Consider the following 144,179-nt stretch of genomic DNA (forward strand, 5'->3'; position numbering starts at 1 on the left):
TGTAATTTTTTGTGTAATTAGAGGAATAAAAAGGAAGGGGTGTAAGGAAATTAAGAATTTAAATTTGGAGTAGGTTATGTAATAGTCGGAGAATAAAAAATCAGTAATTAGTAGTCGCAGCATTTTACTTGGGTATGGGGTGCGAACGAGGGTAAACATAATACTAAGCATAGGGTGAAAACATTACAATACACTGTAACCGCGATGACACGATGAGGAAACAAAGGTGGCATGTACGGTTCGCACTAAGACCTACTTATTAGTGCGCCGATCCTAATCATAACATGCCTTAGGGAGGGAAAGTATGTCGGGTTAAATTAGGTAGTCTCTACTGCGTGCATCTAGGATACTTTCCCTTTCGGAGGGCATCGGGACCTGCCGCCTTAGCACTGCGGGCTCTCTCCCGCTTCCTTTCCCTCTCAGCCTCCCGAGCCTGAGCCACGGTATGGTCGTGCGCCGCCTTCCTCATGCGCTCTTCTTCCTCCCGCTTGAGGCGAAGTTCCTCTTGCTGTTGCTCGTACTCCCGACATGCGTACGCTTCCCTTCTCCACCTCATGTTCATGTCGACCCACTGCTTCTGTGAGTCATTTTGCTCATTGTCGAGCCACTAAATAAAATCACAGAGCGGTAGAGGGGACTGAACAAATGGAACAAGATGAGCGGTTAGTAAAAGAGGGTGCGAAATTGGAAGAGATGAGGCGGATATCTGTTACCGTACCGGTCGATAACCAGTTGTTGCATGGCGAGGCTTGTCATACTCGTAGTTGGCACACATGAAGAAGCGCAGCCCATAGATGTATGAGATGTCCTGCGACTCGCGGAGCTTACAAAGGTCACCACAGAAGCACATTGGTGGTTCGCGACCTTCAGGTATGGTAGTCCCCCAATGTTTCTTTGGTGGGCTTAATGGAGCTGAGGAAGACATTGCACTTGAGAGATATGAGAAATGAGTGATGCTTCAATGTAAGGAGGTTCAGCTATTTATAGTTGGGGGAGGCAGGAGCATTGGATTCGCTCGTGAAGAAAGGAGTGAGGGCAGGGGCGTAGCTGGTGGCAGGAGCATCGGATTCCATCTTGAAGAATGGGAAAGTTGTGTCATTGCTCATGGTCAAAGATTCCACATTTATTGGTACCCGTGTTGTCATTTATTGATTGGAAAAAGCTGGGTAGTGTTGTCACATCTTGTTTAAAGCCTGCGGCAGGAGGCATGTGTTATCAAGTCATGGTTAAAGTTTAGTGGTGTGATCACTTCTTCATTGAACGTGTCTGAATATGAAATGCATTTACGAAATGCTAAGTCGACCATACAAAGTAAACGTGTCTTAATACATAGGAGTACATTACGAAGCGAATATGCATATGTTAGTTACATAAAATGTAAAATGCTACTCATGCCTCCCTCATTGCCGTCGCCCGTGCACCTCATCGTGGTCCCGATGCCGCTGGTTAACCCTCACGTGACCCCTGGAGTAGGTGAGGGGGTCGGGTGGACCGACGTGTCTGGTAGGCCTAGTAGGGACCACCGGTGTCGAGGGCTCGTCCTGCGTGGGCTGTGTCCGAAGGGGAGCACTGGAAACCGAGGACCGCTGGAGGACGTCGTAGTCAGGTGTGCCCTCGAAGAAGTCACGGACGATGTCGTATGCGGCGTCGGGGCCAGCCCCATCCTCCTGACTAGGGTAGGAGGACTGTGAAGGCTCCGCAGGCGTCCATGTGTACTGGCTGGAGGGGCCTATGAACAAATAATCACGTTAGATACGAACAATATGGTATTGAAAGTAGTAGTAAAAAATGTATAATTGTACCTGCGTAGTACGACGGTGCAGCAGAAGAAGGCCACGCTGACGTGCCGTAGTATGGCTCGTACGTTGCGGGCGGGGTCGGGCGTGGGGCCACCGAAGACAGACCGGCCTCGTCACCGAAGTAATCTGAGCACACTATTAACTTATTTTGTTAAAAGTATTAGAAACTAGGATGAAGGGTGCCCGAAGTACCTGAGGGTGGATGCACAGGGCTCGATCTACGAGGCTGCGTCGAGACTTGTGCAGGCGGACCTAATGAATGTTTAATAATAATAAGTAAATGATATTGTTCAATATTATTCAAAAGTATAATTCGCACCATGTTGCTCCGAGCCTCCATGACGTGGTAGAAGGGGTCGTGTGGGTGCCGACACGGAAGAACGTCGATGCACGTCTGACGGCCGAGATGACTCGACGTGTACACCACTCGACCTGGGAGGCGGCCCTGCTACATCTGTGGTAGATCGGCAGGAGGTGAGCTTCAAGGCGCGCGTCGTCTTGTCGAAAACCCGTTTAATGAAGCTTGCAACAACCGACACACTTAGGTGGTGCCCTTACCGGACGCGGTCCATGGCAGCAGCTGCATCCCTATTTACATCATAAAGGATATCTGTCTACGAATACGAACAGAAGTGAACAATTACAGTATACGGTTATGTTCGTTCAATATGGACTACGAACTTCAAAAAGTTACTTACTGCTAATGCGGCGTCCTTGTCCCAATGCACCGGGTATGCCTCCGTTGTCAACGCGATGTGGGGCCGAACATCCTCAGGGGTGTAGGTGACACGGGTCCGCGTACGTGGTACATACCACCGTAGGTACTCCCTGAAGTTCAGCTCACTGTGGGGACGAGCCTCCTCCACGATGTCCTGTAGCGCTTGGGCCCATTTTGCCATGTAAGGGGCCAAGCGCTCTGCCCAGAGGTTGCCAGCTGGCTGGTCTTTCCGTGTGTACCTGCATTGAAACCACGGTAAATGTAAGTCATAGTGAAACGAAGGTTGCTAAAACTATAATTTTGCAAATGTACCTGTGGACTTGCACGGGGACGCTACGAATGTGGACGAGCGGGAATGCCTGGTGACGGCCAAACTATTGCATGACGCGATGCGGTGAGTACTCTTCGACGTAGATGTCGAAGACACAAGGGGCGCCTTCGTGAGCCAGTACTCCTCGTCGCGGGTGCACAAGGGTGACAAACCCAACCCTGCACGTGCCTGCACGGACGGAATACTGTATGGTTCCCATACCACATCGTCAGGACGTAGCCTGTCAAACTGGGTACGAAAATGCTCGTACGCGCTGCGAGGCTGCTCGTGCGCCCAGTGTGGCTGAGTGACAAACATCAATACAAATATTTAGAGACAAACAGAATACGAAGGAAACTGTTAATGTAAAATACGTACCCGACGACGACACCACATCGAGGCCATAGTAGGCGCGTCCTCGTCCGGCTCGCCGTACCATTCCTCTGGGTACGGGGAGCGGTCCACCACAGGCCTGTCTATGGCGAAATGCTCGTACGACCACAGCTGAAGAAGGAGTGGACACCCGGCGAAAATGGCTAGTGCCTCCTTCTTCGTGCATGTGTCGCAGAGCGCCCGATACGTCGCAGCAAGAACAGCGGATGCCCAGCTGAACTGCGGTACGTCCTCCGCATCAGCGTCCGCTATCGACCGGGCGTACGGCACAAGCGTCCTGGTAACCAGGTGGCCTTGGCCACTAGTGAACATTACCCACCCAAACAACCAAAGCAGGAAGGCCTCTAAATGTCTCGAGACCGCGTATGCGTTGGCGTGTGGGTGTATGTACGCCGGCTGCACATATGACTGGTGTCAGAAAGGATCATTACGACATACTATATTAGTATTCGATAGGTTGTATGTTACCATACCTGGAACTGTAGGATCCACTTCTTCGTTGGCCCTCGTACATCGGATAAGAAATCAGGCATGTAGGGGGGTGCGTCCGCCTTTCGCTCCACCGGGCCAAAGTGCTGATGCATGTCGTTCATCCAGTTAGCCTGCATATCGATGACCCCAACCGCAGCTCCCGCGCAAGGAAGGCCTAAGAGGTAGGAGACGTCCTGCAGGGTCGGGGTCATCTCGCCGCACGGGAGGTGGAACGTATGTGTCTCCAGCCTCCAACGGTCGACCAGTGCTGCTATCAGCGACCGATCAAAGTAGAAACGACAGGCCGCAACCTCGGGGTTCTCCGTCGATCGGGCCTCGACCAACCGGCAAAGCGGTAGGAGTCCGGCCGCTGCCAACCTATAAGTGTTGCAGTATATCAATAATATGGAACAACATCAGTGATATGGCAATTTTGTATTAAATTTTCGAAGTATCTGTGCTTCCATCGCTCATCTATCGTCAGCAGCTCTCCAGGGCCTCGTGGTCGAAACACTCCTAGCTCCGTCTGGTGCTCGACGGATAAGAAGCTGCGATGCTTCTTGTCCACGGCAGGGTCTAAAAGCTCGGGGGTCGCAAGGTGAGCCATATCTGCATTTGAAAGACATGCACATTAATACATTGTTAAATAAATACAGTAACAATATACTTTGAATGCAAATTAACTATATGCGAAATTAACGAATATTAAAATGGTACAAAACAAGCACAACGCACATAAAACTCACCTAGACAACAGGTGCATCACCGCATGCATTTTTGGGACAATATTTATAAGTGTGGCCTACTTCATTGCACTGACTGCATCGCTTAATCCTAGGGCCAGCCTCGGATTCATCCATATCGTTGCGAATCCGACGAGTTTGTCTTCGGCCCGGTGTGTTCTTCATCTTTCCCAAATTAGGCACATATATTCTTGCAGGACCTGGGTTACTTGTAAAAGTGTCAACAATGCCGTAACCATACAGCTCCTGGTTCCAGGTGTTGAGTATTTGATCTTTCATAAAATACTGTGACACATATTGCCTGGGAAGCATATGGTGCTCCGCGCACGTAGCTATGGCGTGTGTACAAGGTTTGTGGAGTAATTATGGCTTCTGACAACTACATATGTATGTCCCACTCCTTAGCACACACTCTTGAACATGCCGCTCACGTCTACCCCCCTCCGACCCTTGTCCCGACACAGGACACTGAACCTGTGCTCTGCAGTGTCCTCTTGATTTGCGCGATGCATGTGGACCTTCTTATTAGCCTTCTCCATATACTCACATAGCATCCGTCCGTAAAGCATACGATTATCCTCCATTACAAGCTTAGCAGCTGCATACCGATCAATAAAGTACTTACAGGTCCCATGCAAAATGTCTTCTACAATTCCAACTAGTGGTAGGGACCTCATTCCTCGCATGACCCAGTTATAAACCTCTGCAAGGTTTGTAGTCATTACTCCATACCTTGCACCACCACTGTCGTACAACAGAGCCCATTTTTCATTCGGCTCATTGCGTATCCACTGTGAGAAGCTCTTAATAGATGAGCCTGATCTCCTTACAATCTGCGGAGTATCGGTTGGGAGAGGACCGAGAGCTATTGGTTCATCACCGTTAGGTGCAGCCTCCGCAGTTTGTTTTAGAGTCAGTTCATCAAGTCTTGCCCATAATGCATTGAACTTACGTTGCTGGTTCTGACTGCATAACTTCTTGAAGAGCTTCATTAACTCTTTGTTTTTAAACTGTCTGTAGAAGTTCGCACCCATATGGCACATGCACCACCTGCTTTTGAGATCGGGCCACTGTGCTGCCACACCCCGTCGCACGCTACCATGTTGCATATCCAGCAAAGCCTGCAATAATCCTGCATGTCTATCATGAATGAGACACACATCTGGTCGGTCAAGAACAATTGCATGTTTAACCCGCTCTAGGAACCAATACCAGCTGTCCCCGTTCTCACTCTCCACGAAAGCAAACCCTACTGGCAGGACTTGGTTGTTACTGTCGACCCCTATTGCAGACAAAATCTGCTATTTGTACTTCCCAGTCAGGAATGTTCCATCTAGGCATATGATGGGTCGGCAATATCTAAATGCTTTGATGGTTGCAGCGAATGCAAAGAAAGCACGCTGCAACACTCTTTTTCCGCTGTACTCCACATCAGTAGAGGGGTAATGCTTGATATCATAGTAGCTGCCTGGATTTCTTGCACAAATTATAGCTAATTGACGAGGTAGATTGTGATATGAATCTTCATATGTACCGAACCTCATCTCAATAGCCTTTTGTTTCACCCTTCATGCATTCGCATAGTTTATTGTGTACTGGAACCTTTGCTCAATAGCACGGATTATTGATCGTGGCTCATACCTTAGGTTGTCCACAATCTCTCCGTACATAACATTTGCAATGAAAGCAGAAGATAGGTTCCGGTGGGCGAACTCTATTTCCTCATTGTGACAATTATGTTCCTTAACTATTGAGCATTGCCAGTAGTCTACCCATTTTTCTCTGAATACGTGCACCCGCCAAGGGCACTGAGGCACTAAGCATTTCACATCGTACTCTCTTTTACTTGATTTAACAGCCTTGAATTGCCTATGAAGAGACAACGACCAGAATTTCACTGCATCAATAACTGCCTCTTTTGTAGGGTACATAGCACCCTGTGACACCTCATTCTCATGGTACTGCCACGATGTCCGGTCAGCCTCGCTAACCACCAACTTCGAAAATTCATGATCCCGCCACTCTGCAGGAACTGGAGCATTACCCTCCTCATCAGCCGAATCCCCATTGGCAAGGGCTTCCTCCAACTCTTCATCCTCCAAATCCATATCTTCACTGATGCTAGGGATGTGCTCCCCTTCATCAGCTACACCCATCGGTTGCAGCTCTAGAACATCACCAACTTCCTCCCTGGACCCTACATTAGCTGCCTCTGACTCATCTTCCACTGCCTCACTTGGTCCTGCTACTACTTCTGCAGAGTTCACCTCATTTTGATCTTTCAGGTACGCCTCAGCTAACAAAACAAGCGGCAGGTCACGTTCACAGCATATATCTACATACTGCCTCCAAGTTGATGTGGCTTCGATGGGAACAAGCTCACCAAAGTATCCATGACTAGCACGGCTCAAGACAGCTTTTAACTTCAGCTCATATTGCTGCGGATCAAGTTGGAAAAACCGCATGAGCCATTTGCACACACCCACAATAGTCCTCTCATTAGCTTTACTAAGCCCCTTCATGATATGACGAAATCCAGACAGATCTACACTGTTAGGACTGTACCTAATTTCACCCTCACCATAATATATCTGAAAAATTAATTTATCTGCCATCCTTGAAAACACTCGCAAACATAACCCATGTTAAAACAACAAACTATATTTCTGATTATCGGATAAAATAATTTCTAAATGCTACCCTAGGTTCGCAAATTATCATCTACTGTTGCCTCCTACGTCCACAGGTACAAATAATATACTAAAAATAATATACTACAAATAATATACTAAAAAATAATATACTAAAAATAATATTCTATATTGAACTACTATCGTACCATTTTCTAAATAAATTTGACAATTTTCTAAACCCTAGGTCATAAATGTCTAAAATCTATGTCATATACTACTGCTGCACTAATTAACAACAATAAAAAGGAAAAAAAGACTTACCCAAAATTTTCCTTCAAATCCGCGGCCCAAATGCAGCAGGACTTCGCCGACCTCTCTTCCTCTCCTCTCCTCTCCTCTCCTCTCCTCTCTTCTCAACTTTTCCTTTTTTCTGGATTTTTATGAATTTTTGACCATTTTTCGGCCTTTTTATAGCAGAGGGCGGCCGGGCGGGCACTGCGGCGCGGTAGGCGGGGAGGACCTCTTACCGCCCCCTCAAGGGGCGGTAAGGCGTCTGACCGGGCGGGCAGGCCGTACCCGCCCTCTGAGGGGACGGTTAGGCCTACCGCCCTCTCAGGGAGCGGTTAGGACCCCTAACCGCCCTATTAGAGGGCTGCAGGCGTCTAATTTTACAAATACATCCGCTGGGAATCTATTTATTTAAATTTTTATAAAAAAATATAAAAATAAAAAAACTCCCGCAACCACCATGCTTTTACACACGCGCTTTGGGCCATACCCATGCATCTGCAAGTGGCGTGCACGCCGGCCTGCTTTATTGCGGCAGGCCGGCATGCATGCGCCGCTTGGGTCGGGCCACAACCGTCGTTCAGAGAGAAATTCTTGGCTAGTGTTGTCACTATCCTGATAAACATAAGCTCTCCTTTTCCTTCATAGAAAAACTTTCTGTTGGTTGGTACGCATTTAGAAGTACAGTAACAAATAAGGGGTTTAACCTACCTTTCTTAAAGGATGAACAAACAATACTCCACTTGAGAAGGATGAGACCTTTCTCTTCTCTGAGCTGCTCTTTGGGCCCTCGAGATGATCTTTCTATCTATCTTGTTGCGTTCCTAATTGTTTGGACTTTGGACAAAGTCAGAAAGGCCCAGATAAACTCGGCCTGGCGAGTGGCAACCCGTTCTCCAAACGGTGGTCCGTCCGTGATGGGCTATGCTTGTCGTGGAAGACGATGCATTTGCATGTCAACTTTGGACGAACAAGCCACCATTTTCACAGAGAAACAACCTGATAATCTTTTGCGTTCAACGGATCATTGGTCTTCGCGGTTAGAAGCTGCGGAAGGAGCAGGATGATCCAGCGTTGGAATCCCATCGGTTCGACCAGTTGGCACTTGGTCTCAGTGCATCCCCTGCATTGATACAGAGCTCCACCGGGGAAAGATGACGATCTCAACGATATCCTAATCCAATCTGAATTGTTGCCAAAGTGTAGCTCCTGGATGCAGCCAACTCGACAGTAACTGGGAGAAGCGAGCGCGAAAATTATGGACAGGAACAGAAGCAAAATCAGCACTGATCAGGGCAAAACAAGATCATCTTGGTTAATTAATCTCTGATGAACAAGAACAACAACAAGAAGAAGAGCACATCGCATCCGCGTTAATTACATTTACATGGCAACGATAAGGGCGCCTAGTGTAATTAAGCATCACGCTACAGCTACAAGTAGTAGGAGGAGGAGGACGAGGAGGGCCCGACGCCAAGGCCGACGGCGGCGACGCCCCGCGCATCGGACGGCAGGAGAACGAGCATGAGCAGGACGGCGAAGATGGCGACGGGCACGAGGAGGAAGAGCAGCGGCGGCGGGGGAAGCGGGGGCAGGAGCAGCGGCAGCACCAGCATCGTCGCCGTCACGCACGCCAGCAGCGCCGCCGCCTCCGCACCCAGGTAGCTCCCGCCGCCGCCGTCTCCCCCACCGTCGCTCCTCACGCTCCCTCTCCTCGACAGCGCCCGCGCCGGCCGCTTCGCCGTGGCCGCCGGAGGCGGGAACCCCGCGTGTCCCCTCGCGGGGGCGAAGGCGCCGGCGGCCATGATGTCGTGGTGCAGCCGAAGCCCGTCTGCTCGCATCTAAGTCGGAGCAATGGCGCGGAGATTCCACTGGACGCGCCTCCTCCGCCGATGGCTCGATCTCCTCGGTTCTTGGTTGGGAGCGGAAGCGAAGCAAGAAGGGTAAGAGAGATGCGGCGGCCGGCGGGTGGGCTGGCTCCTGTTGTGCTGGGGAATGGACGGAGTCACTGGTGTGCTGCTTGGCTTCGAGCTCTTCACTTCATTTTTATAGGAGTGGAGCAGTAAACCATGGACGATTGATTTCACTCGGAATCGAAAAATATTATATAACTAATCAAATTATAGTTTACTAATCAGAAAACATTAAATTAGTTATAAAACTAAAAATATTATATAACTAACCGAAAAACATTAAACTTGATAAAATTAAGATTTAATCTTAGATTGGACTACTATTAGAGTGAAATCACATTACAGGATCCTGATCCTATGATGTGGTTTTCCACTTGGGTTGCACACGTGGACCGTGTCTTTTGAGCATATTGATGGACAGTTGGAGAGTGATGTGGATAAAGGAGGATCCACGGCAGCAGTGCCCCGTTCCTTTCGTAGGATTTTGTTTAGAAAAAAACTCATAAAATTTTATCTATGTTATTTATTCTGTGAATAAAAAGGAAAAAGAGATAGTTAACGTGTATCGTTACGGGAGAAAAGATTTTGGTAAAATCGGATCTATAAATTTTGCTTCTCCCCTCCCATACCATGGGCGCAGCCACGGTTATCCATCCATCCATCGATGTCGCCCGGTTTGCGAGGTGCATGCACCTTCGCCTTCACTCTGAAGCTGTCATCGGCCCAGTTCCCTGTACCGTCGTTCTCACGACGAAAGCATCCTTGTCACTCACTCAGCCACTGACTTGAGCTGAGCAGAGCATCGACCAAAAGCATGGTATCGCACAGGCCATTTCCGTTGCCATCGCAGACGGCCGCTGATGAGCGATGGGCGGAGGATAGGATGGAGATGAACCTCGTCGTGCCTGATTCAGAGGGTCTGACCCCGTACGTGCTTCGTCATCTCCTGATGCGGAATCCAGTGAGAGCGATCGAGCTACCTGCCAGCAGATTTCTTCGTTGCGTTAATGGCAAGTGGCGTCCTGGCTGCAGCCTGAAAAGCATCAGCGGGCATCGAGTAATTGGCAGCAGATCAGACTCCAGATCGAGTCTGCATATCTTCATGTACTGGAGTGGTACTGTTCACTATCAACTTGCCATAAAATGGGATCAGCGATGCTTCGTGTACTCTTCACCGTGAACCGATGCAAATGCAACGACTTCGTCTCCTATCGTCACGTCAAATTTTATGCCCACAGCCCAACCATGCATGTGTGCTTCGTCAAATTTTGCCGGCGAATGTGCAAATTTAAGTGTTGTTTAACTGATGTATATAGAGAGAGAGGGAGAGAAAAAATAGTCTGTAATCTCAGGATTACATACCCTGGCTTGATCCATGATTAATCATGTTATAACTAAAATATATATTATTTTCTAATATATATATATATATATATATATATATATATCTCTTTAGAAGTGAAATATATATTTTTCTGAAATGTGTATACTATTTTTTAAAATATATATTACTTCTTAAACACTATTAGATGGGAATATGTACGACAGGGAGTATAGAAAAAACTTACTATATATATACATCTTTTGTCGTCTCCCAGTAATTAGGAGAGCAACAATGGCCGATTAATTAGTTGACAAGAGGATACGGAGAATCTCGGTACCTGGCGTTTTGGAAAGCGCCACCGGTACTTGTTAATAATACATGAGATGCAGCGAAGCAAATCGTGATCGCATTCGATCTCCAACCCATAAAGAAACGCACGCAAGTAGGCAACTGCCTCCTGTTCTGCCATTCTCTAAACACAAGTGGGCAGGGTTGATATTACCGATAGCCCAATGGTTACTGAGCTTCACCGGCTACCGAAAATTCACGATAACTGTGATAATCGTTTGAAATTTGAATAAAATTTGGATAAAATTTGTTTGATAAAATTTAAAATTTAAAAAAAAATCGTGAAATTGAGCTCACCGAGCGATTTTCTCGAATTTTTCGTATTATCGGTAACCGCTTTGGTTTTCTCGATTTTCAATGAAGTTCAAAAAAAACCTAAAAAATAGAGAAATTAATAAAACTCTAAATAAAGTGAAATCAATTTTAAAGATCCTCTTAAGATACGTTCTACACCAGAAAAATATGTGTTTACATGTTAAGCTTTTTCGTAACATGAGTTAATAACTAAGCCGCACGGTTCAACTTTTTTTCATTTTTTTCAAACTTCCTCCTTATAGAATATGATGCAAACGACATTATTTTTGAATTTTATTTTCACAGAAGGTTTTAGAATTGTGTCTAGTTTTTTTTATAATTTTTTTTATTTTTTAAATTTTTTAATTTAAATTTGATTACCATTCGGTTTCTGAAATCGAGCTGGACGGAGACGTCCGGTTATCACGCGTTGACGAATTTTCGAACCCTGCAAGTGGGTTGGGTTGGATTGGACGTCAGGCACCGGCTATGGCCGATCAGTCAGTGACTTCCCAGGTCGGCGCAGCTCCATCATCTGCTTCCTGCTGCAACAATGGCCGGGGTCCTGCTGCTCCGAGGCATAGAACCAGCGAGAGCATATGTCTCGGCTCAAATTTTTATTTTTAGTGAATTTAATAAAAAAATTGAAGTTACAAAGACTCAATAATTATTACAAAGACTCCAATTTATTTTTTTAGGCTAGGTCCGTCCTGGTCAGGTGGCCAGCATGCATGCACGATGCATCGAGCCATTGGCTGGTCAGCGAACCCGTTCTGTGCAACGAGAGATTTTCTGGCCATGGCCAGGGCATAAAAAATTGGTCATCAAGTGCACCACGCGCTAGCACGTAGGCCGTCCCCATGCCACACGCTGCAAAGCTAAGTGGCTGCTAATTGCCAATTAGCGCACAGTGGTGTGGTTAGATGTTCGTATCGATGCAGAACAAATTCATTTAACATGATGCATCGCTGTCTTGGGATGCTCTGCTGAGCAGGAAGTTTCTTGGTGATGCAAATCCCTAAAAAGTCAGCTCAGATCTCTCTCTCAAATTTATCTGTTCAAGATGTACTTACTCCTTGGGTTGAGTCTCTAGAAGTGGATAGATTGTCGATACCGGTAGCAAGTTAGCTACTCTGTTCTAATCATGGAGGTTCTTCTCTGATCTCTGTACTATGTGGTTAATGAATTAATATATATGAGTTATCAAAAAAAGAAAGGTAGTGACATTACCAGAAATAAATGGGCAACAAATGATGGACCCAATTCGGCATTCACAAGGCACAAAAGAATACCGAAGAACTAAGACGTTATACCATCACTCAGTTTATCTCTTGGGAAAAGGAATTGTAGCTTCCTTACATGTCTACAGAATGTCAGCGATCAACTGAATTTTTCCTTTGAATACGAAACCTTCTCCTGCACCAATATATTTATTTATCCTCTAGGAATCCATATCCTCTAATATGCACACAAGTGATGAATACTGTTGTCATGTTTCTAGAAGAAGAAAAAATTGAATTTCCAGAAGAGGGACAAATCAGGGGAAATGTGATTTTTTTAGGGAATGGCGAAAATGTGAAATAGTAGCACACTACGAAAGCACCATGATGGCCTTGTTCAGATGGGCCAAATCCCTGGTCCATTTACGAGGATCGGCCCAATATTTGGGCCAGTGAAACAATTTGCATTGTTTCTACTTTCAATGGTAGCTAGGCTATAATTTTTTTATTTTTTATTTTCAAATTTTAAATTTAGCAAAATTAGATGCCTATTTAAAAAAATTGCACTAATACCCTTTTATCGTCTGTTAGAAGGGCGACAAAAGGTGTCGCACATTCAACAGACGATATGTGGTGGGGCCCACGGATCAACAAGCAAATAATTAAATGATATGGCTGCCACGCGACTTGTCGCCCGTTGACAGTTCAACAACTCACGTGACATACGTAGTAGGAAGATCATGTACAAATCCATACAATTTGACGATCCTACCTACAATTTAGGGATTCTTAGCAATTTGATGGGTTATAATGGACTCTGTCTCTAACTACAATGGACAAGAAATGAATCTATGTCAATCAGTTACTCCACTTCGGGTCGAAGTACTTGGCGTTGCGCCTCCTCGACCTCGCGGCAGTGGGTCATCCTGCTTCCTCTGTGCTTGCCATTGATCCCACACGGCGCATGAAGGCAACAAACTCCTTGGCGTGGCTCCTCAGCGCCACAGTGGTGTCTGCCTACCTTCGCAGCGCCTCCGCCATCGACTCCCAGTCGTACTCCGTGGCCTTCTGCGTGAACTCCACTGACACGGCCATCCTGCCAAGCAGCTGGAGCCTCATCATCTCGCCACACACTACCACGACCTTGAACTCCAGGTACGTGGTCACCATCTCCCCTGACACAAGGCCCTGGGTCGTGGCTAACATGATGAGGTGCAGGACCTCAACCTCCTTGGCATTGATCGCCTTCCACCTCACCACCAGTTGCACCACCTCCTCAAACGCTATCGATAGATCAATCGATGTGGTTACTGGAACACATGGAACACCATTGATAGATCGATGTGGCTAACATGATGTAGTATCATATGATATCTGCTCAGCTCATGCCTCCTCTCCATCATGATTTCTCTACGCCTTTCCTTCTCCCTCCATGCCCTAGTGAATCAGCCTCCTCTGGTTTGAAGCTGCCTCTGCGCACGCACTCTTCTTTTCTCGTGAATCAGCTTCGCACAAAGAACAACCTACTGGAAGTATTTTTCTTTTCTCCACCATGATGTTTCTTTTACATCATCGACTCGGCCCTGTCTTCTCTTCTAAAGGAAGACAATGCTTCATCAATGTGTATACATGCTAAAGGCTAAAGCTACATGCCCTTGATTGATTGATGAACTGTTGATATGATTTAGCACCTAGTAATCATTTAGCCTATAATTTTTAGAAGTCAAATCAATCCACATTTCCAGGGACAAATATGCAAAAGCAATGTGAGAATCGGTTGCTCACCCTTCGTTGCACATGTAAGGAAACAAAATCGATGCACCATGTCAAGGAAAACTCTGAAGAACAATATGAAGCTACACTGCTCACCGCATGGGAGTTGCAGACCTGCATTGCTGCAGAGCTAGCTAAGCCCCTGATGGTGCGTGGCATAGCTGTCAGATGATACAGGAAGAGTCGATTGCCAAGTATCCTGGATGAATGGGTTGGAAGAGAGTAATTGCTAGAGTGCGGTGGCGCTCCAGCGAGCCAGGACGTGAAGCGGAGGCCACATTTGTTGCAACCTCAAGAGTGGTCATTGTTTCAAACACTGACCACCCCTTAGGCTCTGACCAACCTTTGGTCAATGCAAGTTGGGGCCGTTGTGAGGCTGCAAAGAGTAAGAAGAGGGAAAGCAGGGACGTCCTGGGTGCGGTTGTGCTCCGGCGAGCAATGACATGAAGCGGTGGAGGCGTTCTTGTCACGGACTGGGCTATGGGCCTAACTGTGGGCTAGACTACATGGGCCAACTCGCTTGGGAGATGTGAGCGCATAAGAGACTTCCTCGAGCAGAATTGGAAGGCAATGAAGAACAGAAGAACAGTCATCATCTTCCTCAAGTCTCCCTTTCCCTCCTAGGTGTCGAATCTTCCAGTGCTCCCTTCCCCATTCCAATTCCCTTCATTCTACTAGGCTAGAATTGTTATCCCCCACCTGAGTTCCCTTCTTCTCCCAACGTGTATCCCCGTGTTGTGATTGACTCGGCTAGCAAACACAGTTTTGGAGGTGATTTGGTGTGTTGTCTGTTGATTTGAGTGATTGATCTAGTTGGGTACGTGAACAATTGGTATCAAAGCCATTCGATCTGTTGAATCGACGATATAGAGAAGGTGCTTGAATATCCATGTGCTACATTTTTGGAGCAGCTTGCGGAGTGAGGTCGTATTCTGGATCGGTTGAGTGAGGTCGTGGCTAGGCTAATGATGGCGTTGCGAGCTACCGAGTCCATGAAGCTGGAGGTGGAGAAGAGGGGGACCGAGCCGTAGATTGAAGCCGCTAGTGAGGTTGCCACGTCTGCATCCAATGTCACACGCTCTTGCTCCATCTCCTCTATGCTGTCGGTGCCATCGACGCTCGTGGTGGGTCTCGCGGCCACCAGCCTCGTTGTCAGCTCCTCCGGCCTCGTTCTCATGCATGATGTTGCGGACATCAATGCCGATGGTGTGGTCAGATCCACCATCAACACCGACGCCCCACCCTATGACGTGATGGTCTTTAAGGTCTTCAAGGACTTCATGTCGAACGGCGGCCTAGTCCTTGTCTTGTTCGTGGCATCCTCGAAGCTCGACACCGACAGCAGCCGTGGCACCGCCAGCTACTACCTCCTCGACAACATTGCCATCACCACCACCGAGCTCCACCTGCAGATGCATGCCACGTGTTCGACGTCGGGTCGCAGCCGCTCCGTAGCTCCTCATAACATTGTGTCGATAGCGCCTCGCCATCACCACCGTATGCATGCACGGCCGATTAGGTTCCCTCCCCCCTCCCCACGATGGCTCTATTGGTCTGTGTTGGCATGACAGACGCTCATCGACGACGAGGTGAAGCGGGATCTAGTGAAGGAGATCATGAGGACCCTCGCCGCGACGATGTGCAACACCAACCGCCAAGTGGGGCCACAAGCGGGGCCACGCCCACACCGATCGAGGAGAAGGACTGTGATGCATAAGATGAAGGAGGTGGTGCCGACCCCAATGACCCTACGGAGGAGTCAGAGGACAGCGGCTCGAAAGGTCACAGAGCCGGTGGAGGCGGAGCGACGCTCCAAAGATGTGCCGCGGCAAGGAGAACGGTGAGGAGGTCCACGACATCGAAGGTGATGATGACTTTGGACCAGGAAGTGGAGGTGGCGGTGGTCGCACCAAAGGAGGAAGTTACTAAGCTTCTAGACGAAGACAAAAAAGAGAGGAGGAACTATAGGAGGGTGAAGTAGCTAATTCTTCTGATGTGCTCATTGAGTATGCAATGGTTTCTGATAAGAGCTGTGATGATCCTAAGGTGGAGGAAGTGATGGTTATGGTGGAGGAAGAGGCCACAAAGCCCCATGAAGGAATTGTGAATGCGTAGGAGTTTGCAGTTGAAGGGCTCGCAGTAGAGATAGCTAAAGGGCGTGTGGATATTGGTTCATGCATGCTGGGGGCGGCTGTGAGGGCTATAGGAGGAAGGGGAGGGACGGAGGAAATGAACTGAATGTGGCGGCGCTCCGGTGTGCAGTAGAGCGGTGTTCCTTACGACCCCAGGGATGGACGGTATCTGAAATACTGACCACCCCTTGGGTTTCCAAGATTCGTCCGATCGGGTTTGTACGGTACAGATTAGGCGAATCGCATGAGTTATCTTCCTCCACAGGCTTGGGGGCCGGAGGCAGTGTTGGACTTCTGGTCCGCCGGCTCAGGGGAAGCAGTGACTTGCTCACTCCGCTGGCAACCCGAGACACGTTTATTGAGTGTCTTGCCGCTGCTCAACCACCGCCGAGGCTGGTCTTTGATGTCGCGCGCAGCAGGACGAACCTCTGGCTTCAACCTGTGTTGTGGGAGGTTGGTTGAGCATATCCCAACTCTCAAGTGTTCTTCATGGCTTCTGTTTCCAGCATCTGCTCATCTTGTATGCAATCCGTGACCGGACCCGTATCTGCTCATTTCTTGAGCTTACAAGGTCATGTAGAAATCCATCTCCTTTTGGTTAATTTAGTTTAGTTCGAGACAAATTCAGTCATGCACAATTTAGTGCGTCAGTCGTGCATAATTTAGTCTAGCTCCAAGACCTATAGGTTCCCCTTGTAATTTTGCTTTCACAGTTCATCCTTTCCCTTCCCCTTCTTTGTAATTTGCCGTTTTTTACCCTTCAGTTTTAATAAAGTAACAGTACGGGCCTCTCCTTCTGTACTTCCCTAAAAACAAGATAGATTCAGTAAAAGCTTGAAAGTTTTGTTCTGTCTCACACTATGCTATGGACAAAGCAGGACATTCTGATTTCTTAAAGAGATAAATAAAAAGTTTGGACAGGTCAGGTTGTCTACAGCGACGGCAAAACGATCTGAAGCTGTGTCGCCCATTGTTGCAAATAAATGCATTGCAGTTGCGTCCGGCCATTGGCTGATGCATGCCGAGGCAGCTACGAGGGCTCCGGTAGGAACGAAACGGGGCGGAACTGCGATGCTCCGGCGAGACATGGCATGAAGCTCACGATGCGTTTCTTTGTCACCCCAGGGGTGGTCGTTGTTTCACACACCGATCACCCCTTGGTGCCATGCGATGTATTACTTGAACTATACAGCTCACAAGAAACCAAGGGATGCGAGAAAACAAGGTATTCACTTTACTAGAAGCCTCTCCAAGCATCGTGTTACTTATGGGCAAAAAATGATGAACAATTTTGTATTTACAAGGCATAAAAATATATTGTCGAACAAAAAAAATTACATCATCAGGCACGGTATATTGATTTTTTTTTTTTTTTTTTTTTGCCCTCCTTACATGTCTACAGAATGTGTCAGCCCTCAGCTGAACAATTTCTTTGAACACAGAACCTTGTTCTGCACCTATCTTCTGATACGCTGCACAAGTGATCGCTGTCAATGGTGTAACATGAGTTTCCAGATGAGGGGAGTCGACCAAAATGTGTAATACTAGCATGCTACAAAAGTACACTGAAGTTGGATGTGCTGTGTAGTCCTAGATGCCTCAAACTCCTACAAACTACGCGCATTCTGGCGAGTGTGCTTTCTCCACCGCCTTAACATATGAATGCAACCCCCAGCTCCTAACAAACCACAGGATGCAAGACCCAGAATAGTTGAATTTGCAATGTTTCGATGGTAGGCACCCTGCAGGGGAAACAAATGTTCTCAGCATTGTGTAAAAATATGGACACAACAAGTTCACAGACAAGGGAACTTCAGATGGCTACCTGCAATACAATAACGAAGATAACAGCATTTGCCAGTGACAGCGAAAAGCTCATCATGCCCCCACGCAGTTCATTTGGCAGGTACCTACAGCAGTGTCAGCTATGTAAACAGAAAACACTAAACAGTAACTTAAACATGATTTTATTTGCAACACTAACTTACATTGCTCTCAATCTGGCTAGTGAAGGTAAAATAAAGCCTACACATGCATGGAAGATGCAGAACAAAATCACCAATGTTCTAATCTCCTGTGGAAACAACAGCACCTCTTAATAGACTTGGACACCAATTTTCAACTGCATGTTGCGTTAGAGATATGTGTGACATACCTGGTAATCATAAGCCACAATAGACAAAGCGAGCCCAGCAGTAACGTAAGCTATTGTCAGGCTGTCCTCATTCAAGAAAGGAGCTGTGGCTCCATAAAACCACGGAAAACCAGCGCTTCCAAGCATTCTTGAGGCCAGAAAAGAGGGGTAAATTAGTGATAGTTGAGCATCCCTTCCGTCAGCCTGTGACAATCAACAAATCTATGAGCACAATAGCATGACTCCAGTCTTCAGTTTCTGAAAACCTAATCATACAGAAATCAGACAGAAAACTAGCAGGAAAAAAATTCAGTACAGACTAATACCACTATGATTGGTGCCCAGACAAACCAAAATGCTGAGACAGCAAAATGGATACTTGCTTGAGCTAAGACCAGGATCAGTACTCTTTTGTCTGAAACACACAGTTATTCCGGTCAGAAATTAAAATGAAACATGTAAGCACTAAAAAGCTTGACTAGATGAATGAGAGCCTGCAACAGAAGTAACAATGGCGATTCACTAGTTCATATTTGTGAGAAACACATCCGTTTATGCAATTTTTTCACATTAGAAACAGCTTTTTATGTTTAACTATCACAGCTACTAATACTATAAATTTAGTTTTAGAAATCCACAAATACGTATTAGACTATTAGCATGCTAACGCAGCCATGGATATTTATTTATTATTTACAAATATATTTTCTCATGGCTCAAATATCCGTAGTCAATATTCACAAAAATAATGTCATTCTTTTCAGAAGGCTACAGAACTGCACATACTAAGACCCCATTTGGCACAACTCCAGATCCAATATTTCTTGGAGCTGATCAAACCTAGCTCCAAGAAATCCTGGATCTGGAGCTATGAGTGGATTGAGGATATTTAATTGAGACATCTGGTATTTATTTTGGACTAAAATAAAAGTTTAAACAACTTTATTTTATCATACAAACTCTAGATCCAGCATGGATCTCGGAGCTGAAACTGTGCCAAACATGCCCTAAAGGTTGAAAACGTTAAGGCTACAACAGTCTACAGAAGGTCAAACAGTTTCAAACACGATGCTATCAAATATTGACCATTTTATATTTCTCAGTCTCATCATCTAGATATTCATGGCATTATTTACTGCATGTATATAGAGCTTCGTTAACAGAAATAGGAAACAAAGCAGTGCGGAGCAAGCAAGATGACTCACCACTCACCTCTGATCGCATGAGCAAAAAATGATTTTTGGTAGCTCCCAATGGCAGATGCATGCTGAGTGGTTCTTGATGCATTTCTGATGTACAGAATCCCTACTATTGATAGTGAGGCTGCAAATGCATAGGGAAGCAAGAATCCGCTGTCGTTATCATTAACCAGTAAGTTTGTGATTCCTTGACTTCCAACAAGGGACACTGATTCGAAGAATGTCATCAGCCAGAAGGTATCAAACAGTAAATCTTGCTTCTGGTCTTGCTGAAAAGTCAGGATAAAGCAGTTAACAATTCAGGCAACGTAAAAGAACACAGTAATAGCACCTAAAGTATTTCAAAAACACAAACCTTCTCATGCTCTACCACAATCCACGTCTCAAAACAGAAGGAGAACATTGAAGAGGCAAGAGCCAGAACGAAATTGTTGATCCATGCACAACGAAGCGCACTGAAACTCTTCATGGCACCCACTACAAGCTGAAGTACCCAGTAACATATGCAAGCCCTTCGTGGTCCTCTATGAACATTAGTGCATAAATTGTTATAGCTACTATAGGAAGGATAAAAACATATACAATTGTATCACATAATAGTAACTGCTGCAAAGAAGGATTAAGTGCAGCTGACGGAACAAAAATCTACACAGTACACACACAAACAGCATGAAAAAAACTCAAACTATTACCAAGGTGTAGATTATCATCTGCAATTCCTACTTGCCTTCTGTCATCCAAACTTCATCATAAAACCAGTCTTCAGATTTTTATGGTGTACAATTAGATAAACAGTATCAGATCACCATAGTTGTCAGAGAGACTCGAAGGCCATATGTTAATTAGAATCGATGTGGAGCAAAGTAGGTGATGAAAGGTTGTGTAAAGGTTTAAGAATAGGAAATTTACGCCAGTGCTGGATTCAAAAGAAGAAGGTGCAGGTATTGGTTATCAATAACTCTCCATCACAAAATGACGTTGCTAAGCCTAGTACAATAAAGGACCATGAACCTATCTCCAGACACAACTGCACAGAAGCATTCTTCTACAAAAAACTCACATTTTGTCGGAGATGACGCCAGAGATGCCACCGAGGAAAAGCGCAGCCGCTGCCGCCGCGGCAAGGCGCGCGGCCATCTGCTCCCTGCCGAGCCCACACCGCGCGAACTCATCCTCCCCGAACACGGCCAGGATCCCCTCCACCACTACACAATAGCAACCAGCACCACCATTAGGCCCCGCACGCTGGCTCAACAAAGTCTGGAGATCGAAGGGCGCTACTCACCGGACGCGAGGGAGAAGAGAACGAGGAAGGCGCGTCGGAAGCGGAGGAAGGGCGCGGTGCCCACGTCGAACGGGGAAGAGGACCCCACGGTGGCGTGCGTCGCGTTCCTCGCGGAGAAGTAGGGGAGGAGGAGGACCGCGGCGAGGGATGCTGCGGAGAGGAGCGGGTACGCGAGGGGGGTGAGCGCCCACTCATCCCGCTCAATCACCACCCCCATCGGCGGGCTCGGCCTCCGCGGGATCCGTGGCTGGGTCGGTGGAGACGGAGGTGTCGCCGGCGAGATCGACGGGGACGGGGAGAGGAAATCGGTTTGGGCCGAGACCGACGAGAAATCGAGACATTTGGGCCAAGATAGCTGATGGAGTAGATGGGCTGAAATTTAAACCAGAAAAATGGGCTAAGCGCCTCTTTGGATACAGCGGATTACGATCCATAGAATTTAAATTTGAATAATTTTGTCACGGTTTTGGATACGACAGTGAGTCTGGGGTCAGCAGGAATCAAGAGGCAGAGAGATTTGGGGAACAACACAGGAGAATTAAGATGGGAGCTTTAGAGTTCTGTTCGTCCTCCCTCGTTCAGGTTACATCGTCCTTGATTAGATACCGAATCGACGAATAGACCATCCAGATACCCGACCGTGACTCACTCGAAGTACATGGTCTGGGCCAACTCAACACCTTAGATTATCCCAAGGAAGTCCCTTCGCAGATGAGTCATTCCTTTTAATAGTTTCTCTTTACGGTTTCCGTCACGAAAAGATTCTCAAGACTATTTCCACAGAATTCTCTCCTATTTCTCTTCACGAATCCCTTTGAAAAGAAGCTACTGAAGATTAGAGAAAATAAAGAGAATGAGAACGAGAAAGAAATCAGAAAGAAAATAAAATAAAGAGAATATAGTTAAGGATGGTCTTACAATCCAGGCTTGCTTTCATTCCCGCGCTAATGCACCTTCACTCTTCTGTTCCCGCGCTAGCGCTTATCGCCTTTGACACCAGACGCCGACGCAATCGCTTCTGTTGCTAACACCCAAGCGACTGAATTAAGGGATATGCTAACACCCAGGCCACTAAATTTAGCCTTTGTTTGGGTCGACAAACCATAGCCTTCCGATGTCCATCGAACCGTCTATAACGTACCTGCTACTTCTTATCGTTTTCCACCCGACACCGCATCGCTTCTTCTTTCGCCCACTTCCTATCGTCTCCGGCAATGTCCCCACCATAGCAGCATGTGGACGAAGCGAACGAAGGAGGGGAGCATCGAGTGCAATTAAGAGAGATCAGGCGATTGCAGCATAGGAAATGTGATAAATTAATGACAACTAGCAAGGTGGCTTACACATTTGCACGGCTAGCAAGGAAGAGATTGGGGGTGACGGGGCCAGCGGTTGGGAAGGGTAAGGAGCGGTTATTGTACCTAGGTTTTCTCGATTCGAGTGATTCTGATAGTTTTTTTTGTTTTTTATTTTTATTAGGTGGGAGTGGGGGAAATATGGGAAAGAGTAGGATGTTAAGGATAAGACACAGGAGGGTGCGGGAACTACTGTGTATTTTTTAAGTAGTTGAGATAGAAAAGAGATATAACAGAGATATTAGAATCAGGCTCAAGTAAACTTGGCAGATCGCAATATACCAACTGCAACTTAACAAATTTAGCCACAATCAGAGCGAAAACTCCTTCCTGTAGCACAACTAACCATCACAATAACAAAAAAGAGTAAATATTTCGTAACATCGATCATAAAAAGGAACATTACTGGCCTCATCTGCTAACATCTGATTTCTGAAGGTTCCTTAAAAACTTAGCCATATGCACCTGCGTTGCTGGTAGCTCCCCTCTATTTGAGAAATCCATTCTGTATAGGGCTATGGCACTGCCTACAATCATCAGAGCGAACATCCATACGTAGAAAGCCTCAAACAGGCCTCCTGATGAACAGCTAGTCAAGATTACATGTGAGGTACTGAGAAATTATGTACTCATAGACTCATAGTTGAGACTCGTGATAATAAATTCAAGCATGATAGCAGAGCTATGTTATGCATTAGGCAATCATGAATTATTGGGATAGTCCCATATTGTCATCAACAGGCTAGGAGGAATCTGCCACGAGAATTTCCTAACCCTGTTTGATATCTACTCAGTCAAATTCTGCATGCAACATGATTGTAAGGCTAAGTGATGTTCATCTTAGCAGCGCTTCATTTGGAAAACTTTTGCAAGCTTCCATAATGTCATGCTTTCTTCAAACTTGCAAGCAGCGATGAATACATAGGGCTGAAAGCAACTGATTAGAACACCCAGTTTATTCACTGCAAAGTTATGTTGCAGCTAAAACAGGTCGCTAAGGGCATTAACATGCCATCATGAACTCCAGTAAATCTGAGTTAGTTACGACCAAATTTTTTGTACTTGGTAAAGCGTTACAGACCAGTTTAAATATCGGGGTCAGAAAAAGGGTGGTCATTTACTACCATTAGAACTGAGGATACATTTGTGTGCTCTCGTGGAGATAACAACTTGTGCACTTGACCATCTTGAATGGCCTGACCATATAGAGATTACATATATATGCCAAGTCATGAGCATGATGCATATTAAATTAATTCTTTGGATAGTCTAGATTACAAAGATGGGGAATAATCTATACATGCACGTAATATCCATGATTAGAGAGTGTCATAGGCTTATTGCAGCTGTATTGAGCAAGTTTCCTTAGGAACATCCCCCCCCCCCCCCCCCAATGCTTATAGGTATTCTAGGCTTGTTGCAACTGTCAAAAGGGAACTTCCGGTAAGAACGCTCACCTAAAGTTCCAAGATGGAATTATAATCTCATTTTTGGGTACAAATGAATTTGCTTCTGCATGTAAATGATTGTTGCTCAGCCATTGATGTACTAAACTGACTGTTGCTAAAAAAAACTGAATTTAACAGTATCAGTGTCAATTTTCCTTTTCAATGAAGCATGAGGAGTAAAGTTGCATCTATGAATTCTTTTAAAAGACTCATATTTGAATCGTAAACTAACCCAATTCTAGTTTGAGTAGAACTAAATGGATGACACATATTTATCCTTTCTATAAGCATAACATAAATCTGTTAGCAACATATATTCCTAAATTTTGAAACTGATACTGGATGACCACACAATAGCAAATTTACCATCCACGACAACAAATCGATTACCTATGGACTTGTTAACGCTAGACGACCAGTACCTAATCAATATTAGTATCAAGGGCTAGCCATAACATCATGCCTACAGACTGAAATTGCAATTCGGTGGCATGGTATTGGTACTGGCCATGGTAGAGGTAACATGTCGAATACCTGATGGGCATCTCCATCCTTCAGCACTTGCGTGGCCACGAGGAGACAGACACCATGAAGAGGTTTAGGAAGTGGAAGGTGCCACGCGGAGAAGACGACGCCAGAGAGAGGGGGGAGCCAGCGTTCAAGCTGTCCGTACGCTGACTCCGCGCGCGGTCGGGCTCGCCCAGGCGCCGGCATGAGTATCTGCGCCGTGCAGCCCCTCGCACGCTCCGGATCGCCGTGGCTCCGTGCCACCAAGCGCGACAGTTGCTGCGCCTGACGACAAACCAAGCGCTTGGTCCGGTTCGCCGACGTGTCGTTCCGCCACGCTCGCGAGCTGTTGCACCCGGCGGTCCCTCACGCAACTGTTCTCGTGGAGCACGCGCCTCATCCGGCCGACCGATCCGTCGTCGCAAGGAGCGGCGATGGCTTGTACCCACAAGGCGACGGGGGGCTTCCCTGCTTCACGCCGCTCACCCCGGCGCAAATCTAGCCTCCGCATCGCCGCCGAATCCCGCCTCGCGCCCAACACCAGGCGTTGGGGTGTGGAGAGGTTCGCGGTGGGGGCGGCGCTGTGAGAGACGATGCGCCGTGAGGAACGATCGGAGGGCGGCTCGAGAGGGGGACGGAGGAGTAAGTCAGTGGTATTTGTGTAATTAAATAATATTTAATTACAGGGGTTAGACGTGAGGAGGGTATGATATATGAGGGTGCAACAACTACTATATTATTTTTAAGTCTTAGAGATTAACTATAGTTTTAAAAATATTTTATTTGAAAATATTAAAATCATATGAATAGATTTGTCAAGAAAAAAATATTTCATAATATAAAAAATTCAATGGATTTTATAAACATATTTAGTGATTAAAGTTATGTATTAGAGTCCGTAACTTATTAAAATCATATGTATTTATAACCGAAAGGAGTATATTGTAAATATACATTGCTAGCTAGTGTATCAAACATAATCACCTTTGCTTGCCACTGGTACCGCACAGAACAAAAGCGAAAAAAGCAAACTTGACCATCAGGAAGAAACGCGACGGCATGACCATCAAGATTTAGTATACAAGTTCAAAACGTGACAAACCATCTCAACGCATGCAGGGACCGATCGATATATGTCATATATTTCTCCTAGTTTTTGTAGTGCTTTAATAAATTCCATGTTGATATACACAGAGACGTGCGTAGTAGAATAAAATGGTGAACACCTACACTGAGTACTGCAAGCCCCAGGTGATTAATCGGCTGCTTAATTTCAATTATTCCATCTGATCAACGGAACGTTTAGCATACGAAGACGTGGACGTGTCCGACGGCTTACCACCATTGACCACCTTTCCTCAGTTCTCCCGCGCACCTTCGCGGATCCATCGTCATCTCTCTCTCAATATTAGTAAGAGTTGGAGGGACCATGTGGTGACATCCTTCCGATGCAGATGCACCCAGCCAGCTGCAACTCCAAGGCGCCGGCGCCGGCGCCACAGCCGGTCAAGGATGGCGCATCGTCGTCGGCGCTGGACCTCCAAAAAGGAAACCCGGCCGGCCGCGAGGTGGTCCTCGCCGCAGCCGTCGTCGACGTGTGCCTTTTCGGGGCCGCCATGGCCGGCGCGGCGTTGCTGACGTGGTGGGCGCTGGCGTTCCACCCCTCCTACTCCCAGCTGTGGATGGTGCCTGTCGGCCTCGTGCTCGCCTGCACCCCGCCCGTCGTCTGCCTCGCGCTCCACTTCTCCGACTCGCGTGTGCCGGGTAAAGGCGGTGCTGGTGCGCCGCCGCCGCCGCTGTTGTCCGCCGTGGTCGTCGAAAAGTAGTGCGTCGTACGTGTTCATCGATCATGCATGCATGTGTAATATATTTATATTCGTTAGTTTTTTTGGGGGGAGGGGGGGCTCACTTCATCATACTGCATCTCGATCTATCGAATTTTTGACAATAAACATGTACGGATGATGGAAATCCAGCTGGTGTACGTGTACGGACGTAGGGAGAAAATGCAAGTGAGAATGTATGTAACTAAGAAAAGTACTGCTGTTTTTCAGGCGCTTGTAATTTCCCTTATGTTTCAATCAAATAATTATTGTTGGTTGGTAGATGTTTTGTTAAGATGCGTGCTTGAGCCTTATCATATGTAGCTAATGGGCCGCTAGGAGTGTTGAGATGTCTGCAAGCTTTTTAACATGAAAGTGGGTGAAATCAACAGAGATTTAGCAGCTGGCCGATATATAGTAGATGCTTAAGAAAATGAAGGAGACGTTGGTGAATACTCGTGGATTTATCGCTTTCTATAAAAGCAGACGAAAACTTTTGTTTTAAAAAAACATGCATGGATTTAGCTAGCTAGCTAGCATTGTGCGCATTTCCCTCGCCGTTAGCTAGCCAGCTTAATTTGGAAGAATCGCTCAGAAATTAGCTAGGTATTTGATTTTTAGCTGATGGAAAAAATAATGTCCCAGCCTCGACATGATCATTATATATATCGACGCACACAGCTAGCCTTGAGAACTTTATCTAAAAAAAGCTAGCCTTGAGAAAGAATTTGATACTGCTCTACATCCAGTTGGTGAAGATGATGTTATATTCCGTGACGCAGCGCAATACCTTCAATTCACCGTGGAATATATGTTGAAGAAGTGATCGTTGAAGCTTCCAAATTAAAGTTGGTTCTTTCCTGCCAGACCTTTGGACTGCATGTTCAGAAATTGAAAAGGAGGCGAGCAGAGGTCGACGCACCGTGCGATGGAGTCGCTCGTGAGAAATTAACGTTGACACCTGGGAAAGAGCTGAGATTGGCAGCTACTACTATAGCTAGCTAATGGCCCAGTTGCAACTTGCAGTACGTGAGACCGACCTGTTAACTTGCACTGTCCATATCGAGCGTTACTAGCTAGGACCGGCTCAGGCAAAAACAAAGCAGATATACGTGTCTGTATACATGTATACTCCAGCTGAACTGCGAGCATAGCTTGTGCACGTAGTTGCATTTGCGTTTGCGTTTAGTTAATATCCTGCTGGCAGGTCACATTATTCACTCTCACAGCTGCTTCACATGACATGATCACATCACATACATGCGTCTGCTCCCGGAACTGGGAGGAGAGGACCTTGTGAGACCATCTCTAATCATAATATCTTCATTTCGTTTCCTTTTCGATTTTTTTTCTCGTTCTTATTTTCTTAATTTTTTCTCGTCTTCAACAATTTATCTCTGAGTAATCGTGAAAGAAAAAGAAAGAGAATCTCGTTCTGAAGAGAATAACTTTAAAAAAATTTTCGTGATAAAAATTGTAAAAAAAAATCGTTAAAACGCTGAAAGAAAAAAAATTCCTTCATAACGAGATTTTTGTTTTCAAAAGAAAATCATTGGGAGTAGTCTGACGTGCTGGGAGATGAACACGGAGAAGAGGGAGGCTCATGTGGGCATGGAATCCCCCGTGCCGGTCTCATCTGGACCAGAACAAACTAGTCTTAGCAGACCGCCGCCACAGCTGCGTGTTGTGTTCCGATCCAGCCGGGAACTATATGTCTAATCTCTGTGTTGTGGTTGACTGAATTGATTTGAATTGAGTTATTATGTCACGATATGGATTATTATTATTGGCTCTGAAAAGGACCGGTCCGATCACTGACAATATAATTAATAACGAAAATGCTATATATACGATCCGGCCGTCCGACCACATTTCGACTCCGTGTTACTACAGTATTTCGTGCTACAGTACACAATCGAAACGATCGTCCCACAGCCGGGTGTACTTATAGCAGTTCTCAATTAATAATGGCCGGGTAAGTACGTATACTAGACAGATCTAGAATTGAGAGAGAATTCAGCAAAACAAACTCAAACTCAAAGAAAATATATATATACGGTAAATCTATGCTATGTCTAGTCACTGACAATATAATTAATATAAATAATAACGAAAACGCTATACATACATCCGACCATCTGACCACATTCCGATTCCGTGTTGCTACAATGTTCCGGTCGCACAGCCGGATCGTACTTATAGCAGTTCTCAATTAATAATGGCCGGATCTAGAATCGATAGAGAATTCAGCAAGACAAACTCGAACTCAAACAAAGTGCATATTTGGTACTTTCAAAGTATATGCTATTATATACGTATCTCATAACATAGAAAGTATCTTATGTAATAATAATATGTATTTAGAGTATGTGAGTATATAAGATCATTTAAGTGGTATGTATATTATTTTAGTAGTTTGTATATAATTTTTTGAGTATATTACATTTTATGTACAAATATGAATGTATTATCAAAATTTATTAAAATTGATGAACTTCTTTTTAATTTTTTTATGTAGTTCACATTGGAGTATCTTAGAATGAGTATATAAGTATACTCAAAGTGAAAAATGAGTATATCTAATTTATTTATGTGGTATATCATAGTAGCGAGTATGTACTCTCGGGAGTACAGACTAGTTTTCCTATAGGAATTGGATATACTCCTTACTATAATATACCTCCATAAATGACTTAGATATACTTCTTTATCACTATAAACATACTTATATACTCATTCTAAGATACTCCAATGTGAACTATATAAAAAAATTAAAAAGAAGTCTATCAATTTTAATAGATTTAATAATACATTTATATTTGTACATAAAATGTAATATACTAAAAAATATGTACAAACCACTAAAAGAGTATACACACCACTTGGATGATCTTATATACTCATATACTCCATGTTCATACCATTTATCATATGAGATACTCCATATATTATAAGATACGTAAGTGGGAGTACATACTCTCGGAAATACCAAATATACTTCATATATATATATATGTCGTGAATCAGGAACCGGGGGTCCCCGAATCCAAAGGCCAGGCCAGCAATCCACCACGTGACACCATTCCGCGGGGTCTCCTCCGCAAGGTAAAAAAGATTTAAGTCCCAGGAGAGGGCGCTCGGGGCCACAGTCAGTGGTCCCCGAGTACCCAAGTTCCCCGATGATCTGCGAAGTCTAAGTGCCGGGAAGAAAGTGCTCGGGAAGGTGTACGGTGACCCCCGAGCACCCGAGTCCCTCGACGACCAGGAAAGCTAAGTACCGGGAGAAGTGTGCCCGGGGTCGCGAGCGGTGGCCCCCTGGGCACCCAAGTACCTTGAGGACCCAGTGAAGGAAGTTCCGGGAGAGAGTGCTCGGGGTTGCGTGCAGCGGCCCCCAAGCACTCGGTCCCCCGAAGGTCCGTGCAAGTGTGACCGGGAGAGAGTGCTCGGGGAGGTGAACAGTGATCCCCGAGCACTCGGTTCCCCGACGACTCAGAACGCCCCCTGACAGTGGCCCCCCGCAGGGGCCCACTGATGAGGTGTCAGCCAGTCAAAGGCCCGAAGCGGCATTTAAGAGCGCGCGTGGCCTGTCACCTCCAACTGCTCCCGCCACGCTCGGTGTCAGTTTCTGCCACATTCTGGCAGAAGGGCGTGGGGTCATTAAATGCACGGGTCCCATCCCGTGCCATCCGGCCCGTCTCGGGATAACGTCGTGAGAGCCGAGGCATTCCGTCTGTCGCACTGCTGTGGCAGGAGAACAAGACAGGACAGGCACGCCGGGCCGCTCTGCAGCTGCCCGGTGGGCCCTCTCCACGGCGCCCGTTGTCAGTGCATTTATGGTGATGGACGACCGGGTGGGGGGCGCCTTTTCCACCCCCGGTCACTTCGCACAGAGGCCATAATGATGCCCTTTACATTTATGGTGCCTTGAGACTCGTACCCTCCCGTTCGGGGCATGCTACTACCGGCGGGTATTTAAAGCAGCCGGCAGCACGGACAAAGACAAGCTCTCAGGCTAAGAATATCAGAACAATCTTAGAAAGGTTGGAAGATCCCAGAGGAAGCAAGTAGAGAAGGGAAAAGAAGATCGAGAGTACCAAGAGCCAACTGATACACACAGACCGAAGAACAAGGCGCCCCTGGCTCTAGGGTAGACAAACGTTCTTGTAACTAGCAACATCCTTAAGAGATATTCTCAGAGCATTTATAGTATCCATACAGGAGTAGGGTGTTACGCCTCCGTGCGGCCCGAACCTGTCTAAACGCCAGTGCATTTACTTCGTTCCGCACTAGATCATTCCACCCCCGCCGGCCATTGCATTTATACCCATTTATTTCTCCGGCGAACATATTCAGGATCATCCCCCCGACCGAATCTCTAAAAAGGGGTCCCTCAAGATTCCTGCGACAGGAGTTAACCATCCGACAATATATATATATATATATATATATATATATATATATATATATATATATATTGTAAATCTATTCTACGTCTAGTCATACTATAGTTTATTATTGTGCATATACTTTGTTACAACTAAAAAAACTATCAGTTACAATCTATTAGGTAGAATAGTTATAACCGCGCGTCTACAAGTACGTAATTATAATATGAGAAGTTAACGAGTTACAATTAATATATATATATATAAAAGGACTAGAGTTACGTTTTAGATTGTACTACGATTACAATCGTGTTTCTTAAGTTGTGTTATACATCATTAGACAAGGAATTCGTTAGAAGTTACATTCATCCATAACGCAATTACAACTCAATTTTTTTATTTACGTCTAGTTGTAACTCCATATCTTGTGAATTGTAACTCTACTATTTTTTGAATTGTAGCTAGGAGTGGTACAACAGTAATTAGAGTTAAGCCTATCCATATAATATATATACAATATATATACATATATAAAAAAATCTATATAACCCTTAAATTATTAACTAGTGTATACTTAAAACGCTAAATAAAATCAGGTATTATGGATCCTAAATTTTGTAACCAAAAACGAATCTATCGCACAAGAGCTCTTCTTAAGTCCATTCATCCCAGTTGGCCCCACATGAGCCCAACAGATAATATAATAGCCTACGGAAACTTTTCAGTTGGGCCCTGGTCAGCCCACGGGCCTGGCGTTACTGCACACGCACAGACACCAACGCCAGTCCGTTCATCTCTGGTCTGTTGTGGCCGTCGCGCGCTGATTTGTTGTGGCCGTCGTGCCGCCTGGAGAGTCTCTCGTCGGGGCCACATCCGAAACACACCAGACACCACCGGCCAGCGCCGCCACCGTGTCGCCCTCGCAGCCTCACAACGCGCGCACCAGAGCCAACAATGCAATGCAGGAACCACGCGATCGATGCAGCCCAGCCAGTACACCACGTCGAACCGCCAGCAGGATACGCTCGATCGACCGCATCGTCACTGCCCATGGAGCTCTGCTTCGCCGCACGTTCCGCGACGCCGGCGGTGGCGGCCGGTAGGGCGCCAAGGCCGAGGCGCCGTAGTATCGGCGTCGTGCGGTGCGCGGCGACGGCGCCCGCGCCGATGGGGGAGAAGACGGAGTACCGCGACGGGCCGCTGGAGCGGGCGTTCATGGGTCTGTTCGCGCGCAAGATGGACAAGTTCACCAGCGGCGGCAAGAAGAAGCAAGAGAAGAAGACGGTGTGGGATTGGGACTACGAGAGCTTCGCGCGTGATGGTGGGCCGGACGCGCGAGCAGCAGCAGGAGGCCGTGCGCGAGGTGCTGCTCTCCATGCTGCCCCCCGGCGCGCCCGAGCAGTTCCGGAAGCTCTTCCCGCCCACGCGCTGGGCGTGCGAGTTCAACGCCGCGCTCACCGTCCCCTTCTTCCACTGGCTCGTCGGCCCGTCAGAGGTGATCGAGGTGGAGGTCAATGGCGTGAAGCAGAAGAGCGGGGTGCTCATCAAGAAATGCAGGTGTCCATGTCTTACTGCTAGCTGCTACTGCTACTACATTTTCTATCCCATTTAGATGTCAGCCAGCCTAAGATGGAATGCACAAATGAAACGAGCAGGTACTTGGAGAACAGCGGGTGCGTCGGCATGTGCGTGAACATGTGTAAGATTCCGACGCAGGACTTCTTCACCAATGAGTTTGGGCTTCCCCTCACCATGAATCCGAGTAAGCTCCCTTGGGCTTTGATGCTCCTCGTTCAGTTTCACAGAAAAAAGGGTTCTCTGCTAGTTTTGTAACCAGAGCAGTTGCAGTTTAGCAGTTACCAGTAACTTGAAAGGTACCTAAAATAGCTTAGCTTCTTGTGAATCTCGCCAGTTCTTCCCCCCTGGAAAACGTTAATTTTAGCAGTCTTCACTACCTGAAAATGCGGAAAACTTGTGTAACTGAAGTTGCACTACAATAGCTCAACCTCAATATCAGTTCCTGTTATTCAGGCGAATCATTTGGTCTTTATCCTTCTGAAATTATAGCTGATCATGTATCATGCACACTGACCTACCATAGCTCTGCAGATTTTGAAGACATGAGCTGCGAAATGATATATGGTCAGGTACCACCTCCCTTGGAAGACGATCCAGTGTCAAAGCAGCCCTGCTATCCCAACCTCTGTGAGTGTGCCATCATCTCGGCTAAAATGAAGCACTGCACTTGCAGCAGCCACGTTTGCGGCTAACTGGTTTCTATGTCGTTTGCTTTTTTGCAGGCTCCATGTCGACGCCCTCTGCCCCAGTCTGTCCCAAACTTCAAGCATAGACGAGGAGCTCTTTGCCTTGTTGAGTTCACGTCTATCACGCATTCAGTTTCGTCTCTGAACTTCGATCAAACGACAGTTGCAGCTTCATAGTACATAGTAGGTAAGAATCGGCGGCTCTATTGCGCCTTGTTCTTGCTGCGCTTGACTCTAACTCTCTCTGTTACGTTTACTTGCAGAAAGTTGAACCAATTGGTGTATGGAAACGGATGCATCAAATAGTGAAGAGTAATCTTTCTAGGAAACGTCCTGGTTGCCTTGAGAGAATTTGCAAACGAACAATGGATTGTTGCAGCAGTAACATTTCTATACAGAATGTACATAATGTAGCATGTATTCACAGAAGTTGTTTCTGAACCAATACAGGGTACCACTTTATATATGTAAAGATCCACGGTCTCAGCAGTTACCTGCTCAGCACCGGCTCGCCAGCATCGCTCGTCGAGCAGCCTACTCAAAATGAGATGCCGAATCGACGGACTAAACTAAAGCACTGGAGCTTGTTTACGATGTCTAAGCTAAAACAGAAACTAGCATCGACGATTTTTTGATGAAACTGGAGGGGATTATCCCCTACAGGTTCATTGCGAATTCATGCTTGAATTTGACATTGCAGCCGTGAACTGTTGGTGTAATATTTTTGAAGATCTAGTCATTTCTTACTGTCCAAATGATCCAAGATAGTAATATTATGATTTCCATGAAAAAAGGGACAGCTAATGCATCCTTGAAAGATGATAGGATCTCCAATGGCCTCAAATGAGGAACTTGCAATCCGACAATAGCCCAGCACCGTCTTGCAAAGTTGCAGAAGAGGAACAGATGCTCTAAGGTTTCTTCCTCTTGCCAGATGCATAAATCACAAGTGTAGGATTCCAAGTACATATTCTTCCTGCGTAGTAGCCCTCTTGTGTTAACCCTATTCTTGAGCACTAACCAGAAAAACACTTTGTGTTTCAATTTGCATGACGATTTCCACATGCATCTATAGCATGGGTGTACTGGTGTATGTCCTATGATATATTTATATGCTTTGGCAGAAGAGAAAGAGTGATTACCTCAAATATACCCCCATATGTCATGATTGTCACTGAAGTTGATATGCTGAAGGTCATTGTTAGAGTACACGAAAGTATCACTAAGATCGTAAAGCCAAATATAAAATCAACGACATTAAAACATGGTGTTTTGTAATGAGGTTCGACCATCTTACCTATATACTTAGAGTATGACTACAGATGTTTCTCTCCATATTCATCTATTTGTCGTGTCACAGTTATATAGGTGATGCCTAATATTTATAGATCTAGGAATACAAGTCCGACTATAATTCTATCTCTAACCACATAGTTTAAACTCAAATTTATCTCTAACTAATGATGTACATATATTTGACACATATACCAACAGTCATCATACAGCGTTTGTAGCTGTAGGAATGCTTGCTCAGACAATGGTAATTGAAACAGTTGTTGAGGGTGATTGACATTGACAACCTGCTGCAGTGTATCAATTTCTTGGTTGTGTACGGGTATAATTCTGGATATTTTGACCCAGGTATCATGCCTTTCAAGAGATCTTGGCCAATCTTGGCCATTGACAATCCCTTGTATGTATCAATAATCTTCACTATATCCCTTCCACCAAAAGCAGCCCTTCTTCCTTGTCCCTGGCAGTTGACAATTAGCATAGTGATTTTGCCACACCAAATGTACCCATGGTAATCTTCTTTGTTGAATAATTTATGCAGATTCTTGAGGAGTAAGCACACATTTTGCACTCTTAGCTTCAACACACCTAGTCCTCCTTACTTTTTTGGCCTACAAAATCATCTTTCAGCAGCTAAAAAGGGTTTCTTGGTATTGATATCTGATCTCCGTCGCCAGCCAGAGATAGTGTTTTCTATATTTATCTATTTGTTTAATGATTGTTTGTGGCAGTTTGGGCGTGCACATGTAGTAAGGTCATGTTTGTTTGGATTTTTGTTGGCTTCTGTTTCTCATAAACAGGTTGCTTTTGCTGGCTTCTGGTTGTAGTTTCTGAGAAGCAAAAATAGTTTTCACTACTATAGAAGCTACAGAAGGCAGAAACATTTTTTACTAGCTTCTACCAGCAGCAACCTTCTGAAGAAGCAACAGCTTGTAGAAACCTAAATAAACAGAACCTAAATTGGCAAGTAAGAGATGATTGACTTTACCATTTGCAATTTTCCTGCCTGAGTAAGGAACATAGATGATGCCACCAGTCTTCTCTCACACCTCGGCACTAGAGGCAGGAAGTCAATCACTTTCGGCTTGGTAAGACCCTGCTGTGGGAGCCCCAAATAAGCACTGGCAACTTGCAAATTTGAGAGTTAAATGTTCTTGCTAGTAACTCTCTTTTCTTTTATCACTGACGTTAATTGGCACCCTACTTGACTTGCTATTATTAGCCTTGAGCCCAATCGAGTCTGCAAATGTGTTAACTGTTGAGCAGAGTTTTTAGAAAAAAAAGTTGTTTGGAACAGGCTTCCATGATCACAAGTGTATCTTCTGCATGTTGCACTACAGGGAAGTCAAATCCTGCACCCATAGGTATTGGCAAATTGAGGAGGCCTTGATCTTTTGCTTTGTTGATCACCGATCGTAGAAGGTCTGCTGTTAGGACAAATAAAAGAGATGAAAGGGGATCACCTTGCCATATCCCTCTCCTACAATCGAAAACCTTTCCAGGTACTCTATTGAGTAATGCAGATGAGGTTCCTGAGCCTAAGATGCTTGCTATTCAACCACTCGTCAGTTGTCATCAAATCCTCACTAGAGTCAGTCGAACTAGATGATTTCTCAAACCATGGTATGTATGGCGGTTTGCCTTTTCTATCTGATGACTCCGAAGAGACTGCATGGTGGTTTGCCTGACGACGTGACAGATACTGATCCTCTAGTTAGGGATGAAAACTGAACGGGAAAATCCCGTTCCGTTTCGGTGTCGTATCCTTTTTTTCACTCCGTTTTCGTTTTTTCCCGTTCCTGTCTATCCTGTTTTCGTTTTTGTCCGGCTGAAAAAATATGAAAGTGAAAATGGTAGGGGGTTTTTTCGATCGTTTCCGTCCGTTTTCACCCCTACGCTCACTTATGTCTTTAGTTGAGACTTATCACTTATGTTTATTATATGCTCGAGTATCGAGTTAAGGTTTATATGGTTCTTTTTTAGAGAGGTACAAAACATGACGTACATAACCCACTTATATCACACTCACACCTAACGCACGCACACACGTGCATGTCCTAAGCATACACGTTACAGATATATTCTTGCTAAACGGGCACGTGTGTGCATACCCCTAACTACTAAGAAAAAACCCCCGATTAGACTCGTGGGTCGATCCTAGGGATCGAACCCACGACTGACCGTCCCTGTCAGTCTGCCACTGGGAGCGAACCAACCGAGCTACTGCTCGGTCCTAAGACATATATTGTTGTATCTTCGTATCTTGTATTGTTTGAGTTAAATATTGATAAAAAATGATATGTCATGTGAATCGAAAAATCATATGACATTTTTTTTACTTTAATGCGACTTGTTGATTGGATTGGTTTATTAAACTTATTAATTCAGTGTTATCTGAAGATAATATTAAACTTATACATATTGACATGTCTGGATGGTTCTGTAGGTCGATGTTTCCATTTTGTGTTTTCGAATCCCGACCGATACCGGCATTTTTCCGATCGGATTGGTTCGTTTTCGACCCTCCGATTATGTCCGATTGTTTTTGTTTTTTTTTCGTTCCCACCTATCCTGTTTTCTTTTCCGTCTGGCAGAGAATATATGAAAGTGAAAACGGTTAGAGAGTTTTCCCAACCGTTCCCGTCCGTTTTCATCTCTACCTCTAGTAGTGACTAGTGAGGAAGTGAAAAAGTGGCAAGAAGCTTTCAGCACTTGGCTGCCCAGCAATTGCATTTTGTGGTGCGCCTTCACAGGAAGAAAGAAAAACAGCTTAGATAAATAATAGATAGTTTTCATATCCGTATACTTCATAGTTTTTTATAATTCTTGAGATATATCTTTATCTTTGAGAAAAAAATTCTGAAAGAAAGAAAATCACTACCAAAACGTCCCATAACCAGGAAGATTCATTTCCAAAATTAGAAAAAAGTTCAGAAGATGCACGACACCCTATATATATACGGAGCCAAGAGACCTTACGAAAGAGGTGCCAAAAACAAATCATCATAGAGCATTACGAGCAACATAAGCCAATGGAAGCCAATAAGGAAGTAACCGACTAAATTTAGATATAGGCTAGCCACACCCATTTGTAACAAACTCAGATTAATATAAGATAAATATGACGTAGAGTTATTATCATCAGAGAGGTCCAAATCTATATAAAAACTCATATGTGTTTTTCTTGTGATACGTCTACTAAAAGCATCTTCTAATTCTTCAACAAATTCCGATAAGCTCCCTAACCTACTGGAAAGAAACCAAGACCGAAAACTCGTTTAAAAGTTTCCTTGTATTCTCGAAAAGGTTCACAATCATACACAAGACATTGCAGTAGAAATATGAACATTTCATTTAACAAAAATTTTAAATCTTTTACAGATAAGCTAAGGAAAAGATGATTACACGTCCTAAAAAAATCTACTCGACGAAGAGAAAGGAGAGTCTTCGACCAACAAAGCTTCACCGACTCAGCAAAAGAAAGGAGTGACTCCCTTGTCTCTCTCCAAACACTGGTGCCAACGGAGGAAATCAAGTCGTCGATGTTTCGGCCCCATGCCGACTCGCCGGTGTCGTCGCTCGATCATTGACATCTTCGAGGACAGGACATAGGGTTTGGAAGAAGCATTGGCTCTCCACCCTCATTATCGGTGTCGCTGCTCTGGCTACTCCCTCCAGCTATCCTCGCCGGAAAAACATGAGGACGGAGAGGATGAAGGGGCGGGCATCTTGCCATCTTTATTGGAGACGCTGCTAGACGCCACTCTCTTCTCCGTCTCACCCGTCGCTTCTTCCTCCTCTATTTTTGCCTCCAAAAAGTCTTAGTTCATCTCATCTTGAACCTGAGGTGCTAATGGCTTATCGTCTTTAACAGGGACACGTGAGGCGCCACCCTCTCTTCAGCCTCCTTATTGGAGGAGACGATGATGAAGTAAGGGGTGTGTACTCAAGGGAGGATAGGGAATAATCATGAGATGAAGGAGTATATTAAGGCGAAGGAGGATGTTTCATGATCAAATTTGATGCAGCTAAGCTCTAGCACCCAGGGGTTTATATAGGCCAACGAGTTGTGAAACACAATGCTTAATCTCCAAAACATTAATTCTAGACGTAGCTACATTATGAGTCACGGGTGTCCAAGCGATGCTCGGTTATCAAGGCTACGCCTTTTTAGCTGATTGACGTGGATAAATAGATGGACTTTAGTGCAGTTGTTTACCCGCTGGGGTTTCCAATGCGTTGAAGCAGTCGAAAGGATGGAGCAACAATCTCTTCACATTCATGACAAAGAATCCTTTTCGTCACCACGTAAACTTTCTGCTGCCACAGTTCAACTTCCGAGCCTAACCAGCGACAACTCTTATCCCCCCTATACTTGGCAAGGATGGGATGACTTTTTTTGGGGCAATTAGAAAACCTGCCCAGATGGGACAAAGAATCCAGTACTTTTTTAGAACTCGGAGGCGTTCGGAATCCCAAGTAGGTGATCATAGAACCTAGGAAATTCGGTTAGATGTTTCATCCTACTTGAAAAATTCGAGTCTACTCGATAACAAGATCGGATAAAAAGCTTATCTTTACTGGTTATATACTTGAGCTGTCAAAGTTTTATTTCACGTACTAACGGGGGCTTGGCGATAAATAATATATAGTTACCACATCCGGATACCCTAAGGTTTCTTATAATTCTCAGGGTATATCTTTATTTCTAGAAAGGAGATCTCTGAAAGAAAGGAAATCACCCGTAGAGTATTTATCTCCAAAAATAAGAAAGTGAAGTCTATATGACGCACGACACTCCATATGTATATACAGAGCCAAGGGGCCTATGAAGGGGAGCCAAAAAACCAAGTCATCATAGAGCATTATGAGCGAGACAGGCCAACCGAAGTTAAGAAGAAATCGTTGATTATGCTTAGATCCATATAAACTAGCTATACTCGCTTGTAACAGATTCATATTAATACAAGATAAATAGAGCGTAAAGTTATTATCTTTATAGAAAGTCAAACCCATCTTTAAAAACATATGTATTACCTTATAATTCATATACTCAAAATAACCTCTAATTCTTTTACAATTCGTTAGATATACGATTTACCGATCGTCGACGCTGCTAAAGTGCTGATATACTGCCAGTGCGGCCACATAAGCTTAGGCCATCTCTAACAGTGCCGGAAAAAGCAAGCCGTAATACTGTGCTGACACTTTGCCGCCTCCTCCCGTCCGCTATAAAGCTCCAGCGGGATCGGTTTCGACCTCCATAGTGATGCGGATGGGAGCTGGATCGGAGTGAGAGGCGGCATTTTTGGCAAAAAAAAAGAATCTATATTATTATTCATAGAGTATGTACGTAGATTCGAGAGAGGAAGTAGAGTAATTGAAGGTAGAAAAAAATAGTTATAAAAAATAAAAAAGTAAAAAATATTATAATAATATTAATAAATATTATAGAAGATAAAATTTTAAAATATCTACTAAAGACTAACTTAGACGTGCGGCCATGCAAGCTTACAATTTCTCCCCGCAACGAGTAGACTAGTACAGTACGGTTCTAGGATTCTCTGCTTTGTATGGTCAAGGCCTGTGTGTGCTGTGGAGGCTTTTAAGGCTTCGCTGCTGGCACTTTTCGCCGCATGCATTTGAATATACTGTACATGGTTTCAGTTCGTCAGTCAGTTTTGACCGCTTGACCGGTCTTGTCTTGTTTCCTCACATCACCTGTCATGTTACAGTAAGTATGACATAGAGGACCTGCATCATACAGTATCATATGTGGTGCTTTTGCATGTAAACATGGTGACCGAGGTCTTAAGAGACTAATGATACAAGTAAGCCTCTTGTCTTGAGCCGTAATAAGTATGCCGTACGTCCAGCCACATTACCTGATTAACAGCAGCATCATTTTTAACTGTGTGTTCAGCTCTTGGTTTCTTCTCTCGCATGCATCGCGAGGGAAGAGCGTCAGAGCGTGCATGCATCGCGGTCGCGCCCCGTGATTTGCTTGGACCCAATGCCAATGGCGCCGGTCGTGTCGGACAGGAGGAAAGCGGCGTCCTCGCAAGGTGACAAGCACGGGTCTCATGCCTAGACAGATTGTTTTTCTCTTTCTGATTGAAGGGAACAAAATTTTCATATGTATTTCTGCCCGTGCCTGCCTCGAGCTCTGTTTTTTCATTTGACGAGGCAGCTACGAATATATAGACAGGATGCTCCAGAGAGCGCCCGCTTCTGCTTGCCGGGTATGCTAGTACGCATTGTGATTTTACAATGCACTTGATGAAGCAATGCTGGAGACATGCACGCAAGCTGGGGGCATCATTAGTCGTAGGCAGGCCCAAGGTGCCTGAACGGCGCGTGAGAGCACAAGAAAAAGGCAGCATCCATCCATCACTCCGAGAGAGAGAGAGGGCAGAGGCATGGCTTCACGCCTTCACTGCCTCCGCCTTGAACGAAGAGAGAGAGAGAGAGAGAGAGAGAGAGAGAGAGAGAGAGAGAGAGAGAGAAGCATGCATGATGCATGTGCCTGCTTTTGCTTTGAAAAAGCCGACCGGTCGCCGAGAGCCTAGTACCCATGTCCGCAGCCGCATCCTACGCTCTCCACTGCTTTTGCTCTTCCTTTTGCTTTGCGCCGCACCGGCCAATTCCTATGCCTCCGCCTTTGGCTCTCCGGAGGTTCAGGCCGGCCAGAATTGGGGGCCGTTTGGATCCGTTGCCCACTCGCCTCATCACTCGGCAAGGCGAGCCTTGCCAGCGTCCTAGAGCGATTTTTGCTGTCCAAGGCGAGCCTTACCAGCGTCGGAGAGCGATTTTTGCTCTCTCACGTTGGCACGGCGAACACATACAACGAGGCGTCGGCAAGATGATCCAAACACGCCAAAACTTGCCCAGACAAAGTAAGCTGCAGCAAAGGTTTAAACACACCCTTGGTTACCTGTTGGTTACTGCTACACTACAACCATTTTCTTACAACTTAGGACGTTGAAATCAGTTGGATGGAAGCTCATGGATGTATCAGATTGTTTAAATGCACGTTTGTACCTCAGTTATACTCAGATGGTTGTACGCGAAGCATTTCACTTAGTGGTATTGGAAGGTTTAAACCGGTCTTAGATAAGAAAAAATAAAAAATAAGAACAGAAAAGAGAATCAGAAAGAAAACGAAATAAAGCAAAAATATTTAGAAATGGCTTTATAATGGTCTGTTTGTTGCACATAAAGACAAGGGGAAACATTCCATGCCATTTTAAGTTGACTCTCAAAGTGTGAACCTCGATATTCAGGGAAACATTTGCTCAAATAATGCAATCACGAGGCCTATTTTCAGGGTGAAAAAAATATTGATGCTCGAACAATCCCAAAGCCAAAAGCCACTCTGGTCAAAATTTGGACACTTGGATCTCTTTTGCACCTTTTCCACTGAACTCCTGTGAATCGTGTCCCCCAGCTTCCCCGTTTCTCGCAGCTGATACCGGTACGCGCAGACACAAAATCTGGATTCCAACCAACTTAACCGTCTCTCTCGCCTCGTCTGCAAATAGCCAACTGTGTCTCACTCTCACAGTCTCACACTCTCCTCTGCTCTGCTCCGCTCCGCTCACGAGACACACTAACCAACTGTCACTTGGCCGAGCAATGGAGCCAAAGAGCAGCAGCAGACACAGCTTGTGCGTGCTTGCAGCCATGCTTCAGCTGCTGCTCTTCGCTCCGAGCTTGGCCGCGGCGTTCAACTACGCCGACGCGCTCGCCAAGTCCATCATCTTCTTCGAGGGTCAGCGCTCCGGCAAGCTGCCGCCCGGCAACCGCATGCCCTGGCGCGGCGACTCCGGCCTCAGGGACGGCGCCCAGTACAATGTGCGTTGCGTACGCTCCTCTGTGTGTTTTTTTAACGTTGTCACGCGCGCGTTCGTGTCGTCTCTGTGAGTGACACGAAGAGATTTCTTGCTTCCAGGTGGATCTGGTCGGCGGGTACTACGACGCCGGCGACAACGTCAAGTTCGGCCTGCCGATGGCGTTCACCACCACGATGCTGGCGTGGAGCGTCGTCGACTTCGGCAAGTTCATGGGCGCCGAGCTGCCACACGCCAGGGCCGCCGTGCGCTGGGGTGCCGACTACCTCCTCAAGGCCGCCACGTCCACGCCGGACACGCTCTACGTCCAGGTCGCGGACCCGAACCAGGACCACCGGTGCTGGGAGCGCCCCGAGGACATGGACACGCCGCGCAGCGTCTACGCCGTCACCAAGGACAAGCCCGGTTCCGACGTCGCCGCCGAGACGGCCGCCGCGCTCGCCGCGTCCGCCATCGTCTTCCGCCGCGCCGACCCGGCCTACTCGTCCAGGCTGCTCCACGCCGCCATGAAGGTGTTCAACTTCGCGGACCGGCACCGCGGGTCGTACAGCGATTCGCTGAGCGCGTTCGTGTGCCCTTTCTACTGCTCCTACTCCGGCTACCACGTACGTGCTCTGCTCACCTCTGTTTCTTACAGTTAAACTTGGCTTGACATTGCTCACCATGGCAAATTGTCAATGCATATCTATGATGCAGGACGAGCTTCTGTGGGCCGCGTCGTGGCTGCACCGCGCGTCGAACAACGTATCGTTCATGTCGTACGTGCAGGTGAACGGCATGCAGCTGGGCGCCGGCGACGACGACTACTCCTTCAGCTGGGACGACAAGCGGGTGGGCACCAAGGTCCTCCTCTCCAAGGTACACGCACTCCTCTTTTCTCCACCTCCACAGCTCCCCGCCGGCGACCAATGCACTTCCGAAATCCGAGGCAAACTCAGGCGAATGGAATGAATGTCTTTCAGGGGTTCCTGAGGAAGAAGCTGCAGGGGCTGCAGCTGTACAAGGCTCACTCAGACAACTACATCTGCTCGCTGGTGCCTGGCACGAGCAGCTTCCAGTCGGGCCAGTACACGCCGGGCGGGCTCGTCTACAAGGAAGGCGCGAGCAACATGCAGTACGTGACGACGGCGACGTTCCTGCTGCTGGCCTACGCCAAGTACCTCCGGTCCAGCGGCTCGTCGGTGGTCTGCGGCGCCAAGGACGTCTCCCCGGGCGAGCTCATCGCGCTGGCGAAGCGGCAGGTGGATTACATCCTGGGGAAGAACCCGGCGGGGATGTCGTACATGGTGGGGTTCGGCGCGCGGTACCCGCGGCGCGTGCACCACCGCGGCGCGTCCATGCCGTCGGTGCGCGCGCACCCGGGGCGCATCGGGTGCGAGGAGGGGTTCAGGTACCTGCACTCGGGCGCGCCCGACGCCAACGTGCTGGTGGGCGCCGTGGTGGGAGGGCCCGACGCGCGCGACGCCTTCGCCGACGACCGCGACAGCTACGGGCAGTCGGAGCCCGCCACGTACATCAACGCGCCGCTCGTCGGCGCGCTCGCATTCTTCGCCGGCACGGCCAAGTACTGAAGCGTGCCAGATCGGTCGGGCCAGTAGCGTTGCTGCTTTAGCTAGGCGTCGCGTCGTGTCGTGTCGGTTGGAGTGTGACTCGAGTGGAAACCTGAGAGTTGGTACGAGTTGGATGGGTACGTGACATGACAGTGTGGGAGCGCCAAGGCAAGAGATTTTGGTCGAGCTCCCCCGTCAGCTGTATTTCGCCACTTCTGTGAGCAAAAAAACTGCAGAACTTGGCCACCAACGAGTTTGGAGTTTGGACTTCTCCTCAGTCCTCACCATGAAACCGAGCAAGCTCCATTCATTCTAGTTCATTTTCGCGAAGGAAAAAAGTTTTCCTTCTTTTGAAAATGTTACAAGCGCCGCCTCCCTCCGAACGGAAGACGGTCCCGTGTCAAAGAAAGAGAGCCCGAATTCGCCAACATCTCAGCCTAATCTGCACTTGGACTAGTTTCTTAATTGCTGCAAACTGTCTGTCTTGTTCTTGTTCCATGTCGGCTCCCAGTCTGTCTCAAACTTCAGCACTAGACAAGGATACCTTTTCTTTTATTAAAGATTTAATTATTTATCACTGGTCCGGTCGCATGCGAGAGCTAAGACTTGAACCCCCGACCATGCGCAAACACCTTGCCGGAGCATGAGCTCCTTCGCACAAGGATACCATTTCATCGATGAGTTGCGCTGAGAACTTTGTACTTTCGTCTCTGTCGTCCCTCAGCAATGGCATGCCAACAAGAAGATATTGCTAGCGTAGAGCCAGATACTATCTGCAACTGCAGATTACCCAATGTTCATGACCTTAGTTTACGCAGTCATATCATACAGCTCGCCAAAAGATTGGGCACCGTTTAGTTTTGCTGCCAGTAACATATGTTGAGAAACAAACTGCAACCTATCTTACAATTGGACATTTCAATATCGGACCAAATGCTTAGAAAAATGTTATAGGCATCACATGCTTATGAGATTGATGTCGAATTTGTCGAGGCGGAACAAAACATGTATGTCCTTAAAATCCACCATAATATATGAGTCTCCGCTTAGAAAAACGTTAGCGGGGATAGTAGCAGTGATTATGGAGAACCCCACACGACATGCCCTCATATATCACTCGTGGAATCTTCTCATCTCCTATAGACCTTTTTTGAGTTGAAACAATGATAAAAATAGCTTGCTATTTTCATATTTCTTAGGAACATCTAGTATAGGCAAGAAAACCAATTGAGAAGTACTTAATGTTTTGTCGTCCTGTTTCGCTAGATCACCCTTCGCTGGAGATTCCAGAGCGGATGATGCCTTTGCTTTGGAGGACAGAAGCCACCTCTTCACCGGAGATGTTAGAGTCTTTTTGTATGGGATAACTATGATAGGGACTCTCCGATTCTCAGGTGAAGGTGCCAGAGTCGCAAACGCTGAAGCACGATGCGAAGATGCCTGGGGCATTGGGACTGGGCGCGGGGGCAAAGGTGTCTAAGACGGAGAGGTTTGGCGCTGGGACAAAGGTGCCTGAGGCAGAGATGCTGGGCGCGGGGACGGCCGTAATAATGACGATTGTGACTGCTGATGTCTGAATATAATATCTCATCTGGGCCACAAAATGAAGTTGCCAACAGCCTTATCGAGAATCTTGATACTCTCAGGTGTGCTGATGTCTAGCTTGTACTTCATGAAAAGTGGTCGTACTGAGTCCACTTGTATACTTACGTAACCGGCCGGAATGTCTTGATTGTGAAACACACGACCTGGAATGGCCTGCGCTGTGGCTGCCTCGATAGTGAAGTCTCCCTTGCTGACCGAAACATGTAGCATGCAAGGGGTAGCCTTTATGATATCATCCACATGATATCTCTGGTTATTAGCTTGAGTGGATTCAACGCTGCTCTGAAAGCCTAGACTGATTGGTTGCTCTATCATCATTAATGTCGCACTTTCTTTCTCCTTTTCCTTCTATATATTTATGAATTGGACCTTAATCTATTTCTGTATCTCTTCCGCTAGGGTCTTCTTATGTCTATTATAGGTCTTGTATTGGCCCACAGCGTCTGAGAACCAATGCTTCCAGCCCACTTTTGATACGATGCCTCGAATGTAACACAAGTGTTCCTTGCTCCCCAAGACCTTGGTAAGTAGGTCATTCTCTCTATCAGGCTCTAAAGACCCTTCGTTAGAAATCTCTTGGATGGTCTAGGTCACTTCCATGATCTCAGGGCTTTTAAAGCCTAAGTCCCCAGACTTGGTTCATTCTAACCGAGTGTAGATCGAGTTCCAGCTTTGCTCATCACAATTTCCAATGGGTTAGGTTTCCTAGCACACGAAGCCTCTTCTTCTTACCTCTCCATTCAGAAATTTTGGAGGCGTACCCAGACGAGTCCGGGTGATGGTGGTATTTGTTCTTCTTCACAAGGTGCTTGACTTTAGCTGTGGTCTTCTGCCTAACAAACTTCGTCCATTGGTCTGGCATAATATTTTCGCATTTATTAAAGGGTAACAAGTTCTTCTTCAGAAGTCCTTATTTAGCTCACTCTTCCCGCCCCGGAATCTCTTTCCTATAGTCTTCCAGCCCATGGGTAAGAGGGTGGTAGTTAAGATGCTGCATGACTAAAGCAAAAAACGCTAAGGATGCGGCTGCGGTATTACCTACGGAGATCTCCCGGGTGACGTCATCGCTCCCGATGTACTTGTATGCCAGATGTGCTCTCCTCTGCAAAGGGCACAACATGCGTTTGATGTAGTTGCAAACAACATCTGACCTCGACTGCTCGGCATCCGCAAGCCGCTTAACCCATGCCGCGAGAACCAGCAGCTCTGAAGTTGCCGGAGGAGCACTCCCCAATGCTTGGTGGTCTGCGTTGGTTGGCTCGGAATGCGAATGTTGTCCAAAGAATCTTCTATCGCAAGATAGAACCATTCTTCTTTCTAGCCCGACCACGATGACTTAAGGCCCATCTCGAGGTAGGAGCCTATGACGCTGTCGCGGAGGTGAAATCCGTAGCTCCCGGTGGCTGGTCCGGTCTATTACCTGGCCATATAGAAAAACCTAAAGAGGTCGAGGCACGGCTTGACCCCAATAAAATTCTCGCACATATGAGCAAAGATGCTTAACATGATGGAATAGAGGTTGAGATTTAGGTGGCATATATAGTAGAAGGAAATGACGGTGGTGAAGAACTCAAAAAAGGAAGGAATGAGGCTAGCCAAGAAGAAGGAAACAAACATCAAGATTTCCCCCTCACAGGGAGCATGGACGTACTCCCCAAGACGGTACCCCAAAGACAGGTGACGAGGGAGCTGATGGTTGTCACACTTTTTCTTCATCGTCCCCGTGTTACACTTGGACTTTGGAAAGTCTGCTTTTTGCCCGTGCGCGACGCCATTAGAATACGGCAGAGGGGGCAGCAGAAGCACGAACGACGATAGAAACAGGAGCTCTGGGTGCGAAGGCGTGAAGGCTAGGAGAGATTGGAGAAAGGTCATGGGAAATCTTTGGCTTTCCAATTTGTAGGGATGGCGCAATATCCCAACTGTCGCGAAGTTCACCCGTTTTGAAATTTGAAGGGTCACGCATGGGGAACCAAAATTCTCTCGGGTCAAGTGGCAGTTAATATTTCTCTCTCCCACGATTCTCTCTCACTTGCATATTTTTTCTCTTTCTATGTGGATGTTTAATCTCCCCTCAGGAAGCGGTTTCTTGAGCCAACCATGTGAGGGGGCCGGCGTCGATGACCACCCCTTGGGCTGAAACTTATGTTCACCTGGAACCCAAGTGGTATGAATAGACTAGACCAAGATCATGTGACAAAACCACTTAGTCTCTCACATCCCGAGGGGAGCATGGGGGCTACTGTTGATATAAAAAATAGAGGGTTCCCTGTTCTATTGGCCATCACCAGCAAATGCATGCTTTGATAAATACGAATATGAATACTAAATTTGTAAATACACGATATATTATCTATTTTGATAAATACGATATCATATATTATCTATTTTTAGATTTTTGACAAGAAGTTAGAAACTCCTAAGTTGCCCCACTCCCACGTCCTGTAAAAGTAAATAATAATAATAATTCTAAAGGATGAACATCGAGCACGTACTCAACCACCACATGGAAATGTGACCCATGGACAGAAACTCTTGTGCCCTAAAAGTCTATCTTTGACAAACCACCACCTGGAAATGTGACCCAAGAATCTTCATTGAGAGTAACAACGAAAATCAGCCAAAAACTCAATCTTTGACAAACCAATGCCGTTCAATTGCTTTCAAACCAACGATCGATATATCAACCAAACACAATACAATACACACATATCGTATCCGAGTCTGCATCGCTATCAGTTCACATCAAACCAACACGCCACCAACGTTCAACATTCATGGCGCTATTCCAAACAGGGCCAAAGTGCAGAGATCAATTTCTACAGTGCACCCAACTTGGATTGGTTTCACATTTCGTCGGCGAGGCGGGAGCCGTCGAACGCACAGACCCTGGCCTCCGTGTACACCTTCCCCGGCTGGCAGAAGTAGCCCTGCTCCGGCGCGCAGTGCGAGTCGTCGGAGCAGACGCAGAGCCCTTCGATGGCGCAGCCCTTCTCCACGATGTTGGGGCTGCCCCTGATGCCGAGCACTTGGTCGCTCCACTCGCTGGAGAAGATCCCATCCGGGTCGTACCTGTCCTTCACCTTGAGGAACTCGCCGGCCTTGGGGTACTTGGCGATGGCGCCGTCGAAGGCGAAGTTGCGGTTCTTGCCCCAGTGCGGGACGGCGCCGTACTTGCGCAACGCCATCTGCTCGAGCTCGTCGAACACGTCGGCGTGCGCGCGCGGCGCGCCCTCGGTGTAACTCCGGTAGTAGGTGACGTCGAAGTCGAGTGAGTCCTCCGCCTTGCCGAGATACGCGGAGGAGGCCTTGACGTAACGCATGAGCACGCCCATCTTGGCGTCCATCGCGCAGAACGCGCGCGGCTTGAGGTCGCGCAGCCTCTGCATGTCGGCGACGAACGCCGGCACCTTGGAGAGCGCGATGCTGAAGCCGGAGTTGTAGAAGAAAGGGCCCCGGATGCGCGGGTCCCATGTGCAGGAGGAGAGCAGCCCGTCTTCCGGGCTGTTGATGCACGAGCCGGACGCCTGGATGCGGTGCTGGAACCCCACCACCGGGTACCCCGTGAAGAAGACGCCGTCGTTGGTGAAGCCGTACGCCTGCAGCTCGAACGTCGCCGCCGGCAGCCGCGCTGCCAGGCACCGCGCGATGTCGGTGCCGTTCTCCTCTAGCCGCTCCTCTGCATCCATCCATATATATGCGTGCACACAGTTAACATACAGTGGATATGCATCTAGCACGTCGACATGCATGCATGCATGCATCACCTGCGATTCTGGCGGTGATGAGCCCCAGCGTCGGCTGCGACCGGAAGCCGATGTAGTTGTTGAGGCCGTTGCCCGGCGACGAGACGTCCACGCGGTCGTCCTCGCGGTAGATGGCCTTGCCCTGCCGCGGCAGCCACGCCACGTCGCCGAACTCGTGGAGGCCGCCCCACACGGCCAGCTTCTCCGCCATGTCCGAGTCGTCGCGCGTCACGAACTTCACCGACCGCTTGAACAGCGGCTGCAACGCCAGAGTGACCTGCATGCACATGAACCCATTTGTGATCTCCAATGATCTTCTTGGTGTGTACATCTCGCAAAAACATTTTTGATGTCAACGCATTAGGTTCTATACTCCATAAATAAGCATGGTAATTGTCAATCAAACTTATCTTTTACTTCAAGGCAGGGAGCGGTTAGCTAATCAAGCTTCATGGATGCATGCATGGTACGACATGCGTATATGCGGCAGTTAACATTCACAGTACACATTTGTGCATGCAGGGATCAATCTCGACCGACCAAAGCTACTGCTAGTACGTACGGAGTACTACCTGAGAGATGACGCCGAGGACGCCGAGGGAGACCTTGGCCGCGTCAAGGTCCGGGTGGTCGGCGCCGAGCTCCCTGACCACGGCGAACCCCTGGCTGGCCGGCGCCGGTGTCACGATCCTCAGCCCGACGACGTACTCGTGCACGGCGCTGCCCTTGCCCCACAGCGAGCTCCCGTGCGCGCCGGTCGCCAAGAGGCCGCCGATGGTGATGCCGTACCAGTACGGCGAGTGCGGCAGCGACAGCCCCGCGTCGCCGGCGACCCGGATCAGGTCCCTGAGCAACATGCCGCTCTCCACCGTCAGGAGCCTCCTCTGGGTGTCGATGCTCACGGCCCGGTTCAGCTTTTCGGTGCTGATGATCGTGCCGTCGCGGCCGCCGGGGCAGGCCAGCTTGGGGAAGCTGTGGGAGTGGCGGGTGGCGACCTTGACCTTGCGCTTGGCCGCGGCCGCCGCCGCCACGGCCGCGACGAGCTCCTGCTCTGTGCGCGGGAACGTGACGTTGGCCGCGCGGCAGATGGTGCGGTCCGGGAAGGAGCCGTACACGTTGGTGACCGTGCAGTCGGACGTGCCGCGCGTGCAGGCCACCGGCTCCGGCGGAGGGCTGGCGCAAGCGAGGCGGAGGAGCGGTGAGAGGAGGAGGAGGAGAAGGATCCGCATTGATCGTGGTACTTGCATGGCTGCCATGAGCTTGTGCTGGGGGATCAATGTCTCGAAGCGTTGCTAGCTAACTGATGGCCGTGGCGCTACTTGTAGTGTTGCAGACGCGACCTATAGGTAAGAACTCTCTGTCACGGCTGTCCACCATTATCATCATCTGATGATTTTCTTATATTTTTTTACCTAATTTTTTAGTACGAATCACACTATAAATGAATAAAATGAAGATAGACGATAGGTACACACCAGATCGTAGAATTTTCCCTTCACAAGGCTAAAGGCAAGCCTTGAATGGCTAAAGGTGTGCACGAGGATCACGCCTCATTTTGTTTTAAGAAGAAAAACAGGACTACTTGGGCCCTGCATTGCATCATTGCTAACGATGGCCACCTTCTTTGTTTTAAGAAATAAAACAGGATCAGTACCTCCCACTAGTTCACGCCTCATTTTGTTTTAAGAAGAAAAACAGGACTACTTGGGCCCTGCATTGCATCATTGCTAACGATGGCCACCTTCTTTGTTTTAAGAAATAAAACAGGATCAGTACCTCCCACTAGTTCACGTACGCCCGGGTATCCTTCTCCTCCTCCTCCTCCACGAGTACGTGAACTAGTGGGAGGTACTGATCCTGTTTTATTTCTTAAAACAAAGAAGGTGGCCATCGTTAGCAATGATGCAATGCAGGGCCCAAGTAGTCCTGTTTTTCTTCTTAAAACAAAATGAGGCGTGATCCTCGTGCGCACCTTTAGCCATTCAAGGCTTGCCTTTAGCCTTGTGAAGGGAAAATTCTACGATCTGGTGTGTACATATATATATATATATATGAAGCAATATAGATGGGAAGAGAGAACGTGACTACATGAGCTATGCAAAAGACGAAAGATAATGTAAATTGTGTTTGATGGATTGGTTGATGTCCTCAATCGGCCATGACCCTCTCATACTTAAAGGGCAGCATGTCTTAGCCGTAAGAGATCATGACTCCTAATTCAAACCGAACAAGACTTACATATATGATTCAGCTACGCCTACCTGATCTCTAAACTTTCTATAACAAACATATATTTCCTATTTGAACATGTAAAACTCTCATATATCTACCGAATACGTTTTAATGTAGTTCGGCCTTCTTAGATTCAACCAACTCTTTCATCTGTCCAGAGACCAACTGCAAGAAAAAAACCATAATCACTGGTTGCCTCGTCATTGATCATGACCACTGATCGTGTTCACTGGTCTAAAATCACTATTCACTGGTCGGAAACTACTGTTCACTGGTCAAAAGTTATTGTTTGTTGGTCGGAAGTTACTATTTATTGGTCGAAAATAACTGTTCACCTGGTCAAGCACTATTTGCCTGGTTGGCACTGTTCATCCGGTCGTGTTATTATTCATCGGGTCGTGGTACTGTTTATTTGGTCGTGGTATTGTTCATCTGGTCATGATACTATTCATCTGGTTACCCATTAAATCAGTTGTCGCTGCAATGGCCACTATAAATATCAAAAATCTTATCATCAACATATGCCTCCTGTTTTTTGGTGAAGCTTGCTCACCGAAAAACATATCATCTCCCTTCTACCTTTTTTAGTATGATGATCAAGACATCGACTATGAATACCCCTTAGGACGATGGTAACCAATACATCAGCCATATTTCTCCTAAGCATCTTGCCATACACTAGGATAAAATTTCTTCAAGTATCATCCATTAATAGCTTTAGACAGTTTCTCTTCTTACAAACTTTCTAGTACATAAGAATTTTTAGAGACAATACTTACAATTATGTATGGGCCTTCCCAACTCAGAAAACATTTGCCAAATTTGTTAACCTTTCCTATAGGCAAAATATTCTTTCACACAAGATCACTAATCTGAAATGACTTTGATTTACCTTCCTGTTGTAGGCTTTGGTTACTCTCAACTTGTCTTTCTTGATCTCTCTCAAAGCCTTCAACCTTTCATCCATCACTTCATCAATCCTGTCCATCATTAGATCATAATAATCTACAGCCCACAGGTTATTCTGCTCGGCCAATCTCAAAGCATTAAGATTCACTTCAACAGGTAAAACAATTTCTTGTCCATAAACAAGTTCATACAACGTTAATTTATTGGGATCATGTTTAGATATACGATGTGCCCACAAAGCCTCCGATAGAACTTCATGCGATCTCCTGGGATATTCCTCAATTTTTTTTCAATAATTTTTGTGCAAGTATAATATAGCGATAAGCATAATTTTTCAATAAAGACATACCTTATCTCCGCTTCTAAAAGACGTCGGTTCAAATAAGCAATTGCATGTTCTTTACCATCAACTTCTTATACCAAAACAACACCAATCACATTATCTCCCGCAACATTATATAGCCGAAAAGGCAATCCGGCTTTAGGCACCGAAGCACCGGAGGAGTAGACAAATATTTCTTAATATCATCAAATGCACGCTGCTACTCTACCCCTAAGTAAATTCGCTCTCATTTTTCAACTGAAATATAGTTGAAAAAACACTGATTTTCCCGGACAAGTTTGATATAAATCTTCTCAGGTAATTCACCTTACCAAGAAATTTTTGCATATCCCTTTTATAAGTAGGCATCTGAACCTTTTGAATAGCTTTTATTTTATTACAATCTATCTCTATACCTTTCTCATGTATAATAAAATCTAAAAATTTCACAGCAGACACACCAAAAACACATTTGAGTGGATTCATTTTCAGACCATACCGACACATCCTTTCAAATGCTAAATGTAAATTGGCTAAATGAGAATTATTACCATCCGATTTAACAACTATGTCATCAATACATACTTCTAATATGACACCAAGCAAATCATGAAAAATTAAATTCATAGCCCTTTGATAAGTAGCACCGGTATTTTTCAACCCAAATGTCATAACCATCCACTCAAATAAACCAACAAAACCAGAACAACGAAAAACTGTTTTAGACATATCTTCCTCGACCATAAAAATTTGATTATAATCAACATTACCATCAAGAAAACTAATTATTCTATGTACTGAAGCATCGTTGATTAACATATCGGCTATAGGCATAGGATATTCATCTTTAGGAGTAGCTTTATTCAAATATCTAAAAATCAATGCAAACTCGTAACTTACCGCTACTCTTCTTCTCCACCGGGACGATGTTTGAAATCCAATCAACGTATCTGCATGGTCTAATAAATCTCGCTTTCAACAACCGGTCTATTTCTTCCTTGATCCGATCATACATATTAGGATTAAACCTTCTAAGGGGTTGTTTATAAGGCCTAAATCCTGTTTTGATAGGCAACCGATGTTCTACTAACCTTCGGTCAAGTCCCAACATCTCGTGATATTTCTAAGCAAAACAATCAATGTACTCTTTAAGCAACTCGATTATTTTAGCCTTAGAATCGGCTTCCGTATTCTTATTTACAAACGTCGGCCTTGAAATACTAACACCACCTATATCAACTTCTTCTAATAGATCGGCCGATGAAAAACCTTGACCTAACTTATCTAACTCATCTAAATCTTCAATAGCCTCACAAATATCGTTCTTATCTGACCGATATTGCTCCATACGCTTGTGCAACCATTCTAAATTTCTATCTCTAATCAATGATACATCATGCCATCGAGCCGATTATCACAAGTCGGCTTTACAACCACGGCTACAAATCCATCATTGGAGACACTAAGAAAATCATAATATGAAAAATCATGACCCAGCAAGCACTCAGAATTGCCCTATCTCCAATCGACTAAAGCATCAGCCAAAGCAACATAGGCCGAAGTATCCGTATGAATTATCTCTACCTCATTATCCACCCATTGAATTATTGATGCAAGGTGGAAGGCACAAAACCATTTGTCTGGTCGGAAATCACTATTCATCTGGTCGAGCACTATTTATTTGGTCGGTGGTACTGTTCATCTGGTCGCAGTACTATTTATCTAATCGCCTATTAAACCAGTCATCTCTGCAATAACTAATATAAATAACAAATCTTATCATCAACACGCTATTTTATGAATCATGCGGTAGGAATTGTTAAGTTAAGTAGACGATTTCCCAACTCTTGATCTTTGTTTGAGACGGCGATTTGCACTATTGAATCCTCGTCATCGATCTGATCTGATGTAGAACGAATCAAAGTCGGCTTAATTGGGAGGCTCGTCGCCAGTGTACGCAAGTACACGATTTTCTACGGATGCATGCACGCGTCATTGACTCATTGTTAAGGTAAAACGCATGTGGAAGGGGGAAAACGCATGTCGAATGGATCAGCTGACTGGTCAAAATGCAAGTGCTATACACTTCTTAATTGTTAGATCTAGACAACTATGTGCGTACGCAAACACAAGAATATCCAGGGACAGAAACATCAAACATGAATATCGATCGTTGTTAAGCTATATGGAGTGTCAATGAAACATTTGCATCGGACTTGTTTTTCTAGAGAGGATTTAAAAACATTTGCACTATTGGACTTTACCTCGTTTGCGATTGTCAAATTGGGATGGTGCTACACGCCACATGCAGTCAGACTAGATCACAGTGGGTCATGGAAAAAAGGGTTCTACACCTTGAAGCGTAACCTAGCGCTTACGTGCTGTCGAGAGAGTAGCCAGCAAGCTACTTGTTAGATCGATCAGCAGCCTGGTCAAAGAATGCATGCAGTACAGTGCAGTACAGTGCAGTGCTATCCAATGTTTATCCAGGCTCCACACGACACATGCAGTCAGCCTGTAAACGAGACGAGCTGGAGCGACGTAGGAGGAGGCAGAGGACGCAGAGCTCGGTGTCTGCAGCACACACACAGATCTAGGATCCTGCTAGCGTGCAGTTGCTTCATGGAGCACGACGGCAGCGCGATTGTGCCGTGCGCACTGCGAAGGAAGGAACCGTGAAGATGGAGCCATTTGTCTTTGTCTTTGTTTCTTTAGATGGCTGGAGGGAGTATAGTCCACTATTTTTAGTCCTCTATCACTCTCACATGCCACACGGACTTTGGAGCATGTATTGCACTAGTGGCGCTGCTGTGGACTCTCTTTCATACGTTGGATGGCACAGTAGGTGAGGTAGGTGGATCGGGTGTACACAGTCAGGTATAGGCTAACAAGATACAAATGTGTCGAAATGCTACATGCTACGTCTCACGTTGTTTACGTGCTAGGCCGGGTTAGGCACGGCTCATTTTTTATATTGTATCGGACCGTTTAGTCTGCCTCACATACAAGCCTAGCACGGTCCAGTGCTCATGCTAGGTCTGCCGGTCCTTTTTGATTCTATGTTGTGTCGTGCTTGAACTGTACCGTGCCAATCTAGCCATAGGTTAGTAAAAAAAAGCATGGTCTAAGTCCCACCTCTACTCATGAGCATAGAGTCAAGCTCAAGCTTGGTTCATAAATCCAGTGAGCTGAACTTGAATCGAGCTCTCATAAGCTGAGTTCTAGTAGTTCGTTCAACCCGAGTTTTTTTCCAGCCCTATAGACTATGCATCAAGCTCATCAAAAGGACTAGCAACTGCACGCGTATTTCATACACGTAAAATCAATTTAAGAAATAGCAATTTGAAAAATGTAAAAGAAAATAGCATAGAAAAAAAAGATTTGCATACACGTTGATTGAATTTAGATGGTCATGTGACACGGAGATAGATAGTGTTTAAGAGATGGTCACCATTGATCAACAGAGATAGAGCGAATCTAGCGGGGCTAGGGACTCCAGCCCCTCCTACTGCTAGTGGAAGTGGAACCCCTTGAGCTCACCCCACCCCTCCCAACTCACTTTTGCTATGGATGAGAGAGAGGAAGAATAAAAGAGAAAGATTTAGACGAGGATGAGGAGGAAAAAGAAGAGGAGGGGGAGAGAGGTGTATGAGTTCCCCCTACCTAGCTCCTTTGCATCTGTCACTGAATGGAGGTGACCGATGTTAATAAGGTGAGTGCAAGCTGATGAGCGGAGTTAGCTGACGTCCATCCGCAGAGGTGATCGGCGTGTTAGTGGAGTTGAGATTGTTGCTTGTCAATCGGTGTAGAGTAGGGACCGAAGACTGTGGCCAAATGTTGAAAATAGACTAAGAGAAGGAAAGTGAGTATAATCGTTGGAGATCTTGTCGTAGTTTTGAAAGAGAAAAAAAAGGACACACCTTTGACTGGATTTGGCCTTTCATTATACTATGATCATTTATTTTGATTTAAGTTTTGAAATAGAGTGATAGAAGGAAAGGGAGCATCTTGCAATCAAGGAATGCGATCAAGGACAACATGTGGGGGTATAGGTTGATCATTAATTGGCTAATTGATTGTGACTTTTCATATTATAGGAGAGAGGAGGAGTCGGGGGACTAATTTTTATTGTGGACCGTTTGATCGTGTAAGATATACGATGATGATCGTACGGATCTACCGTAACTCATCTATTTTATAGGAGTATATATATGACGACCGAGACCAATATTAACCATGCTTTCTTTTCTGTGTCGGCAAATGTTTTCTAGCAACACGATAAAATTTATCCGGTCTTTTTCTTAACACAGTAGAAGCTACATATCGACGGTAGTTTCTTTATTTCTTCAAACCTGCAAACTGTAGAGCAGTTGGCATTTTCAACTCACAAAATAACAAAGTGACGCGAATGAGCAAAAATCCAATTAAGCAAACATCGATTATCGTCCAAATTTTCGGCTCCCATTGCCGTATTCGTGCGTGCTCAGATGGGGCGAGCGGGTTGGAGGTGGAGCCGTTGGTCGCGTTGTGTCGGTGCCACTTCTTCGATGTGTTAGGGGACCGTCTAGTCACCGTCAAGAGCTCCAACGACCAGCCATTGTCTCAGAGCGCCACCCATTCATCGGCGTCGAGCTTTTCTTTGGCGCGGCTGCCGTCGCCATGCGCTACCCGCACACTAGGATCTAATTTGGAGAAGATTAGTGGCGTGGATAATAATCTCCATTCCAGTTAGGTTTTTTTTTTGTTTGGAAAAGATCGATATGATTTAGGGGGGTTTGTGAAAATATTTAGATTGTGATTAATAACCGTGATCCATTTTAGGGATTTTTAAAATATTTGAACCATGATGCGGGGTTTTGTGAAAATACTTGGCGCGATCCAAATTAGAAGGCCATGCATAAAGTTTGTTGACCATAGTCGCTCCTCGTGCAGGGCAATCTTCTGTCGTTGGATCAACAGTGTGCAGCCCAAATTGACCTTGCATCGGCTCTCCTCTTTTGGGCCCCGCAACAGTGTGGAGGTTCCTCAGGTTGGGTGCTTTTTTGCTTTTAAATGGATTGAGTTTGATGCTCCGGTATTTTCAATTTTGTGGCTGTTTATAGTAGAATCTTACATTTTTTGCTATTCTGTCATGTTTCAACAGTGCGAAGGAAGGCGAAGCGACGACGAGTGGATCGATCTCTTCCGAGGAGTAGCCTGCTTGGTTGGTATATCTGAGATTTTACTGAAATCTGAACAATAGAAAAATTGAGAGCTCTCTAGACTACAATCTAGCTTTCGACTGCAGTTCTTCTGCAGCTGCGTCAAAATACCGTAGAAAAATTTGGCCCGCGACACTCTTACCGCTGCCGGTTTTAGGTTACTACAGGAGCAGGACATTGTTCTTAAGGTGTCACCTGGATGACAATGCGCTCCAAGGGTCCTGAGCGGCCCCAACGCTTTGCCATTTGGCTATGTCTCGCTCAGGGATTCCGAACATCTCCTAGTTGACGTTTCAATTACTTGAAGTGTAGTTTCAACGGTTTAATTGTGCAGATTTCGACAGCGAGGATGAGATGCAGTAGTTTCGACTGTTCTTTGTGCAGATTTCAACAGTGAGGATGAGATGCAGCAGCTTAGTTTGTTGACTGATTTCCTGGTGGAGCTGTCAGACGGTATTTTTGCCAAAGTAAAATTCCATCATTTGCAGGTAGCTAGTATCACCTATTTCATGTTTCAGAAGTTGGATTTGCTTGTACATAGGGAAGCTGGCTCCTCATTTTTAACATTTTCTCACCAAGCAATAGACTTTATTTTTTTAGGTTACAATTATGTTATTTACGCGGTTAATGAATCTGACCAATAATCTAAGTTGTGCGTTATGTTTTGTGCATCCGCTTCTGAATAAAGTGTGTCTACTAAATGTCTAAATTTATCACCGAAGTGCGTAGTGCTCTGTCTCTGAGGTTGCGGAAGCATATTAGTACTCAATTGTGATCGACACTGACATGCCTGCACTTGTGATACTGATGTAAAAGAAATTACTGCTGTAAATATTTCTTTTTTCAACACTGTTGCTTTCATCTATTATATCAGTAATTGTCTCACAAAAGAAGTCTTCTCTTTCGCTCTCAAAGATCTAAAAATTATCACATTAATCAGAGAAAAAAAAGCAAAATATCCCGATACATATGTATAAATTACCTACCGCTGTTATTACGAAAAACAAACACACCCAAAATACCCCTAGGAATTAAAAGAGATAAATTCCAATATTAACATGTCATTCAAATTTGTAGAGGGAAGTGATTATATGACTAAAAGTGATTCTCTAGTGAGTTTTTAAGATAAATTTTATGGAGAAAACGATTTTTTGGGGAAAATAAATCAATGAAAGTTATTTTTTCAGTTCTCAACATCTAATATCATTTTAGTAATCACTCTTATAAAATCACTTTAAGAGCCGAAAACTATAAATTACCGTTTGATAGGGTTTCTACTGATTCTATTTTAAAAACTAGTTTGAAGCTTTACCAAACAGGAGAGTCCCTCACTTAGAAAGCAAAGTAGAGCTATATTAGAAAACAGATTAACCTAATTAAAAATAAGCAAAACAGAGCTATATTACGAGTCGGGTGACCCAGATATGACCCATTTTTTATATCATATCGAGCCGTCCATCGTGCCTCACATACAGGTCCAACACGGCACGTTGCTCGTGTCAGTCTGGCCAGGTGCTCGTGCCGGGCCAACATGTCCTTTTTGATGAAATTAAAGGACGGTTCGCCCAAATCGTGATGCGGTTCTTGGGATAGCCCAATCCAATGGAGTGGAGCTCAATCTGACAATCTGGGAGAGGGGAGGACACCAATCCGGAGTAGAAAAGCTCGATTTGGCCTTGGAAGAGTTCGACCCTGCGTGTTGAGAAGATCAACATATCATCTCGCTGGTGAGCTCGGAGAAAGAAGAGAACAATGAAATTAAAGATTGCGAACAGACATGGCTGCGACAACGGGCAAAGCTTGCCTATGCGCCAAGGAAAACCTTCGCTCACTCTTTGGAAGGGAAAAACCTTTGCGCACGCTGACGGGCTTACCGGGCATTGGGCAAAGCTAGGATTTTGGTGACTACCACGAAAAACCTTGCCGAGCTAGCTAAGTGAAGCAAACTTCTGCCAAGGAACCAAACACACATAAAGATCTATTGAAGATTGGCGAGAGGCAATGTAACTGCTGATGCATCCGATTGTTTGCCGCCTTATTTGCCAGCCTTCTTTCTCAATACGGCATGAGTCCTGAGTTGGAGAACACGAAGAAAATGATTATGTGGGGTTGATGATCCTAACACTCCGATCAAGCAAACAAGCAATCAAAGGATGCAACAATGTTGGACTCACAAATAAGAAACAACTGACTTGATCCAAGACTTGACTCTTGGGATTTTCGCGTCCACAACACAAAGAACATGTCAGTTTGCTATGTATCGGTAGCCCTGGCCTCTCAAATTAATATTCATTTGAAAAACTTATGGTATAACCTTCTCTCTCCATACCGCGGTAAATGTATAAACATTTTGTTATTCGAAAGCGGGTACCCCATTTCCATTATCAGAATAACAGAATCATCCACCCACTAAACAGAGTTTACAACTTTAGACACGGAGCAAGAGGATAAAAGATCACCCTGAAGGGATGAAAGTAACATCAACAGCGTGACAAGAAACATACAAAATAAATGTTAGACCATCACTAACAGATCAGAGCATAACCAAAAGTATCTAGATAACCATAACAACGACAGAAGCATTCATAGCCTATTTGTTTCAACTGTAAATTATGAAAAATAAATTGTAGATTTTAGATTGTAAGAAGTTAGATGGTAAAAACTGAATTGTACAATCTGCAGAATCTGGTGGAGAACCTGTATTGCTAAATTGTTATAATCTAGGGGCTGCTTTGTTACAATATGGATTGTGATGAGAGTCTGTTTATTTTAACTTGCAAATTATGAATTACAATCCATAATCTTTAGCTGAAACAAATAGGGCCTCAATCACTCTTCCTCCTCCTCATTCTCCTGGTCATTGGCGAGCTGATCATCGCCTTGCAGAAGCAAAAGGTGACCACCAGGGGGGCTTGGGGCGGCTGATGCTGAGCCAACATCTGAGATATAGATTACAGCAAGTTGTGGGCAGCATAGATCAAATCCTTCTTGCTTATATCTTTGAGAAGATCTGCCCAAAGAATTAGTGAGGAGCAAGCACAAAAAATGATATCACTAGGATGACAGATTAGTTTTTTTCTCAAAACATGCATTATTCTTGGCTTTCCAAATAGCCTAACATATGGCTGCAAAACCCATTGTAAAAGAAGTTTATCAATACTCACCAAAGATTCAATCCTGATATAGTATTGAGATATGGAACTAAGGAATAGTTCTAGTACCTAACTAGTTAGCCAGTAAATCCAGGACTGCCTTAGCAATAGGGCAAAGAAAGAAAAGCTGTATGTAGCTCTCAGGTTGAGTACAGAAGTAACAGGTTCCATCACATGTCCATCTCCTCTTAATCATGTTATCTTTAGTATGAACAGCATTTTGTTCAAGAAGCCAAGGAATATTTTTATCTTTTTAGGGATTTTATCCTTCCAAATATATTTATAAGGCTGGTTAGGGGTATCTCTCATCAATCATTTGTATATAGATTTGATAGTGAATTTCTCACTACAATTCAAATACCAGATCACTAAATCCTCATCATTTGACATCTGATACTGGTAGATTCAGCTTAGGATCAACTTCCACTGGTCATGAAGATCACAAGTTAACCATCTCCTAAAAGAGATATGCTATTGATTCAAGGCAACCTCATAGATTGAAGAATTTTTATTCAAGCAAATACTATACAGAATTAGGAAGAAGTTATAAGCATATATGCTTCAAAAAGTTTATGGCTATACATTTTAATATAACTTACGAAAGTAGATATATTTAAGGTAAGCTTCTAAAAGGTTATAAATAAATGCCAACATATTTGTAGATGCCATAGTCGAAATTGGATACTTATGATTTGGCCAAGCATTATCTTGCCAAAGTTTGGTAGCAAACCAAATGTTTGTCGAATATAGTCAACGTTACCAAATTTAAGGAAGCTAAGCATTGGCAAACATTAGTAGGAAACAAATCAGCCCAGCTTTACTAATTTGGTATCACTGTTTGCTTAGCCTTTATGAATTCAAGCCAAAACTCCGTCTCCTAATCAAACCATATATTTGGTTATTGTATGCAACACGTCAAAGTAAAGGTTTTCGGAAAATTATCTTTGTTGACTTCACTAGATTAAAATATATTTAAGATACGTAGCATAAGCAGAGTCCTTATCCAAGTTGAATAGGTAAAAATGTGAACATTTCTTTAATATAGAGGCGCTGATGTCGCAATTTGTACACCACATATTCTCTTCATACGTTGCAATGCAGCAGCTACCGCTTCTATTCCTCTACATCTGAACGCCTTATTTTCTGGGCCGGTTCAGATAATTACGCTGTCGATTTATTTGAATAGCATGCACTTTCATTATAACTTCAACTACAAATGTTTTGACACATGTTGTAAAAACTATAACTTTTAGTGCTCATATAAAAAACTATAACTATTTTAACACATGTTAAAAAAACTATAACTTCTAGTGTTCATTTCAAAAAAATATAACTATTTTAATACATATTGCAAAAAATACAACTTTCTCATAGTGGATCCACCTGCCATCATCTGGCAACAAGTGAATTTATAACTAATCCTTTTATTATATGTCATAGAGGATGACAGGTGAGCCTACGGTGAGAAAGTGTAGTTTTTGTAACATATGTCAAAATAGTTGTAGGTTTTGAAATGGACACAAGAAGTTGTAGTTTTCTGTAACATATGTTAAAATATTTATAGGTTTTTGAAATTTACTTTATAATCAAATAACACTCCTAGAGTAATTTGGACCAAAATAGAAAACACACACATATAATGATTACGAAGATTTAGTTATTAGTTTGCTATCGTACATAACTCATTACATGATTTTAGTTAAGAGTTAAACGAGTATCTTAAGATTTATTGGACAAGCTAAGGTAGAAAAATATAGTGGCACGCTGAAATCCAAAGTCTGACCATATGAAACTTGGAGTGCGAAAAAGGAAAATTTAGTAGACTATAAAATTTGTTAAGAAAAATGAAGGCTAAAGTGAAGATCGTTCTACAAGGGAGGTAATTTGATTTTGAATACAAACATATTCACTTTAGCATCTAGCCGCGCATTTGCACAGACATCGCGCTAGTTTTATATTATTTGAAGGAAAATGGTAGCTGATGTACATTCCATTGCGCTGCACTATCATTATTTGCTCCATTAATTTATTTAGTTATTTCCATGGCATTGTCATATTATTCTCAAGCATGCATGGTGAAATGTTAGGAATGATCTTGTAGTATATAATAGATCCATGTAATACTCTAAGTAGTTGCCACTGTAGTTGCTACTTCAACCAGGAATTCAGGGTAGAATGGACATCCAGAAGCACTATGCATACTGATGTTGCTTATGATTAGCATTGTTTTGACAAGGCAAAACAAGAATATGAAGTTCAACGGATCCAGGGACTATGCAACTCAATGGTTTAATTTTCTGCAGTTATTTATATTGCAGATATTGATACTGATATTGAATCCTCAATGGATCTTGTGCATTCTTTTGCAGTTGGAATATGACTTATGAAGTTACTTCCAAGCTTAGCTTTCTGTTTTCTTACGTTTAGACTATGCAATTCAATGGTTTGATTTTCTGCAGTTATTTATATTGCAGATATTGATACTGATATTGAACCCCCAATGGATCTTGTGCATTCTCTTGTAGTTGGAATATGACTTATGAAGTTACTTCCAAGCTTAGCTTTCTGTTTTCTTACGTTTGGTTGCTATTTTACCCTGCCTTACCTTTCTGTCTTCTTAGAAATTACACTACCATAAAAGAATTCCAAAAATGAACCGCCATGCAAGATTATCAATACTTACACGATGAAAATTTCTATTCATATTATGTGTTCAATCTATAGTTGATTGAGACAGCCATGGTAATCAATTGGTAACTGATTTGCCTTCCAGCTTCATTGAAGAACACTATCATCAGATAGGGAAACAGAGCTAGTTGAGGAGATAATCAATAGTTCAGTGACGCGTTTGATGAAAAAGATGTGCACCGTTCCTGAAATATCTAGTACTACGGATTCAGGTGATATTTACTTGATATATTCCTAACACACTTAGTATATTATGCATATATATATTCTTTCAGAGCGGCACGTGCAATGTGATGACGCGATGCAACGAGTTACAAGAAACTGTGCCTTCAGTTGCAGCATTGCTTATGTTTGTTGGAAAATGGACTTTACTTGACTTTCAATATACTTGATTTGGGTTTTGGGAACCCGTTCTTTTGTCAATTTTTTTTCAAATATCACGATATTTTTCTGTGGCAACAAGCCTAGGCCCTTTGATCATTCAGTTGCAGAATGTACCTCATTGAAAAGATGAAGAGTGTTGAACTCTGAATTTGACACGCATGCATGTTTGCTTCTAATATCACTAATAGCATATTGATTTGTGTTCTTCCATTCTGCTCAATATTTTGCAGGATCAGTTGACTGCTCAGATGCCCAATTCTCTGTGCAACAGTTATTTCGTAAGTTAGGAAATGAGGAAGGTCATTGGTCAGCGGATAATCCTTGCAGTTTGTCAGAGGGTCTCAAATATATCAGAAATATTACTTACCATTGATCCGCTTGATGATGCTTTCCCTGATATGCATACCATCCTATTCATCATGTAAGCTGACCTTCAATTCGTTCAGATTTAGATAGCAATAGAAGAGTGTTGATTTCATAACGTAAGACGATCATAATTGTCCAGTGAATCCATTTCTCAATTCAGAAGAAATAGAAGAGTTTTGATTTCATAACGTAAGTATGATTTGCAAGTACTGGCAAACATGAACGGGCTGTATGTGGTGTACATTGATCGAATGGTTTGAAGGCTGGCAAAGGGAGGTGGCTCCTGCTGCGCATCAGGGGAAGCTGGACCTGGAAATCTTTTCCAAACTCTGTGCTGAGAACCCCCGGCCTCTGACTCTCCTATGTATTTACAGACAAGTCTTGTGGATGACATTTATAATGAACTGTTTAGTGATGCCTTGTTTTCTTGTTAACAACTCACACCCGCCTGCTGCATATTGATTTCAGGTTGATTAGCTTCAGAAAGCTGGTACAGCTAGCAGGTGTTCTTCACTCCACTGGATGACTGGGAACCAATACAGTCAGAAGTATGTTTTATTATATCCATCTTGTGTGAATGAGTAGTTAGTGAAACCAATTTGCTCTAATCAAATTTATACTGTGATTGATTTACTTAGACTCCAACAGATTTAGTGCTTGGGTTCAAATTGGGTCTTACTTGGTCGAGCTTCCGCTTTTATCCCTGTGATTAGTTGTCGGTCACAATGGTCACTACCAATTAATTTGACGACTTCATCTTTCAGGTTAGTTATTTCAGCGGCTCAGTGTGCAGCACATTGTTGTTGATGGGTGCCCTGAGCTATACAAACAGGTATTGACAAAGTCTGTTTTTGTATGCAACATTGATCCTTGAAAGAATCCATGATCTTCACTCATCAAGTGATGTGGTTGACGATTATAGATAGAGAACTGTGCAAAGTTCAGTTTTATAGGCCCAAGTCTAAACTGAAGAACCAACCATGCATGTACTAGGAGAAACACCAGAAATATTTCAAAAAGAAATGCCCAAAGTTAAAGGTTGATATGAATATTAATTTGTTAACGAATTGGTTCAAGTCAACACTGCCCAAAATTGAGTGTGAAACATGATAAGTGCAGTATGAGTAGCATGGAGCTCAAGGGTAGTTGTTTCATCATGTGTAATATCATCATTTCCTGGTTATAACTATGTCGTGCGACGAACCAATATGCTCCCTATTAGTTGCAAGCTTGTTTATAATCTGCAATCAGCACTTCCATTCCCATTGAGCTCTTGCGAAAAATACAGAGCAATTAGACTTTTTTTCAGCTTGACTGGTGGCTATTGGCAAAGATGCCAAATTGCCAAGCCTTGAGGTACAGTCAATGGAGGACCGCTTCTAGTTGGGCATGCAGCGCAAGGACCGAGAGATGGGAGGGCTAGAACCACAGCCTATGCTCGGAGAAGTAAACTTTATAGGAACTATCTATTAAAATCTTCGTAAGATACTCATCCAGCTACATATTATCAGATTTAACAGTTAAACTAAAAAAAATGAAATACGTATCATCACAGTAAAAAAAGTTTTTTATAGGATTAGATGATATACGAATTCGTAGATGCATCAGCGAATCAGCCTTTTTTATTTTTATTTTTTTATAGTTGCATCTTTGCATTAGGTCCTTGCGCTGCACACTAAGGCCTCGTTTGGTTGAAAAAATGTTTCAGATTCTCTGGTGATTCTCTAGAATCCCTACCAAATGCATCAAAACGTGAAATGTTTCACCTTAAATCACCTAAAATGTTTCTCATTTTTAACACTATGAGGAGAATCACCCAAAATATTGTTTCACCTGTTTTGAGAATCACTCAGGTCATTTTTCTTCAAAAATTCGAATCTAGAATCTCTGCCAAACGTTTTCAAAAAATTAAGAGTGATTCAACAGAGAAACGTTTTCAGAAAGAACCTGAAATCGAAACATTTCTGAAAGAATATGAAACCCAACCAACCAAGCACTAAGCCTTTGCATAACGAACCTGACCTACTGAAAATTGTTTGAAAGATCATCGAGAAAGGCACGCACTGTCTTGTCTAAATGATTGATCAGCAGCTCTCTGTCCCTCCAAGCACGCGCCGTCTATCTGAGAACCAAACACGCTAGGAGAGCGAGCTTCAGACTGGGTGAAAAATAAATAGTAAATATTTGTATTATCTAATATTTGTGTTTAATTAAACGTAAATGTGATAAAACAGATACGAATATGGATATATCTGAATTCATTTCCCATATATAAATATGGATATATCTAAATCTGTTTTTGCGGAAATGGATATAGATAATATTCGTATCTGAATATGTAGAAATATTTTTATAAAATACAATATGAGTAACATAAAGTTCTATTTTTTTATCTGATTCTCTTACTTAATTCTTTCTCTTACTTATTATTTATTATTTGGTATTGTACCATATATATTGTACGATAAATTTGGCCCTTTTATCTCTCATACAACAGTCCAAAATCATTTAAAATCATGATATTGTATGAAAAGTGTCTCTTTGCCTTAAGGTTGAGGATCATTCCACTAAAAATGAACTTCCTTATATTGAATTGTCATTATGCTCGTATCAAATAAATTTATTATTTCATAATTTATCGTTAAAGTTGTAGGATATTCGTATAGAACTGAATCTAGTATGTATTCGGATGCGCATTCGTATTCGAATAATCCGATTCCTATTCGCATTTGAGGATATTCGGATGCGAATTCGTATTCGAATAATCCGATTCATATTCGCATTCGAGGATGTTCGGATTCGTATTCGTGATAAAATATATATAGTAATGTGAAAAGTGGACTATTCGATTTGTATCTCATTCGTTTCCACCTCTACTTCTGGCTCTTGTTTGGTTCAACTTATGTTGGCTTTTGCTACTTAGAAACAGAAAGTTGAACCAAACAGAATGTTTTGTTAATTGTTTCTGAGAAGCAAAAGCTATCATTGGCTCTATTTGGCACAACTAAAACTTAAGGACTTTTGCTGAAAAATAGTTTTTGCTGAAAGCTGTTTATGGCTTTTGGTTGTTATATTTTACGAGAAATTGTTAGTTTCTCAGCATATCAAAAGTTAGAAAAGTCATTCTTAATCAGCTTATCAACTTTTATAAGCCAATTTTTAAAAAGTCAACAATAAATCAACATGTTTGTTTCAGCTTTTGGCTTGTGTGAAGTAGAAGCCAGCAACAAGCTGAAACAGACAGGATCATTATTACTAGAAACTAGAAGCTGGTCTAGAGTAGCTTTGAGAGATGATGTTCCGAGAGATATTATATAAATTATATATTTTATCTGCATCAAAATCTAATTCAAAAATAGCTTTTCAACCACAGCTTTTAAAAATAATTTTTTAAAGAACATCAACTTAACCAAACATACCTTAGAATCGGAGGCTTCTACTCCTGATCCTAGTGACACCGGCCTGACCTACTACTACTACACTATTAGAAACAGAAGAACACTTGCTTGATCTAGTAGTAGAAGCACAACACTTTGGTAGCAGCCTTTTTTCAACGCAAGAATTTTAGAATTCTGTCTTGAGTGAACCTTCCGTTTCATGAGGCGGTATGCCGATTCCCTCTCCCTCCCTTTCCTCGTCGACCACACTGAGGAGATTTCCAACCAATCCTAATGATAAATCGTCTGTTTCTCTTCCCAAATCCCCCTAAATCCTCTTCCTTTCTTTATCCTGGATCTATTTCCCCAAATCTAGCTCAATCACTTCGCCTCCTTTTCCTGGTTCTGGTGGTTTTATTCGCCTCCATGGAAATTTCTAACGACGAAGCTGATTCGCCACCGCCCCCTAATCCCTTAGTTCCCCATCCCATAAATTAAATCAATCTCGTGCATCTATATTGGGGCTTCTTCCTCTTCCAAAGAAGCATGGAGATTGGAGAGTTGGTTCCGTTCCAGATCTGGCGGAATCCATGAGAACAATGAATTTGACTCCACCGCGCCATCTTTAGCTGATAGAAGCACCACTCCGTCAGACGCCAATGCAAGAAATGGGCCACAACCTTCTACTCAAGGTAGCAGATCCTCTTGGATTGGTTCGTACAATCCCTCTGTAGGCGGTGAGGACGGACCTTGCAAGAGCTTGGAGAAACAACTACTATGGTATTTCTCAAGTTCAAACGAATCTCTTCATGGCGCACTTTAAGGATCAGAGAAGCATGCAGCTTGTTTGGTCTCAACAACCATGGAATGTGAGTAGAGAAACATTGCTAGTGGAGTGGGTTGACCTGAGGAAACCGATGACAGCATACAAGTTTGAATTTCTATATGTCATAGTGAAGTTCTTTGGAATACCAACTGCTCTCATATCTCTAAAATTGCTTTAAAGGATGCTCAAAGAAATTGGACAGGCCTCAGATCTGGACAGAGGCCATGCTATTTAGAGATGAAGAAAGTATCACAGCTAGAGTCAAAATCAAGGTGACCAAAAAAGCTACATATAGAGTTCTGCTAAGAGTTCCATCATGAGAGGTGCTAACAATTTATGTCCACTATAAGAAAATCACAAAAATCAGGGCGGAGCCTGAAGCAAAGACCCTACCTTTTGTCATATATGGCCCGTGGATGACTAGAGTTTCAGAGATTCCTCTTGAAGCTAGACAGATTCCTGAATATCAACATAGCACAAATTTACTTCAGTAGTTTCAGAAGCACTTTGCACAAAGCTCATCTTTTTTTAGCACCTTTGTGTGGGAACAATCAAGCAGTGAAACTTGGTGAGCCCATTCCTATGCAAGGGATTGAGCCAAATACTTTAGTTCATACAAAACAATGATCTTGTGAACACAAAAGAACTGGGTATAAGCAAGCAATCAATAGCTGAACAGAAAGGAAAAGAAAAAATGCAAAATGAGATGATGAAAGGAATACTGGCTGATGATCAGGACAAGCAGTTAGAACTCACCACCTGGGGACCCACATCAACATATCATCAACACCCATAGCATCACTCAATAGCTTATGCTTCAGGCTGCAACCCACAACTCATATAACCCTCAGCTTGCTACCACAGCTCCCCCTCCCAACATAACTCCAGTCTGCTCTACCATGGCATCCTCGTCTCCTCAGCCTCCTTTGCCTCGAAATCCCAAGACCAGATGAGCCAGCGCAAGACATATATACCAATACAATCATCATTTGAGTCCCCACCCAAGCAGCAGCATAAACCCTGCAACCCAACCCACCCTGCAACCCAACCCACCCGACGCCCCCTCCACAGTCCGATGACCATGGGGATCGTATCTTGCCGCCATCCTCCGCCTCCCCCTTCCATTCCACCTCCACCTCTTCTTGCCCCCTGTGTGCTATCTAGGTGGATCAACTCAGAGCTGCGACTACCGTTGTCCTCCATTCTCAAAGCGTAGGATAGGAGCACCCCCACCAAGAAGATTCAAGACCTTTGCTGGTAGAGATGGTGCGAACGGGGGTGCTGCTCTGGTACCTCACCCTATTGCTAGCCTCAGGAGGGGCAGATCCCCTTCATCGGCTTCCTCAGCGCACCAGGACTCTGATTCGGCTTTCTCCCCCTTCCCAGCAGCACAACGCCGTGATGGCGATCAGGGTCAGCCTCGTGCTCGGCGGAGTGGCTGGGACCTACGGCCACTCACCAGTGATGAAGGCCATGGCGTTGTTGATTGGAGTTCTGCTACAAATAGCTGTCGAGCTTCCCTTGGCAGAGATGAAGATTATGCTTCGAGAGGCTCATCTCTCATGGTTGCTGGTTTCAGTGATTGCCATGCTGAGCAAAGTTTTTTCCAAGCCTCTAATGTTGGAGGCAACCAGGAGACCCATCACAATCAATACTACAATCATGGGGAATTTCATGGTTAAGCTCTTTATCCACCTGCATCACCTACTAAAAGTGTTACTCATGAGGCTCAGGTGCCAGCCACAAAGGCGCCATGGGTGCCATGAGTTTTCTCAGTTGGAACCGTCGAGGTTCGGGTGGGAGTCTCAGCAGTTCTAAGATGCAGCATCTCACCCAGCTGATAAACTCCACGAATGCTCAGGTAATTTTCATCTGTGAAACGCGTAAGAGTAAATTTTGAATGCTCGGTTAATTAATACTTTTCCTGTGAATGATTGCTTTATAGTTCCGGTTCAAGGGAATTCTGAGGGCCTTTGGCTGATGTGGAGGGATGATATAGATCTTTTGGTTCTTCACTCTAGTCAGAACTTTATCTTAGCTTCTTGTACATATAGGCATGATGCCCTGCACTTTAATCTTGCTTGTTTTTATGGTGATCCTCATTATAAAAACAACGCTAATATCTGGCTTCAAGTGTCTCATTTTGTGTTGTCAGAGCCAAATACTCCTGTTTTTTGCATGGGGGACTTCAACAACATCATGAATGTAAATGAGATGTGTGGTTCTAAGAATGAGAATGTGATTCGCATGAATGAATTCTGCTCTTTTGTCAAGCAATGTGGTTTTTTTGACATGAGTTACAACGGTCTGGCTTATACTTCATGTAATAAAAGATTCAGTTATGCTCCTTGTCGGTGAATCAGGAATCAGGGGCCGGGCCAGCAATACGCCACGTGGTGCCCTCCCGCAGGGTCATCTTCGCGAGGTATAAAAGACTAAGTCCCGGGAGAGGGCGCTCGGGGCCACAGTCAGAGGTCCCCAAGTACCCGGGTTCCCCTATGATCTGCGAAGACTAAGTGATCGGGAAGAAAGTGCTCGGGGAGGTGAACAGTGACCCCCAAGCACCCAAGTCCCCCGACAACCAGGAGAACCGAGTGCCGGGAAGGGTGTGCCCGGGGCTGCGAGCAGTGGCCCCCCGGGCACCTGAGTACCCCGAGGACCCAAGGAAGGTAGTTCTGGGAGAGAGTGCTCGGGGCTGCGAGTAGCGGCCCCCGAGCACTCGGTTCCCCGAGGATCTGTACAATCAAGCCCGGGAGAGAGTGCTTGGGCCGTGAACAATGGCTCTCGAGCACTCGATTCCCCGAGGACCAAGAAAGGATGTTTTCGGGAGAGAGTGCCCGGGAAAGTGAACAGTGACCCCCGAGCACTCGGTTCCCCGATGACCCAGGAAGCCCCCGTTAGTGGGCCCCACATGGGTCCAGCGATGAGGTGTCAGCCAGTTAAAGGCCCGATGCCGCATTTAAGAGCACGCGTGGCCTGTCACCTCCAACTGCTCCCGCCACGCACGGTGTCAGTCCCTGCCATCTTCCGGCAGAAGGGCATGGTGACATTTAATGCACAGGTCCCATCCCGTGCCATCTGGCGCGCCTCAGGATAGCATCGTGAGGCCCGAGGTGTTCCGTCTGCCGCGCTGCTATGGCAGGCGAACAAGACCGGGCGGGCACGCTGGGCCGCTCTGCGGCTGCCCGGTGGGCCCTCTCCACAGCGCCCGTTGCCAGCGCCATCATGACGACTGAAGATCGGGCGCGGGGCGCGTTTTCAACCCCCGTCACTTCGCGCAGAGGCCATAATGACGCCCCTTTCCATTTATGGCGCCTTGGAACTCGTGCCCACCCTTTCGGGGCACGCTACCGCCGGCGAGTATTTAAGGAGCCGGCAGGCACGGACAAAGGGAGTGAATTCGAAGGCAACGCTCGAACTCTCAGACAGACGCACACAGAGTCCCACATAGATCGAAGAACACCTTCGTACGAGTATAGAAACCGAAGAACAAAGAGCCCGAGGCTCTAGGATAGACAGACATTATTGTAACTAGCACATTTCTGAGAGATATTTTCAGGGTATTTATAGCATCCACACAGGAGTAGGGTGTTACGCGCAGCGCGGCCCAAACCTGTCTAAAAATCCCCCAGCGCATTTACTCTTTTCTGCATTAGATCATTCCACCCCACCTGCCATCATATTTACAACCATTTATTTCTCAAGCAAACATATTCAGAATCATCCCCCCGGCCGAATCTCTAAAAAGGGGTCCATCAGGATCCCTGCGATAGGAGTTAACCCTCCGACACTCCTACTTTTGAGCGTTTAGACCGTTGTTTTGGTAATGCGGAATGGTGTTCCAATTTCCCTATGACGGTTGTTTATCATCTTCCTATGCTTTATAGCGACATACCCCCATTCTTGCTATTCTCAAATCTAACGCTCCAAAACCTAAGAAAAAATTCAGGTTTGAAAACTGGTGGTTATAGGAAAAGGATTTTCAGCAAACTGCTTCTATCAGTTGGCAGCATTCCTCTACTCGGAATTTCCATAACAGAACAAGGAAACTAGTTGTTGACTTGAAGATCTGGGTCAAAAAGAAAAAACCTCTAAACGAACAATTAGCAAATAGAAAATAGAAAATAGTCTTCTTGATTTGCAAAGTAAACATCCAGCTAAAAAAGATCAAGGGGCACAAGCTGAGTTAACCAAGCAACACCATAACATCTTGGATAAGCAAGCTGAGTATCACAAGCAAAGAGTCAAGAAGTTGTGGGCTACAGATGTAGATAGAAACACTCATTTCTTCAAGTAGCCAACCTGAAAAGAGCAAGGAAAAACAAAATCTCTTTTATCATAAATGGGGAGGGTATCATGAAGGCAGCTCCTCAGGACGTGGCTCAAGTTTTCAGGAATTATTTTCAAAACCTCTTCACCTCCCAACTTATAGACATGAATTTACAACAGCTACAATATCAAGGTAATAACTTTCAAGTTACAATAAATAATGAATATGTTATGTCTATTCCAAATGAATAGGAACTTCTAGGACTTTTGAAGGAAATGAAGAATGCGTCACCAGGACCAGATGGCCTAAATGTTACTTTTTATAGAGCCGCTTGGTCTTGGATACGGCAAGATGTCACTCACCTGATCTCCTCCTTTTACCACATAGGTCAGTTCCCCCTGCTCTCAATGAAACTCTTATTGTTCTTATCTCCAAGAAAATCAATGCTTCTGTTCCTCAAGATTATAGGCCCAACTTATGCAATGTTATTTACAAGCTCACTGTTAAATCTTTGCTTGAGAGAGTCAAGAATTACCTCCGAACAAATACCCACCACTCTCAATATGCTTTTGTACAAGGAAAACATATCACTAGCAATGTCATTCTGGCCTAAGAGATTGTTCATTCTTTTAGACTTAATAGCCAGAATCAAAAAGGTTTTTTTTACTCAAGATTGATCTTACAAAAGCTTTTAATAGAATTGAATGGCCTTTTATTGTGCAAGCTCTTCGACATCAGGGTTTTCATAGTCTTTTCATTGATTTGATTTATACTTGTATCTCTTCGCCAACTTTCTCTATCATGATCAATGGTCAGGCACATGGTCGTTTTGGTTCTCAAAGAGGGATACATCAAGGTTGTCCCCTGTCCCCTTATCCTTTTGTCCTGGCTATGAATGAACTTTCTATTTGTCTTCAATAGGCTCTTCACGACAACAATTTGAAAGGAATCTCTCTAGGGCCAAACTATCCTCCGATTCACTCTTTACTTTTTGCTGACGATCTCATCATTTGTGGTAATACAGACATACAAGAAGTCACCATAATCAGGAATATTCTCCAACATTTTTGTAGATACTCAGGTCAAATTCCAATTTGGAACAAGTCCTCTATTCTCTTCAGTAAAAAGGTGCCTCATTCTACTCAAGCGGACATACAGGATATTTTCCCTATTCCTTTGTTCACTCATAATACTATTCATTTGGGGCATCCTCTCCTCCTTTCCCATAAAGACAGTGACAAAGCTTATGAGTTCATTTATCATAAATTAAAAAACAAGCTTACAATAGTTAAAGCTAACTAACTAAGTCATGCTGCTAGACTCACTTACATAATTTTGGTTTTTTACTTCCATTCCCATCTATTATATGGCTAACATCCTTTTCTCCAAAGTTTTTATTGCTCAGATTACTAAATTGTTAGAACTTTTTGGTGGATTGGAATTCAGGAGGGAGACACTACCAAACCCATTCCTTTCAGGGCATGGGATGACATTTGTTAGCCAAAGGACAGGGAAGGTCTAGGAATAAGAGATATGGAGCAGGTAAACAGAAGTCTCATCATTAGATTGGCTTGAATGATAGCTAATAATCAAGATCCTCACCTCTCGGCTATGCTAAAAGCTAAATACCATCCATACACTTCTTTTTGGCAAGCACCCAATTCAGGTTCAAAATATGTGTTTTGGTCCTCCATCCATCAGGTAAAAGATACTCTCACTCAAAATTGTATTCATCAAATCTCTCAAGGAAACACAAATATTTGGTCCCAGCATTGGTGTCTGATATGGAAGCAAATACATTCCTTTTTCAATACAAATGCTCTTAGGGAACAAATGCCAAACATTATTTATGATCTTTGGCTCCCTGATACAAAAATTTGGGATGAAAACAAAATATTTCAGTTATTTGGTGAACAAGCTGCACATATTATTTTACAGGTCCAGATCTTATATCATGAAGGTCAAGATATATTGTGCTGGAAACCATCTTCTTCTAGAATATGTACAGCAAAAGTGCCCAATAGGTACCTATAACGCCGAAATTTGAAACCAATTCCTACCCAAGGTACTACAACTTTACCCCAACAAATCCCAGCTTATTACATAATATCCAGAACCATAAATTGCTGCAACCTCGTATCAAAATTTTTGCTTGAAGATTTCTTAGACAAGTTATAGCTATTGGTGAAAGAGCTAGCAGATTTTCAAATCATATTGAGCCAAACTATAAAAAATGTGGCCTTCTTGAAACTGATCATCACCTTTTCTTTACCTGTGATTTTGCTAGAGCTATATGGTTCACAACTAACCTAACACTCAAATCTGATTTGCTGCCAGAAGGTGAGAATGGGATTCAAACTCCTATCAGGGTTATTTTTAACTCTAGCTCCTATACTCCCTATTTGTAAAAAATATTCACTACTCTTTGGTATATATGGAAAGCTAAGAATGACCTCAAGTTTAACAAGAAGGAAGGATTGTGCAACAAGTGCATCATGCAACAAAAGCTTCAATTTCGGGTATAATTCTCAATGCAGATGGAGGACAGGTTCAAATATAACAAGACGGACCAGAGTTTCAACAACAAATGCAATTGCAAAGAGAAAACACCACTATGATGAATTAGCTATGCACATAATGCCAAGACCTCTTCTTCTAGGCCCCCATTGCTATATTGATGCTGCTATCATTCCAGACGCACAAACATACAACTCCTCAGAAAGCAGGACTAAGGGATCTTCATTCAAAATGCAGTATCACATACCTCCATTTCCACAGGCATCTTTATTTCTACATAGGTTTTTGGTATACCGGGCCCTCTCATGGCAAAAGCACATGCCATCAGGTTAGCTTCCAAGGTAATCAAAGCCCTCAGTATGGACCAGTTGTCATATATCTCAGACAATCAACTCATAGTGACAACTCTTCAAAATGGGGACATAATTACTGCTCCAAACCATTGGAACCTAAGATCACATTTAGCTGACTTCATGAAGAATAATCAGGGAATTCATTTTGAGGTACGCAAAATCAACAGGGAGATAAACAAAATTTCTCATAGCCTAGCTAGGAAGGCTTGGCTTTAGGCTGATAGAGCTGACCCGGTTTACTCTTGTAATCATATTTTCAATGATGTTCATTGCCCTGTTCTTGAGGCATTAATGCAAAACCTGCTTGGGATGATTTTCATCCATGTAAAGTTCTTGTGTGTGAATGAAAATCCGGTGTTTATAAAAAAAACACTGGTAGTAGTAGTCATGCTGCTTCTAGTCTAGACACAGAGGTAGCAGCGAGCCGATTAGTTTAGGAGAAGGAGATCCTTTAATGTAACTATATCATGACTTCGTTGACATATGGATTAATTCTGAGCAGGTCTCGCGTGTTAGCGACAAAGTCACATGTTATACTTAGAAATCGCTTCCAATTTAGGAGGATCGGAGGTGAAATTAAGCGAGCCGATGGAGGACCAAGCAGCATTACCCACCATTGAGCGCTTAGCATATGCGCCCTACCACCACCGGGTGGGGTGGATGCGCGATGGAGGGGAGGGAGGAGGCGGCCCCCGCCATGCCCGCTTGCCTTCCCGAAAGCCTTTGCTTTCCACGTGACACGACCGTGTCGACCTGGTCACGTGAGCCATGCTTTCGCCATGCAAACTACCGTAACTTACTACCAAGCTCACATCCATCACATGTAGAGCTGGAACTTGGGTCATACCGTGTCGGCACGGCCTGACCCCATCATGCCTCGTGCCACGTCGTGCCATGCTTACTAGACACAATTGGTCTATCGTGTCATGCCATGCTGTCACAAGTCAACTTTAGAAAGATCCAAGTACAACCCTCGGCATGTTGTGCCATCGCCGTGTCATGCCAATCCAGGCATGACCCTGCTTCATATCGCCTGACAATGCTTACATATGCTTATGTCACCTAACAATACTTATATATTTATTTCTTACCATCAAACACTTATCTCTTTCATAATTATATATTTATCTTTTACTATCTCTCACCAAACAAATATGACTTTAGTGTCTTATACTTTATATTATAGAGATTAGAGGATAAACACGAAAAAATGATCATGCAAATTGTGTTATATTGTTTTCGTGTCATGCCGGTACGAGCACGATCCAAACCATCGTGTCGTACCGACACGCCCACCGTGCCAAGTTCGTAGGCATGACGCGACCTTATGTTCGTACCGTGCTGACTCGATTTAAAATATTTTATACCGTGTCATGTTTTAAACTGTACTAAAATATCATACCGTAAGCGGCTTGGGAATAGGACGGTTCAAAGTCCCAGCTCTAATCACATGCGAGTACCTGCATGTGCGGCGTCGGCAGCCGGCAGGGCACCGCCATTACAGAGCTGCCCGCCACCTTCCATCCATCTACTTGTAGTTGAAGGAGCCAGGTTTGTTCAGTTGAAGGAGCCCAAGATCTCACTGGGACTAGACCTCTCACGTCGCACCTGCCATGCCGTGCTGGATGATGGAAGCCAGCGCTGGTACGGCCCTGGCTCAAACTCGCATGCTGAGACAGGCTCTGATCTAGAAGACGGGGAAAGGCAAAAGGCGCCACCGCTCCCCGACGCGCGCAAAGGATTCCTTCGCTCGACAGCCTTTCCCGCTTTCCCAAACGAACCGCCTACCGCTTTCCAGTTCCAGTCCAGCCTGCGGCTGCCTCTGACACGTAGGCCCCATCACAACCACACACCACTGACGCAAAAAAGCTGCCATGAATTACAACCAAGGAAGGGGAGAGAGAGTACACGTGGTCGTCACTGACAAGGCATTACAACGGGTGAACACCTCGCCGCCGGGGGGCGGCGGATCAGCGGAGCCACTGGCGGAGGTCGGTGGTGGACGACGGCGACACCACGTCCCCGCCGAGGCTCTCCGCGCACGATGACGACACGGTGGACCGCTGCTCCGACGAGAACCGCCCCGCCGCGCTCTTGAAGCTCGGGCTCCGCAGGCTCTGCGCGTACCCGCCGCCGTACGGGTCCAGAGGGACCGGGAACGACAGCCGCTTCTTGGCGCCCGCGCCGCCACAACCGGGGCCGAACGCGGGGCGGTCTCGCTCCGGGGTGGCCGCGCGCTGCCGCGGCGCGCTCTGGGACCGCACGCGCGCCTTGGCCGACTCCGTCGCCGCCATGTAGTTTGGCACTGCGGCCGACGACGCGTGACGCTGGGAGTGAAGGCTCGGCGTGTAGCTTCCTCCCCCACTGCCGCGTTCGACGCGCGGGCTCGCGGAGCGGACTTGGATCGGGGGGCGCGCCTTCCCCGGCGACGGCGTGACCGGGGAGTGCTGGTAATGGTGGTGGGAGTGCGCCCGGTGCATCGGCGAGGACGACGGCCCCTGCGGACGGCGCGTGGAGTAGGAGAAGGGCCGCGCGGTGTCGATCTCCAGCGTCTTCACCGGCTCGCGGTGGTCCATGGACGCGCGCCCCGGTGCCGCTGCGGCGGCGGCGGCGCCACGGATGCTGCTCCTGTTGGTGTCGAACGACGCGCGCGACGCCATCCACCGCTCCGCCCACCGCGGCTGCCCGTCCACGTCCATCTCCTCCACCGACGGCGTCGGGTTCCTCCAAATCTTCGTGACAGCAATGAACAACAAGATCGAACACTTGCTTGAAATAAACAAAACCTCATCTTGCGAACTCGAACTTTTGTAAAATCCTTACTTGATGCGAGAAGGCGTAGGAGAGCGCTCTCTCACGCTTAAGCGCGGCGTCTTTCCTGGTCTGCAGCATCGCCTGGATCTCCTCTATCGTTCGCGGCCGGTCATCCCAGTCGTCGGCGGCGAAGCTGCTGCCGTCACGTGACCGTTCCTGCAGCAAATCAACCAACCAATCAAAAACCTATCAGTTTATTCTGAATAGGAAGCGATGCCGGGACAATGAATCGAAGAGTTGGTTCACTGACGACGGAGCGGCGGTCGGCGTAGTCGTGTGTGTACTTGGAGTCCCAGAAGTTGGAGGTGTCAACGCTGTAGGAGGACTTGCTGCTGCCGCAGGGCGCAGCGGCCGCGGCCGCGGACATGGACATGGACATGGAGTCCTGCGAGAGGCGCATCCGCTGGTCGCGCATGCGGGCCTGGACGCGCACCAGCGCCTGCATGCACCGCAGCGTCATGTTGGCCTGCTTCCGCACGTTGTGCCCGCGCACCAGAGCCTGCAGCTTCACGAGCCCCTTGAGCGCGCGCAGCGCCCGCCTCGCCTGCGCGGACAGACACGGATTACCATTTACGGCGACGCCTCGCTGCAGACAGGTCACAGGCTGTAGTAGGATAGGAGGACGCGTACCAGGTATCCCCGGAATGCGGTCTGGATTACGACGGCGGCGTAGTGCTCGCGCACGAACCCGGAGTTGGGGCGCGTGAGGCGGACCACCTCGGCCGCCGCCTGCGCCGTGGCCACCGCGGCCTCGGCCGTCGCCGCTGTCGCCACGGCCAGCGCGATGGCGTGGCGCTGCTCCTCCGTCACGGCCGGCGGAGCCGCGGGCCTCGCCGCCGGCTGCGGTTGCGGATGCTCCAGCACCACGGGAGCAGGAGCCGGCGACGGGGACGAGGACCTCCGGAACAGCCATCTCCTCCGCTCCCTCTTTCCCTGCGCGGCGCGACACAACGCAAGACATGAGTCTCCGCAAGGGCGAGGCAAAGAAACAGACACCGAGCAGATCGAGAGATGTCAGCTGGCGGTGGACGAAAGAACCGACCTTGTCCTCGTCGGAGTCGGGGTCAAGGCGGGAGGCCTTCCTGCCGGGGCTGTCCTCCTTAGAGGGCGAGCGGAAGGCCCGCTTGACGGCAGTGAGCCACGACGTGCCGCCCTTCTTTCCCATCGCCGCCGCCGACGGGCATTGACAAGCTAGCGAGCGAGCTCACCACTCACCACTGAACTGGTCCTGGACAGAGCAACGCTTACTGCTACCGCAACGGCAGGGCAGCCCACGAGGCGCGGCCGGGTCAGGGTGGGGTATTATTGCTGCCGCGGCTGGGGCAGAGCTTCATGGCTCACGCGCTCCCCCTGCGCCTTTTATCAGCTCGATGTGTCTTTTCGCTTTTCGTTGCGTTGTGGGCGAGGTCTGAGCACTCAACGTTGCGGTGCAGTGCAGTGTTGGTGGGGAGCCAGAAGAGCCCCGTCCGGGTCGTGGCCTTTTCAGCCGTTTGTCTAATCCGCCGCGCGCGCGGGATGGATGGATGGCCAATGATTCGCTCGGTTTCCGTGTGACCCCGTGCTGTTTCAGCTGCCGCCGCTCTTGTCCGGCCGCGGTTGAGCTCCAGCCACCGCCCTTGTCCGGCAGCGGTTGAGCTCCAGCCGCCGGCGCGAAACGTAAAAGTGGGTGCTTTGTGATCACAATCCAATCGAAATCTAATCCAATCCAATCGAATCCTATAATAACCCAAACCAAATGGAGTAGCCAATGCCAATGCGAGCCCAGCACTAGCACGGACGGACGAATAAGGGCAAGGATTTGGTGGTTGTCATGTGCGCAGCACAACCAAATCTGTCTCCCCTCCAAAGCACACGAGGACGAAAGGGGGAGCTAGCAACCAATGGGATTCGCCATGAGCTCTCTAGGCTGGAATGGCTGCACGTGATCGCCACTGCCCTCGCCTTTATGGTTGTTTGGTTGGTGCCACTGCCGAGCTGAACGTGAAAACTTGGGGTGGATTCGTCGTCCTCGTCTTCGTGTCTCTAGCGCCTGTGCCGCGCATCCAGCTCGCGGCCCGGCGTCGTTGTTGCCGTTCACCTTGATCACCTGAGAGCGTGTGTGCTCGATCCAAAGGCAGGCCGTCGTTAACCTCGCTTGGCTACTGAAATGGCGGCTGATTAGTGTTAAACTTGAGCAAGCCTTAATTAAGGATATTATTAGCCCTAATATCAAACAACATCTTAAACGAAAGCGTGTGGACATGTACCTACGTTCGGTGACGCCATTAGTGCTTGATGGTAAGGTTGAAGAGTATCGGTGTAGATATGGATATTGTCGATGGCACGGTGGTCTTCAAGTCGATTTAGCGTCTCGTTAGGATTGGGAAAGATTTATTAGAACGTTTAGGAACTCACAAGATTAGTTAGCACCACTATGTGCTGAATCTTTTTATTTATATGGCATTGCTCAACTCGAAACCGTAACCATGTGTTGGTTGCATCTCCGATCGTGATGCGTATGGAGACGGAACTCTTCCGTCTCTCGATCTCATTAGTTAAAATACATTAGCTGTTTACCAAGATCAACTCCAACAATTAGCTGTTGGGGTGCTGGTCAAAATCAAAACAAACGGAATGGAATCGCGCGCGCACTGGGAAAGTGGGAGAGCAGGAATGAGTGGTCCGGGCCAGTTGCTTTCGAGGAACGAGGCGCGGGGCGGGGACCGGCCGATGGAGCGCGAACCAACCCGAGCCGACCGGCTGACTGCCGCCTTGGCATCAATGGCCGGCCGCAGTGCAGAGCGGGCGGCAGAAGCAAAGCAGGCAGCTCGCGGCCATCGCCTCCGGCTGCCCGCGCAGCAAACACCCGCGATGCCCGTCTGGCTGCGTGGGGCGAAGCGAACCCGCAGGCCATACGCGACGCATCCCCCGTTGCATTGCACGCGGGCACTGCTTCTTGGCGTTGGGATTCCGATCGATTCCGTCGTGGGGACGCCATTGTTTAATTTCTCGCTCTCCCATGCAGCGCAGGCAGCAGCTACCTTAATCTGTCGGTCAAACCAAACCCTTTGTTTCTCTCTCTCTCATTCTCTCTTTCTCTCTGCCTGCGATGCGACTATGCGAGTGTGACCTGCACGCACTGCCCAGGTTAGTTGCAGTGGCAGCCGTGCTGGGCAGCGATGGGTGCATGATCGATGTGACGGTGCCACTGCATACCTGCATGCATGCACCGCGCGCGCTGCCTGCGTCCAGTTATTCACGGGCACTCCGTCAGCAACGCACTGCGCTGCACCTGCACGCTCTCGACTTCTTTATGCATTTCCGTTCTCGTCTGTCTTCACTGTTTCGTTCGTGTTTCTTCCGCCAGCCAATGCTTGAGGACTGAGGAGAACAGCGAACGGGCTCGTAGCGCGATGGTCAGCTCGTGAGCAAGTGACCGGTCAGGAGTTCCACTCGTAATCTCGCATCATTTATTCTTCTAGTGGGAACTCTTAATCTCTCACCATTTATTTTTCTGAATTAACTTGAAGTGCTTTGTGAATCACAATAGGAGATGATGTGTCTACCGTTTACGTAAATCTCTTTAATATATATATATATATATATATTAATTATAGGTCTAGTGTACGCTTTATAGAGATATGTGGGTATATGTATGTAGTATATAATATGTATTTGTGTATATATTCAAATACTACATTTTATACCAGTGTTGATGCTTAAAAAAAAAGACAGAGGAGGACAGAAAAACACTTCAAGTCTTTGCCATGCTTGCCTGACGACGGCAACGTTACTGTGCTCCCTGTGTGGTCTTGTATGTAAAGATGGTACTGGTAGAGTTGTACATTTTCTTTTGAGTTCTTTTACAGTGTTTATACTATTTGTAGGTAGGAGGTAGTATAAATTTAATCTGATCGTTCACGTGATTGGATATTTCTGTAATTGCGACGCTAATGTTAATATTTACCCATCATACTATTGAAAGACACTGCAATCTTTTTTTATATATTTAATCCCCAAATAATCATTCAACCAAATAATCAACATTCAGACCAGTCTAAACATTAAACCTATAAATTTACATAATATAACTATCATACTATTTCTTTTTTCCTAAAAATACACTTATATTACATATACTCCTCTCATATACTACTCATATTCCATCTAAATAATAGATAATATTCTAACTAATCTACACCATTCGATTAAAAGATAGATAACTCAAATTTCTCCTAGACCACCGTAAATTTTTTCTTTCTTTTACCCTCTGTGAAAAAAAATATTCAGACGAGAGGTCGAGCAAGGCCATGGAGGTGTCTTAATGCCAAGGCCCAACACACGGGTGCAAAAAGTTTCAATTACTATTCTTCAGCTGTCCTATCGATTAGAATGTGCTGAGCTGGACTGCCTCTTAGATTATTTTAATTCGGTCGAATCATGCAAATAGGGCAAATATCTTCAAATATGCTCCAGATTGTACAAGAATCATTAAAAAAAATAGCACAAAGATATCTTCTCTCAGGTTCTCAAAGTGCTAACCGGTGACATCTGACGTCTTGCTGTGAGGGTATTCACGTATCTTATTCTCGTACCTTCTAATGGTCTGTATTCTGGACGCAAAGAAATATGATTTTGTTTCTGAGAGAAAATGAAAAATACAAAAAAATTGAATCTTCAGAGAAGTAGCATGTGTGGATTGAACACAAATCCTGAAAATTGCAGGATTCTGAATACATAACCGGCAAGGAATACAAGGAAGATATCCGGACAACAGTCATTTATTTGGACAGACGAATCCTTTGCCATGCACACTCCAGTGCAGCAATGATCTTAACCCTCTCGCGCAAACACTCAATTGTGAACTGATTGATCATTGCATTGGTGATCAGAATTACTTCTGATTGTTTGGCCTGGAAGTCCAAAACAACTGTTCCGCAATTACAGGGAAGAACCTGGAAGACATTCTGAAACCAGGCTTCTCACTGTCTCACACGTACAACAGGTGCAGTCCCATCAGAGGTAACGGTGGGAAGTCCATGGCGGATGTATAGGGGCGGCAGTGAGGCATCCAGGAGCAAGGAATGCACGGCGGTGACGGTCGGCGTGGGGTGACACTCCGGCGAACCACGACAGGGAGCAGCGGAGGCATCTCACGTCTGTTAGGAATAATCTTGTCACTAGTGTTAGTGCATTTGCATATTTGCTTTGTTTAGTTGTATGCACGTAGAGAACGTTTTGTATAGGGGTTTGCATGTGTTAGTAGTGCGTGGCATTGAAATGAGCATACGGCAGTACGTGCGATACGTCCTCAAGTATGAGGCTTGAGCCGGAGTTCATGCCGAGAGCTGTGTGATGCAGCTGGATGGAGGCGCCAATATCTGCAAGATGCAAATGGCCGTTGCAGCAGAAGTTCATCTACAAAAGAGACTAGCTTGCATGGAAGCCGATCGTGGTCAAGAGAGAGGGCTGGGGCTATACTGGAGGATAGCGTAAGACTCGGCCGTCGTGATTATTGTGATTAGCTCGACATGTTAGTATTTGCATGGTCATTAGCATGTAGTGGTTCACGTGGTAGAATACTTGGTCACTCTGGCTTGTACGTGCATGGGTAGTTGTTCGGTCAAGCCATGAACCGAGTAGCCCGGCAAATCATGTGAGTGCATTGCGTAACCTCCGGGCGGATGGAGACGTGCTGCTGTGTTTAAATATCTGTACTCACTCGTTTGCTAGCAAGTGAATAACAAATGCTAGTTGCATTGTGTCCAGTTCTTATTCTCTCGAGTCTTTTTTGTGTGTGTATCCAGAGAGACAAGTGTGTGTGCTTGTGTTTGTGATAAACACCTGCTGGAGAGAGGGGGTGATTTCCAACATTCCCAGGGGCGGACGTTGTCGGGAATACCAGAGGAACATCACACTGTTTAATAGAGAAGTGTAAAATCATAGTTTGGTGATGGTTTACTGATCAGATGGTCCGGTGTTGAGCCCAATAAATGATGAAGTTTTTTTCAGAGGGAGTTCAGAGTTCGGATGAGTTGTACATACCGGATGGTCCGATACTTGTACTGATGTGAGCGTTGGATTATCCGGTGTTCATGTTTTTGTGAGATATGCTATTTTTGTAGGATTTTGATTTGAACTAACGGTGTACATTATGTTTGGAGATACATGTCTTCTTGTCTCATGATGTGTAGGTGATAGATGCAACTTGATAACCGACGATGGGATGATCAGGATCAAGCGGAGTGCTTGGTGCCAGACGATCGAGGAGGCCGAGCGAAGTCAATGTTGATCCTAGCTGTACACATGGAGATCAAGCAAAGCTTAGAAGAAAGGATTAAGATGATGTGTTGACAAAGTCGAGCGAAGGGGATGCCAGTGCAAGTGATAAGATGGTCTGAGGGATCGGGAGCGAGAGTGACTTACCAGCGGTCAAGATCGTAAGACGGCGTACATACGTCAATATCGGGATGCTTGCTTGAGGTCAAAACAAACAGCTATGAGTCATGCTTTGAGAAGTGTGCGAGACGTTTTCGCTGTTTGGCTTCAAAACCGTGGAAGGGTGAAGTGCACGTGATATCATCACAAAGCTAGCATCATTGCAAAGCCAAGTCATGAAGATGTAGTGACCATTCGATGGATAGAGCAAAATATGGACCAAAATACCTATGTGGTAGGTAGGAGACCATCATAAGTGAGGAGTATTTTAGGAATAAAAAACTTGGTATCGAATAAAGCTCACAATGCCTATAAATAGAGAGGTATGGTTGTTGTAAAAGGGTGTGCCAACCATTTGAGAGCTTTGTGATAGGTTTTAGAGGAGAGGAGAAGATAGACTTAGCCTTTGTAATAGGTTAGAGTTTTTGTGAGAGGAAAATATTCTATAATCTATCTAAAATAGGGTTGATCTTTGTGCTTAATAGAGTTTATTTTCTCGCCTTTGCTCATGTTCATCTCCTTATAGTCTCCTTCTTTTGTTTCTCTTGCCTTGGGTGTAAGGTTTTCCTGCTTTTGAGTTGATTTTCGTTTTTCTATTTGAACTGAATATTTTCACCTTGTTGAGACTATTTTTGTTGTTGTTAGAGGCATAAAATCCACACACATATATGCACAAGTGGATATTGAAATTCCTTTCCTCTAGTCCATCAACTTGGGGGTTTTCTTATCTAGTTAGCTCGTGTTGATTCAAAGTTGTAAGCTTTTGTGCACAAAGACATATGGAATGGTATTGATTGGATCCTATTAATCATATATAATCCGTAAAGTTATGTTGCCTCGAAACTTCCTTTCTTAAATAGTCACTCTGGTGTTTTTGCTTTCGCTGAGATTTTGAGGTTATTAGATGATCAAATAGGAAAAAAAAATATCAGTTTCAGTTACAAAGAGTAGCAAAAAGTTCGGACGTCAGGCAAGTTGAGTTGCTATTCTTCAATTGTGCTAGCAAGTAGAAGTAGCAGGTTCTATGCATTGCTGTTCTGAGACGCCATTAGAGACTGGGAAGCGATCAAAATTGAACCAAATTGACGGAAGGGGAATAATCTGTTTGAGTAGAGAGAGAGAGAGAGAAAAGAATAATATGCAGTTTGGTTTTGTTTGAGAAATTAAGAGCTCGTAATGGTAAAGTGAGCACCAAGAAAGAAGTAGGCAATCCAGGTCAAGCTTGATTTTTATTGCGACCATCTTCACCTTGGTCATGGATAGATAAATATATTGATCATGCTGAAGGATGCATAAAGAAAATGAGGAAAAGTGAGCAACAAAAAGTAGGCAATCCAGGTGAAGCTTGATTTCTATTGAGCTGGATCTTTTTTAAAAGGTATTGAGCTAGAATTGAAACCTACAACAGACGGTGGTGTTGGATAGTTTTTTCATGATCATGACCACGCCTTCTGATTTTTCCCCTTTGAGACAAGATCACACCTTCTGATTAGTTGCTGCAATTGTCATGTCACTTGGCAATGGCCATTGGACATCCTTATTGGAAGTAATCTGCGAGTCTCTTCATATAGGCCCAGTTATGGTGCGCTTAAAAAATAACAATTTCATATATATGCCCATTAGGCTCGCTATGGTATCTTGGGCCCTACGGACCATCTCGAGATGTCATTACCCAATCCAAAAGGATTTCCCGAGCCCAAAATCGCACTTTTTATAATCAAAACAACTACGTCGGAGTCTCCGAGATGTATACGCTTGGATCATGTGACAAACGATTTGGTAGTAGAGATTTTTCATATTTCTTGACTTGAAATTTACGTTCCAAGTTCTGTTCGGAGGCTCAAATGCAATGAAGCGACTCAGCCCAAGGCTCGTATGATCGAGTTTGTTCGCTGGGGCCGAATTTCAAACTTTCCATGGGTCAAAATGGAAAATATTATGGTGGACACTGACAAAAATTATGGGAAATAGTCAATTAGCAGTGAAACGTTCGGCAAATCATCGATTACGTCGGCCAGCGATAGGAAATCGTCACCCACCCAGAGCTGAGCAAGAGCAAATGAGCAATGAGCGATTCCTTGTTGGCCATGGCCTCAGCAGCGAGAAGACGATCCATTTGGATTTGTTTGATGAACATTACGGCAATTTGGATAAGTACCGGTCGATGCACGCACGGACCGACACTAGTAATTGTACATTGCACTACGCTAGGGTGGTCACAAGATTCAGAACTGCCTTCTGGCCTCGAAGCTCTGGCGGAACGCCCACTCCGGCGGCACGACGTCGTCCAGCACCACGGCCGCCGGCGACGAGAGCCCCTGCCCGACGTGCCTGCTGTCGCCGTTCCAGATCTGCCCCCACTTGAGCGCCATGTCCGGCCACTGCCCGTCCCGGGACCCCTTCACTCTGACACTGTAATATTCATGTACTTCTAAGCATTTTTTTTTCATCATGTATAGTTCAGATGCACAGCTGATATGGAGATGCGCAGTGCGAACTTCTCCTTCAATCAGCCCGCGGAGGAGGCCTGCTGAAGCACGGGCTGGAGGAGGCCTGCTCGGCGTGGACATCGCCTGGTTTTCTTGGGACACGAGTTGGAACAGTACGCCTAATCGACATGGACACGAGGGCCAGGCCGATTTGGAGTCGACCAGGAGGATGCGACCCGGGAAAGAAACACTAGCCGTGGCCGACGGGATCAGAAAAACAAGCAGCAGAGCAGAACGCGGAAGGACGAGCGACCGAAGGAGAAGTTCACAGGATTACCGAATTGCAATTCGGCTGTCCGTGAACCGCTGTTTGTGATGTTGATAGTGAACGACCGGCGACGATCGAGCGGATCAACTTAATCGCGTGCAGTGTGGCTGTGGATGAGGCTTGAGAGCGGCGGATTGTGCACAACGGTGTATGAGGTGGCGTGTGTGCGGTTCGATATGTGCGTGGTGGTGCGTCCAAACGGGGTTGTGGGGATGATCGTGCAGAGACGTGTTCATGGAGGAGATTGATCCTATGTAGGATGATGCATGCGTTCCACTAAGTGTTTGCATCTGGTGATCTTTGTGGATTTCTGACTGTCCTGTATGCTAGTAGTTTTTTCCTGAAGATATTACACTTTGAATTTAAATCCAAACGGTGAAAATGTACGTCTAGTGTCGTCCAGACACTGATTGATCAAACTCCACCAGATCTCCATTGTGGCCAGAATTCATTGGAAACAACATTTGGTTTTCTACGACGAACTCATCCTTGAGCCCATAAACACAGCTGCTCAGAGGAAGCCCTTTTAATCGTAGCGTAGACTGGGCATGCACTGGTCTGAGCCTGAATTCAGTTGAGCGAAATTAAATAGTTGGGTTTCACTATGAGGATGGGTCAGGCTTACTGGGCCTAACTCACAAGTGACATCCCTTTCTTTCAAGGTTGTATTTTCCATTTCAATTGTCTCCGAGTCCGAGGTTGGTTAGCGGGGTGGTTGTCACACGCCAACCACAATTTGATTCCCACCTGCTACCTATTAATATTAGGGTGGACGATTTCTGTCCTTAGTCAAGTTTATGTTAAGATCTTAGTTGATGTTATCAGCTCGTGTTCAACGATACATATTAGCTAGCTATAGGATTGTTCATTTAGATTTTTGTCTTAGTGATGGAGAGAGGTAAAAAAGAGAGCGAAAAGCTAGCTCTTAATATATATAGATAGATTATAACACCTGAGATATTAAATACAATATAAAAAATATGATGATTGGTTGAGAGAGAACATGGTTGAGTTAACTAATTAAAACTTCAATTGTGCTATAGACCATCACTGAAGATGTAAGCTTTTACACTATGTATAAACTAGCAAGTGCACATGTGTTTCATACACATAGAATCAATCTAATATATAGTAATTTGGAGAATTAAAATAATATAGCATAATAAAAAAAATTGTATATCGGACTTTTTAAAAATACATGTACGTAGTTGTTAAAAGATAGCACAATCACTATTGATTACTTGATTCATGGATAAAAGATTGAAAATATTTTTAAATGAGAAATAAGTCTAATTTTATAATAACTATTTGATCAATTTAAATGAACGAGGAGATATTCTGAAACTGCTAGGCCACCACGGCGGACGCAGACGGCTTGGGACGACGCGCAGACCACTTAGGATATGGCACATTTTATACTGTTTCACTAGCTAAGTAACCATCACTAAGTAGCTAAGACAGCTTGGCAGGAACACTAACCTGGTGACACTTTCTCCTTCCAGAAACTCGGAATTACTGTTTCAGCTAACCCATTTGGGCACCAATATTAGCATGCAGAATGGAAGAAATTTCTGTACCAGATGATGATGCTTGAGCTTGACCCCTTTGGCCTTTGCAAGCGCAATAATTTGTACTGCCTACCTAGTACAATGCAAGGAAGGACAGGACATGAGAGGTGATTACGGACACCTCTCTCTTTAGCTCCAAGTCAATGCAGGGTAGGGTAGTAGCTAGGCTTTGACACGAGCTCTCCATAATGCGTTTGTTCATCTGGGCTTTTCTACTAGCCTTTTTAGGGCCTGCCGCAGCTTTCGGCTTAGGTCGTCCGGTGCTTTCGATTCTCTATCACATTGGGTTTAATTTCTTCGAAATCTGCTGCGTCTTAACAAATTTAGATCAAGTTGAGGCATTTCTAGCCTGACATTTGCGCATGTCGGTGGTGGCTGGTTGGTGTTCAACGTGGGCGCAAAATGTTGAGTGGTGTGGGTGTTTCGAACGAAAGCTTAACTTAGATCTACCAATGTTGGCAACGATAATACTCTTAGGTGCCGTTATCCTTCCTGAAGGTATCGCTACGAGATCCCTGTATCCCTCTCCCCACCCAGAGAGGATCTTTCGGGTGAAAACCCTGACCTCTTTTGAGGTCAAGCAATGGCGACGTCTTTGATGTCGTGTCCTCTGTGGAGGCATTGCATTGGAGTTCCCTGCCCTGCATTGGCTGGGATTGACGTTGAGATTGGCGACGATGAGATTCAGCCCTGGGGTGATGACGAGGCTTTTGCTTCCTTAGAGCTACGCTTCATGTTTCACGGTGGGTGACTGACAGGCTTGAATTGTTTGTGTTGGTGTGGAGTCAGAGCTACTCCGTCGTTAGGGTGCGACAAAGCTTGGCAACTATGGCGTGCAATATGCTCTTTTTCGAGGCTGTTTCAGTGGTAGTTGTGTGCGTGGGTGTAATGACAATGAGGCATAGGCTGAGATCCGTTGTGAGAAGTCAGAGTTATTATATCACTATTGCGATGAGCTTGGCAATGATAACTTGTGTTGGGCTTTGCCATCTGTAGGTTGTTAATGAGTAGTGTGTTGTGGGTCTTTATCGTGCATTTGTAAGGTTTTTAGATCCGATTTTCTTTATAAACTAGGTCAACTATTTTTTTCTATAGTGAATTAAAAAACTCTCTGTTAAAAAAATATAAAAAGAATCCGATTCAGTTTCCACTGTACTTATTGTAGGTAAGGTAATTCAGAAATGGAGCATATATATATGTAAATCATGCATGGTCCTGTTATCTGTCACGTCTAATTTGTTTTTATTATGTTAGTTTGGTGGTTATAGGCTAGATTAGAAACAAACCAGTGGTCATGCACTTCCATACCTGAGGTTCTGTGACCAGGTCCTTCATTTCTTTAGCGTACTGATTGGGTTTAGCAGATAAATTAATAATTAATCGTCAACAACTGATCTAATGAAAGAACCTACCCATATGTGAAAAGCTACAAACTCATCGATCTGCACCAATTAAAGTTTCTGAGATAAGGTACACATCAGCATGGAATCGATGGATTATCAGCCTAGGCATCAGCTTTGTAACTCCAACCTTTCTTCAAATGTTTTTTTGTTTGAGAAAATCAGGTCAGGAGCTCCGGCAGTCCCTTAAAGGATGCATGCATCATGGTATCGTCGCCTTCTACCAACCGGGCGCTGCTTGGCTTCTAGATTCCTTAACTTGCCGTATAAATCGAATGGCAAAGGTGGATCATAAAGTTGCATTGTACTCTAATTGCCGCTGCATTGCATCCCTAAAGTGAGACGTTGATCAATCATTTTTTTCTGTCGATATATACTAAAACTCTTGCGATTCCTGGTGATTAGGAGACCAGCTTTGATATGTTAATGGTGACAATACATTCCTGCAGGTGATTCAGGAGAGGCACAAGGCCTGCCATTACACATCCGGATGGATCATTCACTGCCCTTCATTTAGGATCAGAAAAGCTATAGTAAAGCTCTCTTGACTGACCAAGTTCTTTTCAATTTTTGGACATAGAAAAGGAATAAGAAGGGAAGAAGAAGAGAGATCCTCCCTTACTTGGTGGCTCTGAATCCACCATCACAAGAAACAACACCATGGTAGATGTACATCGATTCATGCATACATGGCAGGTGGTTTCTTGCTAATTAATTCATCATCTGCTTCATCCATTTATTCCCAGTAAGTAAACAAATTCTTTCTTCCATCACGAGTGAGTATATAGATAATAGAAGTACAGCTCTCGGCCTTTGGTCTGAGATATGCACAAACATTACACTGTCATCTACTAAAGTTACCGAAACAAATCGGTTTTAGAAGACTAAAAAAGAAGAAAAAATGAAACCTAAGTACACATTGGGAGAGTGTTGGCTTGTACGGCATCCTCTGCGACAAGGTTAGAGAGGGAGTGTGTGAAAAAGAAGAACAAGTTGAATTGTTGATAAAGGGTCTGAGAAATGAATTGATGTGTTGCATCAACAGAAAAAATGAATTGATGTAACCAGTTCCTCCAGTAAGGATCGAGCTAGTAGGTTCTTTCTCATATACTGCTCAGAGGTTGATTGTGTACTCAGTAAAGTTACAGAGGAAAAGGAAAGAGGGGACAAACTGATTGATCAAGCAACAAATTCACATCATTCCCATTCTTTTTAGCAATCTCTGAAAGCTTTGTCATTTCTCTCTCTCATTCCATCTGGAAGCAAGCTGAACAGAGTTGGAAATGGTACACAAATTTGGTAGATATATGGTACTGTAAAAATAAGAAATCAAGTTGAAATATGTCTTGCTTTATTTTCCATGAGCTATTGATAACGTTTGAGTTGAATTAAACTTGGTTAACATGTGTTTATTAATGCTTGTTCTTATTCATAACTAACTTGAGTTAGAGAATAAAATTGGTAAATTTTATCTGAGTCTAGAAGTTTTTGCCTCACCGGATTATTCGGTGCCAGAAAATTTCAAATCACCGAATGGTTCGGCGTTCGGGTCATGAAGTGCACTGAAGCTTCTAGTTTGGAGGCAAAATAGATATTGCGCACCGGATGGTCCGGTGTGTAGGGACAAGGTGTCGCCGGAGTATTTTCTTTAGAGGATAAGTTTTGGCGCTAAATTCAAAGTGATTCACTGGATGGTTCGGATCTTCGGTTTGTGAACACTGGAAGGTACACCAGATCAATTCTTGCACGGACCAATTCTTGCAGGAGGCTGCAGAAGGCAAGTCCAGTGAGGTTGTATGCATCGGATGTTCACCAGAATGTTTTCTACATAGAGCAAATTTTTAGTGCGCAAAATGAAGCTACACTCAACATATGGTTTGATGTTCAAAGGGTGAACACATAGGACCATCCAACATTCACGGTTTCTACGAGTTAGGAGTTCAATTGTGAATTTTGATTTGGACTAACTTGTGATGGTTTGGAGTTAGAAAAACATGTTTGTTTGTCTCATGGTGTCGGTGATGTGGGAACCAGAGGTCCCCGAGTCCCGAGGCCAGGATAGCAGAATGCCACGTGGCGCCTTCCCTCGGGGACCATCCCCCCGAGGGCCGAGAAGAGTCAGTTTCGGGAGGGGTGCTCGGGGCCATGAACAGTGGTCTCCGAGTATCCGTAGTTCCCCGAGGAAAGACAAATGCGGGAGAGGATGCTCGGGGCCAAGAATAATTGGTCCCCGAGTACCCAGAGTTCCCCGAGGATCTGAGAAGCTCCTTGCCGGTGGACCCCACAAGGGCTCAACGGTGAAGTGTCAATTGGCGAGAGGTCCGATGCTGCATTTAAGAGGGAGCGTGGCCTGTCACTTCCAACCACTCCCTCCCACGCCTGTCGTACTGAGTACGTCAGTCCCTGCCACCTCTTGGCAGGAAGGCGTGGGGACATTTAATACGACGGGTCCCATCGTACGTCACCCTGCGGGGCCCATAAGGAAAACGGCTTGGAGATATCGTCGCTGGGCTCGAGGCATATCGCTTGCCCCCCTGCTGTGTCAGATCTGCTCTGACCGAGAGGGCATGCTGGGCAGTTCGGCGGCTGCCCAGTGGCCCCCCTGCATCTGCTAAAGATAGGCATAATGGGCGACAGGACCAGCCAAAGGCGCATTTTCAACCCCCTGTAACATCAAACTGCAGCTCCATAATGGTTGCTTTCCATTTATTACTCACGGGAACTCGTGCCCCCGTTCTGGGCACGTCGAGCCTCCCCGACAGGATAAAAGGGGGTGCACTCCGGAGAAGAAGAAGCTCGAGCATACAGCAAAAGATCGGAGAGCTCAACGAACAAGTCGGGGAAATCCAAGCCAAGTAGAAGCTCAGAGAGATCGGCACTTGAAGACCGAAGCTCTAGACTTAGACAAAAAACCTCGTAACACAAGAGACCCAAAGAAAGACATTTCAAAAGTATTAATAGCATATCATACACACAGTAGTAGGGTATTACGCTCCGTACGGTCCGAACCTGTCTAAAACCCCTTGAGCATTTACTCTCACTAGCCGACGATCATCCGTCCCGCCTAGATCTCATATATTCGTATTAAATCCACGTACGAGGTAGATCCAGAATCAGCCCTCCGGCCGAATCTCAAAGGGGGTCCATCAGGATCCCCGCTTGCGGTGTTCACCCACCGACACATGGTGTGCAAGTTATGGATGCATCTTGGCGGTTGGTGGTGGAATGATTGGGGCTAAGCGGGTGCTTGGTGTCAGACGATCAAAGAGACTAGGCGAAGTCAAGGGTGATCCTAGCGGTACATGTGGAGGTCAAGTGAAGCATGGGTGATTGATGAAGACAGCGTGTTGATAAAGTCAAGCAAAGAGGTTGCCGGTGCAAGTGATAAGGTGGCCGGAGGGATCGGGAGTAGGAGAAACTTGCCGACGATCAAGATCTCAAGACGGATGACACACGTCGACATCGGAACGCTTGCTTCAGGTGGAAGCAAGTGACGGCTAGTCATGCTTTGAGAAGCGTGATAGGGTTTCACGGTTTGACCTCAAAACTGTGAAAGGACTGGAGGTTCATGTGGTATCATTATGAAGTTTGCGTCGAGGCGAAGCTAAGTTGTAAAGAAGCCGTGGGTGTTTGATGAACGGAGCAAAAAATGGACTAAAATACTCCGATGGTAGGTAGGAGTGCATACTGGTGACAGATATTTTGGGAACAAGAAAATTTAAGGGCAAGACACCTCTCTATACCTACAAATAGAGGGGTAGAGTTGTAGAGAGAGGAGAGCTAGCCATTTTGAGAGGCTAGTGATAGATTTTAGAGGAAAGGAGATGATAGATTTAGTCTTTGTAATAGGATAGAGTTTTTAGAAGAGAAATAACTTTGTAATCTATCGAAAATAGGGTTGACCTTTGTACTTAATGAAGATTATTTTCTTGCGCGTGCTCATCTCATTCTAGCCTCTTTCTTTTGGTTCTCTTGCCTTCCTTGCAAGTTTTCTATTTTCATGTTGATTTTCGTTTTTGCCTTTGAGCTACAATATTTTCATCTTGAAAAGTTATTCTTCATATTGCTAGAGACATAAAATTGACATACTCATATATATAAGAGGATCTTGAGTTCACTTGCCTCTATATCATCAACCTAGAGAGTTTCTTTGCCCGGTGATCATCTTCTTTAGTTTCTTCGCAAGTTGAGAGCTTTTTAGTGCTAAGACACATGGAATGATCTTGAATGGAACTTAGGGTTTATATTCCTTCCGCAGAGTCATGCTGCCTCGAAACCTTCCTTTTAAATTTTCTTTATGTTTTGGTTCCGCTTGAGTTTTGAAATACGTTGGGTGAAAATAGGAGATGACTATCAATTTTTTTAAAAAAAATTTGAGTCGCATATTTACCTATCTAGTCGTCATTCTAATTAAAAATCTGTTAAAATTATTGCAGCGAGCACAGTGGGGACGCCTTCTATCACAGAACAGAAAGAGAGAGAAAAAAAAATCTCCGCTGGCTCGCTTGCTGGTAGCATGTTATAGCGACAGAATGCATCTTTTGGCGCGGTCAGGCTTTTTGACAAGCCATGCAGGCATCACCTTGCAGAGTTCCCTTGTGGAAAACATGCCGACCTTTTTACTGCGTTTATCATGGCCACTACTTCGATCCATCATAACAATATGTAATTGTGTTTAATCTTTTTTTAGGAAGCAATTGTGTAATTGCATTCGTCATGTAGGACTTTTTTGTCTGTCAAAAAAGCACCTCTGTTTCTTCTGATTGGAAGGTAAAGCAGGAAAACATAAAGCCAAAAGAGATCATCGATCAAGAAACATAAAAAAAAGCTTGTTCTAGCTCGGCAGTCCTCGTCGATCGTTGCATAAATGGTAAGTGCACATGCACTGCTTCCAATCCCAAATATAAATCTATTTAGACTTGTGCTAAGCCAAACATTTTTAGTTTCGACCATCAATAATTAAAAAATCATATACAGTGATAGCATAAGCAGGTTGGTACTATTAGAATCATCATAAAAATATTTTCATAATATATAACTCTTCCTATTAAAATGATGTTTTTACATATATTATTAGTTAAGATGTCATATTAGAAACCGTATTGATATCATAATAAACTTATATTTGAGATTAGTGTAGTATGACTCAACACCTGACCTAAATTTCACTGTACCGCTCTAATGCGTAGACTCACCTCTTTCCTGGTACACAAACATGCGTGCAGCTGTTGCACTGGTCCACAAATATGGTTTGCATGAGCATATATTTGTGTTGCAATTACGATTATAACTAACTAAAGTTATAGAGAAAAATAGAGTTAGTGTATTTATCTTTGAGTCTAGAAAAATTGTACACGCCGGATGATTCGACGCTTAAAATTTTATACACGCCGAAAGGTTCGACGTTCAGATTAGACTCACGCTGGAGTTTTTCATTCCAGAGGAAGAAATTGAAGTACACGCCTTATGGCTCAGCGATGGAAAGCAATATACACTGGAGCATTTCTTGCATAAAGGTTGCAAGTCGGCTCTGGTGGACTTAAACTTGCCGGATAGTCCGACGATAGAGAGGAATGCACGGTGGACTATTTCTTACAGAAAGGTTGCAGAATGGTGGTCTGGTGAAAGTGAACTCGCCGGATGGTCCGGTGATGGGATGAAGTGTAAGCCGGAGCATTTCTTGCAGAGAGGTTGCAAGATGGCCGGTATGCTAGATTGAACACATCGGATGATTCAGCGCTAAGGAGGTGACAACGCCAGAACATCCGATGTTCATGGTTTTTCTGATATGTGCATTGACTGAAGATTTTGATTATGGACTAATCTATAATTGAGTTTGAGATATGCATGTGCTTGTCTCATGGTGGGCAAGTAATGGATGCAACTTAGCGACCGACGACGGGATGATCAGGGCCAAGAGGGGAGCTTGGTGTTGGAAGATCAAGGATGTCGGGTGGAGTCAAGGGTGGTCCTAGTTATGCATATGGAGATCAGGCAAAGCATGAGAAGGTTGATGAAGACGGTATATTGGCAAAGTCAAGTGGAGGGGATGCCGATGTAAGTGACAAGACGGCCTAAGTGATTGGGAACGGGAGAGACTTGTCGATGGTTAAGATCACAAGACAGAGTACATGCGTCGACGTCGGCATACTTGCTTGAGGTGATAGCAAGTGGCAGCGAGTCACGCTTTGAGAAACGTGCGAGATGGTTTTGTGATTTGGCCTCAAAAATATGGAAGGATGGGGTGCACATAGCATCATCGCAAAGCTAGCATCGAGACGAAGCTAAGTCGTGAAGGCATCATAATCATTCGATGGATAGAGTAAAAAATAGACCAAAATACCCCAGTACTAAATAAGAAGTAATCGAAAGAGAGGGATATTTTTGAAACAAGAAAACTTAAGAGTTAAGCAACCTCTCTAGGTTTATAGATAAAGGAGTAGGACTATGTGAAAGAATTGAACCAGCCATTTGAGCCTGCTAGGTTTTAGAGGAGAGGAAAGAAGAGCTTAACCTTTGTAATATGTGAGAGTTTTTTATGAGAAAACTATCTTGTAATTCTGCTAAAAATAGGATTCTCCTCTTTATGAAATGAAGTTTTTGTTCCCTGTGTGCTTGAATTTATCTCCTTCTAGTATCTTTTCTATTGGTTCCTTGCTTTGTTGCGAGTTTCTTTATTTTCGATTGATTTTTCGTTTCGGTTGTTGTGCTGAAAATTTCCTACCTTGAAAAGCTATTATTCTTGTTGATAGAGACATAAAATTCATATCTAAATATATACAAGTAGGTCTTGAGTTTATTTGGCTATATACGTTTGTTCTCGGCGTACAGTCCTGGCCCCTCCCTCTGGCGTCGTGCTGCCCAGCAACGCACGCCCCTGATGTCCACAAGTGCCGGTGGAGGGAGAGAGAGATAGAGAGAGAGTTCATCCAAAAGGTTCTGATGGCACTTGAGTTAGGGCAAATCAGACGAAAGGAACAAGGGATTGAGTAGCCATGAACGATATTTCCAATTCATTCTAGAGGAGGTACCTTGCAAACACCTAAAAAGTCCTCCTAGAAAAAAAAAAGCATGCACGAGAGCTTGGAGTTAGGTGAGAAGTAGCGAGAGAAAAGCTACCGTGACAAGATGTGCTCTTTATTTTTACCTGATGATCATTTGATCGTGATGGAAAGTTACCTGTCTTGATTTTTTTGCCCTTTTTTTACCTGCCTGCGCATGATCCTCATGACAAAGATCTCTCAACGGCACATGAGTCTTTTTTGCTATTTCGACCAGGGCCGTACCCGAGAAATCGGGCCTGGTGCGAATTATATAAGAAAAGTTAATTGAAAAAACAGTTTTTATTAATTATATTGATAATATAATTTTCTTCAAGAACTACAGCTTGCAAAAAGGCAAATCTTGGAAGTCTTAACTACTAGACTATCTTTTAGCTGAAACGTGTTATCCTTCTCGCTAGTATTTCTTGGTACAATATTTTAATTAGAGCTTATAAGAATCCTTCTCTAGAATATAACTTTCAATTGTTATTGTGGCCAATTCAGTAAGTCTTTCTTGTATCATCGTAGAACTACGTAGGACTTTAACTATTTCAATCTATATAATTTAAAAGGGCAAGTTAGGTGGGGAACTTTTGATCTTGACCACCTATCCCTTCTGATCGTAGGGCTGAGATACACAGTTGTTCCCTCTATAAAATTATGCTAATTGATTAAGCTGATGGATTACAGGATTGATGTCAATCATACATACCTTAATCATAGATTTAATGTTGATATAACCCGTTGTGCAATCCTCAAGCTCTAATGGATATCATATCACACAACTTCCGCGGAGACAATAAATTGCATTTTTATTGCTAATGTAATAGATTACTATTCTAATTTGATGATTAGACTATTAAGTATACTACTTAAAAAAATTGGGAGCCCTGTGCATAAGCACATCTTGCACATGCCTCCGGTACAGATCTGATTGTGACATCTTTAGCATCTCCATACAAAAAAGCAGACGAATTACCAAACAACAAGTTCTTCACCGGTTTATGTAGAAGCCGTAATTAGAATCATGTTGAGAGCTCCTATGTTGCCGTCACCATCACAATGTTCAGAGCCCTGATGCGTGTAGTATATACATGTCTGATAAAGCTGTACAGTTATGAATTTAACATGTGGTGGTTTAAAAGGGAGAGCTCTATCGGATGCTGTGGTCTGATTCACCATGAACAGTTGGGCCATGCAAGTTGCACACAACTTGGTGGTCTGGCCCGACCCGATGCATGGCCATGGCCTTTTTTGCCCTACGCCGTTGAGGCTCATAATGAACACTTCTTCCCTAGTGGTTCACTTGCTTGCCCCGGGTACATGCCTGTACAGCACTACAGCTGCAGATCACCACATCATTGGCATGACTAGATATATTCGCTGCTTCCTTTTTGTTTGTTTTGGAACAAGATGATGAGATTCCTGCTACACCATTGACAGAATTATTTATTAGGTTATTCCTATATCATTTTCTTTTCATTTCCCTTTCTGCAAATAGTGCATTTGGTTATCGTAGTCACAATCCACACATAGGACTCTACATTTACAAGTTGATCCATGGGTCAAATACTAGAAAAATTACTACAGATCCATCTACAATTGCTAATTGCCGCATGAAACCAGTAACTACATATTATGAGGTTTATCTAATAGCTAGCAATTTAATAGCATGTTCTGGCCAAATTATAGAGATCAGTGTTCATCAAATACATGTTGTGCGGTTTATCTGAGAATTTGACCGGATGACTCTTTGGTATGGTAAGAAGTCCTAAGCTCTGACTGATTTTCAATTGAGTAATAAATTGAGTTGGACCCAAATGATACTTTTTGAAGCTAGTGGTGCATGTATTGTTTCAATATGTAGCTAGTGGTGCATGTATTATTTTAAGCAAAACCCAAAATTATAATGCACAATAGCTCGTACTTATGGATCTCCTGGTGAGAGGAAGGAATGTACGTACCCAGATCAGACAATTGCTTCTACTCAATCCATGCATGTATGATTATTATCTGAATAAGGAGCCAAATGCACCTATGATTGTCACTGCTCAAATCTCCCATGCATATCCCCTTGTCTTCTTGTTGCACCTTCTTAGAATTCATTCGCTGCATGACAATATGACATAGCTAGCCATGTACACACTTTAATTATTTGTACTCTGTCACCGATCTGGACAGAAATTTGTGCTCTTCCCATATATTCCCTCGTTCCTCTTGTCAGCTAGCTAGTATCAAGTTTCTTTACAAAATAATGTACAAGCTCGCCTACATGTTGCACAAACGACAAGTTGAATCTTCTGTTTGAAAAAATTGCATTGCGTTTACACGTGACGTGTCATACAAAAAAATTGGATTATGCATTTGTCATGTACCATTCATGGTCAAATCTAGCTCGTAGAGTGCTAAATTACACTCATGTCATATCATATCATATATAATGCTAGCTACCTATATATTTATCATTTGTAATAATTTAAATTTTGGGTGATTTCTTGAGGCATTTATACATGGCTAGCAACATGGCAGGACATTATGCTATCAGTTTTAACATGCATAGACATAATTTATTTAGTTTGAAGGTTTTTTTAAAGTAGACATGATTTCGTTCTCAGCTACTAAGTAGGATAATCATTGATCTTTCTTTTTCCATGAAAGCCAAGAAAAACAGCAAAGATGTTAACACAACATGCATGGTCAAATAGTGTATCCAAAGAAACTCAAGTAATCTAGTAGCTAGTTGTAAAGCATGATTTTGGATACTTTGACGTTTAACCAAACAAAACGATAAGCATGAATTAAGATGTGACTAGCGGCGGAGGATTTCACCACAGAGAGGCCTAGCTCATATCATGCTAAGTTTTAGACATGAATGTCATATCGAATAAAATAGCTCGAGCTTGTTAGGTATAATATCACTTATTAAGTAATCATAATTGCCTATAAAAATAATTATTTTTGTGAGTACAAAAAGTAATTGATTGTGGGGAAATCCAACTTGGCTCAATAAAATTATTTCCACATACATAGCAATATATAGCACATATATCGGTCTAAAATGAACAAAATTCATTTTAATTAATGGATCTTTTTTAAAAATTAACAAAAGTTGATCTCAGAATGGTAGGATAGCATACCATTATATCTTTGTTGTTCGAGAATTAACCAACAACAAAAAGGTGTACGGTCAAATCCCAAAATTTCATAAACAATATAAGACCCTGTAAAATGTACTCCGACGATGGACCTATAGCTGCAACCCATGCTTTCGACCAGATCTCACATATCTACATCGATTAGATGGCTCACATATATACCGCGCAGAGACTCTTGATCCCAACAATAATTTAACCCACAATTCTTGCTTTTCCACATCACTTTAATAAATTAGCAATTAATAAATGAAAGTCGAGACAGGTAATTGTATAAATAAATGTGGATACGTGATTGATCGATACCTAGTCAGAGACCGAACAAATAAGCAGCCTCTCAATTAGGGGACGGGACCCCTGCCTGCCTGCATGTGATGCCGACGTACACTGCCCCAACCCAAACAATGCAACACATGGACGATATATATGATGGAGCTGATTCATCATCGACTTCCTTCCTAGCTTGTGACGAAAGTTCCCACTCATGTTAATGATCAACGTGTTAGCTGTCTACATGTCGATCGCGCCAAAAATTTTGGCCTGTACCCTACCATATACACTTGCTGCTTGTATTCTTCACTGGCCCGGGAGGCACACGTAACTCGAACCCATGCGCAAGCTACGATTAGTTTAGCAAATGTAAACAAGATTAGCATGCAGACAAACATGTACTTCCATCTTTGCTCCCCCATGAGCTACTTAATTTGTCACAACAAGATAATGCATGCAGGTAAGTGTGATGTATTTGAAATTAAAGATCTTTCTTTTCAGAAAGAATTTTTTTGATAGATCATGATATTGTTGCTTGAACTGATGCTTGCGTCTTAGGCCACTCATGATGCTACTTTTTTAAATATTAAATAGGTGTCCACTTAAGCAAAAAGATGATGTGAGACAAAAAATTGCTTTGAAAGATCATAAAAAACTAGCAAGACGTATGTATCCATTGAAAAATTATTTCTTAACATCAATTTCTTACCCTCTCTTCTCTAACTTCTAATAAATACATGTGTCTTGCTAGTTTCTTAAGGTCTTTCAAAGCAATTTATTATCTCACAATCACTTAGGATTGCTCAAGAGCTAGTTTCTTCCATAAAAAACAAGCTCCTTCTCTTTTTCATCTTTAAACTACTTGCCGCATCATCTTTTTGTTTAGGTGGACACCTAATTAATGTCTAAAAAACTAGCATTAGAAGTTTCCTTATATACAAAAAAGAACTGCTATACATATGACCCGGCCGTCCGATCGTGTACTATAGCATGGAACACTGTAGCATTACAAGTCGGAACATAGTCGGACAGCCGGATCGTATGCATAGCATTTTCGATACACAAAAGAAACTCCAAGGAGATAGGATAAATACTTAAAGGATTGTGCTCCATGAGCTAGCGGCATGCATGCATGTTAATACTTGTGCATAATTGCATATGCGTGCCCCACAAGCTGTAGCATCGCACAATTAATTAAAAAGGTGTGTAATCGCTGATAATTCAACATGTATGATGCTGGCTTTAGCTTAATTATTATGTGTCGAGGAGGATGCGTGACTCCTCTTTTTCTTGTCGAGTTAGTTCGTTATTCGCCGTCTGCAGGTGGCCCTGATGAACATATATATATATATATATTATATATGATATGTTTATGTGCATGTTGGGTTCAGAGTTCAGTGTTCATGGGGCCGGCCACTGAAAGCTATGCCCCTCCGCCCCATCAATCGATCCACATCGATCGATCTCTCCATATCTCTCCATTAATTTCACCTTTTTAATTTTCTCCTTCCTCCTCCTCAGCTCTCCTTTGTGTTTGATGTAGTAGTACGTCGCAGAGAAAGCAACCCTATTTTCTCTATTTATCCGTCTCAGTACTTCAAACTAAATTCTAAAAATTCCCGGAGCCGTTACCTTACGATTTTTTAGTTTTTATTTAGCTGAAAGATTTTTAGATTTTAGTTATACTTTTGGAAAAGCACTTAACTACAAATCAAACTATATATATGTAACCAGTAAGTACTAAAAAAAATTGCAAAGTGAAGTAACACTTAAAAGTTGGCCATCTCTATGACATCTTGATCAGATTGAAGCTAAGATATGGATTTGCTTCGACTTCTTTTCCTTTTCCATCTCAACTTTTCAAGTACTTTGAGCCTTAGCTTGCCAGGTTCTCACAGGTTCCTGCATACTGTGCAGTCCATCACAAATCTAGCTAGGGTCAAGTTCTTACTGTAACAACCAGCAACAGCATACCTTAGGTTCTCCGATCCAGCTATATAGCTAGCTACCTACGTACCTACCTTTGATTATGTTGTCCATATGCATTCGTCTTCTAATTGGCATTCATGATCATCTTGCATTGCATTGCATGCACCACACAGAGTAGGTGTACGTGGCTCATGTATAATGTCGTCAGATTGATGCATACTACTATGCATTTGTCATCTTGCATAGTGGTATTCATGATCGTCTTCCACGCATCAGATAGAGTAGGTAGCTCAGCTCGTGCATGTCGTCAGATTGATCAATACTATTATGCACTCTCGTGCTGTTCGTTGGTTATTTAATTACATGTTGGTCGCATGCATGCTTGATCCATGTTACGTACAGCGTCAGCATGTGTGCCATCGATGTATAGTCGCAGAAACGTACGTCGGCCAGCCATGCATGCAATGTGTCTATATATGTGACCGTGTCCCACAAATTACCCGAAACACATGGCATGCATATGCACCACAACCATCATGACGTACATGCATATATAAATTCGTCAAGGTTAGCTCGTGAAAAAATAAGGGTGATTACTGATCAAAACCAGATCGACAGTAATTAAGTACGTACAGGGGACACTAGTTGAGAGTCAATAATCTTCTTGTCAAATCACTTGATCGCTAGCTTAGCTAGTTTGCATGTCAGGTGAATGTCACAGCTAGGGAGGTTTGCACGTATTAACTAAAAATCTTTTCGTTCTCTCTTTTTCTGTATTAACTAAAAAGGAAAAAAGACCACCATGTGTATGCATTTGAATAAGATGGAGATGAGTTCATCAACTGGTGCAGGCTAGGATGACTAATACTCCTGTGCAACACCAAACGCTAGCTTTAGACCCGGGCACAGTTACTAGCCTCTTTCACGTACCTGAAAGAAATCTTCTCAAGCAAACCAAATCAATGCAAGCTCCTAATTTGTAACTGTAAAACTCTCGCATGCATAAATATGCATCCATCAGAAAATAAAAAGGCTTCGATGGATGTTCATCTTCTCATCTCCGGTGTGTGTCGTCAGCAGGGGTGGGCCTCCCCGTCTGGTGATTGCCTGCCGGTGTTATATATGCGTTCGGTGTGACCATCAGTTGTTGCAGTGGTTAGACCAGTTAATTAAATTGGTCGATCAATCAACTAAAGAAGTATGTAAAGCATTCTATCCGTTCAGAAATAGTAGACATATTTTTTAGAAAAGTCAAAATTTATATATTTTGATTAACATTTAATTAAATTATAAAAATGTCTAGCGTATAAAATTATATAACTACTTTCATAATTTAAAATGATTTCACACCATATATATTTTGTATATATAAATGATATATTTTATGAAAAAATCTTAGTCAAAATCTAACTTCAAAGACCGAGTCTAAAAAATACGCATAGTATTTCTGAACAGATGTGGTAGAAACAAAAATAGGTGCTATTACCTCCAGCTCTTTTTTACTTATTGTTTAGGATATCGGTCTGGTCTCCAACAAGCACCTTTGACCATTATTTCTCATAACTACCTTATTGGTAAAAGTTGATAAAAAATAGAAAGCAACTCCACATCAGGTGACTGAAAAAAATAGAAATATCGGTTACTTTTCTCCTAGCCATTGGATTGCAAACGAACAATCCAGGTCAGTTGATTAAATCAAGATAACCCTAAACCATCACTCTCTCTATCGAATCGACACATCGATCGATTTTCCCGATCTCCAGGCACCGCCACCTCGCGTACTGCACCCACCACCTCGCCAGTGTCACCTCTGGTGCCGGCGAGGCCCATCGTAGCTACCTCCACCCTCCCTGTCTCTGTCCTCAATGCATCATAGCTTCCCTCTCCCCTCTTCGACAATAAGATGCCCTCACGGCGCCCTCCGCCACTGTGCCCATCATCGGATCCACCACTGTGCCCCACCACCAAATTCACCATTGTGCCCTACCACCGGATATGTGTGTCATTCTCCATGCATTGCCCCTATCACTGTCCCCACCCATCGCCCTCCTCCAATCAGCGGTCAACGGTGCCACCGCCTCCCATCATCGGTCCTCCATCTTCCCAACCTCCCTTTATGCCTAGTGGACCATAGGTGAATCCTGAACCCTAAAACCCCCCACACTAATCCTAACCAGCAACGTGCAGCAGCACTGGCGTCGAAGTTGAGAACGGTGACCATGTAGCATGAATCACGAAGAGAATCCTACGGTAAAAACTATGGACTGAGATTTCCTGATATTTAGTCACATGAAATTTAGACATTTCAATAAAAATTTGATGGCGTGAAAGTATTTTTTATGACAAATTCACTAGTATCATTTTTATGTGCCAAATTCTAATAGTTTTATGTTGTTATGTATATTAGTAGTCAAAATTTATAAAATTTGGCTACAGGCATTCTAGGGTAACAACTATTTGAGAACGGAACACTATCTTAGAACGGGTTATGATAGACGTATTTTAAATTATATCATAGACAGTTATAGTTTTCATCTCTGCAAAAGTGTCTATGATATCGACTTTGTTACAAACAATTTTAGAACCGTCTGCAATAGACTTACACATAGATGAATTTTCTAGAAAACCGTCTATGCATAGTAACAAACATATATTATTGAAACCGTCTGTGAGTAGTAAGAGTAACATACGGTATTTATTGAAACCCGTTTGTGAGTTGTAAGAGACATAAACGGTTTTTGTTTAAACCCGTCTGTGTTAATTGTAACAAACAGAGTTTTTTAGAAACAATATGTGCCACCCTTTCCTTCTATAAGAAAATTTGCTTCCTGGCTGGTCACACAGATACACACTACATGATTTATGAATGAAACAACACACATTGATAAATTGTTCAGAACATTGATCACACATTATTCATAACATCGATCACACATTGTTCAGAACACAAAACATATGCATTTACATATCATAAAGGTTAAGAACATCACATATTGTTCAAAGCACATAAATCTAGCTAGCTAAACAAAATCCCTAGTTATACATCATTGGCCGATCGGCGTTGTCTTCCAAAAAGATGAAATGATTGACATCATGGTAATGTCATTTTTTCAGAAAGACAAAAAGTGGTCGACAAATTTGGATTGATTGATTCCGTCATTCAAAAAGACGAGATGATAGACATTATCTCAGCCTTCTGCATTTCAGCATAACATCAACTCAAGCATCATCTTCAATGAGAAGCTCGCAGTTATCTGGATCTGGCTGCACCTTGACTAGCTCACACATGACCTAGAATTAGATTACGTTACTGCCAAACTGCCAGCCATAGTTCAGCAAGAAATGCACGTTCAAGCCTGTCTTGTAGTTGACAAAAATATCTCCACTGTGACGAACAACAATGGAGAAATTTCTATCAAAAAAACATAATGAAGAATGTGGTTGACAACATAAACAAGGTCGACAGAGGGGGCCTTGACAGTAGCGAAGAAGACAAAGTCCACCCGGTCAAAGTCGACGCCAAGCATTTGTACCGTCGAAGTCGCCATAGGGACAACCCCATCCCGCCACCTCCTGATTCGCAGAACTACGTCATTGCAGATCTACGATAGAAACAAGACTCTGCTATCCATTACACAGATCGAAGAACCATATGATACTCATCTTGGTACAGTCAAAATTATTCGGCCTTGACGAGATCTCACTTCTTCGATGCTGATGGTGAATGAGGATGACACTTTCTTAGTGCAATGGAATACATGATATGGTGAGTGAGGAATAAAAACACTCCTCCTTGCTTTATATCGAGGGAAGAGATGAGCGTGTTATGTGTGTGGGAAGCTAAAAGAGTCTGGGGGAGACGAATGAGTTGTGTGTGTGGGAATCAAAAAAGCGGGGAGAGACGAGATGTCAAATTTGAAAACATATGTGGGTCTTTAAATTCAGACGAATGTTTATAAATTTTGTTTGTGTCTATTATATAGACACAGACAGATCTTACAAAAAACTATAATATTACAGATGAATTTTTCTAAACATCACATGTGCCTATATGATAAAAACAGTCGGATTTATAAAAAAAAACTATCTATGAGGTCATTCACACCTTAACGACTATGTCATGATAGATATTTGTCCTAGCAACCTTCTCAGTATATTTTGTCAGTGAAGAATTTAAAAAATTGTCTGTCCGTCCATTTTTAATAATTATGTGGTAGTGGAGGTAATATTAATTACTTAAGGTCGGAGGTCGCTGGCTGCGCGGCCGATCGATGCTGCCCTGCCGCCGCCGCCCTGTCCGCATCTGCATCTGCGCGGATGTGTTCTATTCTAGGTTCCTTTACTAATATTATACTCTGATACGTACGAAGGAACACCAGCAGATCAAATATCTCTGATTCGTCGCGTTGGCAATCTTTGCTTTGTATGGTCGGTCGTCGTCTGTGTGCTGGGGTGAGATCGACGGATCTATCGAGTCTGTTAATTTCTTATTTATTCAGCTGACACTTACAGGACACCATGCGTCATACAGCGGTGCAGTACACGTAGTTACGGTACACAATATGAAAGTGCATTAGAGCTCATTACGTACGGTCACGACGGCTGCCTAACGCATCGTATACAAGCGGTACAGCGTAGTACCAGTGCAAACGCCTGTACTTGCACTCGTTTTATTTGTTGTAGTATCAAGCGGCGCATTACAATTACACCCGCCCGGCCGTATCTAGTACAAAACCCAAGCCCTGAATGATCTCTATAATCTTGCACCGCCTGGAACTCTCAACGAGGGGTGAACCGGATCAGATAATGCGTTTCCTATATCCAAATCCACATTTTTTTAATCCAAAGTGGAGTAGATAATACTCGGATGCTGATACAAATACAGATTCTTTTGGGATGTCGGAAATGGTATGGAGTCGGAGTGGAATCGGATTGGAGACAGATTTATATAGTCGGATAATACACATATGTATAAAAATTAGACACTAATCAATTTTATACTAGCTCGCAAAAAGTGGGAACTTTTTTGAAATAATATCATTTTATTGAAAAATTGCAAAATAATAATCAAAATCTGATATATGCAGAAATAGTTACCTGTCGATATGTGAAGTGCAAACTAGAGATATGTCGGCACGAGTGCCGTGCCGATATCCTACATGGTAATGGGCCTATGGGCAATTGACACTCCACATGCTGACAGGTCATGTATCCCGCAAATGATATTAAAAAAAAAATCATAACTTTTTTATGATCTAGTATGGAGATGATATTTATATAAAAATTGTACCTATCGACTAGATACAACTTTGTTGTTGAAATTTTTTCCATTTGAATCAGTTTAGATGCCCCAAAAGTGGCTAGAAGTCTTAGATCTAGTTTTCTAGATCTGAAATTTATAACTAATTTTGAGTATCTAAACAGATTCAAATGAAAAATTGTTTAACCAACAAGTTGTAAGATCTCGTCGAGAGGCATAATTTTCATATAAAAATTATCTTCATCCAAATTCATGTGAAAAAGTTATAGATTTTCTTTTAATTTTATCTATGGGACATAGCACCTGTTGGCACGCGGAGTACCGACAGCCCCAGACCCACTGCCACATCTAATTTTCATTTCGTTTACCAGCGATGACTTGATCTGTCCAATCTTGATTCAACACATCTCTTATTTTCTTCTTCCCCACACCCTTCGCCTGACCCGTCTGGCGCATGCTCCCCCACCTCTTTGCTGCTCCAGCCTCGCCTCCGCACTTCCCGCCCTGATCACACTACCCACTCTATTTTAGAGCTCTTCCACCCCGGTACCGGCCCATCGATTATCCGTCACCGCCTGTGGCTGGCAACACCTCCGCCGCCTCGCTGCTCCACACCCGTCTCCTCCGCCGAATCAACCTCCCTCCCAGAGCACACCTCACCTTCGCCAGCACGTGTTCAAAGATTTCAGGCGCCTGATCTTTAGGAAGAGCGAATAAATTTTCTTCACAATAATATATCATCGATTCAAAGCAATTTTATTTTTAGCCTCAAGGTCTGGGCATCAGCGTGCATGGGCTGGGCTAGTGGGCTGTGTTTTTTTTTATTGGGTTGAGAAAAGGTGTCGTATAATCCTATTTTAAGCTTCGGATAATCTATATCCGTCAAAAATTACCAGTACCGTATCCTATCCCACATCCGCACACATTCAGATTCAAATTATCCATATTTGGACGGATATCTAAAACTACTTCCCATAACAATAGAAATCGGATTCGGAACGAATCGGATTTGGGAATTATTAGTTCCATTTTCAACCTACTCTCAACTCTCTAGTACTTAACAATGTCACTGTCTGCGGTTAATAATTTGCATCGTTTTAGTTCAGGCTTATAGCGACTCTCAAGTGATTAGTATAATTTCACTACTGGATGGATCGATGAAGCTGCTGATCACCTCTCTTCAAAATTAGGTAGTCCATGATCGACGATCACAACCACCGTGCTTCAAAATCAGATTCGTTTCCTCTCTCGCTATATAAACTACTTTAATTTCCAATGATAATCTATTTATAGTAGCACTAATCATGAATGGTTGGAGATGCTTACCGACGTTTGTAATGACTTGTTCATTAACTAATTCTTTTTTGCACGATATATAATGAATAATGCACTGCCTGGAGAGAAAGTCAATGGGGGCATCAAGTGCAAATCCATCCATCGCCAACCAAATTTGTTGCGTACAAATGACAGAGAAATTATAAAAGTACTACAGCACAGTGAACAAACAAACTCGTAACCCATGTACGACGTACAAGGCGATTCCGACAATGTACTTGCCAAAAATGAATAAGGAGGGAAAAAATGGAAAAGGATTAACAGTTCGTACGTACGTATACTACTTTAGCCGACAGTACGTACTTACTCATGACACATTGGGCGATGCAAATATACAGGTCTATCAAATCAAATTTGTTTCTTTTTAAAAGAAAACTTCTAGATGTCTGTTAAAGAGACACTGTAGGACGTTTCGACAATCAATCAATCTATTGATAGCGTGATTTGATCCGAGCAAATTGCCCAAGCTGGTACGGTTCATTAGTTTTACGACCCTTAACTCACACAGCTCAAACTCTAGCTTTTTGCTTAAGAGGCTTTAACTTTTGCAAGAAACTTAAGGCGATCGTGTTAGACAAGAAACTTAACTGTACAGTAGAGCTTCTGTACACCCCGTTTAGAACGTGGGGATTATTTTCAAACTATTTTTTAATGTGTTTTGCTGTAATAGTTGTAGCCATAAAGTAGTAAGATCATCCTCAACCATATTATCTTTATTTTATTTTTTTCTAAATTTATTTTCTGTTCTCATTCTCTTTATTTTCTTTTACCTTCAACAGCTTCCTTTCGAAAAGATTTGTGAAGGAAAATGAGAAAGAATCTCGTCTCGAAGGGAATGACCTTGAAAATCCCTCGTGACAGGAACCGTGAAGTAAAATTGTTAGAATGCTGAAAGGAACGAAAATCCTTTCGTGAAGAGATTCTAAATCCTGATGAGAATCAGTTGGGATAGTCTAACCCCTGCATCACTTCTGATCGAGGAGGCCAGGTCGGTTGTAAAAACATTTTTATCTGCTCTTCTACTAATATACTAATAACTTGGCATAGTCATGTCGCCCTGTCAAAAAAATTATATGAAAATTTAGGAGCATATGCCGTTGATGACAACGGATCCGGATCTTAGGAGCCAGATCAGACACACCATGAGCAAATTTTAAGGAGCTACATGGACCAAGTGGGTAGCTGCCACTGTCACTGAACACACAGTACTCAGGAGAGAGGGGCAGTCTGAACAGAGAGAAGATGGAGGAGGCGAGGCCAAACGGATCGAACAGTATGATCTCCAGTGGTGAATGATTAAACAAATTAATCTGAAATTAATATTTAGGGCTCTGCTCCAGTACGCATATACGTATTCCATGCCTCCTCCTTGTCCTTGTTTTCTCGGACATATATATTTATTCAAGTACCAGCACGATTATAAATTAATAAAGCTATAATTATATTGCGTGATCCTCTGTCTTGGCATGACTTGGCATCATCGAAGAACACCTATGTTTTTATTTTCCAGGAATGGAATTCGAGTGAAATTCGAGAACGCTCCCAATAGCCGATATATAGGTACTAATGACATTATACGATAAAGTTGCATGGTACAATTACGTACAAAGACAAGGATACGATCGTGAAGCAGCCGTGCAGCGCGTACCATGCAGTATATTGATGCAGGCATGCATGCATAGGTTTATTTAATCACGTATAAAAACGATAATAATGATAATAAAAATGATTAGAGTGGTTGGTGGTGTGAGCGTGCATGGTCCATGGGTGAGAGCCGTACGGGCAACGCGGCAGCGAACCTACATATCACTCATGATCATTAAGACCCCGTTAGCAATTTAGCAAGAAACAATTCAATTCTCGCATGATTTCACTCGAATCCCAACAATGATTGTGTCATCTGCTAGTCGGGGAAATTGGCTCCTTGGCAATACCACTGACTGACGTCTTATTTGTTTCAGTTTAAGATTATAATAAACTAGTTTATTTGTTCTAAGCTAAAACAAACAGCTAACTTATTTATTCAGATTATTATAAATTGAAGTTCAGATTATAATAATCTCATAAGCTATGAAAATAAGTTTATTTTAGTTTATTTTGGCATTTTACTATACTACCTATCAAACTTAGAGAAAATTACCCGTCAATGCTACTCCTCCCACCCTACAGCTGAATCCCCCGCCTCTATTAAGAGTATTACAGACTTTTACCAATAATTCGGATTTCAATAATCTAAGTTATCAAATAGCTCACAATTTATTTCCTTCCAACTTATCATAATTCAAATTATTATAATTCACCATCAATAAGCCGCTTATTATAATCCTAAGTTGAAATAAACATGACCTGAGTGAGCTAATTAGAAAAATACCATCGCAAATATCATGGATTGGAAAATACCATTGCAATCGAAAGGAGTGCTGGAAAATGCTAATGCCGTTCAATCTGCTGTCCGTCTGATCCAGTATTGACGCGAAAAGACGATACTGCCCTCATGTTTTGAAGTCCTAACAGACCGGGCGGACAACTTGAACCGTGTTATTAGTATTTTCCAGCACCCATCTCGTTTGCGATGGTATTTTCCAAAACAAGCACTTTTGAAATGGTATATCCCTAATTAGCTCCTCACTAAAATGGTTCACGATTCCTATCAATTGAGCGCGTGAGACTTTCCTCATACTGTCCTTCATTTCAGTTAAAAAAAACTATACTGGATTATCTTCAATGCAGGAGGCTAGGACATCGACAAATGTACAAAATTTCTAATAATAAACATGTAGGAGACTGCAAAAGCATGTGCACGATTGGTTACTTGTCCCATTTCAGGTCAATCACACGGCCTGCGAGTGGACACCGCAATCACTTGGCTGTGGTTCGGGCACTTATTTCCATTGAACCATACTCCCTTCATTTCATTCTTTTATTAATTTTTCTTCATATTCTTATTACCTTTATTTTTTCTTATCTTCAATAATTTTTCTTCGGAGGGATTCGTGAAGAGAAAAGAGAGAGAATCCCGTCCTAAAGATAATAATTTTGAAAATCCCTTCGTGACGGAACCATAAAGGAAGCCATTAGAGCGCTGAAGAAAAAAACATCCTTTCACAAAAGGATTCTCGTCCTCTACAACCTACTTTTTTTTATAATCTATAATCTACAAACTATTTTTTATAATCTAAACCTGAAACAAATATAACTTAAGAGACAATTCATTGCCTCCTCTAGTACCGCGACTTTCACAATATCATTGATCGGTTGTGTACCTTGGCAAACAGTGATCGTCAATAGTAACATTGAATTTATAGGTTTTAGCTTAAGGTTTTATCCAGTGATATCATTGGCACTTAAAAACTAATGATGGTTCCGAACAGTTAGTGATTCTGCATAAACGTGTTAATAATTTATTGCAACCTAATTACCTAACCATGATCAATGATTACGTAGGTTTCATTCCAATTTCAAGGGACTAATTAGTTTGGCGCGGCTGCTCAGTGGTCGCTACATACTCACAGTCAGACTACGACGCTGCTCCTGTTCGTCGCTAAAAGTTTTGGGTAAAAAAGACTGCATTTTGGCACCCATGAGTCAACAAACTTAATTTAGAGAGTGAAAGCTTAATTTGACAAGGCCGGCCTTGCTGGAGATTAGAGAAGACTTATTAAGAGCCCGTTTGACATTGCACCAGCTCTGGAATTCATGCGGATACCAGAATCTAAAGTTTGTACGATAATATAAAGTAGTTTATACATTTATCTTTAGTCTAACATACGTATTTCGGACAATACATCCAGAGCAAGCTCCGGGCTCCAAGAATTTGCCAAACAGGTAACTAATAATTGTCATCAGACTATCTTCTACTGCTGATTTCCCATGCATGCATGGCTGTGATTTGCCCACACCTCGGTTGCATGCATCAGCTTAGTACAGCTGCATGCTTTACAGGTATGTAACTATGTATAGATACGACAAAGTGTGTTGAGCCCGGAGCTTGCTCTGGATGTATTCTCCGAAATGGAAAACAAATGCATGGATGGATATCTACACACGTGCGCAGTAGCTTAACGGATCATGTTACTCCTTGCCATGAAGAATTGTAAATACTTTGAACAATGCAAGTTGTTCTTTAAAAAAAAAAATGAAATGGTAGATAACCTGTCGTGCATGTGCCCACAGACCAGTCCTGTTGTATAGTAGTTGCTGGTTGAAATAGATGATATATATATATATATATATATATATATATATATATATATAAACTCTTTTTTATTAAGTTTTTATTTCCTTAACTTCTGTACACTATATATCATTGTACTTTTATGCCAGTGACAGAATGACATGAGCATTCAGTGCTAAAAAAACTTAATGACAGTCGGTTTGTAACCCTTTGTGCAGTAGGTTTTCAAAGCGACTATAATAATCGGCAACCGTGCCACGGAGGAGAGCTCAGAGTGGAGGGCGGACATGAGCACAGCGTGGAGAGTGACCTCGCCGTGGATGGGATATTGATGCGGAAGGCGAGCTCGCCGCAAACGGGATCTCGTGGACAGGGAACTCAACGCCAAGGGGAGCTCCGCGTGGAATGGAGTTCGGTGAGGAACACCAACGCATCATCCGCGTGCTCATCATCACCTCACAACCTTTTCTAGCCTCTCTCCCCCTGCCACAGTTGGAGCAAAAGGAAAGGCGAACAGGGAAACCCTACGGGGGAGCTGGTTAAAGTTGTTTAAATAGGTTGTGTCTACTGAGCCGACTGAAGGTACGGCACTGTAGGCACGACTCAAGCACGGCATGGCACGAGACCACAGCCTGACTTAGTTGGGCCGGCACGGGTATGACCCTGGTCGGTACGTGTGGGTCAGACTATTTTCTATATTTTTAAAATATTTGTAGCTATATTTTTTTTTATCTATTTTCTATATTTTTAATTTTGTAGCTATTTTTTATTTTTTTAACATCCGTTACCGGGCCGCCAGTGTGCCACCGGGCCACCCGTGGCATCATGCCTGTCGTGCCCGCAGAGCCAGCCGTGCAACAATCGTGCCTTACGCGGATCGACACGACACGCTGCATGATGAGCCGTGCCGTAGGCCAAGAGCGTAGCAAGTAGATTGGCACGACACAGTTCATTACACTAGTTGGGTCTACTGGGCCGTAGCCGGATCGATCCGACAGACTCATTTAGACACATATGGAGCTGGCTAGGTTTCAACTCGGTTCGGTCAGAGAGATGGGTTGGCTCAAAAGAAAAAGGCCAATCGACCAATTATTTTTCTAGTCGGCCAATTTTACAAATCGACTGTGATAGGTTAGGATATTTTTCTGATCGGTCATTTTACAAACCGAATGTAATATGCGTAAAAAATTGACCCTAATACTTCTGAGTCAACTAGAAAAAAACCGAAAGTACATTTTTATTATTGGTTTTTCATGTTAGTTCATTCAAAAACCGTTGGAATTAATGTTTTGTAGTAGTGATTACCTCAAAACAGCTGGTCCACGCATGGAAGTTACCAACTTATCATTGAGTTTGTGCCCAGCACAAGCTACTTACAGCGCAAAATAGGAGTACTTATCTGAAGCAACAAAATGGACACAAATAATAGAGATGAATAAAATTAGAAGTACTGTATACATCGACCAGGTTATAATATCCCCTCCCCCTCCCCCCCAAATTAGATTCTGCAGTACAAATCACAGCGACCAGCACATGGAACAAAATAATTAAACTCCAAATAAAAGATTCCACCAAACACACTGATCAGCATTTCAAGTAGTAGTGTATCTGTATATGTGAAGCTTTTTAATTCCCCGTATATACACATGCATGGAAAATGAAAACAAAAACAAAAACCGTTCTCCTGTCCTTTCCCTTTCTCTCTCTTAATTCTTCTACTCGTACTAGCAAGGAGACATTTCCTCTTTCTCCCCCCGCTAGCTTTCTCTCTCTGCCCGTCTCCCTCAGGGGTGGGTGGCAAAACTAACCCCACTGTGTTGGGCTGCACTGCACTGACTCGAAGAACAAGAGTAGTACACAGAGGTAGCAGCAAGAGGTACACGGAGAGAGCCAACAGCATGGAATGATGACAATATCATTCATGGACAGATGGATCCATGGATACATCGATCGATCCCCCTGATTTCTCTCAGCCTTGCTGGGGAGCACAGTACCCAACCCCACCCACTATATAAGAGCACAAATTTCCTCCCTTGCCAACAGCTTCTTCTTCTTCCTCCTCCTCCTCCTGCCTTCTAGCTTGCACACACATCAGCTCAAACAAGAACACCCATAGAAGCAGTGCTACAAGCTAGCTAGCTGTGTAGAGATACAGCAGAGAGATCAGGCCGGGAGGGAGAGATCTATCAATGAGCATCTCGGTGAACGGGCAGTCGTGCGTGCCGCCGGGGTTCCGGTTCCACCCGACGGAGGAGGAGCTGCTCAACTATTACCTCCGCAAGAAGGTCGCCTCCCAGCAGATCGACCTCGACGTCATCCGCGACATCGACCTCAACAAGCTCGAGCCATGGGACATCCAAGGTACTTACGTACTCGGCTTGGTTGCACCTCATGCATCCACTAGATCGATGCACTACTCATGACCTGATGAACAACTCCAAGTCGTCATGCATGCCGGGTTCGTTGCACCTGCACCTGTGACTGCGAGTGCCATCTGCCATGGGCAGTTCCGGAGCTAGTACGAATGCAACTTGCTAGTTTTATTTAGCTAGCAACGTGTAGTACTAGCTCTAGCAAGATAATTAGCGGGACATTTCTAAGCTAGGTAGGCTTGTTCATGCATCGATCAGTCGATGGATCATCAAGAAAGTGTTGTGCAGAATTGGTTAATTTGATCTGTTCAATTATTATAACCGGTTAATCGCTGTGCTCTTTCAGAGAAATGTAAGATCGGCTCCGGGCCGCAGAACGACTGGTACTTCTTCAGTCACAAGGATAAGAAGTATCCGACGGGGACGCGCACGAACCGCGCCACGGCGGCGGGGTTCTGGAAGGCCACCGGCCGCGACAAGGCCATCTACAACACGGTCAAGCGCATCGGCATGCGCAAGACGCTCGTCTTCTACAAGGGCCGCGCCCCGCACGGCCAGAAGTCAGACTGGATCATGCACGAGTACCGCCTCGACGACCCCTCCGGCGAAGCCGCCGCCGTCTCGGTAAGCCACGCCATCGATTACAAGCCTCGATCCCCTAATTAAACAACAGCTAATCTCTGCACCAATTCACGTACACGGCCATTAATTATTGCCGTCAGTAACAATTATATGGCGGTGGTGGTGCAATGATAGGAGTACGGGCACCCGCCTTGATTTGATCCACCTCCAGCATCTCCATCGCCCTTTTTTTTCCTTCTTCCTCTTTCTCTTGCGTGGAGGTGGAGTGGAGAGAGCAGTAGCAAATAGGAGCCAGCCAGTAATTATTAAACTTTTTCCATGTGCTTCATGTGTCCCAAAAGGTAGCAATAATTAACACCTTCCTTGCCTTTGTTGGCTCGTCGCCGATGCCGTCATGGCCAGGTCACTGCTGCTGCCGCATCGTTGGACGGCCAGGAGGACGGCTGGGTGGTGTGCAGGGTGTTCAAGAAGAAGCACCACCACAAGGAGTCGGGGAGCGGCGGCGGGGGTAAGCACGGCCATGGCGGAGGCGACAACGGGCACGGCGCCAAGGCGGCGTCGAATGGGCTGCAGTACTCATCCAGCGACGAAGCGCTCGACCAGATCCTGCAGTACATGGGCAGGTCGTGCAAGCAGGAGCACGAGATCCTCTCGCCGCAGAGCGGCGACGGAGCAGGGAGGCCGGGGACGAGGTACCTCCGGCCCATCGATACCGTGCTCGGCGGGAACGGGTTCATGAAGCTGCCGGCGCTCGAGAGCCCATCGGCCACGGCGCTGACGCCGCACGTGCCTGATGACCCGCCGGCCTGCGCCGGGCACGGGATCACGGACTGGGCCATGATGGACCGGCTCGTGGCGTCGCACCTCAACGGGCAACCCGACGCGTCGACGGACCAGCTCTGCAGCTTCGACGGCAGCCCCAGCGACGACGCGGACGGGCTGGCCTTCTACTCTGCCGCCGCGACGAGGCTGCTCGGCGGCGCGTCAGGCGGCGCCAGCGGCAGCGACGACGACCTGTGGAGCTTCGCGCGGTCGGCGGCAACGTCGACGTCAGAGCGGCTGAGCCACGTGTCTCTGTAGCAGCTACGTACTGTACTGTAGCCGGCCGTCGCCCGTCGCCCCAGCTACTCCGTAAGTGATATGGCGAGGGAAGAAGAGAGAGGGAGCTGCTGCTTCTGCATGCCCTGGTACCGTAAAAAGACAACACCACCAACAAGAAAAAAATAAAAAAGAAAAGAAAAAGAAAAAGAAAAGATCGCTAGAGAGAGAAGAAAGTGATTTCAAAGATGATTAGAGTGATGAATGTGTGAGAGAAACTAAGAGAGAGAAAGAAAAGAACTGAAAAGAAAGGAGGGACAATTAAAGCCGGCAGTAAGTTGGAGTGGCACTGTCAAACGCTCTCCTTCTCGATCATGTTAAATCAATCCATTAACCCCCGGATTGTTATAATCACAACATTATTATTAGCAAACTGTTACTTATATAATTAGATTGATATATAGACACATCATTGTATTATCGTTCATTTTTACGATCCAGATGTGTGTGTGGTTTGTACGTACGTGCTACATGTGCATCCTTCAAGTCCCATGAGGGTGAGATCGATAGACAGGTTGTGTATTGGTTACATGGATCCAGTACATATGGTACACATGCATTTTATATCACTAGCTACCTGATAGCCGTGCATTTCTCCGTATATGCCTGCCGTAATTTTCACCAGTAAAAATTAACACACTGAAGGCCGTTTTTGGCCCGTTTTCGATTCAAATAATAGGTTTCAGCTCTTACTTTTGACACTGAAAAATTGTAACAATCCAATAATATGCTTCCTATTAGCTTCTATAGATTGTACCATCCAACTTTCACAATCTACGTGTATACGCCTACGCTATTGTCAATAAGACATTGTAAGAATATACCAGAGCACTGGGTCAGAGCGGATCATAGAGGGGCAAGAATAGTCATTTTACCTTTGATTTATCTGATGATGAGCTTGAGATCCGAACTTGCTTTGACAAATCAGTAGTTCTGGTTATCTTTGGCTATTGTTTTGTTCGATGCCAACGTTTTGGTCAGGAAACAATCTTGTATGTCGCTCTAGTTCATTTATTTTAAACAAGAGAATGACTTTGCCTTCATTATTATTGACAGTGTAAACGAATCAGTTGAAAACACTCCTGTCCATGTTGAGAGCCAAAGATAGCTAAAACTTGGGAAGTCGTATGGCTGCCTCGACTTTGGCACGCCAAAATTGGCTTGTTTTCCATTAGTGCCTTTTTTGGTCACAACCCAAACAAGTCCTAACTTATAGATTGCCCGGAAGAGCAGAATCTGTTAAACAAAAACCGCTACATTTCGAGAGCAAATGGCCAACGCAAAGTTTCTCCTGGAGTATGAAATTTTCTTTAGTAGTCTGTCAGTATGACATTTGAGGAGCAGCTTGTGATCTGAGACGCCGATCGTTGTCTTCCTTATCGTGACAGAAGAAAAGAGAAAGGGAATGTAAGAGGGGAGAGGCAAAGGAGATCATGAACGGGCCAGCAGGGCAGAGAGAGAAGAAAAAGAAAAAAGGTCGTCGTCTCCATCAGGGGATGTCTCAAGCACACGTACCGTGGTGCAATGTCGCCTGTAGTGTCTTTTGGTCCCCAATAATTCTCTTCCCTCTCTCTATCGTCACGCCTCCAGCCTCCATCAGAGAGAGAAGCACACAGAGATAGAGGTAGACAAAGAAACAGACATATATAATACTCGGAACCAGATCCTCAGATCTAGAAGAGAAAAGGCATCCATAAATAGTACGATGAACAGTGATTTATAAGAGGGTGAATAGTGATTTACAGTAAAACACCGTGTCAATACTGTACCACAATTACCGTTTATGAATTACTGTACTGCTCCTATCTGTTCCCTCAGTTGTATCAACACTGCAGCATGGGCAGCAGTATTATATATTCTCCCTAGTGTAGTAATACTATAACGCGAGTAACGACACTATAGCGTCAGTAAGTCACATTAGTTTTGTTTCCTATGCTGTAGCATGTGGCCGGGCGAGTTGGAGCTGGAGGGAGTAGCGCCCGGGGGAGGGGTGGGGCCTCCTCCTGCGCGTGTCTTTAGGGCCTGTTTGTTTCAGCTAGAGATTCTGAAAAGCAGTTTATAAAAGCTGGATTGTGAAAAGCTGGATTGTGAAAAGCTTTTAGACTGTAGATTCTAAAAAAATTTAATGGACAGTTTAGTAAAATGGACTTTCACAATCTATCAAAAGCTGAGGAAAACCAGTTTCTCAGATTCTCACAATCCAACCAACAGATTTTAAAAAGCTATAACCAAAAGCTGCCTGTTTGTTTCAGCTTCGGATTATAAAAGCTGAAAGCCAGAATCCGAAGCTGAAACAAACAGGACCTTAGTGCGATACGCACAAGCACTACCAAACAAACGAGGCAGCTGCATCATGTCTCAAGTCACATGCATGCATGGCCGCCGCCGCCACCCACATACGTACCCATGCCAGTCGCGTACCTGAACAAAGTGACCATTCCAATCCAATGGTTAGCTAAGATGTGTCATATATATTGTAATTGTTGAAATGTGGACCCGTCCCTGTACACATCCTTCTACATGCAAGGTAGCCGCGGACTAGTCTGTTGCTGCTTGCCAAATTGTCTTGGCTGTTATTTTCCCCTTAGTTTTTCATCGTCCTAGATTTTAATTTGCTAGAGATTTTTTTTTTACTTTACGGTGAGGAACGGTGAAGTCCTAAGAGAGGGAGGGTGAATTAGGAAACTTATAAACTAAATTAAATTTGCTCCAAAAACTTCACAAGATAAATATATCTTAATTTTTATTTAAATATGCTATAATTTTATCTAGTGTGTCTACTCTTAAGAGGATTGCAATCTATTCTAGTAAGGTAAATTGTAAGTATATAAATACAGAAATATAAATAAGGTAGAGAAATCAACTCGGCATAAAGGATTTTTATTCCGTGGTATCGATGATGTGAATGTCACCCCTATTCCACGTTGAAGCTCTGAAAAGGATATACTCCCGGTCGCCAAGTCTCTTCCGATCACGGCTCTTGAGCTAATAAGTTACCAAGACAAGATCTCAAGCACGATGAGTCACCAAGCTACCAGGACAAAATCTCACCACTCGCCTCTCTTTCGGACACTTGCCGCTATGATCACTTCAGAGTTTGAGCCATCAAGGTAAGGGTCTCCGCGTCCCTGTATACGTATCTTACCGCCGCTCTACACTAAGTTCGAGGGTCAACAAGCTTAAGCCACCAAGGTCTAAGATGCCGGCGAGTCACTAAGACTACAAGGCGCCGACATATCACTCGGTACAAGTTAGTATCACACCTTGATCCCTTCTTCAAGCTACAGCACTGTTGGGATCGAAGTCCCAGACAAGGTGGGCCTTCGGTAGCGGAGATATCGAAGGTCCCTTAGAGTGACACGTGCTGGAAGCGGAACAGTTTTCGATTACCCCTTACGGTTACATTGTGGCTCTATTTATAGCCCGTACCTGGCGATCATGGGTTCCGTTTACATATCTTACCCCCTAACCTTCTACATTCTCGGAATATCCGGGGGCAATATGGTACAAATAAGTATGATCCCATAATTACAACAGTACCCAGGACGACCGTAGTCGGTCCCACTGTCGAGCTGGCCATCCCTTCGAAGGGTGTTGAAGCCTTCTTCGCCCGGTCGCATGCCGGGCAGCCTTCGCCTCCCGGCGAAGGTCAGGTCACGCCTTCGCTTGCTCCAAAAGATGCAGGATGCGAACTGGGGCTTCACTCGCCAATCGAAGGTGATGAGCCTTTGCCTTCGCCGGTTCGGGGACCTGAAGGTGCGGGGAAGCCCGCACCCTTCGACCAACTTCGCTCCCTGATCTCCGCGGCTTACGGACAAACTCCTGCAACAGCACGATAGCTATCACGTAGCATATCCAGTAGACTTCGCGGTTCCCTTCGAGTTAGGGGGTGGCGGGAGATGATCCCCAACAGTAGCCCCCTACTGGCAAGGTTTATCTTCGATAGGCCGAGCCTGTAGCCTTCGAGATATCTCAACGCCGTCCCCCTTCGGCCTATCGAAGTTTACTAGATTCAATGCACGCTGTTAATTTTTGGATGTTGTATATATATATATATATATATATTTTGAATGCTCCTTAGTAGCTACGCAACGATCTCTATAACTGTCTGCATTTAATGTTCTTGGTGGATGCCCGAGCATGGTTTTCGGTGCCGGTTCAATTTTCGATGTGGGAAATTGTAACCGCCGCCGTCTCTCCCTATAAATATCGGGCTGCTGTCAAATTTTTTTCACCGTGCCCTTGCTAAAGCTGTCGCTCTCGCTCGAAGTCAGTTACAGTTTTTCAAACGCCTTAGACGAAGCCCCCGGTTGTCATTGTGCTGTTGAAGGAATTTCTTGGACTAGATGGCTTCGAAGCTTAGATCCTCCCGACCGAAGACCTACTGGATTGGCCAATCCAAAGTGGACGGTTAAGTTCTGGCTGGCCTTGTCATAGAAGGTTTGATTAGCGTTGTCTCGAAGCTCCGGCTTCTCGGCAAACAAGAGATACCGGAGCCAGCTGATGATGAGGCTATTGTGTTTGTGCACTATTTCCAGGTCGGCCTTCGGCTTCCTTGTGACGAGATGGTGATCAAAGTATTAAAACTCTTCGAAGTCTATTTGCATCAATTGACCCCTAACGCCATAGTGAGAATGAGTCTCTTCGCCTGGGCCGCTTGCTCGGAGGGGGTTAAGGCGTCCGCCAGGGCCTTCGCCACCGCGCACCGACTGCACCACCAACTGAAGCCGATCTTCGCCTGCGGAGTGCAGAGCGAGGCCCACTATGGGTGTTTGAACTCCGCCTATCGCGATGGCTTGTCTACGCCCGCGGTGGTGTACAAGAACAAGTGGCCTAGTGATTGGACCCAGTGGTGGTTCTACCACAAAGTGGAAGCCAAAGAATATCTTATATCTAGATGCGAAGAAGTTAAGGGAAACCATGCGCCAGATGTGCGGTTGAAATCATCGCAGCAAACTGCCCTTGAAGCCTTCACCAGGTGCGTGAAGCATCTTTCGACCCGCGACTTGGTGGAGGAGTTCGTGGTTGCCAGAGTCTGGCCCCTGAGCCGTGGCTGGGTTATTCTGGAATTCGGGGTCAAGGGGCCCGAGGGGCTGTGCCGGCCTCATCCTAATGTGGACGGCTTCGCAGGTGCTCCCTTGTCCGTACATTTTTACATAATTTAAATTTCCTTGCCTAACGGTTATGATTTTTTCCAGATTTGTCAGTTGCCAAGGTGGAGGCGAAGGCTATAATGTTAGTCGGCAAGATTACACCTGGCGAAGCACAGCTCTATGCCAACCAGGGACTTACCCGAAGACTGAATAGAATCTTCGAGTATCGAGGTTTGTCATATGCTGAATGACCGAAGATCGCCGCTGTGCTGCAAAGTAGCGCGGGGGGCTCCCCACCAGCGGAAGCGGGCGAAGAGGCCGCCGCTGGCTCTTTGATGAAGAGGAAGCACACCGAGCGGTCGCCAAAGGGGGGCCGTACTAAGAGAGCTGTTGCCCTGCAAAAAAGGCCGCGCGAAGCCGCGCCAGAGGTTTTTCACACAGAAACGTCTCCGGAGGGCTCTGCTGCTTTGCGCGACATGGCCCGGCGGGAGAGTTCTGAAGGCGTGCAGGAGGTCCAGGCGCCAAAATCATTGTTTTGCTCGCGTGTCGATCTCCCAACGTTAATTCTGAGCGATGACGAGGAATTGACAGAGGCGGGCGCAATACCCGAGGCCGCCACTCAGGAGGAGCCTGAAACCGAAGGTGCCGACAACATAGAAGTGGCGGCGTACTCATCGCCTTAATCGCCTTCGAGCTCATCTTCCGAGACCGAAGAGTCAACATCGAGTGCGCCCCGTCGCGGCGGGAAGGGTTTGATGGGCCTCGGTGGGCTGCTTGATGAAAAGGCCATTGCGCCTGAGGCGTTGCGGCCCGCCGCTTTTGAGCCAAGTATCGGGGAGGTCAGTGATGCGAAGAAGATGTTTGGTACCTTTGTCCTTCCTGAACTCGAGATTCCGCTCGCCCAAAAGTCTACAAGCGAGCTGCTCGATGCATCTGATGTGGCTATAGCGAAGGTATATCATTTATTTTCTTACATTAATAAACCTGGTATTTTGCTGACTTGTATTCCACACTGCAGGTTTTGCTCCTCTCACGGGCTCAGCGCAAGCAGGCTAAAAAATCCAATGTCCGGGCCCGAAGCGCTCAGGCCCAGATTGACTTGCTGCAAAAATGGGCAGAAAAAGTTGAGGGCCAAAAACGCGAGATGTCGCGGCGAGCGAAGGATGCTGAATTGCGATTGGAGCAGCTTGAGAGGGAGGTTAGCACCCTTCGCTCGGAGAAGGAGATTGCGGATAGCGAAGTAAGCTGCCTTCGCCAGAACCTACAGTCCTCCAACGCGCAAGTGTGCGAATTGCAGGCACTTTGCGCGTCGGAGAAGGAGAAAGCGCAGCGGCTGCAGTCTGAATTAAGCGAAGTGAAGGCTTTTAACAACGATGCTCTTAATGTCATTGGGCAGCTTGAGCCGAAGGCGGTCGCCGCTTGCGAAGCAATCAGTAATACCTTCGAAGGTATTGGCGCCTCGGCGACTCCCCCATCAATAGAACTTGTAGGGCTGGGGGGGCTTATTAGTTGGATCAACGAGACTAGTGGAAGCCTCCTTCCTGCCGCGCAACTTTACGGTGATTTCTGCGCGATGGTTACCGCCCGAAGTCTTGTGCACTCTGTCGAGATGACAGGTTGCGACCATCATACTGCTCTCCAGAGGCCTTCCTTCCAGTACCCTTCGGATCTGTCGACTTCGGCCATTACAAAGGCATCGAAGAGCACTGCTTGATCATTCACCACCAATTATTGGTGCAAGCACTGCCGCGAGCTCGCTCTTTGAGAAGCCGAAATGAATCGACAAAGGGTATGCTGAGTTAACTTTTGTTTTGTCTGGTCGAAGGTTATAAATGAATTATGTGTAATAATAATTTTATTATTATTAATTTTTTGTTAGGCCAAGGCGAGGGATGACCCCTCGTCGAAACCGACGACCACGACAGCCAAAGATACTGGGAAGGTGGGCTGACTCAGCGCGAAGGGTCGTATTGTTTGTGCTTTCGCTTTTGTAATTGATGATGTAACACATTGGTTGTGTAATATATTTTATGTTTATATCGAACTGTTATTGACCTTTTTGCGCTCCCAGCGCAGGTCCTTCCTTCGGACACTACGCAGGTAGCCGAAGAAGCTGTCCCTTTAACCATGATGAGGGACAATTTTTATGTGTCTTGGTCCTGTTGGGAATCATTTCACCGATGTCATGCCGATATCGAGCTGGAGCGGTATTGGCATGCGAAGTGTAGGACATATGATGATATGAACGCTAGGACAAAAGCTTTTTGGAAATCCGTTAGTCCTTCGATGCTAGCTAATCGACAAACTAAACGGAATCTACGCCGTGCAGCGAGGGGAGACGTTGAAGGCACATCGGTGCTCCTTGAGCCGAAGATTGAACCTCAGGACGAAGAGCCAGTTTTGCACCGACCGCAAATTTGCTATCGTTGTGGTCCCTCTTCGCAAGTAGTGAGGTGCAGTGGTAGCGACGATGATATCCCTATGTCACCGTCATATTGTACTCAAGTTGGGGCCCATCCGGCCCCAACAACGCATTTTCATGCCAGCGAAGGTATTGTTTTTCAATTTTCTTTCAGTCGTTTGTATAAGGATTTTGTTGATCCAGATGTTGATTACGATGTGGAATAAATCGGTTTTGTATTATGATTCGTTCTTTTGTTATACTTTTAGTGGCATGGCGCCCGAAGCGTTTTCTGCGATTCGAGGCGTTCCGAATCTCTTTAGTTGGGTCTTTGGATCGTACGTACTTAGTGACGCCATCCCTCCGACTTCCGCCGCAGTTTCCTGCGATTGCATGGGGCTACTATTTTTTTTAAAAATGCTGTCCCCCCCCTCCCCTAACTTTTAGTCGCAGGTAACTTCGGCCTATGGGGATTTGGTTCCTTTTGAGGTCACTGCGGGGGCAAGCACTCTTGGCTCCCGACTTTTAGCCTCGAAGGCCTGATTTTACTTCATCTCGGGGGCGGGCGATATTAGCCCCCGAGTTTTTTTTGTGAATTGCACTACCGTTTCTTTGGTCGTGCGATACCTCATTTTCACTCCCCGAAGGTATGTTTTTTCCTTCGGTGCGAGGGCAGGCTCTGTTAGCCCCCTAATTTTTGGCGAAGTGCGCTGCCGTTTCTTTGGTCGGGTGATACCTCATTTTCGCTCCCGAAGGTATGTTTTTTCCTTCGGTGCGGGGGCAGGCTCTGTTAGCCCCCGAATTTTTGGCGAAGTGCGCTGCCGTTTCTTTGGTCCAGCGACACTTCGTTTTTTCTCCTGAAGGTATGTTTTTTCTTTCGGTGCAGGGGCAGGCACTCTTAGCCCCCGACTTTTGGCGAAGTGCGCTGCCGTTTTGTTGCTCCAGCGACACTTCATTTTTTCTCCCAAAGTTATATTTTTTTCCTTCGGTGCGGGGGCAAGCACTCTTAGCCCCCGACTTTTGGCGAAGTGCGCTGCCGTTTTGTTGGTTCAGCGACACTTCATTTTTTCTCCCGAAGGTATGTTTTTTTCCTTCGGTGCGGGGGTAGGCACTCTTAGCCCCTGACTTTTGGTGAAGTGCGCTGCCATTTTGTTGGTTCAGCGACACTTCGTTTTTTCTCCCGAAGGTATGTTTTTTCCTTTGGTGTGGGGGCAGGCACTCTTAGCTCTTGAGCGGTTTTTGTAATTCCGCAAAGGTCACAAGCGTACGTTTGTTTGTTTACACTTCGCATCGCGTTCTACTCGTCGATTGGTGCACCAATCTACCTCTAGGTTGGCGCACTTCGGCGATAAACTACTAGTACTTGAGACAAGCAACATTTTTTGGGGGTGGTACTATCATTGTTTACATGGGTTTCTGCCTCGTTAAAAACCTCACCCCCTAGTGAAGGGGTCCCCCTGTGAGGAAAAGAGTGCAGTACCCTTACAATGTGATTACAAGAAATACTACGAAATAAAAAATTACATTGGAGTCTCGGACTTTAGTTGCCGACCTTCAGGCGTAGAACTTGCGAAGATTGTCTGTGTTCCAAGTGTGTGGAAGCTCCTCACATTCCATATTAGCTAGATGATATGAGCCAGGTCTCAGAGATCTTTTAACTATGAAAGGGCCATCCCATTTACTCTGAAGTTTTCCAACCGATGTTGTTGTACCGAACCTTCGCAGCACCAAGTCTCCGGGGGCGAAGGTCTTTTCAGATACATTCCTATCTCTCCATTTTCTTGTCTCTTGTTGATAACTGGCCAGATCTTTTGTGGCTTGCAATCTTACTTCTTTAAGGGCATCTTTCGATGATAGTTCTTCGCATTGGTCTAGTTCATTCCCGACCCTGAATGATTTTGTTTTGCATTCCTCTGGAGTCATGGCCTCTTCGCCGAAGAGGAGGCGAAATGGCGTGTATCCAGTTGGTCTTGCAACCATTGTTCTTAGTGACCATAGTACCTTGGGCATTTCTTCAACCCACTTTCCTTTTGGCAATCCGTGAAGACGCTTCGCGACCCTCGCGAAGATGATGCCATTTGCTCTCTCAACTGCGCCATTAGATTGTGGGTGGTATACTGATGCAAAAGTTACTTTTATGCCTAGACCGTTGTAGAAATCCCTAAAACCCGCACTATCGAACTGAGTGCCATTGTCCACGGTTACTTCGCTTGGGACCCCGAAGCGGCATACAATATTCTGCTATAGGAATTTCTGTATGTTTCTTGACGTTATGCTCACAAGTGACATTGCCTGTACCCATTTTGAGAAGTACTCTACTGCCACCACCGCATACCGCAAATTCCCTGCGGCTGGTGGCAGCTGCCCAACAATGTCAATTCCCCATCGCCGTAATGGCCAGATCGGCAGAATGAGTTGTGTCTTCGTCGTCATCCAGAATTGGCACTATTGGCAACTTCGGACCAGTTGGTCCGCATCGTTTACAGTCGTTGGCCAATAGAAGCCCTGCATGTATGATTTTCCGACCAAAGCCCTTGTTCCGATATGAGAACCGCACAACTCGCTGTGAATTTCTCTTAACAGTTTTTGGCCTTCTTTCTGAGATATGCATCGCAAGAATGGTGCACAGACTCCTGCTTTGTACAAATTGTCTTCTATAACTTTATAATTTCTGGCCCTCTGAGCCATGCGCTTTGCTCCGACCAGATCTTCGATATCTCTCTGACCTCGCAGATATGCCAGTATTGGAGAACGCCAGTCTTCGCTTTTGACAGTCGCAACCAGGCGCGTTTGGTTGAAATTGTCTTCGAGGGCCGGTTCAGTCAGCTTCTGATGGAAAATGTCTGGAGGCATAGGCAGGTTCTGTGAAGCTACTTTCGCTAGCTCATCTGCTTCGGTATTATCATTTCTTGATACCCTCTTGACTGTGAATCCGACGAAGTATTTTTCCATTCTTCGCACCGCTGCTCTGTACTTAATCAGCTCTGGTTCCTTTGCCTGGAATATTTTTTCAATTTGACTTGCTACGACCTTCGAGTCTATTTTGACAAGTACTCTCTGGGCTCCCAAAGCCTTCGCCTTGTGAAGTACCAGGAGTACAGCTTCGTATTCCGCCGTATTATTTGTGGAGCGGAACTCTAACCTGGCGGCGTATCGTAGCTTCGTCCCCGAAGGTGAAAACATTACTGCTGAAACTCCTGCTCCTGGAGCTCCCCAAGCTCCATCGCAATACGCGGTCCAGATAGGTTCTGGTGGTTCATCATCCGAGGCCTCGGTTACGGGTGTCCATTCCGCCACGAATTCTGCCAGTGCTTGCGATTTTAATGATGTTCGTGCCACAAAAATGATCATGAATGGAGCGATCTCCGTTGCCCACTTCGCTATTCTTCTGATGGCTTCTTTGTTTTTGAACATGTCACGAAGGGGTAAGGAAGTTGGTACTGTAATCTTGTGAGATATGAAATAGTGGCGGAGCTTGTGGGATGCCATTACTGGTGCATATGCTACTTTTTCCAACTCTGTGTATGATTTTTTTGGGCATGCTAGGGCTTCGGATACATAATATACCGGTGCTTGGCGCAACCTATTGTCTTCGGGTTTTTCCTGTACAAGTACAGCGCTGACTGCCTAGGGGGATGCCGCTATGTATAACAGCAAATCTGTGCCTGGATCCGGGCTGGTCAGTGCTGTAAGCTTCATCAAGTAGATTTTTAACTCATCGAAGGCTGCTTGCTGCTCCGCACCCCTTTTGAAAGGGTCAGAACTTTTTAACACCTTGAAGAATGGTAAACTTCGCTTGGTAGACTTTGCAATGAACATGTTCAATGCTGTTGGCCTTCCTGCCAAGCGTTGGGCTTGCTTTCTGTTTTGTGGCGGTTTCATATCTAAAATTGCTTTTATCTTCAGAGGATCCACTTTGATGCCTCTTTTCGACACCAAAAACCTTAGGAGTCTTCCGGATTGCACTCTGAAGATGCATTTTTCTGGGTTTAATTTTAAACCTGCTCTTCGCAGATTATCGAAGGTTTCCCGGAGGTCTTCGATGTGTTGGCTCCTCCTGGTACTTTTTACTACTATGTCATCAACATAGGCTAATACATTTTGTCCCAGTTGCGGCTTTAATACAGCCTGCACCAATCTCGTGAAGGTTGCTCCAACATTTCAGAGTCCGAAAGGCATTCTTATGAAGCAGTATGTTCCTGAGGAGGTTCTGAAACTCGTTTTGTCTTCGTCTTCCTTCTCCATCCATATTTGATGGTACCCTGCATAAGCATCTAGGAAGCTTAGCATCTCGCAGCCGACCGCGGAGTCTACGAACTGGTCAATTCTAGGCAGTGGAAAGTCATCCTTGGGGCAAGCTTTATTTAAGTCTGTGAAGTCGATTCACATTCTCCACTTTCCATTGCTTTTCCTTACTAACACATTGTTGGCTAGCCACTCCGAGTGCATTACTTCGCGTATGACTCCGGCATCGAGCAGTTTTTCTACTTCAGCCTTTGCTGCTTCTTCTCTTTCTCCCGAAGCTTTTCTAAGCTTCTGCTTCCTTGGCTTCGCTTTGGGGTCCACATTTAACTTGTGCTAAATGATTTTCCGACTTACTCCTTGCAGGTCTCTGGGAGACCACGCAAAGACGTCGTAATTGTCGCAAAAGAACATTACAAGTTGTTGCTGATCCTCTGTCGGAGCCTCTGCTCCTATTGTGACCTTTTTATCTTATTTTTCATGATTTAGCTGTACTATTCTGGTACCTCCTTCTGGTGCAGCCTTCGCACATTTCCCTATATTTGGCTGGTTGTGGCCCGCTTCGCGACCCGTCGAAGGGGCTGCGATGTTGTGGACATTTCTTCTTCCTGGAGCTATTCCCACTTCGATTCGCCTAGCCACTCGCTGATCTCCCAACACCTTTATGACTCCTTCTGGGCCAGGCATCTTCATGCACAAATATGCGTGGTGTGGTATTGCTCCGAATGTATTGAGGAATCCCCTCCCAAATATCGTATTGTATGGGTAGCTAATGTCCACCACATCGAAGGTAATTTCTTTTGTGCGGAAATTCATCTGCTCGCCAAACGACATTGGGATTGTTATTTTTTCCAGAGCGTTGATTGTGTTTCCGCCGAAGCCTAGTAACGGCGATCCAGCTGGCTTTTAGTCACTTCTTCGCAGCCCCATTTTGTCGAAGGCGTCAGCGAAGATAATGTCCGCGAAGCTTCCTCCATCGATCAATATCCTGTGTACTTCATTTCCCGAGATGTTCGTGGTAGTGACGAAGGCATCTGTGTGCGGATAATCTAGTACCCTCATATCTTCTTGCGAGAATGTAATGGGAATGTTGGACCATCTTGAATTGATGTACGTTGGTCCCACTCCGACGTGGTTGACCCTTCGCACGTATTCTTTTCGTTGTCTCTTGGATTCCATTTGCTGGTTGGACCCCCCTGAAATGGCCAGCACCACATTGTACCCATGGTTTATAGTGTTAGCTGATTTGCTACTTTCTGGTGGTGCCTCGATTGTGGGTCTTGGCGGTGGCGGGGGTAGGTCGTCCCGAATGTTCATTTGCCTAGTTTGATCAAATTGAGCTGAAGGTGCGGGTGCATACTGTGGTGCTGGAATTTGCTGCCATTGGTTCGGAAACACCACGTTCTGACTGTGGTTCTGCCACCCTTCGCTTCTTGCAAAGCTTATTGCATGGTGAACTGTCCTTCCGTTATCGGCAGACTGCTTCGCTAAACTTTCTTTCATAGCCACGACCTGTGGGCACTGTTTAGTCCGGTGGCCGGCTCCTTCGCCATGCAGCTCGCAGTAGAAGGTTGCTGGGTCGTGCGGAGCTTGTCCTCCTCTGCCTCCGCGGCCTCTTCCCCTGCCCGCTCGGCCTCCTCTATTGGACAAGTTGTAGGCTTCGCACGATCCCTGAACGGCTTCGGGCGGGCTGGGGTTGATCTAATTGACTTCTTTTTGGCTTGGATAATCAGCGCCTTCGGGTTTTCTTGGACGGTGAAGTCTGTCTCTATGATTGCCACCACCTGCCTCTTTAGGTGGTGCATGTTTTACTTTGGAGGCTATTAATTCATTTTTCCTTCGGAGATGATCGAGCTCAGATCTTGAGTATTCTTCCATCTTGTTGAGCAGCTCCTGGACGCTTGCGGGTCTTTTTCTGGTGAGCTTTCCTGCCAATAGCCCCCCTCTGATGCCCTGTATTGCGGCATCGATAATCGTATCTTCGCTCAACCCCTTTGCTTGACAACGTATGTGTACGAATCGGCGCATATAGCTCTGTAAAGTTTCTGTTTGTTGCTGCTTCAGCGCGAAGAGGTCGGTTGCGGTGATGTTGTCTTCCCGGTTCCCCTGGATGTTGCTGTACAGTGCAGTGCGCAGCTGTTCCCATGAATATATGGATCCCGGGGGGTAAGGTGGAATACCATGACCTTGCTATTCCCTTTATCGCCAATACAAAGGCCTTCGCCAAGGTTACACCGTCCCCTCCCCCCCCCCCGGCTGACTCTACAGCTGCCTTGAAACTCATGACAAATTCTCTCGGGTCTGATTCTCCATCAAACATAACCACTCTGGGCATCTTGAATCCTGGCGGCCATGGCTGATTTTGCAGGTCCATTGCTTGGGGTGACTCCGGATCTCCCGTGGAAGATCTTCGCCGAACTTCTTGCGAAGCTCGTATCAAATCTCCCAGTGGCGTCGGCTGGCGAGACATGCCCTCCGCTTGGTGGAGTATATCGATTTCCTCTTGGATCTTTTCCAATGTTTTTCTTGCTTTGTCTGCCCGCCTGCGGTACTCTGTGGCTTTCTGACTCGCTGCTAGGCCATCCAACATGCGCTTCTTGTGCGCTAGCTGCCTTTCCAACTCTTCGGCTTCTAACCTTGCGTTTCTTTCTTCGTTTGTTTCTTCCTCATGTTCAAACTCCGCGAAGTCGCCGAGTTCCTTCCATTCTTCATTCCGCCCCCTTTCTCCTTCTTTTTCTGGAAGATCAAAGCGAGTGCGATCCATTGGTTCCATGACCGGCATTTGCTCCGTGTCCACCCGGAGTGCTTCGTCATGTCAGCCATCAGCAGGTTGTTGTGGCCCTGTGTCAACTTTGCAATGCCGCTCTCGTCCAGTCGAAGCCCCCCCCAGCTGAAGCATTACTTGATCCTAGTACGGCCGGAGTGGTTCTGTCGGTCGAAGGCCCGACCGCAACTGAGGGTTCCAGTAACGCCTCCGCTGCTCCGGGTGGCTTCGATTTCTTCTTGGGTGGCATGCCTTCGTGGGTTCGATCCCGCGGACGGCACCAACTGTTGGGATTGAAGTCCCAGACAAGGTGGGCCTTCGGGAGCGGAGATATCGAAGGTCCCTTAGAGTGACATGTGCTGGAAGAAGAACAGTTTTCGATTACCCCTTACGGTTACATTGTGGCTCTATTTATAGCCCGTACCCGGTGATCACGGGTTCTATTTACATATCTTACCCCCTAACCTGCTACATTCCTGGAATATCCGGGGGCAATATGGTACAAATGAGCATGATCCCATAATTACAACAGTACCCAGGACGACCGTAGTCGGGCCCACTGTCGAGCTGGCCATCCCTTTGAAGGGTGTCGAAGCCTTCTTCGCTCGGTCGTATGCCGGGCAGCCTTCGCCTCCCGGCGAAGGTCAGGTCACGCCTTCGCTTTCTCCAAAAGATGCAGGATGCGAACCAGGGCTTCGCTCGCCAGTCGAAGGCGATGAGCCTTTGCCTTCACCGGTTTGGGGACCTGAAGGTGCGGGGGCGCCCGCACCCTTCGACCAACTTCGCTCCTTGATCTCCGCGGCTGACGGACGAACTCCTGCAACAGCACGATAGCTATCACGTAGCATCTCCAGTAGACTTCGCGGTTCCCTTCAAGTTAGGGGGTGGCGGGAGATGATCCCCAACAAGCACCTAGCTACAACTCACTCTAGATCTATAATCACAAAACACTCTCTAATCTTATGCTTAATTGCCTTGGATAATCACTTTAAGCAATTTGGTACCTTGGATGCCTTCTCAAGTGCATATAAACTTCTTTTAGACTCCAACAGCATGTCACCCCTTCAAATGACTGAGTGGAGGGGTATTTATAGCCCCAAACCCGTGAACTAGCTATTTTCCTAACGGCTCAGAAAAGCTGTTAACACTGAATAATCCGGTGAGAACAGTAGTACTAACACCGGATCATCCGGTGAGTACAATATCAGAAACTAGCCGTTGAAATTCCACTCAATGCCTCTGTGAATACCGGACACTCCGATATGCCTTCAAATCCATCACCGGACCTTCTAGTGTGTTATCTTCAGCCATTCGAGCCTTTGCAGCCTCTCTGTGTAAAATGTTCTGGTGCATTCATCCGGTGTTCATTCCATTCACACTGGACCATCTGGTGAGTTAAATTTTTCTCTTTTTCCCTCCTAGAAATGCTCTAGTGCAACTATCTCTGTGATCACCGTACTACCCGGTGAGTTCATCTTCATTCTTTAACATTTTTAGTTGCCTCTTTAAGAAATCCTCTGGTGCTATACTCCAGTGTGCACAAACCAAACATCGGACATTTCATTGGGTTGATCTTTAGTTTTCTGCACCTATATTCTTCTCTGCAAGAAATGCTCTGGTGTTACCTAGTCCAAATCACCGGACTATCCGATGAGGTCCTCAGGCTTCTCCCCCCTTGTTAAAAAATACTCCGATGAGTTCATATCCTATTCACCAGACTATCTGGTGATGCTATCAGCCTCTGGACCCAATGCTCCGGTGAGTGCAAACTCCGCTACGCCGGACCTTCCAGCGGGGCAAATATCCTAGAACTTTTTCAATTCAATCAAATTTTGTCCTAGTTGTGTTGACTTCTTGATGTATTGCATCCATAAGACCTACTAACAAATATTTTTTATAAACATGTTATTCTCAATTACTATGTTGTCATTAATCACCAAATCACAATCATGAACTAATAGGGCCATTTTCGCTACAATCTCTCTCTTTTTGGTGATTGATGACAACACAATCAAAGCAAATGGTAAATAATAAATGGTACAAATCGTAAAGAGCACAAAAGCCTTATCATATTGCTTGGATGCATGTTCTTACCATAATTTAGTCCCCCTTTGTGGTGGCTCCCCCTTTCTCCATTGCCACTATCTTCCTTGATCGTCCCATGCAAGAGCTTTTCTCCCTTTGTCAATGTAGGTGCCTTATGTTGCTTCTTGTATCTTCTTCTTCTCTCCCTTTGTCAACTTTGGTATTCCTAGACATCTTGTATTGTGCATCTCGCTTTGGTCATCAAACTTCTTCCCCTTTGTCAACAATCTCAAAAAGTGTTACAAACATATGTTGAACTCGAGGAAGAGCATTAGATCACATAGGAGAGAGATTTATAAATCATTATAAAATAAAATGATATCAATTGAAAAGATATACCCATCGGTGTAAAGAATAGTGGGGTCCCCTCGCGGGTGGACCCACGCCGGTAAGATATCAGCAGATGCTGTATGCCACGTTTGTCTGGAACTGTGGCCACCCCGCGCGACCAGCTAGCGACCACGCAACCAAGCTCTGCGACCAGTCACCAGGTCGCAAGAGCAAACCCCGCGACTAGTCTCCTCTGGTCGCGGAGCAGGTATATGTCTAAACAATCTTATCACAATAAATGTTTTTTCACTCGAGTATTTCCCTTCTCCAGGTCCTCTTTCTGGTCGTCCAAGGCGTAGTCGGTGCAGAGCTACCGTGTCAGGAGTTCATGCTACGAGACGGCATGAGAGGCATGTCAGGAGTTCTTTTGTAGGTGCGCTGGTGGCGTGTGGGGATAGGAAAGGGAAGTCCAGGCGACCGGGATGACGCAGGTGGTGGAGCGAAGGGACAGGTTCTATAGCGTCATAGAGCAAATGGGATACATCTGCTCTTAGTAATGATGGGCCTAGGTGGGAAGTTCTAGCTAGACCTGGGTCTATGTCTTGACTCACGTGTAAATCCTCTCTCCCTCTAATATATAAAGGGAGGAGTACCAGGCTTGTAAGGGGGGACTGGAGAGGCGAAGAAGGTCGAGAAGAAGGCTGAGGCAGAGAAGAAGTCTGAGCAAGAACATCATCTGTAACCAACTTAGACCACAAGAAAAGAATACACAGGATGTAGGGCTATTACCCTAAGGGGGGCATGAACTTGGATAATTCTTGGTGTTCTTGAGTTGCACATACACAAACAAACTCAGTAGGCACATCCCCAACAAAGATGACGCACCCGTCGTCCGATATACCCCAGACTCACTGTCAGGGATTTACCCACGACATTTGGCCCGCCAAGTAGGGGGGCGCGTTTCCAAGTTCGGGATCCGAGTTGTTGTAAGGTGTTCTTCGTTGGGTATGACCCAGACGGAGCCGATATGTCCCAAACTCAGGACATCGGATCAGGATCCGAAGGCTTCGGGAGGCGACGTGAGGCAGTAGAGGAATCCATGCTCCCGGCGCCAAGGAGAGCTCACAGACCGCAAGCTCTGGGGGAACTGGCTTCTTCGGTGGCAGCCCCAACCGGAAGAGTGCTCACCGCCTCGGGACTGCCACACCCCAGCCCCGTGACGTGAACCGAAACCATCGGGTAGGTATGATTTGATCTGGCAAAAGAATATCATGGAACTAATCGCATGTGTCATTTCTCTGAGCAGGTTCAACCCAAGGACGAATAGAAGGGTCTACACCTCGAACTTTTGGCATGAGTAATGACCACTCCCCGTAGGGTACTAGTAAGGAAGGCAGCTTACCAGAATCTCAGAAAGGTAACCCTCTCCCTTCCCAATGCTGACCACCCTTCGATTAGAAGGGGAAATCCTTGTCCTACCTTGCAGGATTTTAAAGGGTCACGGACGCGGTACTGGTCACTAAGCGAGACATTACTTTTCCCCGACCAGGAAGGAGTGAGCACAGGACCATGCATCATCAGGTACATGGTTCAATTCTGTTTTTTTTCCAGTTATTAAATACAAAGCGGAGTATGAAGGCCTCTTAACTGGAACACAAGCATCACCCGCACGAGGGAAAAACGCCTACTAGTGATGAGGGACTCGCTACTAGGTATAAACCTGTCGCCAAGGGGTTTTCAGTACTCGAACCAGACGATGGCGGCATACCTCTCCGAAGTGAGAAATCTAGAGAAACTCTCCATCGGCCGTGAAGTCACATACGTCCCTCGCAAGGATTTCTTCCCTGACTGATGGGCTGGCCCGTCCAGCCTCTTCTTGTGAACCTGTCCCGGTCGGAGTCTTTGAGAAAAAGACTCACACGGCCACCCGCTGTGGTCTTGGGCTGATGCGGAAGGGATACTCCGCTTGGAAACGAACACCAGAGGCAACACCTTGGGAGGCAACGCCTCCCTTGGTGCCGTCGACCTCGGGTGGTCATCATGTGGTCGCCCTGCTTGATTCGGGTACGACCTGGATGGATCAGATCTCGGACTACCTTCAGAATCAAGAAACCCCTGACGATGATGTGTCAGTAGAAAAGGTCACGCGGGCTAACAGCTAGAATCCTCCTTGATAGAGGGACTCCTCTACCACCAAGGGAGCAACGACCCTTTACTGAAATACATTGCTCAGGACAGGGGGAGCACAACGCTCTCTAACATCCTCGGAGGCAGACGTGGAGGCCGAACCTCCCACCGTCCTCCAGGATGCTCACGAGCAGGTGAAAAGGTGCGAGTTGTGCCAGCACCACGACCAGAATACCAACCTACCAGCCCGAGCACTACAAACCATACCACTCTCTCGGCTTTTCACTGTCTGGGGGCTGGACGTCGTGGGACCGTTCTCTAAAGCCCCAGGCAGTCCTAAATTCGTAACCTCAGGCACAGCCATAACCACCACGCGTGAAACTTTTCGCAGGTCACTGGCGACCTCCAGTTTCTCGGCCTCAGGTGGACGGTTTTTCTGGGGTGGTCAGCCGCCGATCATACAGCTCGCGAAAGCGCCACCTCTGTGTATGAGGCTGCTCGGAGACGAGCGTGGACATGACTTGTAAGTTTTTTCAAATCCAAGTAATCAAACTCTTTATGTTGCAGGACTCCATGGACAAACGCAGTCTCCCACCAAATTCCAAGATTTTTTTTAGCCCACTCGCTCGTGTTGATGGGACGAGATCCAAAGTTAACCCGCTCGCACGATGACAGGGTAAAGGTGCTCGAGGGTTAACGACCACAAGGCCACAAGTCCTAAATCGGGTCGAGCCCTGGTCGCCACCAAAAGACTCGTCGTGCTAATGGTCTCCCTCAGCACCAGGAATATTGCTCGCGAGCGGCTTGATGTGATCCTTCCTAAGCAATACAGGCACTCCGAAGGCTATTCATCATCCAAACACAGAGAAAACCCACATAAAGGCCAATGCCTGTCATTACAAAGCCCAGGGGCAGGTTCCAAACAAACCTATGACATTCCTCCTAGGACCCAAAAATACCCCAGAGAGGGTCGAACCGGACGGTCTATAGACAGGAACAAACGGCATACAAAAAGAAATTAGCTCGGACGCCGAGTTCCTTTGTGGTCATCCAAGTGCCCTCGAAACCGGCACCGACTGCCAATAAGGGGTCCTGGTTGGGGAAGTGGTCGCGGACGCAGGCAAGGGCCAAGCAGGCGCTGGAGACTCCGACCTCGAAAAGATGGTCTCCCCTGGTCCACAACACTTCAAATTCTGCTAGTGCTTGTGCCGTTGTGCTAGTGTTTGCACGATGTCCACAAGAGGCGGTGGAGGCGACCGGCGCGGCAGCCGAGGTAACCACCGTGGAGATTATTTTTTTATGGTCCTTTGTTGCTCATTGATCAAATGAAGGAGTTCATCATAGGAAGGAGAATCCTCATCGGATTCATCATCAGTTACATCGCTATCTATACCATTAGCCATAAGACACTTGTGAGATGGCTTGCGTGTTGATTTGCGTGATGATGACCTTAAGGAAGAGCTTCTCTTGGACGAGTGGGTGGCGAAGCTCTCATCACTTGAGCTTGAATCTTCATTTTCACTCACCCATCTTCCCATGCTTGCAAATGCTTTGACTCTTCCCTTGTCTTAGTCTGCTTCTTCTTCTTAATGTGATCAATAGTTTTGACCAAGTCTTCCACAGAGATTCATTGATCAATCTTGGCATTGATCTTCTTCTCCACTTGAGAGATGAGCTTGGTGACTTCGGGATCAATTTCTTCATCACTTGATATGCTTTGCTCATCCTCTTTATAGCTCTCTTCATCTTGATCACTATCATCTTCACTTGAGCTTGACTCTTGCTCTTTTCTCCTCATTTTTACCTTCATGTGTGGGCATGGTGCTTGCTTGCTTGTGAGAGAAAAGTTCATGGTGTTGGATGAGGAAGAGGCTTTCACCCCCATGTTCATGGTCATCTCATAGGCGGTGATCTTGTCGAGCACTTGACTTGAAGTCATCTTCTTGATGTCGTTGTTATCGTAGATGATGGAGACTATTAACTTGTACTTCAGAAGAAGAGCTTGAAGTATGCTTCTCACCACTTGATCATCATCAATTTGCACCAAACCTAGCCCATCGATCTCATTGACAAGAATATTCAAACGTGAGTATATGTCATTAGCATTTTTATGAGTAAATTGTTTGATGCTATTGAGCTTAGTAACAAGCACATTATATTTCTCATTGTGCACATCCTTTGTGCCTTCATATATTTCATTGAGACTATTCCAGATATCATGTGCATTGGTGAGAGAATAAATACGATTAAATGCATCAATATTTAAAGATGATAAAAAATGATACTCTTCATCAATACATCTAATTGCCTCTCTTTGTTGATGATGTGAGGTCTCATCCCTTTCTCGGTGACTCTCCAAACATCTAGACCTTTGGTATGCAAATAACAAGATATTAAAAATTTTACCGAAAAAATTAGTGTCATCAAAAAGTAGAGCGCTATGGGTATCCATCCTAACTCCGGTTGTCACAACTCTAGGATGTTAAGCCTATCAAGAGCACGAGACTCTGATACTAATTATGAGGAACGGTGACGTATTAAGAGGGATGGGGTGAATTATGACACTTAGAAACTAAATCAAATTAGCTCCAAAAACCTCATAAGATAAACTTAACTCATTTTGTATCTAAATGTGCTTTATGTTTATCTAGTGTATATACTCTATCGCTTAAGAGGATTGTAACCTACTCTAGCAAGGTAAATTGCAAATATATAAATGTGGAAACGTAAATATGGTAGAGAGAGAAGCTCAGCACAAGGGAATTTTATCCCGTCGTAGCGATGACATGAATGCCACCCCTAGATCATGTTGAAGCTCCACAACGGATATGCTCCCGGTCGCTAAGTCTCTTCCAGTCATGACTTTTGAGCTATCAAGTCATCAAGACAAGGTCTCAAGCACGATGCGCCATCAAGATAATGTCTAACCACTCATCTCTCTTTTGGTCACTTGCCGCAGTGTTCACTTCGGAGCTTGAGCTATCAAGGCAAGAATCTTCGCATCCCCGTACACGTATCTTTCCGCGCTCCGCACAAAATTGGAGGGTTAACAAGCTTGTGCCATCAAGTCGCAAGATATTGGTGAGTCACTAAGACTTTAAGGCGCCGACATACAACTCAGTATAGGCTAGAATCGCACCTTGATCCCTTCTTTAAGCTGCATCACCTAGCTAGAACTCACTCTAGGCCAATAAGCACTAAACACTCTTTAATATTGTGCTTAATTGCATTGGATAATCACTTTAAGCACTTTGGTGGTTTGGATATCTTCTCAAGTGTATATGAGCTTCCCCTAAACTCCAGCAGCATGCCACCCTTTCAAATGACTGAGTGGAGGTGTATTTATAGTATCAAACCAACCAACTATCTATTTTCCTAACGGCTCATAAAAACTGTTAATACTAAATGATCCAGTGAGAACAGTAGTACTAACACCGGATCATCCGGTGAGCAAAACCTTAGAAACTAGCTATTAGAACTCCATTGAATGCCTATGTGAACACCGAACACTCCGGTGTGCCTTCATATCCATCATTGGATCTTCCGATGAGTTATCTTGAGCCATCCGAGACTTTGCAGTCTCTCTATGTAAAATGCTCCGGTGTATTCATCCGGTGTTCATTCCATTCACATCGGACCATCTGGTGAGTTAAACCTTCTCTTCTTTTCTTTGAAAATACTCCGGTGCAACTATCTCTGTGATCACCATGCTATCCGGTGAGTTAATCTTCATTCTTCAATACTTGCAATCGCCTCTGCACAAAATGCTCCGGTACTATACTCCGGTGTGCACAAATCAAGCACCGGACCTTCCGATGGGTTGATCTTCAGTTTTCTGCCCCGCATTCTTCTCTGCAAGAAATGTTTCGGTGTTACCCAGTGTAGATCACCCGACTATTCAATGAGGTCCTCAGTCTTCTCTCCCTTTATCAAAAATATTCTGATGAGTTCATGTCCTATTCACCGGACTATCCGGGGAGGCTATCAGCCTCTGGATCCAATGCTCTGGTAAGTGCAAACTCTACTACATCAGATCTTTCGATGTGGCAAATCTTCTTGAGACTTTTACAATTCAATCAAACTTTGTCCCGGCTGCTGTAGCTTCTTGATGTATTGTATCTATAAGACCTACTAATATATATTTTTGACAAACATATTAGTCTCAATGATTATATTATCATTAATCACAATCATAGTCTAATAGAATAATTTTCGCTACATTCACACTTTCTATTGCTCAGAGACTGAAATTTCAGTTGGCGTTCAAATTTCGCCACTGCTAGCAAGGAGAGGTTAGGGCTTCGAGCTTCCACCGGTGAGCTTTTCTGGCAAGGATTTGTGTACTGCAACCTTAGAGGGAGGTCGACGAGCGATAAGCTAGCCCGGCAAAAAAAGATTGGTGCGAGGTGGAGTGATGGGGACATCGCTAGCCACTGACTGCAAGAGATTGGAGGTAGTAATGTTAGGTTAGACCCTTCCAAAACATTATATACACCCCTCCCTCTCTATCTCTCTCGTGTTGTATAGATGTTGTTTGTGTGGAATTGTGCATGGACCTTGTCGGGGTCAGCCGACCGCCACCGTTAACGTTTTATGGCTGCACGTACAGTGGACGGTCACTTTTGGCCGTGGGGATGTGCGTCGCGCGGGTTGCGTGCACCGTGCTAGATCGATCGACCACACCTCGCCCATCCCCGTACGTGTCTACGGACCCTAGCCGAGGTACCAATTTGTACAAGTGCGTCAGTGTCTGTTACCAGACTACTACTAGTAGTAGCTACCACTAGAATTATTGACAGCTGAGCAGCTGCTGCATCGTACTACGACCTAGATCTACTGTGCAAGGGTTGTCGGTCACTTGTACGAGCTAGCAGCTAATTCATGTATGCATGATCAGACACGCATGCAGTTACATTCACAGATGACCTTGAGACTTGAGAGATGAGACTGATAACTGCTCTGATATGTAGTTTTGCGTTTGTTTCATTATAGATGGTCAAGTACTACGTTGCTAGCCTTTTCGCCAGGGTCAAACCGTCAAAGGAGGACACCAGAATGGACGAACGCGCCTACTAGCTACGTGAGGAGGCCGGACTGTACTCATGATATCTTATCGAGATCGATCGTCCTTGAAAGGTTTCAGCAGCTTTATTGTTCCTGCCTGAAATATTTTATCTTAATTTCCAGCCTACAAATTCTCGAGAGTACTTTTTAAGCGAACAATCGTTGGTCTAGATGAAATAAAGATGTACATGTATTAAAGGGTGTGACCATCCTATGGCCGTCCATGAGAAGGAGAACCTAGGGGCATCATTCACCGTCCATTTCAGGACCATCCCAAAGGCAGGAGCGAGCTGAGCGATTGCTCAGGGCCTCCACCTTGACATTCAGGACTAAAGATACTTTTGTTTGCCTACTAAACAAGGTGATTGGGCCTCACACGTGTTCCCACGATCATGCAAAACGTCCAACAATTTTTCTTTCCTTGTGCTCCATCACCTTTACTGAGTTTACTTGAATATATACTTCCTTCTTATACAAATACAAGTCATGCTACGCTGATCAAATTTCTTTTCAGGCTTCTTTACCATCTAGATTAACCTAGTAAAATTGTTATTACAGGTTCATCATGAACATATTCTCATAATGTATCCCATCGCAAAGATTACAAAAAAGTTTCTCATAATGGTACTTTTGTGGTTTCAAACACAATGTTATAGAACTTCGACCAGTGATCTAAGATGAATCATAATATTTGCAATTAGGTAGTACAATGTTCAACAGGGCATACGGAAAGTGTGTCAGTTCTACATTCATATGGTACTGTTTATATTTATTTGCAAAAAGAAAATTTCCATGATTATGTTTTTTATGTTCCCTTAAAAAACTTCATAATATATACTTAATTTTGAATGTTGTAGTACATTTTAAGGTTTCACACGGGCCCCCCATTATTCAAGGGACGGCCCTGGTCCATTGGATGGCGCCTCCCATTTTTCTTGCGCCTGCTGGAGCAACTTTCAATTCGTGAGGCCGAACTTTCAACCCGTAGTTGCTACTCTCAGCTCAATCTAGACCACTTTTGACTTAGGAAAGTTTCGCAATTTCAACTCAATCAATTGGTTTGATTTGCATGTGGTGAAATTTAATTCAACTTTCGGATCACAATTTCTACTTACAAGCAAAATTTATGAAAAATTCAAGTCTAGTTCCTAAATTTTAAGCTCAGTTTCATTAGAATTTTTAACTAATCTGTGCGTGGGCTCATGAGCTTTGCACCCTCTCGGCACAACACTCGTAGAACTCCAGTAGATTGGTGCGCCTTCACTCACTTGGACCGGCGGCATACTGCTTTCTAATCAGATCAAGAATGCGTTGCAAAAAATAATCAAATGATGGAAAAGTATGCATATGATGCATGCTTAAAAATTAATAGAGTGCCACATTCTGAAAACATTTGCAGACCACCAAATGATTAGGGTTTTGAAGTTTGAAACCTCGGATAAAGCAACCTAAGTGCATATAGCTTTAAGTGGATGGCGGTCAGACCAGAGTGGAAGTGACGGTTAGACCACGAGGTTCTATGGGTTCAACTGGGATTTTGATTTTCTTAACCGACGGTCAGACTGGCCTAGTCGGTAGTCAGACCGCGAGACCTTGGTGGCAGCACCTTTGTGAGATCGTCAGCGAAGGCTCCGGTGAGGCCTTCGATCATGAAGGGTAGCAAAATGATCTATGGAACTAGTGGAGTGCTTCTAGAGTGATTTGGACAACATTCACCGAGCTAAACCCAAAATACACCATAGATTGGATCTAGGCTAGGTTGAACTTGGGTCCAAATGACATGAGGGTCGAATCGAGCTTGGAAACAATGGGGAAATGGTAGGGGATGCCTCACCTTAGCGTATGGCAACTTCCTAGCGGTTCAATCCACTCTGAAGAAGCTCAGCTTTGGAGATCAGGTAAGGGAGAAGATGATGAGAGGATTAGGCCCGATCTTCCGTTAGGTAATGGTAAGTCGATTGGTGGAGACTCGACGTTGACGATCCAAGACTTCCGATCAGGACAGAACGCAACCCTTGCAATCGCTACACCACTGCTCCGTTGGTTATCAACCACGCGCGACACGATTGACCTCACCAAGAAGGCTAATTCCTGCAAGCGAATCAAGAACACAAGAAAGAAAAAAAAATGTGAAATTGCAAATATGATTAAGCTCACGAGTTGGGGTTTCACAAACCGAATGACGGCAAAATTGTTCAATGATAGATTAATCTAAGCAAAGCTCAAAAAGTCTATGACGACGGCTGATAGATATATGAAGAGGAGCATGCTAGGGTTTTGGACGACCAGTGGGGCGTCCACAACTTGGTCTTAGACATGAACACGTTTACAAGGCCTGATATAGCCCAAAATTGTGACATAGCACATTGTTTTAACGACACAACATAATCCACCATGAATCTGGATCTGGGACCAGTACCAAAACAAAGCTATCGTCCTTAGCTTTCCAACGCATCAAAGAATACCTTATTTGGACTCCATATGAAGTAGTTATGGCCGTTTTAGTGCGGCGCTGTCTGCTGAATTCGAACCGAGTTCTGACTCTGACCTGAAGTTGCCTTG

General features: G+C 44.9%; 7 protein-coding genes and 2 pseudogenes across 7 annotated transcripts; 5 read left to right on the forward strand and 4 right to left on the reverse strand.

Annotated features, from left to right (window-relative positions):
• Positions 1–8,788: 8,788 nt before the first annotated feature.
• LOC133899403 (protein AUXIN-REGULATED GENE INVOLVED IN ORGAN SIZE-like) lies at positions 8,789–9,160 on the reverse strand. The gene has a single exon (XM_062340392.1). It carries the CDS (start codon positions 9,158–9,160, stop codon positions 8,789–8,791), a length of 372 nt encoding a protein of 123 aa, XP_062196376.1.
• An 8,447-nt stretch (positions 9,161–17,607) lies between these two features.
• LOC133899782 (uncharacterized) lies at positions 17,608–21,504 on the reverse strand. Its single transcript, XM_062340846.1, has 9 exons — positions 20,978–21,504; positions 20,753–20,897; positions 20,048–20,216; positions 19,706–19,961; positions 18,820–18,908; positions 18,515–18,697; positions 18,348–18,433; positions 18,185–18,269; positions 17,608–18,101 (listed from the first exon to the last, which is right to left on the reverse strand). Exons 1-9 carry the CDS (start codon positions 21,192–21,194, stop codon positions 17,967–17,969), a joined length of 1,365 nt encoding a protein of 454 aa, XP_062196830.1. The 5' UTR covers positions 21,195–21,504; the 3' UTR covers positions 17,608–17,966.
• Positions 21,505–25,672: 4,168 nt separating this feature from the next.
• On the forward strand, positions 25,673–26,392 carry LOC133899527 (uncharacterized). The gene has a single exon (XM_062340517.1). It carries the CDS (start codon positions 25,736–25,738, stop codon positions 26,111–26,113), a length of 378 nt encoding a protein of 125 aa, XP_062196501.1. The 5' UTR covers positions 25,673–25,735; the 3' UTR covers positions 26,114–26,392.
• Positions 26,393–31,391: 4,999 nt separating this feature from the next.
• On the forward strand, positions 31,392–33,252 carry LOC133898244 (beta-carotene isomerase D27, chloroplastic-like; annotated as a pseudogene).
• Positions 33,253–41,551: 8,299 nt separating this feature from the next.
• On the forward strand, positions 41,552–43,749 carry LOC133899150 (endoglucanase 19-like). The gene is made up of 4 exons (XM_062340106.1): positions 41,552–41,906; positions 42,004–42,507; positions 42,599–42,760; positions 42,865–43,749. The coding sequence occupies exons 1-4, from the start codon at positions 41,688–41,690 to the stop codon at positions 43,471–43,473; spliced, it is 1,494 nt and encodes a 497-aa protein (XP_062196090.1). The 5' UTR covers positions 41,552–41,687; the 3' UTR covers positions 43,474–43,749.
• A 3,942-nt stretch (positions 43,750–47,691) lies between these two features.
• LOC133899656 (probable L-gulonolactone oxidase 4) lies at positions 47,692–50,120 on the reverse strand. Its single transcript, XM_062340686.1, has 3 exons — positions 49,376–50,120; positions 48,825–49,080; positions 47,692–48,736 (listed from the first exon to the last, which is right to left on the reverse strand). Exons 1-3 carry the CDS (start codon positions 50,057–50,059, stop codon positions 47,904–47,906), a joined length of 1,773 nt encoding a protein of 590 aa, XP_062196670.1. The 5' UTR covers positions 50,060–50,120; the 3' UTR covers positions 47,692–47,903.
• Positions 50,121–62,463: 12,343 nt separating this feature from the next.
• Positions 62,464–64,530, forward strand: LOC133899404 (protein MULTIPOLAR SPINDLE 1-like; annotated as a pseudogene).
• A 12,307-nt stretch (positions 64,531–76,837) lies between these two features.
• Positions 76,838–79,956, reverse strand: LOC133898426 (protein IQ-DOMAIN 17-like). The gene is made up of 5 exons (XM_062339118.1): positions 79,257–79,956; positions 78,845–79,147; positions 78,465–78,758; positions 78,224–78,370; positions 76,838–78,132 (listed from the first exon to the last, which is right to left on the reverse strand). The coding sequence occupies exons 1-5, from the start codon at positions 79,377–79,379 to the stop codon at positions 77,371–77,373; spliced, it is 1,629 nt and encodes a 542-aa protein (XP_062195102.1). The 5' UTR covers positions 79,380–79,956; the 3' UTR covers positions 76,838–77,370.
• A 35,362-nt stretch (positions 79,957–115,318) lies between these two features.
• On the forward strand, positions 115,319–118,160 carry LOC133899653 (NAC domain-containing protein 43-like). The gene is made up of 3 exons (XM_062340683.1): positions 115,319–115,880; positions 116,238–116,515; positions 116,876–118,160. The coding sequence occupies exons 1-3, from the start codon at positions 115,709–115,711 to the stop codon at positions 117,551–117,553; spliced, it is 1,128 nt and encodes a 375-aa protein (XP_062196667.1). The 5' UTR covers positions 115,319–115,708; the 3' UTR covers positions 117,554–118,160.
• The last annotated feature ends 26,019 nt before the right edge of the window (positions 118,161–144,179 follow it).

The sequence above is a fragment of the Phragmites australis genome, chromosome 18, assembly GCF_958298935.1.
Source record: "Phragmites australis chromosome 18, lpPhrAust1.1, whole genome shotgun sequence".
Classification (NCBI taxonomy): domain Eukaryota; kingdom Viridiplantae; phylum Streptophyta; class Magnoliopsida; order Poales; family Poaceae; genus Phragmites; species Phragmites australis.

What these genes read in the sequence shown, in the direction of transcription:
- LOC133899656 (XM_062340686.1), bottom strand. Translation starts at nt 50,059, where the DNA reads ATGGCAGCCATGCAAGTACCACGATCAATGCGGATCCTTCTCCTCCTC. An exon ending in TCCTCGGCGTCATCTCTCAG is followed by an intron (nt 49,081 to 49,375) that starts GTAGTACTCCGT and finishes ATGTGCATGCAG; the next exon opens with GTCACTCTGGCGTTGCAGCC. An exon ending in CATCACCGCCAGAATCGCAG is followed by an intron (nt 48,737 to 48,824) that starts GTGATGCATGCA and finishes GGATGGATGCAG; the next exon opens with AGGAGCGGCTAGAGGAGAAC.
- LOC133899782 (XM_062340846.1), bottom strand. Translation starts at nt 21,194, where the DNA reads ATGGGGGTGGTGATTGAGCGGGATGAGTGGGCGCTCACCCCCCTCGCG. An exon ending in GGCGTCATCTCCGACAAAAT is followed by an intron (nt 20,217 to 20,752) that starts GTGAGTTTTTTG and finishes TAATGTTCATAG; the next exon opens with AGGACCACGAAGGGCTTGCA. An exon ending in TTGTGGCTTATGATTACCAG is followed by an intron (nt 18,434 to 18,514) that starts GTATGTCACACA and finishes TTGTTTCCACAG; the next exon opens with GAGATTAGAACATTGGTGAT.
- LOC133899653 (XM_062340683.1), top strand. Translation starts at nt 115,709, where the DNA reads ATGAGCATCTCGGTGAACGGGCAGTCGTGCGTGCCGCCGGGGTTCCGG. An exon ending in CGAGCCATGGGACATCCAAG is followed by an intron (nt 115,881 to 116,237) that starts GTACTTACGTAC and finishes GTGCTCTTTCAG; the next exon opens with AGAAATGTAAGATCGGCTCC. An exon ending in GCGAAGCCGCCGCCGTCTCG is followed by an intron (nt 116,516 to 116,875) that starts GTAAGCCACGCC and finishes CGTCATGGCCAG; the next exon opens with GTCACTGCTGCTGCCGCATC.
- LOC133899403 (XM_062340392.1), bottom strand. Translation starts at nt 9,160, where the DNA reads ATGGCCGCCGGCGCCTTCGCCCCCGCGAGGGGACACGCGGGGTTCCCG.
- LOC133899150 (XM_062340106.1), top strand. Translation starts at nt 41,688, where the DNA reads ATGGAGCCAAAGAGCAGCAGCAGACACAGCTTGTGCGTGCTTGCAGCC. An exon ending in GGGACGGCGCCCAGTACAAT is followed by an intron (nt 41,907 to 42,003) that starts GTGCGTTGCGTA and finishes TCTTGCTTCCAG; the next exon opens with GTGGATCTGGTCGGCGGGTA. An exon ending in GCTCCTACTCCGGCTACCAC is followed by an intron (nt 42,508 to 42,598) that starts GTACGTGCTCTG and finishes TCTATGATGCAG; the next exon opens with GACGAGCTTCTGTGGGCCGC.
- LOC133898426 (XM_062339118.1), bottom strand. Translation starts at nt 79,379, where the DNA reads ATGGGAAAGAAGGGCGGCACGTCGTGGCTCACTGCCGTCAAGCGGGCC. An exon ending in CCGCATTCCGGGGATACCTG is followed by an intron (nt 78,759 to 78,844) that starts GTACGCGTCCTC and finishes CTGTCCGCGCAG; the next exon opens with GCGAGGCGGGCGCTGCGCGC. An exon ending in ACGCCGACCGCCGCTCCGTC is followed by an intron (nt 78,371 to 78,464) that starts GTCAGTGAACCA and finishes GATTTGCTGCAG; the next exon opens with GAACGGTCACGTGACGGCAG.
- LOC133899527 (XM_062340517.1), top strand. Translation starts at nt 25,736, where the DNA reads ATGCAGATGCACCCAGCCAGCTGCAACTCCAAGGCGCCGGCGCCGGCG.